Source organism: Chamaea fasciata, unplaced genomic scaffold, assembly GCF_029207755.1.
Source record: "Chamaea fasciata isolate MVZ Bird 193981 ecotype frontalis unplaced genomic scaffold, bChaFas1.0.hap1 SCAF_15, whole genome shotgun sequence".
Taxonomy (NCBI): Eukaryota; Metazoa; Chordata; class Aves; order Passeriformes; family Sylviidae; genus Chamaea; species Chamaea fasciata.
In genome coordinates this window covers 16366260-16501437 of record NW_027094100.1, presented here as the reverse complement: position 1 = coordinate 16501437, position 135178 = coordinate 16366260, and the positions used below count along the sequence as shown (strand labels likewise).

Here is a 135178-nt window from a genome sequence, read left to right as displayed (position 1 = left end):
AGGAATGTCTGCAGCAGCGTTCCCTTTGCTACCTCTCCCCATTTGGGGCCGTTCTGGGGCGGTCAAGCCCCAAGATGAAAGTCTTTGGATCCTGACTCATCTCACCACTCGCTGTAAACTCTGGATTTCAAGTTCCCCATCCTCTGGAGGAAGGTTTGGGTCGATTTGGGAGGAACTCCAGGACTTTGCATGCTGCTTTGCATGGCAGATGAATGGCTGGGGCTCCCCGCAGGGCCAGGTGGATCCTTCTCCTCCTGGGGACACGCAGCCACCCCGTGCTCCCGCAGCACTGGTGCCACCTGCGGCCAAAAATCCCCTGGAACTTCAGGTTTAATCTGCTGTGAACTCCTCCAAACGATCCGTCCCTCCACAATAATGCCGTGTTTTGATGGGTCGCTGACAAGGACATTTAATCCTGCAAGTCGATCCTTCCGTCCGTTTGACTGGTGGCCCTTTCATGTCAAAACTCTTCAAGGCACTGAGAGGGAGCTCAAAGGCTGCTGGTAAATTGTCAGCCCGGCGCCCTCCGAACAGGTCCAACGTGTTGTGCTGCTGTTTTTTCCCCCGGGGAATAATCACGTCCCTTCTCCCTGCCCCGCGCATGCACGGGAGGTCGGGATTGTTATTTCTGATGAACTTCAAGGCGCCTCTCGCCGGAGAAATAACATTTCTGTGGGTTTATTTATTTATTGATCTGCTCCCTTCCAAAGCCAAGGGAGAAAAAGAGGCAAGGCGAACAGGCAGGAGAGAGGGAGATGAAGAAGTAGGAGGGGGTGGGAGGCCAGGGAGATGAGCACCAGCTCAATCCCGGCTGCCACGGTTTAATCAAAGGTTTCTGCAAAGGGAGACCAAATCTTTTCAAATTTGTCCCCAGCCTTTTGTCGTGAAGGCACAGCCCCCGTTTGCGGCGGCCCAGCCGAGCCAGGGCTGGGAGCTGCTGTCCCCAGAGGCCACGGCTCCCTCTCTGAGGTGACAGAAGACTTTTAGCTCCGAGCTACAAGCAGGGACCGAGCTGGCAGCGGTGTCTGATGCCGGAGTGAGGGCTGGGTGCTGCTCCGGGTGAATCTGCTGGGAAAGGCAGCGATTGCTCCTGGATCGCTGCCGGCTGCCTGGCCCTGGGGAAGCACAGCAGCACTGCCAGCGCTTAATTGCAGATGGGTTTGAGCACACCCTCTGCAAAGGGGCTGATTTCTGCTGCCAGCCATTGGGAGGAGTCATCTGCTCTTCCAGTAATGCCTCCTGCATCCCACAGCACAGGTCCCTCCGAGCTCCCGGGGCCTGCAGGGGTGATCGGCTCCCTCTGTACCTCCTCCCAGCTCCTGGATTTCCTCCAGCTCTTTAATTTCCTACCAGAGGCCTTGATGGCAAACAGGGTCACCCCTTCAACCCCGATGCAGGGCTCACAGTGTTCTGCCTGGCCCCTCTCACCCCCTTGGGCGGTGCCACTATTGATTCCAGGATGCTGAAGCTCTGCCAGTCGTGTCTGTGCCAGGGGAAACTCCAACAGAACAGAGAATCCCAGAGTCACCGAGGCTGGAAAAGACCTCCAGGACCATCGAGCTCAAGATGTGCCCCATCCCCACCTTGTCACCAGCCCAGAGCACTGAGTGCCACCTCCCAGCCCTTCCTTGGACACCTCCAGGGATGGGGACTCTGAAACTCCCTGGGCAGTTCCAGTCCCTGAGCACCCTTTCCATGGAGAAGTTCCTGCTGCTGTCAACCCTGAGCCTCCCCTGGCACAGCCTGAGGCCGTTGCCTCTTGTCCTGCCACTCTCATGGCCCTGTCACCTGGGGCATGGTGGCCACACAACCCTGCCACATCAAGGGCTGGAGCGGTGTCCAAAGCATGTTCCCCCCAGGTTCCCCCAAGGTCTGAGACCTTCCCATGGAGCAGAGAAGGGTCACCAGCCCCACTTTTGGGGCACAGGCAGGCTGGCAGGGATCTCAGCCAGGCTGCCCTTTATCTCCACCGAGCATCCACTGCTCCACTCCACAGCCCAAGAGCCTTTGAGTGCAAGAACTTCGATGTTTATTCATCCAGGGCAGACCTCAGATAGGAAAGTGCTGATAAGAGCCACCACAAGGGCTGCTGGAAGCAGCAGATAAGATCTCAGTTCTGCCATCAGCCCTGTGCAATGCAGCGCCTTCATGAATATGCAGCTCCATTGTGCTGCCCGGGACAACAGGATGGGTTTGAGAGCTGAATTCCACCCTTGTCTGGGAAAAACCCAGCCTGGGGGAATAACCACAGAAGGATGCACACCAGCTAACCCTGAGATCCACACCAGGGCACAGAACAAACCCTCAGATCCACATCCAGGGCACACAACCAACCCTGAGACCGTCGTGCCCATCGCTGCAGAGTGTAGCATACAGATCCGAGTGATGCTGAGGATTCCTGGAGTGGCAGCTGGTGGGGACATGTTGGTGACCACTGCACCAGGATCCTGCAGGAAGAGAATGGGACAGGACGTTACCAAACCAGCCCTTTGCAGCAGGATTTCACCAGGTTTTTTTTTTTAGGAAGAAATCCTTTACTGAGGAAGAAATTCTACAATGATGAAGAAAGAAATTCTTCCCTGTGAGGGTGGTGAGGCCCTGGCACAGGATGCCCGGGGAAGCTGTGGATGCCCCACCCCTGGCCAGGTTGGAGAAGGCCTTAAACAACCCCATCTAGTGGAAATTGTCCCTGTTCACGGCAGGGATGAGATGATATTCAAGGTCCCTTCCAGCCCTTAAAATGCTGATTTATGGGCTGGGTTTCTCCCAGCCTGGGTGTTGACTCAGGAGGGCCTTGCAGGGCGGAGGGAACTACCCCCGGGCAAAAATTAGGATCTGGCAGGACCTGGGAGTGGAGAGGACCTGATTAAACCCTGCCCAAGGAGCAGCAAGAGATGGTCCATCCACACCTCTGAGCCACCTCCTGCCCCGCCACATCCCCCCAGCGGTGCCCAGGGGTCCCTGCAGCGCACCCAGGGGCTTGGTGGCCCTGGGGACGTGTCAGGGTGGCCCTGTCGGCCGCGGAACCCCGCTGGCAGCAAGGTCAGCCCTGCCCCAGAGGCACCGCGCGGCCCCGCTGCTGCTGCCGGTGCTTTGCACCACCGAGCCCGGGAGCTGCCTGGGAGCCGGGAACGAAGCATTTGTGAAATTAATTAAGACAACAGAGGCCCGAAGAAAGGGAAAGTTAATTAGTCACGGCAATCAGTTAGATTTGATCCAAAAGAACAAACAAAGAGTTAGAAGCGTGTCACTGGCGGGCTGCTTCTCTGGAAAAGGGATTACGCGGAGATTTCCACCAAAGGGAATGGCTTTGTGCTGCTGCTCCTTATGTAATTGGGGATTTAGAAGTGGCACAAAGAGTCATTACCACAAAATTTCTTTGTCAGAGGAAAAAAAGTTGACATTTATGAAGCACAGGAGGGAGCAGCAAAACAAGGCGGATCAATCGGCACGGACGTGGGAAGGGGCTTCCCTGGGCCACGGGGGCAGCCAGGGCGAGGAGGAGGAGGAGGAGGAGGAGGAGGAAGGCTGATGGTGGCGGCTGCCCTGGAAGGTCCCCAGGGCGTTATGGATGGATGGGCCAAGATGCAGCAGCACCAGCAGAGTGTGAAAACCAGCGGGGAGGCGTGAAAAGGGGCGGGAGATGGCAAATCCACGGCCAGGGATAGGGGACGCTGGGGACACAGCAGGGACAGCTCCCAGGACAGGGCTGGGGACACAACAGGGACAGCCCCCAGGGTGGCAGGGCCGGGGATACAGCAGGGACAGCCCCCAGGGCGGCCCTGCCAGGAGAGCTGACTGCAGCCAATCCCAGGTTTTCTGCTTGAGCTGCCTCCGTTATCTCGGCTTTCCCCTCCGCAGTTGCAGCTTTAATTATTTACTCTGACTCCGGCAGCTCCATTTCCCTCCCAATGGGCACGAAGTCACCTCCTTGTTGCTAAGGGCCTCCCCAGAGCTGCTGTGGTGGCACTGGGAGGTGTCCTTGGGGTTGCCAGGGCTCTGAGCTGTGGTGGCACCTCTGCACCCCTCAAAAAAGGGGCAGGAGAGGATTCCAGGCTGCTGGGGCTCTGAGGATGTGCCTCAGTTGGCATGGGTGCCCACAGGGGTGTCCCCAGCGCATGGTGGCACAGTGGGCCACCCATGACTGCTCTGGCTGCTGCCACCCACGGGACTCACCCACAGCTGCTGGTCCCTAAAACCACTCCAGCCTCCCAGGAAAGTTCCCTGACAATCTGTCAGCGTGAGGAGCAAAGCACTGCTGCACTGGGCACGGCCCGCTCAGGGGGACTGTCCCCGGGAGAGGAGGGGACAGCAGAGCAGCCCCAAATGTAGGCACATCACAGCCTTCTGGGGAGGGCTGGCTCCTTGGGCACCCACCTCCCACCCACCCACGCCTCAGTGCTGCCCCTGGGATGGAGGGAAGGCACCCAAGGCTGGAACACCCACAGGGAATGTGTACCCCAGAGGAGCTGCCGGCTGGGAGCACACCCAGGGCTGGGAATGTGTCCCAGTCCCAGAGATTGGGACATTCCCACAGCAGGCATGGAGCCATCCCCCAGCACCCAGCATGGACTGGAGAGCAGGGACCCCAAATCCCAGCTTAGCCATGCTCCTCCCAGTGCTCCAAATGGATCGAGTGCTGCTGGGAGAGCTGGCATGGCCCGAGCTGCAGTGGGATTATCCTGTCTCCACACGGGTCAGGATGCCCCTGGATCTGGCTGGGAGAAGATCCCTCATGCTGGCTTCCAAGGATTCCTGCCTCACTGGATTTATGGAGCAGGCTCTTCTCCTGGAATGGTGCTGGGCACATGCCAGGAGAGGAGGGATGGGCACCTGTCAGTCCCTGCTGGTTCTGGTTCGTATTTATCACTAAAAGAAGGATTCACTTTGAATAAAGGGGAGGAGTGGAGAGGGTTAACTCACCCTCCAATGTCCCCTGTGGACACGTGCCAGAGTCACACCACAGCCCCATCCCGATTAAACCCCACCAGCCCAACACATCCCACCACAACCCCAGTTCCATCCACTCTAGAGAACATCTCCATCACATCCCTGGAGACCTAGGCCCCAAATCTCCTCTTTCTGCAGGAAAAAAACAACCTGCCAGCTCCCTTCCCAGGCTCCCAGCCCTTCACCTGGGGCTCTGGCAGCAATTCCAGCAGTCGTTAGGGGAGCTGCTCATTAGTCTGTGAGTCAGAAGGCTTTGGAGGCAGCTCTGAGGAGCAGGGGCTGTGCTGAGCTCTCTCCGGGTGCCTCTCAAGTGCTCTCCCTCAGCTCCTGGGCTTTGATGGGGCTCCCGTCTAGACGGCTCCAAAATCAAAGGTTTGAGCCCGGTGAATATGGTGGTTACTCAGCCACTGCTCCGCCTGTGCCTCAGCTGCCACCACACCCCAGAGGGATGGTCCTGCCTGCCCGGCATGGCTGGGAAATCACAGAATATCCTGAGCTGGAAGGGGTCCATGGAGATCATCAATCCAGATCCTGCACAGACCCCCCGACAATCCCACCCTGTGCCTTGAGAGTGTTGTCCAAGCACTCCTGGAGCTTTGGGGCTGTGGCCGTTCCCTGGTCCACTCCCCAGCACCACCTGTGGGAAGAACGTTTTCCTAAAATCCTGATTAAATCAGAGTTTGATGCCATAGCTGGAGACTGCATCAAAGCTCCGCTGCTCCGGGGAGACCCTGGGAGCTCTGGGACCTGCCTCCATCCTTCCCCAGGGCTGGGGGGACACTGGCAGGGTCCCCCTGTGCCTTGGCTGGTGACAGCAGCCCGGAGCCAACCCCTGCAGCCCCTCTGCCTGTGCCCCCCAGCTTGGTGGAACACGGAGGGGCATCCCCGAGCTGCCTGAACGCCCGGCTGCTCCGGCTCTCTGCTTTCCCACAAGCTCTTTTGGGACACCGTCACTGGGTTTTAATTAATTGTGTTCAAAATCAGAAAGAAAGAAAAGAAAAAAAAAAAAAAAAAAAAAAGGAAACAAACCAGCAACAAGTCCCGCAGCTCTTCCCTCGGGAGGAGCTGCTGGTGCTGGAGCTGGTTTGGGGGGAGCGAGGCAAGGGGAATGGCAGGAGCAGGGAAGCAGAGGGATGTGCGAGCAGAGCGCGCCGGTGTCGCTGTCCCCACCCCTCTCCAGGGAGCCCGGCGTGGCCACGGCTGCCGCTGCTGGTGTGAAAAGCTGGCTGGAGGCTGGGAAGTGAGGCCGGATCCGGCTCGTGGATCCCGGGAACACGATGGGCTGTCAGAGCCGCTCCTCGCTCATCTGCTTAGTGACCATGAGCAGCGGGGCCGGCTCTTCCCGCTTGGAAAAGCCTTGTTTTGTTTGCTCATCTGGCTCATGAAAAATGCAGCCACCCCTTGCCGTGTACATGGAATTGGTTTTAGCTTGGAATTCTCAGGTTTGGTGCCAGGAGAGGGAGGGATCCGTCCTCAGTCAGGTCCGTGGGAAGGAACGGGGGGAGTTGGTTGCCCCAGCCGAGCGCTCTGTCCCACATCCCATTCCTGTCCCACATCCCTGGCCCACATCCCTGTCCCACATCACATCCCTGTCCCACATTCCTGTCCCACATCCCATCCCTGTCCCACATCCCTGTCCCACATCCCATCCCTGTCCCACATCCCTGTCCCATATCACATCCCTGTCCCTCATCCCATCCCTGTCCCACATCCCTGTCCCATATCACATCCCTGTCCCTCATCCCTGCCCATCCCATCCCCATCCTCATCCCACAGTCCTGCCAGGGCTGCAGGGGTCACACAGGGGATGAACCCGGTGCCTCAGGCCATTCCCACCCTTCTCCCAGGCCACGCTGCTGGAGGAGCCCTCCGAAATTACACAAACGGCTCAGGAAGCATTTCCTGAGCCCCACAGGCCTGGCACACAGGGACACTCGGGCACACATGGTGCCACCCCACGCTGCTGGCAGCCTGTCCCCCACGGCTCCTCATCCCAGAGCTGTGGGAAAGGGCCATCACCCCACAGCCCCACAGCTCCTGGCAGAAGAATCCCTCAGGAAGCGGTTCCAGCAGTGCCCATGGCACAGGGCAGGGTGCTGAATCCCCCTGGACAGGATCCCAGCAGCGCCCAGGGCAGCAGGGACTGGAGCAGGCAGGGGCTGATGGCTCTGGTGTGTGGAGCACTTCAGCCTGGGGAGGACACGGATGGACTTACAGAAGGAAAGAGCTAAAAATCCAAGCTGGAGAGGGCACAGTGAGGATCCAGCAGTAACCACGGGCAATGGGAAGCTCCTGGGGCCAGAGGGTTGGGAGGACCATGGCAGTGCCAGGGAGCTCTTTGGCCTGGTGCTGGCTGTGACCCCAAGCAGGCCACCAGCAGGTGGGGGATGCTGACCCAGATGTCACCTGGGGACTGATGGTGTCTAAATCCATTGGGATGGGGAGCCCCAGGGAGCTGCAAAGCCCTCAGGGAAGGCTGGACACTGCTTTGGCCCAGGTCTAGGGATGTGTGGATGAGCCATCAGTGATTTTGGGAGCCTTTGGAGTGCAGGCTGGGGAAACAGGGCTCAGGATCCACCAGGATGTTGACACCTGTGCCCATTGCCAGCATGGTGATGACCTCTGGGCATCAACAAAACATCAGGAGGAGCAGCCCCTGCCAGCTGCAGCATGAACTGCAGAGGAGGCCGTGGGGATGCTCCCAGGGTTGGAGCCCCTCTGCTCTGGAGCCGGGCTGGGAGAGCTGGGGATGCTCACCTGGAGAGGAGAAGGCTCCAGGGAGAGCTCAGAGCCCCTGCCAGGGGCTAAAGGGGCTCCAGGAGAGCTGGAGAGAGACTGGGGACAAGGGCTGGAGGGACAGGACACAGGGAATGGCTTCCCAGTGCCAGAGGGAAGGGATAGGTGGGATATTTGGAAGGAATTTTTCCCTGGGAGGGTGGGCAGGCCCTGGCACAGGGTGCCCAGAGCAGTTGTGGCTGCCCCTGGATCCCTGGCAGTGTCCAAGGCCAGGCTGGACAGTGGGGCTTGGAGCAGCCTGGGACAGTGGGAGGCGTCCCCACAGGCTGCTCCAGGTAACACAGCGGGATCTGCTGGAGCCAAAGCAGGATTTCACTCCTGACACGCCTCCGGCCCGGCGGGTGAGGGGCTGCGTGAGCGCTCTGCTAATCCCGTGTCCTGCCAGCGTCTCACACTCACCGCTATTCAAAGGGGCCAAATCAATGCCCTCAATACACGAACAGTTCCAGGCAGCACGGGGAAGCCGAGATCAGCCCGCTCCCGGCAGATAAAGAGGAATTGATCTCTGGGCTGGAGAGCAGGGGCTGCTCAGGTGCGTGGCTGGAGCCGAGCCCCCCCCGACGCCCAACACGCTCCGGCATCGAGCAGGGCCCGCTCTGCCACGCTGGAAACAATCAGCGGCTGAATCAGCTGGAAGAGCACATTTAAAGGGAGAAATTTGAATCATAATTCCAAGCTGTGAAGAATACTCTCCCAGCCACCCAAGGAGACAATCCCTCAATCAGGAGAGTAGAGGCCTGTTAAGAAAAGCGGGCTGCGTCAGACAAAAGTGAGAGCGGCTGTAGAGAATGAAAGCGGCGGCAGCGGCGATGGGGACGGGAAGAGAATCATTTCCAGCCCTGCAAAGGGACAAAATTACCGGGCAGACAATGGGAAGCGGCGCTGGGACACCTGCGGCATCCGCGGGGGATGGGATGGGTGGCTCAGGACGTGCTGTGTCCTCCCACAGGGGCCTGGCTGGGAGACAGGAGGAGATGAGGGCGTGATTCCTGCGGGTGGAGGTGCCAGAGGTGAGGACAGGGAGCGGGAGGTGGGAAGAGCGGGATGTGGAGCTGCCAGGCTGGGGATGAGCAGCGGGGAGGATTCAGGTGAGCAGAGCAGGCTGGTGTCACGGCACAGTTTGAAAAGGTCGGCCTGACATCCATCCCGGGCGGTGCACGGACAGCCGTGTTCAGGGCTGGGCGTCAGAGGAGCAGGGGAAGGTGGTGTCACCCGTGCCAGTCAGTGCAGGTGTGTGGGAAGTGTGTGGTGTCAGCCTGACAGGATCCTCTGGGGCTGGCAGACAGGTCTGGTGGCCAAAGGGAACAGTGCAGACCTCTGGAATCGCTTGTGAGCCATCACCCACTCCTACTCCTCCTCTCTGTGCCCTCCATGCTGAGGCACAAGCCCAGCTCCTCACTCACCAGAGGGGACACGGGGGCTCTGGGAAGAGCCCCCAAGCCATTGTCACCACCCCAGGGGGTGCCAGAACCCCTGAAGTGCAGGGCTGATCCTGCCAGGATCCACAGGGATGGCCAGTGCAGCTCCAGCCGGCTCAGCACATGGATTAAACCCCAGTGCTGAGGGCTGGAGGGGTGAAAACAGCAACAGATTTGGGTGCAGGATGCCCAGGAAGAAATGCCAGCTGATGGGATGGAGTGGAAAGGCTGGAATTCCGGGCTCAGTGACCATTCCAGGCTGCGGCAGGCCAGGCTCAGCCTCGGTCTCTGCAGGGCCAGCGGGCAGGGAGCCCCCAGCACAGCCAGGCCATTCCCAGTTCAAAGCAGCTCAGCAGCTGCCCAGTTAATTCTGATTTATCCCTGCCTGGAGCAGTGGCACATCCCACCCACGCAGCTCCAGCTCATCCCTATCCCAGCCTGCCAGCTGTGTCCATCCCTGGATGCTCCCAGGCTGCCCCACCGCTGTCTGTCCATCCTTCCTTCCTGCCTCCTCCTCCTCCTCCCTCTTGTCCTTGCAAAAGGGATTAATAAATGCATGGAGGGGCCTCTGGAATTGGCAGCAGCTGGATTGGGGCCCAAGGTCTGCTCTGCCCTTGCAGGGAAGGGGCTCCTCACAGACCTGCTGGATGGAGCCATTCCAACCTCATTACCCAGAGAGATGGAGGCAGGAAGGAGAGGAGGAGGAGGAGGCAGGAGCAGGAAGGGAATCAGAGCTCTGAGGCCTCGAAGAAACCTCATTTCATTCTGTGAGAGGCCAGAGCTGCAGGGCCGTGGCCTTGGGGGAATATTGAGGATGCAGGCAAGGAGAGCAGAGAGGAGTGAGGATGCAAAGGGGGGTGGTGCTGACAAGCAAATGGCAGCGCCTCGGGGAATGCATTTTGGGATCCTGCACCACCCCAGGGTGAGGTGGCACGGAGTCCCCGGGGTATGGCACAGCTCCAGGTGGGGTGACACAGGGTCATCAAGCCATGGCACAGCTCCAGGCGAGGTGACATGGGGTCACCAGGGCATGGCACAGCTCCAGGTGGGGTGACACAGGGTCACCAAGGGATGGCACAGCTCCAGGCGGGGCGACACGGGGTCACCAGGGCATGGCACCACCCTATGTGGCGTTTCCAGGGTGTGGCACAGCCCCATGGAAAGGTGGCACAGGATCTCCAGGGCATGGTGCAGCTCCATGGTGGAGTCACCTGCACACATGACAAAAAGGACAATGGAACACCGCAGGCTTTGGCAGGGACTGAAAAACTGCAGAGTTCCTGGAATCCATCAACCCCTGTGCCAGGGGAGGGTCAGTGGCATGGGGAACACAGAGTATGGCAAACAGAACACAGCGTGTGGCAAGGGGAACACGGAGTGTGGCACAGGGAACACGGAGTGTGGCACATGGAACCATCCCAGCCGCCACACCCACGGCAAGGAACGCGCCCACGGCTCCGTGATGGGCACGTGCAGCCCGAGAGACACCGGGAAAGCGGCCGGGAAGGCAGCTCCATGTGCAAAGGCAGCGGGAAGGCAGCTCCATGTGCAAATCCAGAGGCAGCCCGGCGCTCCCGGCCCAGCCCCGCGTCTCCCCGGCACGTCGGCACGCAGGGAGGAGGCCCAGCCTGGCACTCCCAGCCCTGGTGTGTTTTTCCTCTCTTCCCCTCATTTCTGCTCATAAAGGTCTGCGCTTAAGTAATGAGGCTTTTTTGCCTGCCTTCTGCAGGAAGATACACAAGTGTGCCAATGTAAATTGCTCCATTTGGAGGGCTAATTGCACTAAAAGGCAGCCTGATCTGTGGTTTTTCTCTATTTTACATTAGCAGCTGAGCTGTCAGATCTGAAATGGAAACTCATTTTTAAGGCTTTGCATTTACAGTGGCTTCAACAATGAAAAATGTTCCCTGACAGTAATAGAAGGCAAACCTCATTAGAGAAACTTAAACCAAAGCGGCACAGTGCTAAAGCCCTCAGGCTGCTTCCAAGCATCTTAAGAGGGAACAAGAGCATTTTTCACATGACTCTCTCTGCCCGTGGAGTGCTCTGGCTCTTCCTGACTGGAGCTGTGCCCGCAGGAGCCGTATTTCTGACATGCACAGGGTTGCAGCAGCGATGGCAAATGGCTTTCTCTCGGGGGCACGGGGCACTGAGGCGTTTCGGGGCTGGAGAACCCGGCTGGCTCCGAGCAGCTGCTCAGCCCAGTCCCAGGATGGTGTTTTTGGAGCGGTCAAAGCTCCCTGGGAGCCATGGTGGTGCCAGGAGCACCACGTGGCTCTGTTATTCCCCATCCTTGTGCTGGTGGATCCAGGGGTGCCAACCTCCAGCGCCCACAGGAGTGATGCTGGGAAGGGTGGTCAGCCTCCCCAGAGCCATCTCCTCCTCCTGGGGGCTTTCCCAGTGATCCATAGGGAATCTGCCTCCCCTCACCACCCTGACCCACACGCGGGGATTTTCTGAGCCTCTGCCACTCAGCCCAACGAATCCCCCCTCCCGGCAGGTGCCAGCAGCCCGTGCATTGCAAATTCCAGGTGGGAATGGCTGGGCAGGGCTCCTCTGCCAGCTTTGCCAGCCCCTCTGTGCATCTGCATTAATATCCAGCCGCAGATTTGCATGGTCATGAGCTATTTTTACCCGGAGAGCTCAGCTCGTTCCGCACAGACCTCAGCCTGTGCCAGGGTCAGGGATCAGCCTGGTCTGGGCCACGCTGGGGACACACGGGGCTTAGAGACAAGGAGGCCACTAAACTGCTGCAGGAGCCCTGGGAAACGTGGCACAGATCCCAAAGGGAGGCAGACATCCCTGGCCACAGCCCACAGCGGGCTCGGTGACGATCCCAGCTCTGCCTCCAGCAGCCTCCTGCTGCCTCCTGGTCCCTGTTCCTTCCCTGCAGGTTCCAGCCTCATTCTGAGGAATATTTTAACCCTGTTTAGCTGCCCCATATTTTGTGGACATCCAAGGTGAGGTGCAGCTGGAATGTTGCATCCTCATGGCACGGTGGCACAGGGCACCCAGGGCATGGCACAGATCCTTTCAGCATCCCATTTCCTGTACATCCCATTCCTGAGGCATCTCCTGAGCTTTTCTGGGTCTCCTCAGCACATCCCCTCCACTGTGCACAGGAGACCACGCTCCCCCTGGAATCCTCCTCCCATCCCTGTGGCCTAGAGGTGACATTTTGGGGGAAAAGTACAGCCGTTTTGCAGCAAGGATAAAAACTGGACCCACCATTCCCTGCCTGGCACCACATTCCCAGAGCCAAGCCCCCCACGGGAAGCTGCCTTCAGCATGGACCATCCTTCCACCAATGGTGCTGAGAAATTTATTTTCCCTGGAGCTGTTTTCCCTTGGAAAAACACATTTTAATTTCCACCACAAATTTTCTACAACCATTTCTTGCTGCATTTTCTGGGGATTTTTTTACTGGAAACAATTTTGACCAGCCCAAATATTTCACTTATTTGGTTTCCAAAAAATCTCCAGCTCTTTCAATTGCTTGATAAAAACCCTGACAAATGTAATCAGTCACAGTCATTCCCTGCAGAAATGTTTTTCGTTTGACCAAAAAAAAAGAAAAAAAAAAAAAAAAAAAAAAAAGAAAAGAAAAGAACAAATATTCATAGCAAAAAGACACTTGGCTTCTGCATCACGTTGCCGCTCCAGCCCAGGCTAGAGGAGACAGCGCTCGGATAAGGGCATAGCCCTCGGGATATCACATCCCCTGGGCCATGTCTGAGCGGAACACGGCTCCGTGTCCCTGTCCCAAAGTCACCGAGCACGTGCTTGGGGGTGAGTGATGCTGATGACACAGACACATCCTGCTCCTGATCCCTGCTCCTCATCCTGCTGGGCCTGGCACTGCTGCTGCATGCCCGGGGGCAGCCTGGCTTTGTGTCAGGCCTCAAAATAACCTCCCCTGGCATCCTGGGGGGGAAGGAGGTGATTTCGGTGCCAGCGCTGCTGGAACATCCCCCCGCTCTCCCGTGGCCTTGGCAAGGTGGCTCCTGCTGCAGACTTTACACCACGCCAAGGGTTTGCTCAGGGCACCCTCAGCTCCTTTCCCTCCCTTGGCCGCAGCTGCGGCCCCAGCTGAAGTGCCAGCGCAGAGCTGTGACAGAGGATGTCACCCAGACTGCGGGACCCTGTGCCGTGCCCGCTGCCGTGATTCCTTCCTGTCCCCCTGGAAAAGGGATGAAGCAGAGGCCTGGGAATCCCAGCCCCCATTCCCTGCTCCATCTGTGCTCCCAGGATAGTCTGTTCTCTCCTCCTCGCTGCTGGGAATTGCAGGAGATGTCTGCCTTCCCTCCCACTCTCAGATTACTCACCCAGCCCAGCCGATCTGGACTCCAGATGGACCGGAACCAGTTTTCCTCCCAGGAGCTTTGGGTGATGGGGACAGGATCCCGGTCCAGCCCTCCCTGAGAACTCCCAGCTCCTGGGCTCCATAGGCAGTCTCCAGGAGCTTTGGGGCGCTCCCCCTGGGGATCTGGAGGGCAGTGGCAGAGGGTGCAGGAGGAGCAGCCCTGCCTGGGGACAGCGGGGCCCAGGGCTGTGCACTCCACACCTCACCCACACCCCCGGGGTGCAGCCACCTCTGGCCTTCCTGGCTTTCTCCAGATGGATCATTTATCCCGGCAGGGATCTCCCCTGGGGCCCAGCTCTCTTTGCTCTTATAAAAACCACTCCAACTTCACTTCTGATGTATCCCAGACAGGCTTCCGCCCTCTCAGCACCTCAGGTCCCTTTCCTTTCCATCTTTCTCCCTCCTGCTGCCGTGGCCATCCGCTGCTTCCCTGTGTCCATCCCACAGCATCCTCTGCTGCCCCTGGCCAAGGATGCTGGGCCCAGCCTGCTAAAGGAAAGCATGGATCCCCGAATTCCCAGGATGCTGCCAGCTCATGGGGCAGGGCTGTGGCTGCCACCCCAGCAGGGAGCTGCTGCATCTGGGAAGCTGGGAAGGAGGGGAAGCTTCAGCCTGGATAAAGCCAAACGCCGGCACTGGGAGCTATAAGGGCTTTGCAGCCTCACCAGCCCCATGTTGGGCGAGTCCCAGGTCCTGCCCTGGGGTGGGAGGTGATTCCCCCATCCCACAGCAATTCCCAAGGCACTGGAGCACATTGCTCCCAGTCACCACCTCTGGCCTCTCCTTGGGAATGCTGCCAAGTCACAGAGCCATGGAAACTCAGAATGGTTTGGGTGAAAGGGACCCTAAAGCCCATCCAGTGCCATGGGCAGGGACACCTCCCCCTGTCCCAGGCTGCTCCAAGCCCCAATGTCCAACCCGGCCTTGGACACTGCCAGGGATCCAGGGGCAGCCACAGCTGCTCTGGGCACCCTGTGCCAGGGCCTGCCCACCCTCCCAGGGAACAATTCCTGCCCAATGTCCCATCTAAATCTCTCCTGGTATAGTTTAAAATCCTCGTCCTATCACTGCCTGCCTGTGGAAAAAGCAACTCTCCCTCTATTCCATAAACCCCAGTGGACACAAGGATGTCCCTGGCCTGGCTGCCATCTCTCCACACAGGGGACAAGGCTGCCCCGGAAATGGTGCCAGGGCTGCCAGAACTCCAGGAGTGTTTGAACAACACTCTCAGGCACAGAGTGGGATTGCTGGGGCTGGGCAGGGACAGGAGCTGGATCAATGATCCCCGTGGGTCCCTTCCACCCCAGAATATTCCATGGTTCTGTGATTCCATGACCACACGTCAGGCAGTGCTGGGTGCCTGTGCGTGCAGGAGGTGAATTCCCGGGCAGGGAGCCCTGAGGGGGTTGCAGGGGATGAGGAGCACCCCCTGTGCCTGCAGGATGCCGTGCCCGGGGGCTGGCAGCCCCTCGCAGTGCCCAGATGGTCTGTGGGTGGCAATCTCGGCAGCCCGGTGGTGGCACTTGATGAATGGGCTGTAGAATTTGGTGAGATAATTAAAGAACCTGACTCTCACAATGCACCTGATAACAAATGAGGTGTCTCCTTTCCTTTTCTGTTTTGCACGGTGAATTGTATTCCTAAAGATTAATGGATTTACCGTTTCTATCTCAGCACTGGGCCCATTCCCTGCTCCTCCCTGTTCCTGTGGGGAGCTCCATCCCCAGCGTGTCTGAGCCAGGCAGGGACACTGAGAGGCTTTGGGGTCTGGCAGCCCTGACTCACCCCAGCAGTGGAGAAAAGTCGTGGAAAAAGTGTAAATCCTGCTGTGGACCACCAGGGAGTCTGTCCCTCTGCGATCCAGGGCTGAGGAGTGCAAGGGGTCACCGAGGTGTCACACAGCCTGGTGGCATCAGGGGGCTGTTTGCAGACCCGCCCATCCCACAGGCCTGGCCGTGGCACAGAGGTGGGAAGGGTGGGAGCTGTGAGGGAGAGCAGCGATGCCCGGAGCTCACGGAGCTGGAGGGAAGGGCCTGGGTGCCTCTGGGTGGTGACAACCCCAGTCTGTGCCCAGCTGAAGTGTGAGCACTGTCCCGTGTCCTAAGGGGACAGTGTGACATCAGCTCCAGCCTGTCTCTCCCTGGCACAGGGCACTTTTCCCAGGGAGCGGCATTCTCCTCTGTCCCATCAGCTCTTTCCCATCCGGGTCAGTTTTCCAAGGGAGAAACACGGGCAAATGGGACATGATGAGCACAGCACTGGCCAGGGAGAAAGCCCAGTGGGATTTCCAGGATAAACAGCCCTCCTGTGCTCCTGGAGCTGTTGGGAAGCACGGAGTGCTCCAGCACTGCTTCACCAAGGAGTGACCCTCCAAACACCCATCCAGCAGCCAGGGACTGACCCGAGCCGTCAAAGCATCTCCAAAATGTCCTCAGATATTATATAGACATTTAAATTACGTACCTGTGCAAATCAGCAGGTCATTAATCACCCACTCGTTTAATTGGTTTTCCTGCCAAATTGGTTACAGATAAATAATTAAAACTAAAAAGTGGGTTTGGATGCATTCCTCTGGAAAGCCGGGCTGGCAGCTTGGAAGGGAATCATTTAACTCCTGGGCTGGCACGGTCCCTCTTCAGCGGGCTGGGATCAGGGAAGCCCCGGCCGAGGGGCAGCGGGGAGGTCCTGGGATCTCTGCCGGTGCCGGCGCTCGGCTCATGCTCGCTGCTGTCCCATGGAGAGGCTTTTGCGGGGAGCAGGATCTTCCCGGGGCGCGGAGCCGCGGGCAGGGCCCCTCCCGCGCCGCCAGTGTGGGTTTTGCAGTGCACTTGGCTGCTAATCATGCATAATAATCGCATTTGCAGAACACAAATGTCACTTGGCTGAGTGCTTTCATTTACTGCCCCGTAAACACACCCTGGGGAGCCCCGGGCCCATAAAACATTGACAAGGGCCCTCGTTTCCCGGACGTTGTCCCCCACAGAGCCCTTTGTCAGATGGTGCGGCCACGGGACGTGCTCCCGCCTGGTCACAGCCAGCAGGCAGCTCCCAGGATCATCTGGGGATCATCCCTCATCCCTGTGCAGCCCCGGGGCTCCTTCACCTCCTCCAGCCAGGGCAGGAGGAGCTGGGTGAGGTTTGCTGAGCCCCAGGGTTTTAGGAGAGGTCCCACGTCTTTGTCCAGCCGCATTGAGGATGTGCAGCCATCCTGTGCCGTGCCATCCCATCCCACCCCATCCCATCCCATTCCCTCCAATCCCATCCATTCCATTCCCATCCCATCCCATCCCATCCCATCCCATCCCATCCCATCCCATCCCATCCCATCTCATCCCATCCCATCTCATCCCATCCCATCCCATCCCATCCCATCCCATCCCATCCATTCCCATCCATTCTCGTTCATCTCACGCCATCCTGTCCTGTCCCATCCCATTCTGTCCCTTCCTGTCCTGTCCGGTCCCATCCCCTCCCACCCCATCCCACCCCACAGGACCCAGCCAAGGACACCCAGGAGGACACCAGACACCTTTCCCGGTGTTGGGATATGCACCACACAGAAAGGGACAATCCCACCCCTCAGGCTGCCTCAGCTCCAGCCCAGGGAGTTGATCCACAGTGCCCAGGGGATGCAGGAGCAGGGATCAATCCTGCCCTGATTTGATCCCAGGGCTCCAACCAGTCCTTTCCAGCCAGCAGCAGCTGAGGGGGTCTGGGGATTTCTCTCCTAGGACAGAAATTCTCCTTCCCAGAGCTTTTCCTGTGGGCACGGGAGCAGCCTCTGGCTGGGCAGCCACCAGTTGATGCAGTGCAAATGAAAAGGAGGATTAACAGTGGCAGGGCAGCTCGGAGGGGCTGATTTTCCAAGGACAAACTGGGGTGAACCAGGAGAGCTATGCCCCAGCTATCTGAAATCTTTCCCTGTCCTCATTTCAGTGCAGGTTCCACGGGAGCTGTTCCCTGGCAGTTCCCAGCCCTGGATCCACACAGCAGGGGCCGCACTTGGGGACTCTCCCTTCCAGCTCTGCGGTCCCACGCCAAGGCAGGAGCCAGGGTCCCCCCAGAGACCCCTGAGTCCCTCTGGGCCTGCTGCAGACCCTCATTCCCTGTGCTCCTGCCAGGGAAGAGATGGATGGGGGACTCAACCCTGGGATTTGCCACCCGAGGCTCATAGCCCAGCTGTCCCCTTCCCCTTGCTCCATGTAGGACAATTCCAGCATCCTTGGCTGCTTTCTGATTATCTAAGCCCCTTTGCCTTGTTGTTCTTGTTAAAGGCAGCTCTCAATAAGTAGTTCACTAACTCAGCCATTTGAGAATCATCATTAATTTAATATCCTTCCTCATTTATTAATGGGCCTACTTTGTCTTGACTCTCCAGTATTTCCTTTTCCCCTTGATATATTTGTAAAAGCCCTTCCTATTCCCCTCAGCCGCATGGCTACCACTAATGTTTGCTTTTCCTGCTGTCTTTAACATTTCTCTTCAACCTTAAATGACTTGGGCTCCTCTGGCTTCTCTCAGCTCCCATGCAGGGCTTTCCCATTCCGTGCCGGAGCTGTCCTGCTGGGGGGCAGCCCCGGGGGGCAGCAGTGCCCCTCTGCTCTGGCAGCTCCTGCTGGGTCCTCAGACAGCTCAGGGACTCGGCTTTGTCCTTAGAGAGGACACAGCAGGACAAGGTATCCCCTGTGAGCGCTTCCCAGAGAGATCATCCGGACAGGGATCAGCAGGGAGAGGCCATGGATGGCTGGGAGGGGTTCAGGGATGCACCCCCTGCCCACCAGCCTGGGAGCCCAGCTGTGGCTTTGGGCTCTGCCAAATCCCCGTACCCAGCACCCATCCCTGTGGGGTGTGCTCTCCAACTCCTGGCCAGGCTGCTGCTCCCTGGCTCCTGCTGCTGGAGATGGGGAGATCCAGAATCCAGTGCTGGGGAGGACCACGATCCCATGATTGGGAGGTGCAGGATCCAAAACAGAAAGATCCAGAATCAAATTATGTGGAAGTCCAGGATTTAATGATGGGGAGGTCAATGATCCCACAATAGGGAGGTCCAGGATTCAGTGACAGGGAGGCCCGAGATCCAATGCTGAGAAGGTCCAGGGGCCTGAAGACTCCTTGTGGGCAGAAAAGGGAGCAGGCAAAAAGTTGCAGGCAGGGCTGTGGCCCAGGTGGGAGCCCGGAGCACATGCCCAGCCAGGGTCGGCTCTGTGCTGTTGCCAAGGTGACGGGAAGCAGAGGCTTGGGATGTGTCTGTTTACATAAGAATTGTTGATTAATGAACATCGAGGCGAGATAATTTACCGAGGGCCCGGAGGCGCCGCCGGTATCTCTCCATCTCGAGCTGTGGCTGCAGAGCCCTCGCGGTGTCCCCAGCCCACGTGGCCCGACACAGCCAGCACGAGACCCAAGGGACAAGGGAGCCCCCACCTGATGGCCCCGACCTGTGTCCCTCTGGAGCGGCACCGAGGTGTCCATCGGTGTCCGCAGGCAGCCATGGGATGTGTCCCAAAATCCCTCCACAGGCCACCAGTGCTGGTGCTGCCACCCAGTTTTGGGGTGGCTGAAGGAACCCGGGCACCTTCCAGGGGTGTTGAGTGGCCAGGAGAGAACCCCGGGAGCCCGGCCACCCCACCCCCCCAGGGCATCCCCAGCCCTGCCTCTGCCATCAGCCAGGCCCCACCCAGCAGCATTCCAGGCCACCCTCCCTCTGGATGTGCCACCAGCCGGGTGTGTCACCCTGGTGTCCCCCAGGTGACACCACCAGAGCCAGCCCGTGGGACCAGGCTGCCCAGGGGCTCTGAGTTTGGTGGCATCTCCCAGGCGATTCTCACGTTCCCACCTTGACGGCCACACGTGGGGGTTGCAGGTGACCAGGAAGCCCCCAGGTCCCCTCCCCGGGCTGGGTGAGCTGCCCACAAAAATCCTCAGGCCCAAAGGAACCTCTTCCAAAGTTGCCAGATTCCCTGTGGGGAAGATTATGGATCCAGCAGCTTCTGAGGCCTTGGAGAAGCTGGGAAATGTCCCTAAAGATGAGAAATGTCTCTAAAAGCTCCTCCTGGTTTGTTCCAGAATCTCTTCCCTGGCCAAAGGCAGGCAGTGGGGATGGAGAAGGTGGCGATCCCTGGGATCCCCTGCCTGCCCTGCCCTGCCCTCCCTGCAGCTCCAGGCAGGCTCCTGATCCCCATTTCCAGCACTTCATCCCCATGGGGTTCCCGTGGCATGGATGAGGATTGGAGGTACCTCGTGCCCCACAGCACAGAGGTGACCCTGCAGGAGGAGAGGTCACCCAGCAGCCTGGCTGGCACCACGGGGACCGGCTGCCCTGGAATCCTCCCTGTCCTGAAGCTGACAGGCAGAACCCGCCAGCACAAAGCTCATGGTCAAGGGGCAGCTGCCAACATCTGGGTGGAGGATTTGGGACATGTTTGGGACACATGCAGGTGACACAGGAGAGCAGCACATTGGGACATCAGGGGTGGCATCGCCAGTCCCCAAATTTCTATGCCAGGTCTCATCCCCAGCTGCTGCCCCGAAGCCTCAGTGTCTCGGATTTCAGCCCTCTCAGAGCTGGAATATCTGGTCAAACCTGTAAAAATTCCTGTGTGTTCCCAGGCAGGAAGCACAGGGTGGGCAGGGGGAGAGAGGGAACAGTGCAGAGGGGCTGGGAGCAGGGATGGTGGCAGGGAGGGGAGGGATGCGGGAAGCAGCTGCAGGGTCCCAGAGCCCCTTGCCCAGCCTGGGCGCAGCTTTGGGGTGGTTTCCATGGCACTTCCCAGCTGCTGCTCCCTCTGCCTGCTCCCAAGGCTGTGATTAAGTGCAGGCAGACCCACAATTAGCAGGGGGCCGCTGCTGGGGGGCTCTGGGGGAGTGCTGGGCCCCTGCCCCTGCACCTGCCTGGCGCAGCCTGCCAAGAGAGCTGTGCCGCACTGCCTGCGCTGTCCCCGGAGCAAGGAAGGGATCAGCATCTTCCCATGGCCCCAGGCAGGGCAGAGATCCATGTCCCTGTGTCCCCAGGCAGTGACAGGATCAGTGTCCCCAGGCAGGGCAGGGATCGTCATCCCTATGACCCCAGGAACGACAGAGATGAAAATCCCCAGTGCCACGAGGGATCCATGTCCTCACGGCCCCAGGCAGGGCAAGGATCCAAGTGTCCATACCCTTAGGCAGGGCAGGGATCAGTGCTGCCCTGACCCTAGAAAGGACAGGGATCGATATCCCCTCCCCACTGCTGTGAGGCACAGCAGGGATCAGTGTCCCGTGTCTCAGAGCAGGTCAGGGATCAGTGTCCCATGGCCCCAGGAAGGACAGGGATTGATATCCCAATTTTCACCAGGCAGGGCAGGGATCAGTGTCCCTGAGACCCGGGATGGACAGGGATCATTGCTCCCATGGCCACAGGCAGGGCAGGGATCAATATCCCCGCACCCCCTTGTGCCCAGGCAGGGCAGGGATCACTGCCCTCGTGGCCCCAGGAAAGACAGGGATCGATATTCCCACTGTCATGAGGCAGGGCAGGGATCAGTGTCCCCGTGTCCCCAGGCAGGACAGGGATCCGTGTCCCCGTGTCCCCAGGCAGGACAGGGATCCGTGTCCCCAGGCACCCCCAGCCCACACAGAGTCAGTCCTGCAGCAGCACGGGGAGGGGATGGGTCGGGGGTCCCCGGGGGTCCCCTCCTTGCTCCATGCCCCCTCCCCAGGTGCCCCATCCGTGTGAGGTGCCCCCCTCGCTGACCCCCAGGACGGGGCTGGGTCCCCGGGGGGGGCACAGCGGGGCGGCCGCCGGAGCAACTGGAGCAGAGGAAATGCTGGGACTTTGAACATGGCCGGAAATAATGACTTTAAAAATGTATCATTCTGCAAACTCATTAAGGCGCATCCCCGGCAGCAGGGGAAGGGAATTGCCGGGCCGGGGAGCCGCTTGATCTTTACAAAATGTGCACAGCGAGTGCTCCTGAATATTTAACCCAGATGGCTCCCCGGGCGCTGGCGAGGCTGTGGGGGGCACGGAGGGAGTCCTGGAAAAGGGAAAGTGAGGACCTTGGCTCCTTCTCCGTGCCCTCCTGTTCAGGTGGGCACCCAAACACCTGCAACTTGTGCTGGGCTGGCAGGATTCCTGCTGGGCTACCTGATCCAGAGCCAGGATAGCTCCCAAAACCCGGCGGCTCCTCAGTTTGGGATGGGATGTCCCTCCCAAGCTCGGGATGGGAGTGGGCACGGGAATGCTGTCCCACCCCTGGCTGTGCTGGGAGCCACCCAGCACAGGACGGAGTCACCCGGTCCCTGGGGAATGAGGGGCACCGGTGGCACTGCCACCCATCCGGACCGTGCTGCTTCCGGTCTCCTCTAATTCCCAGCAAACCAGGAGCGTGGGGCTGGGGCAGCTGCCCGTGGCACGCCGTGCCCCCACAGGCTGCCCCACACCTCGGGGTGCCCCACAGAGCCGTGTCCCACTCAGGCCATGCCCAGTTCCCAATTTCCCTACAGCAGCTCAGCCGCCCTCAGCCACCCCGGAGGGCTCATCCCGGGGGCCGCGCCATCCCCTGGCGGCATTAATTCCCGACAAGGGGCTGCGCTTCCCTTCCCTCTTCTCCCCGCCGATAAACCCGGAGCGATGGCGAGCCCCCCGCCCCTCGGCGCTGACCTTTCGGAACAATCTGTGCTGCGAGGCTGCCGGCGCGCCAGGCAGGCGTTGCCATGGCAAAACGGCAGCGCAGCAAACACTCCGCAATTACGGGGGAACGGCTCCCCGGCAGCCCTGCCACGGCCCCGCCGAGCCACCGCCGGCCTTTGGGGCAGTGGCAGTGGCACCGGGGGGGTGACATGTCCGGTGTCACCCTCCGGGGCGCCGCATACCGTGGGGTGGGTGCTCAGCTGGGTGGTGGCGCGGGGTGCTGGCAGCACCCAGCTGGGTCACCTGTCCTGCCCTGCTCAGCTCCATCCCCATCCTGCCCAGCCAGAGGCTTCCATCAGGCCCAGAGCTGATCCCAGTGCCAGCTCGGGGCTGTTGGCGTTCCTGGTCCCTTCACTGCTGGGGACATTGGCTGTCCCCACACAGTGTGCTCAGCTGCAGGCTGGGGAAACATCCAAACCCCCATTCCCACATATTCCTCCTTCCCACCCCTCTCACCCCTATCCTCTACCCACCCCGCTTCACCAGCCCCTTCAGGTGACAGCCCTGAGAACCCCAGTCCCTGTCCCCTGCCTGTCACCTCCCTGGGTGCCGGGGGGTGCTCCAGGGCCAGCCTTGGGTGCGGGGTCCCCGCTCAGGCAGCACAAGCAGGTGCTGCCAGCACAGCACAGCACAGCACAGCACAAAATCAATCGACTGCACTCGCTCCCAGAGATGGATTTACAGGGAGAACAAAACGTCTAAAAATGTACCAGCGCTCCCAGGCTGCTGGGAAAGCTCTCCATGCGCAGCCCACAGAGGTGTTTGCCAGGCCTTGGGGCGCTCACCCTTCTCCTGTGCCCCGTGGATGTGCAGCTGCAGCAGCCTGGGCCCTGCCCCTGCCCTCCTGCTGGGCTGGCAGCACCCCAGGGCACCTTGGCTCCCTCCGGGAATGCTCCCAAGGGTGCTGCAGGTCCTGCTGACAGCAGGCACACGCTGGTGTCCCACTGCCAGGGCTAGAGGCTGGCCAGAGCCGGCCCAGGGGGGTTTCAGTGCTGTTGCAGGGTTGGGATGCTCTGTAACCCCGTGCATCCTGCAGGCAATTCCCTTTTCTCCCCAGATCCTGCTGCTGCAGCCTTGGCAGCGCTGCAGAACTCCAGGCAGGGACACAATTCCTGGTGCATCCTTCCCTGTACCCTCCTGCTCCACCACATATGGACAGGACAGCACCACGGCTGTCCTCACCTCCTCCCTGGGGATCCAGAGTTATTCCCCAACACCTCCATCCTCTGCCCATCCTCTTGGATCGGCTCTGCTGGCCTCTAAAGAGGTGACAGCGATGGGCTGCTGCTGCCTGTCCTAGGGACAAGAGTCTGGGGGACCTGTCACCTTCACAGGGTGCTGGTGTGACCGGGCTGTCACAGCGTGGGTGGGCACCCAGGAAAGTGCCACCCATGTGTGTGTATTGTGTGTCACTGTGTCACCCCAGCATGGCCCTGGCAGTGCCACCCGTGTGCTTTTGTGTGTTCTGTGTGTGTCACCATGTCACCCCAGCATGGCCCCGGCAGTGCCACCCGTGTGTTTGTGTGTTTTGTGTGTGTGTGTCACACTGGTGTGGCCCTGGCAGTGTCACCTGTGTGTTAGTGTGTGTTCTGTGTCACCATGTCACCCCAGCATGGCCCTGGCAGTGCCACCCGTGTGTTTGTGTATGTGTGTGTGTTCTGTGTGTGTCACTGTGTCACACTGCTGTGGCCCTGGCAGTGCCACCCGTGTGTCTGTGTGTGTGTTTTGCTGTGGGATTCCCGAGAGCTCCCAGGAGCTGTTTATTTAACCTTGTTTCGGAGGTGGCTGAGTTCCCTCTGCAGCCATGTGAGGCTTGATCGTCGCCAACCCAGAAACCCAGGAATTCCACTCCGGCTCCTCTCCCAGGCCAGGGCACGGCAATTAGCAGTGATTAGAGATCCTGCTCCGTGCCTGACCCTGCACTGGATGCCCTTCCCACCCCTGCAGGCATCGGGGCTGGCAGGAGCCTCCTGCACCCCCGGGAGAGCCCTCCGGAAATCCGGAGGCTTAGGCTGGAGGGTGGGGTGGGGAAATGCCCCTTCCCGGGGGCTGGCACAGCCATGGCCACCTGTGGCGTGTGGGTGTGACAGCCCCAATTGCTCCCCCTGCCCTGTCCCAGTGCCTGGGGGGCTGCGTTTGTGTTTCCTGGCCTGAAGTGAGGGCTGGGCTGGTCCCCCTGGTGTGAAAGGCATCACTGAGGCTCCCGGGGGGACGGCACTGGGGGTCTCGTCTTTGGAGGCAGCATCAGACCCCAGGGCAGGTGAGGCACAGACCCCACAGGAGGTGGGGAGGCACCTGCATCTGCCAAATGCAGCTTCCTACAGAGTCCCGTTGGGGTCCCAGTCCCAAAGGTGCCAAAGCGGAGCAAAACCACAATGAGGTGGAGCACCCCATGCCCAGGGTGTCAGGGTGTGCTTGGGGGCTCTGCAGGGCCATCGCGGGGCAGTGAGAGAGAGGAGGTTCACCAAAATCACCCTGGGAGAGGGAAAGGTGATGGATTGCAGAGACATGCTTAGGTGCTGGACTTGGCAGTGCTGGGTTAGTGGCTGGACTCGATCTTAGAGGACTTTTCCAACCTAAACCATTCCATGATTTCCCACTGTAAGGCTCTCAGTCCATCCTGCAGCCTGACCCTGGGCACAGGGGTGGTGGCAGTGCTGGGGACACTCCTGGTGCCTTCCTGGTACCCCAGGGACAAGGACAGCCAGTGCCACAGGGCACAGCCAGGGCAAGGAGCAGTGCCACACCCGCTGCCTGGGGCTCTCCGGGTTTCCAGCTCAGTGTCCTGCAGCCAGCTCCCACTTCCCATTGTGTTGCTGTTGCTGCAGAGTTATCCCGGGCTGCTGGGCCTTTCCCAGCTCTCTGCAGAGCCCAGCAACGATCCCTGATTCCACGGGACGAGAGCAGGGCAGGTCCACGGCACGGCCAGCACGGATGCAGCAGTTTGGGTGTCTGTCTGTGGGTACAGGCACGGCACTCCAAGCATGGGAGATGCCCCTGGCTTGCCCTGTGGCTTCCTTTTGCCCCCCCCCCCCCCCCCGAGCAGCACAGGAGGACAGGGGCAGGGCCAGTGGGCTCGGTGGGATGTGCCAGGGCTTATCCCATGGGATTGGTGCACTGGGACCCAGCTCAGCGCCCCGAGGAGCTGCAAGGAGGGAGCTGGGAGCACAGCACACTTCAAAGGGGAGTGGGCTGTAAATATTTCACCAGCCCTGTGCAGAACCACGAGGCAGCAGCGATCAGAGCCGGGCACGTGTGGCTGGAGCAGGGATTGGGATCAAAGCATATCACCTGGGCAGCTCACCTGGCTGCTGTGCCCTGGCAGGGCTGCGCTGCCCTGGGCACTGCCTGTGCCCTCCACCAGCCCGTCTGTGCAGGGATGGCACTGCCTGTCCACAGCGGGGACACCCAGGGGCTGCAGCCCGTGTCCCCAGCCCCATGGAGTGCCCACAGGTGGGCACAGGGCTCCTGCTGGAGGCTGTCCCCTGGGGTGGCCGGGGAAAAGGCCCCCCTGCAGCTCCCCTCCTGCCCCTTGCACCCACACATCCCATCCCACAGGGGCGGCAGCTCCCCCGGGCACAGACAGAGCCCATCAGGTGCTGGGGGGTACAGGGGTCACGGAGCCTGCTGTCCCCAAAGAGGCAGCGCTGCCACCGCTGCCCCTGCTCCAAATTAAACGGAATCATTCAGCTGTTTTGGCCTCCAGGAGGCTCTTGCTGTAAGCCCTGTGAAACAGCCTTCTCCTGGTGCCACCCTGTTCCCTGGCACCGGGAGATGGGCTGGACTGTCCCCGGGAGGGCAACGGGGCTCAGGGGGGACGAGGACTGCCCCCCAGTGCCCCAGAGTAGGGCAGAGGGACAGGGGAAGCACCCTGTGTGCCAGCAGCCTGCTCTGCTCGTCCCCACCCGGGGCTGGCAGGTGGCACCAGCCGCCCAACGCTCACACTCCAGTACTCCCACCGACGGCTGCCGTGCTGGGGACCCTGCTTTGGGGGACCCTGCTTTTGGGGCACCCCTCGCGGCCGGGGGGATTACAGCAGCCCCTGGTATCCCACAGCAGCCCCTGAGCTACAACATCCCCCCCACCCCGGGGCTGGGCTCACCGGAAAATTCCCCTTTAAAACATCCTCCAGCCCCAGGAATGCTGCCCAGAGGGTCAGAGCTCCCCATGGAGACCCCCCAGCCCCTCCTAGGGCGCCCACCCTCCCCAGCACCCACCCCACGGGGGGTTCCTGCCCCACAGGGACCACAAACGAGCCTGAGCAGGGAGAGCTGCTCCATCTGCCGTGGTCCCAGGGCAGCGGCTCCCCACAGCTCCCAGGGAACCGGGCTGGTACCTTCCCCGGGTCCAGGGGGGGCTCCCACAGCTCCCAGGGAACCGGGCCGGTACACTCCCAGGGCCATGGGTGCAGGAGGGGATGGTGCCTCTGGAGAATTCTGCCGCCCGCAGGGAGCTGGAGCGGCGGGCAGGTTTCCCATCACCAGCGATGGGGTCCCGCACCCTTCCCCCTCGCCCCGAACAGGTTTCACTCGCCGGCACAGCTGCCGCGTCCAGATGTTGCCGGAATTGAGGGAGGCAGGGCTGCTCAGCCCACAGCTGCTCCCTGCTTCGCTTGCAATTGCTTTGGAAATATTGTGTGTGCTCAGCTCTTTAGAGCTAATCTCCATCCTGCAGCCGCGCCTGGCGGAGCTGCCCACGCCAGCCCGGCTGCTGGGCAAGCTGGGCAAACTGGGCAAGCTGGGGGAGAAGGGGAGGGGGTCCGTCCAGCAGCTCCCGCGCGGGGCAGAGCCGGGGCGGGGCGATGCTGGGGAGGGGGCGAGGGCTGGGCACCACCCCGGCCATTCCTCCGCGCTTCATTGGGGCCATTAATCAATCGCGCGCTCTCCGGCAGCCTGACAGAGCCCGCGAGTGTCAGCGTGTGAGCGATCCGCTCGCTCGGCACCATCCATCAGGCCCCTGGCGAGCGCCGCGACACCCCCTCCCTGATTTATCTGAGGCCAATGGAGTCATGAAAAACAGCTGGTAAATCCTTCCCCATCAGCCGGCTGATTATTAATGCAGCCAAGTGTGGAGGCAGCCAGCGAGTCGGAGAGAACGGGGCCGGTGAGAGGCAGCGTTTGGCCCGGGCCGGCTGCCCCCGGGGCCGGAACCCTCCCGGAGGATGCTGCCCGTTCCCTGCCGCCGTGGGAGCAGAGTCCTGCCTGTCCCCGGGCACCGGCAGCGCTGCGGTGGTCGCAGGGGTGACCCGGGCTCCTGCCTGCACCGGCAGCTCCCGGCTCAGGTGGGCACGGGAGGCTCTGCCCAGGAGGGGCCCGGGTGGGGAGGGTCAGAGCCCCGCATCGCCAGGCCGGGGGAGCTCAGAACCGCCAGGGTGGGCAGGGCAGTTCTGAACACCTGGAATAAAAACCTGGCCCAGAATCCCTGGGATATCCTGGGACAGCAGGGGATGAGAACCATAAGGATGCCCCGCTGGGGCAGGGGGTTCAAAACCCTGGGACGTCCAGGCTGGAAGGGCTCAGGACCCCTGGGACACCCAGACTGGAGGGCTCAGAACGCCCTCCATGACCACACTGGGAATGGCCAGGCTGGAGGGCTCAACACCCTCAGGATGCATGAGCTGGGTGACCTCAGGACCCCCAGGATGCCCAGGCTGGGGGCTCAGGACCCCCAGGAAGAGCAGTCATGCTGCTTCTGATGTCCCATGGATGGAGACAGCTGGCACAGAGGGACACCAGCACTTCTGCAGAGTGAGGGCAGGCCCAGGATGTGGCTCTGGTGCAGGGGTGGGGAGGTTGCCCAAAGGAAGGAGAAGCCTGCACCAGCACAGTGGGTAGTCACGGAGCAGGGCCCCAGCCTGGTCCTGGTGACACTGGGAACATGCTGGGCTGTCCCCAGCCCCTGCCAGCCCCTGCAGCCATTGCATCCCACAGAGAGCCGGCACAGTTTGGGGGCACTGGCAACGTGGCACCCCAAGATGCAGCACCCACACATCCCTGCCTGCCCCCTGCACACCCCACCTGCCCTCCCAGCCCTACAAAAGATCACCCCTCCGAGGCAGATGAGCCACTTGCCAGCTTTCCCAGCCCCACTTCCCCCTCACACTGGTGCCCAGCCCTGCCAGGTTGTTGTGCCCTCTGCACTGACATAAACGGCTTGGAGGAAAAAAAAAAAATCCTCTAAATTGTGTGAGTGGGCTGGAAGGAAGCTGCAAGCAGCATTTTCGTGGTTGTGTGCCGAGCAGGTGCAGCTGACAATTAGCTATCTCTTCCCAGCCTCTTCATTTAGTTCCTCAAGGTTATTTTGAAAATTGAATATTCAATTAATAAAAGTGTGGCTTTGTAGGGCTCTCGGTGCTCCCTTCCCTGGGGCGGACGCACCCTTGGAGGCATCTCGAGAGGAGAAGGAAGGGGGAAGAAGCTCATCCTCTTCCTCCTCATGGGCCCTACCCCTCACCCCCCTCCACAGGCACGTTTGGAGCTCCCCGAGCCCCAGATTTGCAGGGAGAAGATGAAGCAGCAGAAGTTGTCGTGGTGGAAAGTAGGTGACGTTGAGTCACGTTCCAGCCTGTCACAGAACACGTCGTCCTCCTCCCCTGGTGTCCCCCCCCCTCAAAACCCAGCCTGGGCCCCCTCCAGCATCACCCCAGCCCACCCAGCCCCCGACGCCGTGGGGAGGTGTGGGAGGGAAGGGGGGCAGCTCCTTCCTTCCCTCCAGCTCATCCTCATCCCACCCTCCCCTGCTTTATTTTCTTTTCTGCCAGTTAAATATCACACAGCGATGAGCCAGGATTGCTGGGAATGCTGCTGCCGCTCCACAGGGTCCCCTGCCCTGCCAGCAGTGATGATCTCCCACACCAGCACGCTCCTTCCTAGCCCAAATCCTCCGTGGGGCCCCTCAGCACACCCAGATGGAGCACAGGGGCCCTTTGCTGCAGCTTCTCTCCCCGGGGCTGCTCCTCCTGCACCCGCTGCAGGGTCAGGGCGGACTCTGCTCCCAAATAAAGCCTGGAATGAGACCCTGCGGCTCGCTGGGAGCTGCATCTCAGAGGACCAAAGACGCTGGAGCCTCGCTCTGTGCTGTGGACGTGTCACCTCTGTGTCACCGTGCTGGGACAAAGACCCTCCACCTTCACTTCAAGCACAGCTGGCCACAAGTCAGGGCTGTCTCCTACAATGGGACTGTTGTGCTGATCCCACAGCATTCCCGGCTCCTTTGATTTTAAACGAAGAGCCCTGCCCTGCTGGCGAGTCCCCAGCAGCACACGGGGATGGGCAGTGCCCACTTTCGGTCCTCTGCATTCCTGGGCTCAGAAAATCAGCTCCAAAGTCCCACTGGAGAGGGGACAGTGAGCTCTGCCCCAGCCCAGGATGGGCCAGGGGGAAATCGAGGGAGAGGACCTGCAGCCCAGGGGGTGGGAACAGGTGGAATTCCCCCCGGGAAGCAGCCCCAGCAGATTGCCAATGTGGCCGGAGCAGGTGGCAGCAGCGTGGGGACATCTCTGCGTGTGATGGACGAGCGCTGGCTCACACCTCTGCTTCCTCAGCTCTTCGTGGAGCAGGGATGATGGCAGAGGGCTGGGAGATTTATAATGGAACATCACTCTGGCTGTGCCAGAACTGCTGCGTGGGCCCTTTGGGAGCGGGGGAGGTGCCCAGCCAGGCCAGCAGCCCCAGGCCCCTCTGTGCTGCCCTGCAGGTGCTGTCCCCAAGGTGCCCTCCAGCAAAGGCCCCTGGGGCGGTGACACCTGGGGACAGCTTCGTGCTGAAAGCTGCATCCCAGCACACAGCCCCCCCTCAACTCATCCCAGCTCACCGGGGAAGGAAAATTCCACTTGGGACACAGCTGCCAGCCCTGCCCTCTGCCTGCCCCCTGTTCCACCCCAAACCCTGCAGAGCCACGGATCCAGGAAAGGATATTTTTGCTTACCAGGGGTGCATTACCTGGATCAGGGATGGCATGGGCCATGGGGATGCTGCAAGCAGTGCTGGATCAGCATCCCAGCTCAGGGTTCATCCCGGAGCTTCTCTCCTCCCTCTCTCATGTCGTCCCCCCCCCATTTCCCTTTTTCCAAAGCCTCGGTTACATCTCCCTTATTATCCTCCTCCCCGCGCTATCTGGGTCACCCTCCCCTGCCATTACCCCAGATAATTGTGAGCTGAGTGGAGGCCACGGGCAGCAATCTGGCAGCAGCACCTGGGAAACCGCTGCCTCCGTGGACATCTCCCTGCCTTCCTCACCCCCTCCTCTTCCTCAGCCCCTCCATCCCAGCCTGCTTGTCCAGCTCTGGGAAAGCTGGCAGGGCTGCAGGCAGGCAAGAGGGACCACCAGGCCAAATCCCCCCCAAAGGAGCTGGGGTCACCAGGCTCAGAGTGCCCCATGCAGTGAGGGGTGCTTGCAGCTCGGAGATGCTTTTGGGAATGCTGTGCTCCCGTTTCCAGAGAGGAAATTGCTGTGCCCAAGGGCTGGAGGCTCCCAGCCTGTGCTGCTCCCCTGGGGTCCTGCTCACACGGGCACAAACGGATTCCAGCCTCACCCAGAAAAGGAATTAAATGGCACCATCTGGCACTCGGGGAGCTCTTCCCCCTCCCGCTGGTGGGGAGAGGGTAATCCAGGACGGGAACCAGGCCATGCTGCTGGAACAGGCACCAGCCCTGGCACCAGCCGGGAGGGGACACCCCCACAGTGGCCAGGCCGGGCCTGGGGTCCCAGCGGGTCCCAGCACATCCCGAGAGGCAGAGCTGGACACAGCCCCTCCCTGCAGGGACCAGAATAAGCTTTTTGTGTACATAATTATATCTCCCAAAGTGGCCCAGCCTCCTCCCAGAGCTGCTTTTAGCTCAGCTAAACCCACGTGCAAATTCAAGCTGTCTGGGACCCCATCCTGCTCCCCCCTCCTGCCCAGCTGGGATGCCCCAAATCCTGGGCAAAGCAGGTGGAACAACCAGATCCCAGCCTCTGTGAGCAAGGGATGGGGAAAGGCACCAGTATTTTGGTCCCTCCTCTAAAGATTTTGTGGGGAAAGGGTTAAATCAAGGATGAGAGGAAAAACACTGAGACGTGGCTGGACCCCAAGACCAGGGGATGGTGAATCCCATGGGATGGGGCTCTCATCCCCTCTCTGTGCTGGTGCTCTGCCCCAAATCCTGCTGTGCCCTGCAGCTGCCTGGTTTCCCCCACCTGCATTTCCCTGTCTGCATTTCCCTGCCTGCATTTCCCCTGCTGCATTTCCCCTACCCGCACCTGCATTTTCCTGTCTGCATTTCCCTTCATGCATTTCCCCTGCCTGTACCCGCATTTCCCTTCATGCATCTCCCTGCCTGCATTTCCACCGCCTGCATTTCCCTACCCTGCCTGCATCCCCTGCCTGCATTTCCCCTCCTGCATTTCCTTGGACTGTATTTCCCCGGCCTGCATTTCCCTGGTCTGCATTTCCCTTCATGCATTTCCCCTCCTGCATTCCCCTGCCTGCATTTCCCCTACCTGCACCTGCATTTCCCTGCCTGCATTTCCCCTGCCTGTACCTGCATTTCCCTTCATGCATTTCCCCTCCTGCATTTCCCCTACCTGCACCTGCATTTCCCTGTCTGCATTTCCCTGCCTGCATTTCCCCTACCTGCACCTGCATTTCCCTGTCTGCATTTCCCTGTCTGCATTTCCCTGCCTGCATTTCCCCTACCTGCACCTGCATTTCCCTGTCTGCATTTCCCTTCATGCATTTCCCCTGCCTGTACCTGCATTTCCCTTCATGCATTTCCCCTCCTGCATTCTCCTGCCTGCATTTCCCCGGCCCGGCATTTCCCTTCATGCATTTCCTTGGCCTGCATTTCCCTGCCTGCATGTCCCCAGCAACCTCGGGGAGAAGGCTCCCTCTCCCCGCGATGGCATCAGGGTGGCTGCGGCTGCAGCCTCCTCAGGAACACGAACCCATCAATTAGGGAATAACTGCCTCGCCTGTCCTTGTTAATCCCCTCCTCCCCGGGCTGTTCTTTATTATTTACGGTGAAGGTGCCCCGGGATGCGCTGTCGGAGGGACGCCTGACAGGCTCAATCTGTACCGTACAATTACATCCTCCTCCTCCTCCTCGCCAGCTGGGGAATCCCTTTCTGCGCTCCCTCCATCCCGCTCTTTTCCACATCCACCCCGGGAGCTGAGCCGGCTGTCCCAGGCCCCCCTGACGCCCCAGCCCATCCCCACGGAAGCCCTGGGACCCTCCGGGTGGGAACCAGCCTGGAGGGCAGGAGGGGTGGTCCGGGCGAGGCGCTGCAGAGGCATTAACTGAGCCAGGATTAACATTCACCAGCGAAAAAATAACTCCATCCGAGCTGCGTCTGTTCCGGGGGCCTCGTGTGCGGCACGAATGGAAGCGCAGCATCCCCTGGGAGCCCCCGGGATGCGTGTGCTGCAGCCGCGTCAGCTCTTTGCAAGGGCTGCTGATGCCTCGGCTAACGAGCTCCCCGCTGAACGTGTCCTACGCACACCTGAGGATGCAGCCGGCTGCCTTCGCCTCCTCCCCGCTCTTCTCCCGCCTGCTGCCCTCATCTGTCGGCCGGCAGCGCCGTCACCCCGGCCGGGCACGCGTGTGCGGCAGTGCTGGGAGCTGTGCGGGTATCGGCCAGGGAGGTGCACGGCCAGGATGTGGCAGGGGCTGGGCAGGGTCCCCGGGCACTGCCCTGGCACCCAGGGAGGTGCTCTGTGGCCAGGAGATTGGCAGGTTGGTATCTGATAGGGTCGGGTGGGGTTTGGAGGCTGCGGGGTCCCTGCAGGTGCTCGGGGTATCCTGGGGAGCTGCAGTGGGGCTGGGGGATGAACCCACCCTCACAATCCCCCAGGACAGCTCTGGCACAGGTGGCACAGACGAGGGTGCTCTTCTGCACCTGCAAGCAGCAGGTGGGTGCCCCAGAGCACGTGGATTCCAGCCCACCCCTGTGGCGAGGATCAGCGGGATTCCGCACACACCTACGTGCAGGTGTGTCTTCCCAACACATCCCTGTGTGCTGGTGTCTCTTGGGAGACACCCCAGGGAGCTGCTACCATCCCACAGCTGGGCAAACCCTCGGGGTGCCACTCTCGTGGTCCCCAGAGGGGCCGTGGGGCGTCTGCTGGGGATGTGTGGGGCGTCTGGGCTCCATGATTTCCCTCTGGAGCTGCCCTGCCCTGCTGCCCAGCCCGGTGGCACTCGGAGAAGGGTGGGGTGCTCCTCCAGGAAGACACGATGCCCTGGAGCACGGGTCAAGTGCGTGGGCAAAGGCTGCAGCTCCGGCTGCAGGGGGCACAGTAATGACAGCCTGGGGATAAGAGGGATAAAGATATCCCCCGGCGCTGCCTCCCACTCTCCGCTCTGCGGGGAAGCGGTGCCTCGTCACCCCAGCCCAGCCGCTTATTTTTAGGCTGTCACCTCCTTGCTCCTCTCATGGGTGGCTTTTATAAATAGCCAGTGCCTCAGAGCAGCTCCAGTGCCAGGCAGGAGCTTGATGTGTCCGTGCCTGGCTGTGAGAGACCCTGCCCAGAGGGTTCCCAACCCCTGCTTGCTGCCATCCTCTTCCTCAGGGCATGGACAGCAGGGACAAAGACTGATCCCAGTGTCCACCCCTCCCTGCCAGCCCCAGAGCCTGGGTACCCTCCCAGCTGGGACACCCCATGCCCTGGCTTCTGTCCCAACACCTTCCCCAGTGCCGATCCCGATCCTCTGAGGGACCCCAAACCCCATCCCTGCACTCCAGCTCCTCACAGTCCTGGCTCTCCTGCAGCTCTGCAGAGCCTGCAGCATCCTCAGGACCCCCTGGTCTTCCCCATTCTCTTCTCCTGTGTATTTTGGCAACCAGAGCTCCCCGAGTCCCCTCCTTGTCCAGCAGCTCCTCCCTGGCCCAGCTTTACCCGGTGCCAGCTCTCGGTGGCCGTGAGCGCTGCCGAGTGGCGGCCGCGGTGCCGTAATTAGCCAGGTACAGCAGGAACACACTTGCAGCCTGACAGCTCTTCTGGAGCCGAATGGGAGCCAATTAATCTAATTAAAGCAGCCACTGGCTCGTTATCCCTGCACAGCCCACGAGGCTGCACGGGCAGCCTGTCCTCGCCGTGCCCCTGCCCACGAGCTGCTCGGGTGGGCGCCCACGGGTGGGCACGGGCAGGACTCGCTCCATCCGTGGCTCCGAGGTGCCCGGGGCATTGCCCGCGGGGGACAAAGGGACACAAAACGTGGGTGGGGCGACTCTGCCCCGTGCCTCGGACATCCAGAGGTGCCAACACGTGGCTGGATGCTGGTGGTACCCACCAGGACGGGGCTGAGGGTGGTGCCCCCGAGGATGTGGCGGGGTTTGAGTGGCAGGGGACGCAGTGCCAGCCGGGCCTGGCACCGCGCCACGTCCCGGCGAGGCTGAGCAGGTCCTGCCGGGCGGCACGGCAGCATCCGGCAGGGTAATTACGAGCCGGCCGAGGAGGAGGGCTGTCTGCACAGGTGTCTGCCAGCAGGGCGCTGGCACTCACGCCGCCTAATTAGACACCCTGCCAGCCCTTAATGAGGACAAATGAGAGGCCAGCCAGTGCGGGGCTGGGCCGTGGCGTCCAGACCCCGTCCCACGTGCTGGCCCTGGCACTGTGCCCTCGGAGATCTGGTGGCCGCGGTCATCGGGGCACGAGGGGCTGCTCACAGCACCCCAACCCCCTGTGCCAGGGAGCTCTGGCATCAGGGCAGAGTTTGCCAGCCCCACCATGCCCCCCTGCAGCAGCCTGTGTTCCGCAGGGCACTGGGCACCACCCCAAACACAGCCCCAGTCCCAACCCCATCCTCTTGCCCCCTTCCAAGTCCTTTTGGGAGCTGATGCTCCACGTAAAGCCGGGTCCTGCCCTGCCCGGCCCTCTCCCCCACAACCCATCCCATTGCAGGAGGGACCTGGATGTCAGCTGGATCTGCTGAGCTTCCAGTTACCCTCTGAGCAGCTCGAGAGCTCCCAGTGCCCATTGGGCATCCCAGGGCACAGGGATCCCACCTGTATGCCCCACCCAGCTGCACCAGGGCACCCAAAAGCACACACTGTCCTCGGGATCCCTTGGCTCTTCCAAGTTTCCCTGCAATCCGAAGGACATCAGAGCCTTGGCTGAGCACACAGCACTTGGCAGAAGCTCAGCCCTGAGCCCCTGGCACTGGCAGGCTCCATGTGCCCAGAGAACAGGCAGGGAGGGACAGGGTGGCCAGGACAGGTTGGGAGCACCAGGTGTGCTCCAAAAACCTCAGTGAGGCTGTAGGAGAAGACCACAGGGCACGTGCGGTGCGTTGGTGGCTGCAGCAGGGCTGATCCAGCTGGAAACACGGTGAGGAAGGATGGGATGAGGGATGAGGATGGTGCTGCTGGGACAAAGCACTGGAGCCATCCCAATCCTGGTACGAGACTCCCTCTGCAAGTCAGTCCCTCGAAGTTTTTGAGGCCAGGTTGGACAGGACATGGAGCAACCTGGGACAGTGGAATGTGTCCCAGCCCATGGCAGGGGGTGCAACGAGATGAACTTTGAGGTCCCTTCCCATCTGTGATTCGAGAATTCCACAACTTGCACCCCAGTGGGCCCCGGGGCATCACGGCTGATCCGTGCCCAGGAAGCAGGGAAGGGAGCCCAGGAGGGTGGGGGGCTGCAGGCCCCACGCAGCAGCCGGGCTCTGCAGCAGCCCTATAAATAAACACACCCACACAGCGCGACACACGCCGGGATGCTGAGAGGAGGGGGGGCTCCGTGCGGATCCAGCACGGCAACAACGGGACACGCACAGGGAGAGGCTGTGTGGGTATCGGCAAAAGGCACCTGGCAGAGCAGCCAGGAGGAAGCTCCCTGAGGAGCTGGCAGTGCTGTGGCTCTGACAGGGCACAGACAGAGCTGAGATGGCCCTGGAGCCACCCAGCAGGAGAATGTCTGAGGGGACAATGTGGCATTAGGGGACATAAACCACCCTGCCTGTCGCTGAGTACACACACACACACACACACACGTGCTCTCCATTGCTCCATCCCCGAGTGCCGGCTCCCTGTACCCCTGAATTCACCCTACACCCCTGGTCCTGGTGTGTGCCCCCCAGCACAAGGACCTCTGATCCCCCCACACGTGTCCCCGCGGGCCTCTCCCACCTCCCCACGTGTATCCCTGTGGGAAATCACCCTCACATTGCCCGGCGGTTCGCACCCCCCGTCCCCAGGGTCCTGCCTCCATCCCCAGGGCTGGAGACACGGATGGCTCCGTGCCACCCCCGCCCCGCCAGCCCGGCTGCTGCCGTCACACCGCGGCTTAGCGAGGTCTAAGGACAGGCAGGGACGTGCCATGTCGGAGGCCAGGGCCGGCCTCGGCGCCCGGCAGCGGGCGGTGGGATTTGCTGCAGGGCCGGGCAGTTTCCCCGCGGCTCAGCGCCGGCCTCTCGCTGTGGCGGCGGGGACTGAGAGCTTGATGGGCGGCTCGGGATCGCTGCCTCAGCCCCCTCCGCTCCACCGGGGCTGCTCGCCAGCCTCCCAGCTCGCCCAGCTCGTCCAGGAGGAGGTGGATGTGGAGGAGTAAGGGGCTTTGCCAGGGATGTGCAGGCGTTTGGGGTGGGGACGGGCCACCAGCGGTCCCAGCTGCACCCAGACGCGGCCCTGCTGCTCCCCCGGCGCTGTGCCATGGCTGTGCCGGGCATCCCAGGGCACCGGCAGCAGGGGGATGGGGGCTGCAGGAGGCTGGAGGCAGCTGGGACCGGTTCTGCAGCCACATGGGTCCCCTCCTGCGGGACACCGGCCTGGCTGGAGAGCCGGGAGAGCTGGCAGTGCCAGCAGGGCAGAGGCGTGGGGCAGGCGGGGTGCCACGGCCTGAGCATCGCACCAGCCCTTTTGCAGGCAAGCCGGGCCCTGGCCTGCGGGGATGATGGAGGAGATGATGCTCTTGGTCTGAGGCGAAAGGCAGAGAAGAGTTGCCATGGAGACGGGCTATGTCATTTTAAGGAGGCACGGAGGCATTCGCGCCCATCCCTCCCCAGCAGCGGGAGGCGAGGGGGGCGGGCTGGGGGTGTCCCACACCCCCCCCACGTCCCAGGGGGTTTGGCTGGTCCCCAGAGGTGCCACCTCACGTGAGAGCCGGCAGCAAGGCTGCAGGCAGGGCTGCCTGCCCAGGGCGTGCCCCGGGGCCAGCCTCCCTCGGGGCCAGCTGGGAGCAACTGGTGACACTGGGACAGAGCGATGGCGCTGCCAGCCCCGCCTTGGCAGGGGATGGGGACGGCCCGCGGAGCAGAGGCCAGGACATGCCCCCCTCCATTCTTCTGGGATGGCTCCATGTGCTGGGGAAGGGCTGTGAGTGCTGACCGAGGGGCTGGGGTGAGGTTCAGGGTGAAAGCAGGAATATCCAAGATTTGGGGATAATTTAAGATTTAGTTAAAATGAAGCTCTACGAATTAGCGCCCCCCCCCCCCCCCCTTTTCCAGCGACCGGCGGGAGCAGCTCGGCCTCTCAGCACCTGCAGGCACCTCTGGAGCCTCGGCTGGAATCCCCTCCGCATTCCCAGGGCCCCGCCGAAAGGAGGAATTATCCCGGGTGGGGTTAGAGCTGGCAGCACTTCCAACAGGGAAAACCGGCCCCAAACAAAGAGGGGAACAGTGGATGCAAAATTCGTCCCCAGTTACTCCATGTTCCAGAGGGCAGCCCCAGGGCCAGCGCTCGCCGCTCGCGGGGTGTTTGCTGGCCCTCCCCGTGGCCAGCTGTCCCCTGGCCCTCCGGGGGTCCCCCCAGGCCGCACCCCGCGGCTGGGCAGCTCCGTGTCTGTGGCGCTGTCACCGCTCCTGGGGCTGGAAGGAAACGCGGAGCCGCTCCGGTAAGGGCACTCCCGGCAGGATCCCGGCCCCGAGGGTCACCCCGCGGCCAGGGGCTGCAGGCACGGCGGGGACACGGCACGGGAGGCGCCACACCTGGGTGCAGCAAACAGAAATGGGGGCGCTGCGGGGAGGGTGACAGCCCCGGGAGAGGTGCCAACACTGTGACAGTGCCAGGGTCATGCAGGCGGAGTGGGGACATGCCCCCATCGCCGATGGTGGCCCAGAGCAAGGGGACAGGGACCTCGGGCACGGGGCTGAGCGCTGGGCACGGTGAAAGGTGTGTGTGAGTTTTACTCCTGGCGAGGTGTGCGGGCGCCTGAACTCGGCCAGACAAGCACAGACTGCAGCAGAAAGTGATGGCACCGAGCAGGATCCAGAACAGGCAGCCCGGGGATCTCTGGCCGGATCCAGACGGGCGCCAGCTGCTGGACCCGTCTCCCAAAAGCTTCCCGGAGCTCTTCCCCCTCGGCAGGGGCAGTGCCCGGCTGCCAGAGCCTGGCACGCAGCAGCAGCCGCCCGGCCGGGTGGGAGCAGCTCCTCCTGCCATGCCTGCCAAGACTCCCACTCCCGAGACTGTACGACAGGAGAAAAGGGAACAGAAATTCACGTTTTCACATTTAGCTTTCCTTTGTACTCAGCTAATTAGCGCCTGAGTCTGGTGATGTCATTAAAGCAGCACTAAGTCTTTATTGGGGTAATTTAATTTTCCCTTTCATATCAGGATGATTTCCTTTGTTGGGGTAGGTGCTGGAGAGGGGGAAGGGCCCGTGCAGACAATTGCTATTGTCAGGATAAATAATTCCCCAGTGGATTGACAAGGGGGGAGGTGGGCTGGGGGGGTTGGGAGCTGTCGCTCAGCTGGGTGGCAGCAGGAGCTGGCCAGCCCTCCGGGCGCTGGGTGCCTCCGGACGCCTCTCCCTGTGCCGGCTGGGCTCCCCAGCCAGCCAGGCACCTGCCTTGGCCCTTTTCCAGCCGCTGAAACCGCGGCTGCCTCAACGATTGGGAGCTGGGTGGGTAAAGCTGGGGGTGTCCCATACAGCTCCCGCCCTTCTCCCACCCCAGCGCCATCCCTGGTGCTGCTGGGAGGAGGGAATGGATTTCACTGGGCTAAAGGAGCCTTCCCGAGCCCCCAGAGCACGGGAGAACCCCTGGGCTCTGCGCACAGCTGGGACACGCAGGGAGCTCCCGGGGCTGGCACAGAGCAGGAGGAGGCCTCACAGGGATTCCCCACTCTGGGGCTGTCCCGAGTGTTCTCCCTGCACTGGAAATGGTTTGGACGGAACCCAGCAAATAGTTCCTGTCCCCAGCCCCTCTCCAGACTCAGAATGCAACGTGGGGGTGCTCCAGCACCCGCTGCCACATCAAACTGGGCACAAGGAGGGGCCCAGGGTGTGGGATGGTGTGACAGACCCAGTGGTGGGGGCCACTCAGCATTGCCCCTCCCTGGGACCCCTCTGGAATGGCTCCAGCTCCTTTCCCAACCCTGCTTTCCCCTCTCCAGTGCCTCTCCTCAGCCCCTTGGCTCATTCTGCCCCAGGAGGGGCCCCAAACCCGGGTGAGAGGTGAAGGAGACATCCCATGGGGTCAGAGCCCCGAGGAGCGGCTCTCTCAGTCCCCACAAAGCATCACTGCAGCGGGTGCCATCTCCTCCCTGCCTCACCAGCCGGGGAGAAACAACTGGCACATCCCTGGGAAGCAACGGAGAGAGGAGAGGAGCTGATGGTGCCACCCCTCAAGTCACAGTGTCCTCAGGAGCTTGGGCACAGCCCATGGCAAGGCTCCGAGGGGACAGTGGCACGGGGCAGGCGGATCCTGGGGCACAGCTGGTGGCAGGGGTGTCCTGGTCCAGCAGAGCATCACCAGGATGGGAGGGAGTGACCCCAAAGCTTTAACTCACCAGGTTTAACACTAACAGAGAGTTCCAAAGGAATTGTCCTTCATGGAAAATGGGAAGGGAGGAGAGAGCAGCTGGAGGGAGCCATTTTCCAGCCACCCCTGAGCCCATCCCTGGAGGAACCGCGTCCTTAGAGTCCCTCTGGAGCCCACCCCGCAGCTCCCACCTCCCCCGGAGCCCCCCGGGCGCTGTCGCCAGCCTGGGTGCGGAGCAGGAGGAGGGGGAGCGGGGCTGCAGAGGGGAACGTCACACCCGAAACACAAACACGGCTCGTTGGTAATTAGCAACCGTTTCAAGAGGAATGATGAGCCGCCAGTGACAGGCGGGCGGGTTTCTATTAAAAGCTGCCACGTGTGATCCTTCTCCAAGCCTGCCGGCCCCTCCTTACCTGGCGCTGGGGAAATGAGATGCGAACCTGACATTAATGCAACGTTCAGGGCGAGCTTTAATTGCAGCCGGAGCCGTGGAGCCGGGGGCTGGCGGCGGGGCCAGGGGCAGGGGATGGGCACCCTTGTCCCCCGCCGCCTCCGCCCACGGCACGGAGCTGCCCGGAGCCCCTGGATGCTCTCCTCCCGACCTTCCCCTGCAGGGCGGCGGTCACGAGGGGCTCTGAAGTGAGCTCTCGGCCCCCCGCGTGTCTCCACAAGTGCAGCCACTTGCTGAAATGTTAAGGGCTTGTTTGCATCCAGCGGAAGGGAAGCGGGAGTGCAGCCCCGGCTGCCAATTGCTCCTCCGTACCTTCCGGAGACAGGGAAGTGTTCATTCAAGCAGGAAAGCGTCCTCGAGTGATTCCTCCATGTGCTCAGCCCCAAAATGTCGCTTTTCAGCCTCTCATGGTGGTTTTATTCCTGGTTAAAAGACCTTCCAGAGCTTCCCAAGCATTGCAGAAGGAGCGTCCCAAGCATTGGAGAAGGTGCATCCGTGGCCAGGGCAGCGTTTGGGAGGTGGCCCTGGGCTGATGCACCCAGGTGGGTGGTGGGGTGTGTCTTGGACCAGGAGGAGCCAGGACAGGTGGCACTGGAGCAGGGTTTGCCCAGGACAGCAGCACCCAAGCCCAGATACAGTGGCCATGGGTTGGGAAGGCCTCAGAGCAGGGGCTGAGGGTGGATCTGCTCAGTAATCAGTGATGGGAGCCAGGAGAGTGACCCAGTTCTGGATTGGGGAGATTGGCTCCCCCAGTCCCCCTCCGTGCAATGAAAATGAGGAATTACTGTTGGACTGGGCAGAAGGGCAAAGGGGATAACCAAGCAGAGGGGCCAAGGCCACCAGCTCTGGGGACCATCACCCTGAGGGCTGGAGAGCAGCTCCTGCCCTGGTTCAAGGTGTGAGCAGTGGTGTCCATGTCCCTTGCCAGCACCTCAAGGTGAGGACTCCCCCTGCTTCACGATTTCACACCTCCATCCCAACCCAAACTGCAGCTCCTCCCAAGGGGCAGCGCAGGGACAGCTCCAGCTCTGCTCTGGGACAGGGACAGCACCCAGGGAGTGGCTGGAGCTGGGCCAGGGGGGTTGGGATGGAGAGCAGGGAAAGGTTCTTCCCCCAGAGGGTGCTGGCACTGCCCAGGATCCCCAGGGAATGGGCATGGCCCCGAGGCTGCCAGAGCTCCAGGAGAGCTTGGACACCAGGGATGCCCAGGGGGGGTTGTTGGGTTGTCTGTGCAGGGCCAGGAGCTGGACTCAGCAATCCCTGTGGGTCCCTTTCAGCTCACGATATTCCATGATAAATTTATCCAAACAGTAACCAGCCAGGAGCAGAGCAGGGCTGAACAGGCTCTCCTTGCCTCTCAGCAGGCTCCTCTCAGTAATTTGCTGAGCTACAGTGAGGTTTGGCTTTAACCAGGGCTGCTTGTGCTGTGCAGGTTTGGCTTGGCCTCCTGGGTCTGCCTCAGCTCAGCCCCAGACCTTCTGGGAGTGGCATGAGTGCTCCTCAGAGCATCCTTGGGGCATTCCCAGCAGAGGTTCCACCTGGACCTGGCACTCGGAACAGCCCTGCCCAAAAAAAGAGCTTGGATGAGAGGCCACAGGCCCCTTGGTCCTGGCTCTGCAGCTGTGATCCTCAGGAGCTGAGACCTCCTGGCATGCAGCTCAGGCAGAGGCGGTGTGGGATGTGAGGGCTCTCCCTGCTCCAGCTCTGCTAGGGAGATGACCAGGAGCGGTGTCCAAGGACATTGGTGGCACCTTCTACACTCAGAGGGTGGGCAGACCCTGGCACAGGGTGCCCAGAGCAGCTGTGGCTGCCCCTGGATCCCTGGCAGTGTCCGAGGCCAGGTTGGAGCACCCTGGGATAGAGGAATTGTCCCTGCCCTTGGCAGGGGGGGACACTGGATGGGCTTTAAGGCCTCACCCAACTCTTCCATGATTCCCTGATTCTGTGGTTGTCAGGAGGGAACATCAGCTCTCCTTGTGTCAGTCTGGACCTGCCCTGGACCTTTTTGGTGTCTTCCAGGGTTGACAGGGTGCCCCAGAGTCACCCATGGGTGGTGACACCTTCTTCCCTTGTGTCCACACTGTCACACAACCCTTTGGATGCTCTCACACCCTCCATCCTCCAGGAAGGCATCCACATTGCCTTCCCCTCCATCCTGAGCTTCAGGGGCCCATGCCTTTCACGCCGTGACACAAGGAGAGGATCCTGTGCCATGGGTTTGACCAGGCTGTCTTGATCCCACTCCTGTCCCTGCCTGTCCCCACACATTGGTTGTGCCGCCAGTGTCTGTGCCCTGCACACCGCCGGCCTGGGTGATTTGTGTCTTACAGACACTCCAGTCAGTGTTTGAGGGCTCCTCTTCAGACTGCCAAGGTCCAGGCAGCTGCCACACTTCTCCTGTCCTTAATGTATTGTCTGGCTCGTCTGTCATCCCTCGGGGGTGACAAACCCTCTGTCCAGGCAGTGCTTCTGAGCCCTCCTCCTGCCTGGAGTCACTGCTGCCATCACACAGCTCTGTGAGCTACTTGGTGTTTTTTCTGCAGGACGAAACCCTCACGCGTGTTTTTCCACCTCCACCCTTCACCCTCAGCCCGGTTTTGTTCCCCCCCTCAGCAGTTTTCAGTCCTGACCATGTGCAGGGGTCCCCCTGCTCCGGGGTCACAGTCACCCCACCGCTGTGTCTGCAGGGGGACAAGCTCTGCTGCAGGAGGGGATGGTGCCACGGGCGCTGAGCCAGCCCTGGAGAATCCAGGAAGGTTGTCCCAGCTCAGGAGGTGCTGGTGTGGGTGACACCAGCGGCGTGGAGGTGACAGGGGAGAGGCTGAACTGGGGCTGATGCATCTGGAACAGGCAGGAAGAACAGAGGGCAGACACAGAAGAGTCCTGCCGTGGATCACGGGATGGGGGACATGGGGAGGGGTCTCCAGAAGGGAGCAGGGGATAGATGGAACGTGCCCGGGCCACGGGGGCTCCCCCCACCACAGCTCGCTGCAGAGGGGCCCTCGAGTGCCTGCCAGCGAGGAAAGGCGGGGAAAGAGCAGGGGAGGGGGGAGAGATCTTTTCATCTAAAAGGTTACATTTGTCCTACTTCCTCCCATCTCCAGCAATTAACTTGAAGGGAGACATCACTGCTAATTGAGCAGTGAAGATCAGGAGCAACAATTACGCCTTTTGACAAGAGACAGCACAAGAGGGACTGCTCGGAGGCTGAGAATGGTAGGGAACGGTTTCTATGGCAATATAACTTTCCTCTCTTCCTCTCCAGCCATAGAAATGATAAAAATGTAGATTTCTCCCTGATTAATGATTTAATGAAAATAAAGAAAATTCTTATTAAAAAAAGAAGTAAAAAGAAAAAGGGGGAATAAAAAGGGGGGGGAAAGGGGGGAGGAAAAAATCGATAGGACGCAATGTTTAGCATGAGCCTGCGGCTGTGGGCAGGATCGATGTCCTTCTCCAGGCTGGACCAGGGAAATCTATTCCAGCAACGTGCCCAGGGCTCGGAGCGGTCCTGCCATGTGGTAATTAGGCAGCGGGCTCACACGGGGAAACGTGAGGGCTGGATTCAGATCTCTGATCAAAGGAGCTGCCCATCAAAGCGCTCCTGGCTCCGGCTTCTCCGGCAAACCCCGGCGCTCGCTCCGTGTCGCTCCTGCCTTCCCCCCTCCTGCCCCACAGCCCTCCCCGAATCCACACATTTAATTGGAATTATTCAGCCCGGCTGCTGTGCTGCCAGCCTGGCACGCGGGGATGCCACACGGGTGAAGGAATCACCTGCTGGGGAGGCGGCGGCAGGAGGTGACACGGCTGTCCCCAGCACCTGCCTGGCAATGCCAGCAGCCACCTTGGGTGAGGACACACCTGCCACCCTGCCGGATCCGTGGGGAGCAGCGAGGAGGGGGATGGGATTGGGGATCATCCTGTCCCTGAGGGTGCCTGGTGCTGCTCCCAGCTCCACGGGCAGGGAGGGGCTGCGCACGGGCTGTGCCTGAGAGCACCATGAGCTCCGCGTCCATCCGCATCCATCAGCAGCAGCTGCTGGCTGCCAGGCCGGGCTGTGCCAGGCTGTGCCCTGCCTTGCCAAGCAGAGCCCAGAGGAGGGAGCAAAGCCTTTCCAAAGGTCCCTCTCCCCCTTGCCGTGCCAGACGTCCTCTGGTTTGCATCCTCTGTCTGAACAACTTTGGGGTTATTTTTGCTTTTTGGCATTAGGATGCAGGGAGGTGGCTGGAGTGGGGCTGGGACCATCCTGGGTACCCACCCCGTGGCAGGCTGTTCCCTGCAGCTGCCCGTTCCCACCCCACACAAGGAGCCTGCAGGATCCCTGAATGGGCACGTCCAGCCTTGCATCCATAGGGTCAGAGAATGGGCATTCCGAAGGATTTTTCCCACCTCCTCAGTTCCTATTTTATTGCCGAACTGGAGCATAAAACACACATAAACAAATCTAACAGCGAGAAATGGGTTGCTATCAAATCAACAAATTAATCTAATTATAGGGCTGATTAAATCATATCAGATAAACCAGCGACTCCTTCCCGGCGCTCAGCAGCCGTGCAGGGCCACAGCCAGCCCTGCTCAGCTTTTTTGGGGTCTGGCCGAGCTGTGGCATGAGCAGGGTGCAGCCCCCCGGGGCTGGGAACCCCCCCAAACCCCTCCTGCCCCCCTCTGTCGGGTGCTGCTGCTGCCGCCGTGCAAATCTGAATGGCAAATGCGGCTGCAAAGCTCACGATTCCTCGGGATTAAAGCTGCAGCCCCAGCCCGAGGAATGTATGCGGGAGCCGTCTTTGGAGGCAGATTGCTCAAACCTAAGCCTGCTTTAGGTATTTGAGGAACAATTTTATCAGGGCTGTTTGCGGAGCTTTGCCGGGGCCGTGCCCACCTCTCCGTGCGCCTGCACATGCCAGCGCCCACGTGGAGTGTCCTCCCTGCCAGCTCTGCCGGGGACAAAATCAGCCCTGGCTGAGAGGAAAAAGGTGTTTGCCGACCAGCAACAGCCGGAGTAAGGGCTGGGATCGCAGGATTCACCCCACGAGGTTCTGGGCTCTGCAGAGTCCCCCTGGAGAGCTGTGAGGCTGCACCCGGTGGGATCGATCTCCACGTCCTGAAGGTGCTGAACATCAGCTCCTGCCTCTCACCACACTCCAGATGGGAAGGTGGTTCCTTGCTGGGGGTGTGCAAGCTCCCTGCAGGCTCCCACCTTGGTGAAGCAGGAAAATCCTCTCAAAAGCAGGTGCTGGCTTTGGTTTCACCCATCTCCAGAGGGTGCCAGAGGTTTCGCTGCCCCTGACAAGTTGTTTCCAAGGCATCCCTTGCTCCCAGACATGGGTTATGTCAGCTCTTGATGCTCCTCCCCTTGCTCTTCTCTCAGCCAGGGACAGAAGTGCCTCATTCCTCCTTCAGATGTGTGCAGCAAGGATCTTCTGTCTCCTGATGGAAGATCACTCCCGGGTGCTGCCAAACCCAGCAGAAGATGAGGGGATTGAGACTCCCAGCATGGAGAAGAGCTCTTTGTGCTCTTCGGGTGTCACTTGGACCCCCAGCTTTGCAAGGGGTGCTCCACTGGTTCTCCCCACACGCCAGTTCTGGCCATGCTGGTGACATTTGAGGGCCAAAATACTCGGCCGGGGGTGAGGAGCCAAGGGCACAGGGGCATGGCAGAAACTGGGCGTGTCCTGGGTGCATCCACAGAAGAGCAGCGGGTCATGGGAAGGGATTCCCCACCTCTGCCCTGCCCTCAGGGGACCCCACCTGCAGAGCGGCCTCCAGGAAAGACGTGGAGCTGTTGGTGAGTCCAGAGGAGGCCACTGAGATGTTCCCAGGGCTGGAGCCCCTCTGCTCTGGAGCCGGGCTGGGAGAGCTGGGGGTGCTCACCTGGAGAGGAGAAGGCTCCAGGGAGAGCTCAGAGCCCCTCAGAACCCAAAGAGGCTCCAGGAGAGCTGGAGAGGGACTGGGGACAAGGGATGGAGGGACAGGACACAGGGAATGGCTTCCCACTGCCAGAGGGCAGGGTTGGATGGGAGACTGGGCAGGAATTGTTCCCTGGGAGGGTGAGCAGGCCCTGGCACAGGGTGCCCAGAGCAGCTGTGGCTGCCCCTGGATCCCTGGCAGTGTCCAAGGCCAGGCTGGACACTGGGGCTTGGAGCAGCCTGGGACAGTGGGAGGTGTCCCTGCCATGGCAGGGGTGGGGTGAGATGAGCTTTAAGGACCCTTCCCACCCAAACCATGCTGGGATTCCACGTCTCTGCCATCACCGTGGCATGCAGCTCATGGTGCCACATCTGCTGAGCTGCAGGAGTACCCCCCCAGCAGCCTGAGGGGTGGGGTAATGCCGTGGGCACTTGGGAAGGGTAAGGATGGGCCCAGCTGGGTGGATCTGCAAACCCTCCTGCCATGCCCGAGGGCACTGAGAACCTCCCCCAGCTTCACCAGGGCACCCCAGCTCAGGTGTGGGGCACAACCAGCCCCCCCAAAACGTGCTCCTGGTGCCCACCAGCATTCCCAGAGCCCACCCCCACTGCTCTGGGGGGTTTCCATGCATCCCTTTCCATGCGTGGGCATTTCCATGTGTGACACACGTGTGCAGGGCTGTGCGTGCCCACGTGAGGTTGGGGTGCACAGGCTGTGCAGGGGGCCCGGGGGGGCTCTGCTGAGAGGAGCCATCTCCCAGCCCGTGCTGATGCAGTTCAGCAATCAGAATAACTTCGTTGATGAATATTTAAGCCGAGCGCTGAATATTTAAAGCATTCAATTATTTTAATGGCTTCTAAGTGTGACAGCAGGAGGGGACAGGGGGATGGCTGCCCCCCGGGTCTGGCAGGGCAGGCGGGGTGCTGGGGACAGCCGCTGCTCTGGGTGGGGTAGGGTCGCTCGTGGTGTCCCCAGAAGGGCGGTGGCACTTTGCACGTGGCCTGAGGGTCACCCGGTGCAAGCCCCGCGGAGCCGGGCCGGGCAGGCAGGGCACAGCTGTGCTCTGCCACCCTGGCAGCCCAGGCTCTGTCCCAGTGCCCTAATTCCTGCAGGAGCAGCCTCGGCGTGTGCCAGCATCACGCAGTGCCAGCCGCCTTGTCTCTGCCACCAGCTGTGTTTGTCCCCGTCCCTGTGCCATCACAGCAGCTGTGTGGCCCTGCACGAGTGCCACCACCAGCACTGGGACACGCCAGCCCCGCAGACACCCCAGGGTGATGTGGCAGTGCAAGTGGGATGTCACAACCTCCGTCACCCCACAGACCCTGCGAAGGCAGTGGTGACCGCCAGTGACCCACGGTGACCAAGGGTGGAGTACAGAGTGTTCACCAGGGCTGTCCCCAACCCCACAGCCAGGTGCCACCCCCAGGACCTACCCCAGCCCCACGGCAGGGAGGGTGGCCGGGGGCACAGGAGCCAGTTCCCCATGCGTGCTCCCGCAGCCATAAATATTCATATTCTTATCCTAATTTTCCATGTACTTTTCTGTCACATCCAATTTTATTTTAATTTCCCTTTATAAACCTTCCCAGCTAATGCACTCCCTGCTCCCATGATTACCCCAATCAGCCGGCGCTTTAAACACAATCCCTGCAGGCAGCTCTCGTTGGGAGCGCCGGGATCACTGAGCATCCCCGCCCGGCTCCGGCACACTCGGCAGCCGCACGCCGGGGTTAAGCAGAGCTCCTTTGCCACCCCGTGGTGGGCACGGGCTCCAGGCGGGGATTTGTCCCTTCCCAGTGGCCGCGGGCTGTGGACGGTTGGGATTTGCACGGGGACAAGGCTGTCCCTGTCACTGGGTAGGGGGGTCGTGCCCTGGCAGCTCCCCGGCATCACCCTGGCTCTGGGTGACCCCTGGCTCCTGGATTGCTCAGAGAAGAGGAGCAGAGCGTGGGCAGGATGCCTGTGCAGGGCCTTTGGTGTGCTGCTCACAGTGCCAGAGACGTGCCATGGGCATGCCACGGCTGTGCCATGGCTATTCCAGGAGTGTGCCATAACTGTGTCTGACCCGTGCCATGTCTGTGCCAGAACTGTGCCATGGTTATTCCAGGGCCATGCCATGGTTATTCCAGAGCTGTGGTTATTCCACTCCGTGCCATTCCACACCTGTCCCTGCTCCCAGCAGGCACCAGCACTGCCAAGCAATGCCCACAGCTGTGCCATGGCTGAGTCGGCTGGCACTGCACGGACACAGGGGGTTGTGTGCCCCTTTGTCCCTTACTGGGGACACTGGGCCAGCCTGGGGGACAGGACACAGCCCCAGTGGGGCAGGACATCCCCCCAGGCTGGGCGGGACGTTGCCCAGTAGGAAAGAGGATGCTCCCAGTGAGTGAGAATGTGTCCCCAGTGGGTCAGGACGTGTCCCCAGGGTGTCAGGACATGTCCCCAGGGGGTCAGGACATGTCCCCAAGGTGTCAGGACATGTTCCCAGTGGGTAAGGATGTGTCTCCAATGGAGCAGGACTCATCCCCAACAGGACAGGATGTTACCCCAGAGGGGGAGAATGTGTCACCACTGGGCCATGACATGTCCCCATGGGTCAGAATGTGTCCCCAGCAGGGCAGGACATGTCCCAAGCAGAGCAGGATATGTCCCCAGCAGGGCAGTATGTGTCACCAGTGGGTCATGAGATGTCCCCAGCAAGGCAGAATATGTCCCCTATGGGTCAAGATGTGTCTCCTGTGGGTCATGACATGTTCCCAGAAAGGCAGGACATGACCCCAGAAGGGCAGAATGTGTCCCCAGAGGGGTAGAATGTGTCCCCAGCAAGGCAGGACATGTCCCCCTAGGGTAAGACTCATTCCCAGGTGGGCTGGATGAGTTTCCAGTTGGGCAGAACAAATCTCCAGTGGGGCAGGATATGTCCCCAGTGGGTCAGAATATTTCCCCGTGCGTCAACATGTGTCCTCAGCAGAGCAGGATGTGTCCCAGTGAGGTAGGACATGTCCCGAGCGGGTCGGGACAGGTCTCCAGTCCGCCAGGACATGTTCCCAGTGGGCCAGAATGTCTCCAATAGGTCAGGACAGGTCCCCAGCAGAGCAGAACCTGTCCCTGGTGTGTCAGGACCTGTCCCTGGTGTGTCAGGCTGTGTTCCAGTGGGTCAGGCTGTGTCCCCAGTGGGTCAGGTCATGTCCCAGCTGGGCAGGACACATCCCCAGCAGCACAGGCCATCTGTCCCAGCCCCAGGGTGGGATCAGGCGATGGGGCCATCAGGACACGGAGCCCCGCTGGCACCCAGAGTCAGAGCATGGAGCAGGATTTGTTCCTCACCATCCACGCGGACGGGAATTACTGAGGCTGCGGGAGTCCGCCCCAGTCTCCAGCTGGGGGTTCTCCCAAAATCCCCCCTCGGCAGGGCCGGGGCGGCTGCCGTGCTCCTGCCAGCCGTGGGAAGTCACTCAGGCTCCGCTCGCTCACTTCTGAAGACCTCTTGATAAACATTTATAAACATTTGTAGTATTTTAAATTTCCCCTCAATAATTTATGAATAGTTATTTTATATACTTTAAAGAGGGTAATAATGTAAAATTTATAAGGCGGGAGCACTCAGAGTGGCAGCGCGGCGTCGCGGGGCTGGGAGCGGGAGGCGCAGCCTTCCCCGCCTCTCCCAGCCGAGCCTGATTGAAACTTTAAAGGCTGCGGCAGCGGGGTAAAACGGGGCACGGCGGGGACACCGAGGGGACACGTGAGCCGGGGGACGCGGGGACGCGGGCCGGCGGGCGGGGTGGCGGCCCCGAGGCTGGACACGAGAGAGGCGGCGGATGGAGAGGGATGGGATGTGGGGATGGAAGGACGAGCGGTGGGGAGAGGAGAGGAGAGAGAACCGGAGCGCGTGTGAGGAGGGAGAAGAGATGAGGAAAAGGAGGGAGGGAGGAGGGATGTGTGCGAGGGAGCGATAACCGCGGCGGGAGCGAGGGATGGGGAGAGGAGGGATGGAGGGAGCAGCAGGGAGGGGCGAGAAGCAGCTGGGAGCCAGAGATAAAGAGGGAGGAGAAGGGAGACGGCACCGGGCGCGGGAAGGTGTCAGGAGACGGGCGGATGGATGGATGGATGGATGGATGGATGGATGGATGGACGTGAGATGAGCAGAGCAGGGAGGAGGGGATGTGGAGAGGTGTCCACAGGGATGTGGGGGAATGGGCCCCTGTGCCCAGCACGGCGTGGCTGGGGACAAGCAAGGTTTGGGGTCCAGGGGTGCGGGAAGGGGTGGGAAGCGCCTGGAGTCACAGGGATGGGAAGAAGCACATTTGGGATCATGCCAGGGAGCTCCCCAGAGCGTGGCCCGGGATGCAGGTGGGCCAGGCAGGAGGGATGGCACGGGCAGGGGGGACCAGGGCACTGGGTCTGGGCAAACAGGGAAGGGCTGGGAGGGCAAGGGGGGGTGAGAGGGCACACGAGGGTGTGCCTGAGAGGTGAGGGAGTGCAGGGCTGAGTGAGTGTGCAAGGCATTCACGGCCAGAGGGGGGTTCACAGTGAGGGTGAGCAGGGTGGGAGTGCTCGTGCAGGGATGTGTCAGCAGAGTGGGATTATTTGTGCAGAGATCAGTGTGAGCAGTTGGATTTGCTCCTGCAGGGATGAGTGTGAGCAGGGTGGGAATGATCATATAGGGATGAGTGTGAGCAGGGTGAGAGTGCTCGTACAGTGTTCACGTGCCGAGTGTGCAGGGGGTGCAAGTGCACATGCAGAGCACCAGTGCAGGTGCATCTCCAGGCAAAGATGCTGCACAAAGGTGCCACCCTGTGCCCCAGCATCCCCGCGCTCCCCACACCGAGGTATCAGCCGGGGACAGCCCATCACTGGCCCCCCAGGGGGTGAAGGGGTTAGAATCCCAAGCTGAGCTCCCAAGGGCTGTCCTGAACCCTCCCAGTGCAGGGCCTGGCTCAGGGACAGACCCCTAAACCCTGCCCAAATTCCCATCTTAAATGTCCAGGTGAAATGTAGACAGAGAGAGGGACCTGCCACGGGGTGATGCCATCTCCCAGGCTATAAATAGCACTGCCTTTACCTCCACACGCAGGTAAATGTTATTTCGGCAGCTCCAGGGAGGGTGTCAGGGAGAAAGGAACACACAGGCGGGCCATGTGCAGGACCATGGGAATGTGTGGGTGTCCATGGGGAATGAGATCATGGGAGGTGTGTGGGGTGGGAGAGTGGAAGGTGTGAGTGCCCTGGGCAAGGTGTGAGGGTGTCCAGAGAGCAGAGGGTGGTGCGAGGTGCGAGTGCTTGTGCACGGTGTGCCAGCTGTCAGCCTGCAGGGTGCAAGCCAGGACTGTGCATGCAGGTGACAAAGCACAGGAGGGAGAGGAGAGGATCTGTCCCCAACTGGGACAGCGATGCCACCGCACTGGGGCACAAGTGGGGGCACACAGAGCACCTGGAGCAAGGTGTGGAGCAAGGGGAGGAGGGCAAGGGGTATCCTGTGTGACCTGGAAAGGGGAAGATGCTGCAGCCCTGTCAGCAGAGGGATGATTTCGTTCTTTGGATGATAATTCCCGGCGTTTGGGGCTGTCAGGTTCCTGGTTAGCAACTCCCCCTCCACGGAGCTGCTCCGTGTAGTTGACACCGCAATTGTTTTCTGAAGAGAACACGCGACTCTCTTCTTATGTATTCCCTTTCCCGGTGTTTGTATTTGCTTCAAAGTCTCCTCATCACCCTGTTTGGTGACAAAAACTCATGTCTGGAGATCAGGGTAATGTGTTGCTTTTCAAAGCCCGGGAAGGAGGGGGTTGGCAGACATGGGTTTGCTGCATTATTTACTTCCCTGCGGCACCCTGCCTCCCTGGCAGCCCCCCCTCGGGGTGCTGGGACCCCACCGTGACAGCTGGGACCCCCATCCTGACAGCTGAGACCCCTCCAGGGGCTCAGCACCCCACTGTGTGCTCTGGGATGGTTGGGGACACCCAGGCACAGCAGCAGCCAGAGGAGTGGAGTGTTGGGGATCAGGGGATGCCAGGGTGAAGAAGCCCACCTGGGTAGGATTTGGAGCACTTGCACCCTCCCAGCTTTGGTGTCATTGTGTCACACAGTGTACGTGGCACAGAGATGGACCTGCACCCATGGTCACCTTGGCTGGTGGCCTGTCCCCTCCAGTGGGGACACCGAACGCACCCAGGTGTGACACAGCAGTCCCTCACCCAGGTGTGGCACTGCCAGGTGTGCTGGCACAGTCTCCCCTCCTCCGTGTGTTCGGTGCCACGAGCACAGGCAGTTCTCTATCTAATTGATCAATTAATTATCTCCAGCATTCAGCTGCATATTGGTTTTAGATGAAGGGAGAGGCTAACAAGCGGATTAGGCGTGCGAGTCTTCAAGGGAGCCAGCAAGACGTGGGAGGAAGGGAGAGAGATAGGAGACAGGGAAACATGGGATGAGGACTCACTGCTGGAAAGGATGGGGCTGGGAGCTGGAACTGGCACCGTGGGCACAGCTGCAACGATGCAGGAACCGAGCAGAGGATGCTCCAGAAATGCTGATGTTGACACCAGAGGATGCTCCAGAAATGCTGAGGCAAGGGGGTGCCCTAGAAGGGTAGGACTGAGGCAGGAGGATGCTCTAAAAATGGTGATACTGAGTCAGACGATGCTCCAGAACTGCCATGCCAAGGCAGGAGGGTGCTCCAGACATGCTGGTGCTGAGGCAGGAGGATGCTCCAGGAACGGTGGGACTGAGGCAGGGGATGATGTTGTGCTCCAGAATCACGCAGGGTGCCCAGTGCCCACCGTGACCTGCAGCCCCGGCCGGGCTCAGCCTGTCCCCAGCCCGTTCCGCCCAGCCCAGGACGGCTGGGGACAGGTAGGGGACCCTCCCGAGTCCCTGCACACTCAGGGGCAGCGCCCTGCACCTCCTGGAAGCCCCAGATTGCCGAGCTCAGGCAAACCCAGGCAGCTTTCCAGTGACGTTCAGCAGAAGGGACGGCATCAGTGACACCCCCGCCCGCCGCAGGACTCCCCGGACGGAGCCTGACGGTGGCGCGCCCGCGGGGATGGCCCGAGGAGGCGGCCGCGGGTGTCAGCCATCCGGGCGGGCAGCGGGGCTCATTAACGCGGCAGGCTGTCACTCAGGCTGCAGCCAGCCCCGGGGGCACTCCGAGCGCCGCAGGGACCCCTGCAGCGGGGGGCAGAGCCTTGGCAGCCCCCAGCACGTTTGGCAGCCCGTGGGGACAGCGGGAGCGCTGCACGGCCACCCCCAGGCTGGGGGGACGGGGCCAGGAGAGCAGCGGGCACGGCGAGAGAGGTGACAGCGCAATCCACGGTCCCTGCGTGTCACCCCGAGACCACCGCAGCGCCTCGTTCCGGGGTCAGGCACTGATCCCACCTGTCAGCACGGGAGGTGACAGCCCGTTAATGACCGGGACGGCTCCGCACGCAGGGGAGGGGCAATGGGGGGACTCTGCCTGCAGCCCCTCCTGCTGCCACCCGCTCCTGAGCCCTGTCACCCCCGGGACCCTCAACACACAAACACGGCTCCCTGTCACATCAGCGCTCAGTGGCCACACACAGAGTGAGATGTGCGCACGCACACCTGGAATTCAGCCCGGATCAGAAAATCATGGAATCGCAGAGTGGTTTGGGTTGGAAAGGACCTCAAAACCCATCTCATCCCACCCCCTGTTATGGGCGGGACACTTCCCACCATTCCAGGTGGCTCAGAGAAGTGATGTCTGTGCAAACATCCACATATACTCTGTGGGATGGGGGCATTTGGGAATGCCTGGGGGCTCCAACACCCGTCAGTCCTCCTGGAATGCCCAGCCCTGGGAGCTGCATGCACGCACTCACAGCCCACCCCCAGCGCTCCCACAGCCGCCACCTCCCCCCGGCACGGCTCTGGGGGCAGGGAGGTCCCGCAGGCTCCTGCCTGGGCACGCCAGGCCTCAGCACATCCCGGGGGGTTCTGCCAGTTGGGAATTCTGGCCTGTCCCAGCTGACCTTCGGCCACCCAGGCTGATCCTGGCACAGGCACAGCCACGTCCGTGCATCCAGGGCTGGGCACCCATCGTGTCACCCAGCACGGGAGGAGTGCGGAGGAGGCGAGCCGGGCTGTGCCGGCTGTGGTGACACGGCCAAAGAGGAGGAGGATGAGGAAGGGGCAACGCCAGGCGAGACCGCGGTCACTGCGCAGCCAGGCCGTGGGTCGGCTGGCTGCGACAGGGCCGCTGTGACAACAGCGCTGTGACGCCGCGGCTCGTGTCGCCTGCCGGGTCCCGAGGGCAGAAAGCATCTCTCCTCGTTATCCGCGCTCGCCGCTCTCGGGCCGCCTGCCCGCCGCCCGCAGCTGTTCCTGCTCCCCGCTGCGCCCGCCGCTTGTCTCCCCGTAATTAAAGATCCAACGAGCTTTCCCGACTGCCTGAGACGCTGGAACAAATGAACGGTAAGCGCCAGATTACAGCCCGGCTCAGCAGCCCCGCAAATCCCTTTAATGAGACGTTTAGGCAGGGCCAGCGGGGTGCCCGGCTGCCGGGGTGGGCTGGCGCGGCGGTGACGGCACCTCGGCCAGCCCGACCACGGCCTGGGGACAGCGACACCGAGGTCCTGCTGGGCCGGGAGCCCGGGGGCAGCGTCCCCGCAGGAATCCTGGCACTCAGTCCTTTTGGAAGGGGCACCGTGGCTCCAGGTTGTCCCACATCCCCTTTTGCACCCACAAGTGTCCCAGGGGATGTGGGAGCAGCGCTGTGAGTGGCACCAGGATAAGGCCCCTTGGACGAACACAGAGTCCGTGGGAGTGGGGAGAGGGCTGGTGACGCAGGGACACAGGGACCCTGGGAGTGGGGAGAGGGCAGGTGACACGGGGACCAGGCTCCTGCAGGGACACAGAGTCCCTGGGGGTGGGGCCGAGGGACACACAGCGAGCCCAGCCCAGGCCTGCAGGGAGGTTGATCACCTCCGATTGTAACATCCGAAAGTGGCAAAGCCCGAATGACTGATGGGGCCGTGAGGCTGCGGATCGATGGGTGACGGCACACGGTGTCACCGCTCATATTAGTGCCAAATTAAGCTGTTTACTCCAAGTTTCCCCACACAAGGAGAAGCCGGGGCCGGCATGGGGAGCAGAAGATGGATGCTGGTGATCAAGGCCCCGGAGGGGGGATTTTTCCTGCCCTGACAGATAATTTGGAACAACACCTTCCTCTCCTCACCCTCAGCTTTGGAAGGTAGAGGTGTAGTGCGAGGACTGGGGGAGTGCCAGGAGTCCATCCAAGCATGCTGAGCCCCAGGGACTGGGGCTCATCCAGGAGAGCCTGGTGCCCCTGTCCCTCTTCTGTGACCAAAGTGTCCCCAAGGTCCTCCGTGGCAGGGTCCAGGTGGATCAGGAAACAGCCACATCCCATCTGGACTCTCACTGAGCTGACTGGTGTCCCCAACTAATCTGCATTGTCCCGGCATGTCCCTGCTCCAGGGGTTATCTCCAGTGTCCCTGTGTGTCTCTGAACAGGGGGGTTTATCCCTGGTGGCCCTGGGTGAGGCCATCCAGGGCCATTTATCCCTGGTGTCCATGGATGGCCTCACCCAGGGACATTTATCCCTGGCTGTCCTCATGCAGGGCACTGATCCCTGCTGTACCTGGGCGTCCCTGCCTTGGGACATTGATCCCTGGGGTCCCTGATCTCGGGGTTACTCTCCACATTCCTGTGCCAGGTGTTTATCTCCAGTGCCTGTGGCATTCAGAGATCCTCTGCCCCATCCAGCCCGAGAGCCTGGCCATGCCCAGCTCTGCTCCATGTCCTCTGGCCACCCGAGTCCCTCCCCGTGGCTGTGACATCTTCCCCCTTCCAGCAGGGGAGTTGTTGGCCCAGTATCCATTCCCGGCAAAATCAGAGGGAAGAGACCAAAAGGATCAGGGAATTCAGGTCAAACTCAGCCGGCACAGGAGGGAAAGCAGGGATGTCACACAGGAGAGCAGCAACATTTTCCAACCTGGTGATTCCAACGTGGCTTTTCCCGAGCTGACCTTAATCTCTGCCTAGCACAGCCAGTGCCTGGCACCTCCTGGTGTCCCCAGCCCCGGGATGCTGGCGTTTGGGACACGTGTGACAGCCAGGCAATGCTGACAGCCGAGGGTGGCGGCGCCGGGGCTGCTCCCACCTCCCGGAGAGGGCAGCGGGCAGAGGCGGGGGCCGGCAGCATCCACCTCATGCCTTTTAATAAAACATGAATTAGGTGCCAACGCGTATTAGATTCACTTCCCCGGTGACACAAAATCAAAGGCTTCTCCCATCTTTTCTAGAGGCGCGTTCCTGATTGATCTGGAAGAAGCAGCTCAGTGCGAGGGAAGGAGTCTATACACACCGAAACAGCTCTTTAATTTCTTAATTTAATATCTGACACGTAAAGATTCTCATTAAGCCAGTCAATGAAGCCTGGAAATACAATTTTCGTGCAAACTGTCGCTATCATAACTTACACGAAACTTCAGATGGTGCCCTGTAAGCGGTGTGATTAAAACCATTCATCTTCCCTGGCAGCCGCCCGCTCCCGCACCCCCGGGCCGGCCCCCGCCCCGTGCCCAGCCCGGCCGGTCCCCGGGGGTGCCAGCGCGGCCAGGGGCACCCCCCGATGGTGGCTGCATCCTGCGGGATGCGGGGCAGCGCTGTCTGGAGGAGGTGAGGGAAGGATCCCGGGCAGCTCCCACCAGGCACAGCCTCCACAGCGCATCCCCGAGCCCTGGAATCTCCCCCATCGGGGCATGCGCAGGAGGGAGAGCTTCCCAAAGACACGCTAATTAGGCAAATTAATTCCTGTTGAGTCGCGGCTCTTCGCTGCCTTAAAAGAGGAAGGGGAAAAAATAAATAAAGAAGCTACTTACTTCAGTGCTGATTAAATCCCAAATAATGAGGCGTGGATTAGACCCGAGACTGTTCCGTGGGAGGTGCCCCCACACCAGCAGCGGTGCCCACCTGGCACAGAGCAAGGGGCAGGTCTGAGGTTTGCACGGGGACACGAGTCCTCCTGCTGCTCGTTCCTCACATCCCCGGGTGCTGCCAGGGCCGGGCAGGGCCCGTGTTTGCTGGGCTCCTTCCTCCTCCATGGGCTGAGGAAGAGGATGGTGAAGCTGTGTGGGCACAGGACACCATCCTGGCACATGGCTGAGCCTCGGGGTGCCCTCAGGAAACGCCACGAGAGGGATCCGGGCAGGGGTCCCATCCTCAGCACATCCTGAGAGGGGATCATTCATTTTCTGCCTCTGTCACCCTTAATCCTCCTCCCCTGATCCAGCCCTGCGGAACACTTCTGCTCCAGGGAAACTCCAGGAATCTCCCAGCAGCTGGAAATCAGTTCAGGACACCCAGCTGGGAAAGAAAAGTCACCCCAGGGACTCTGCAAAGGCTGGTGGATCTGTGTCACTGCAGTGGGAGCAGGGAAGTGCTTCACAGAATCCCAGAAAGTTTCGGTTTGGGTTGGAAGGCACCTCAAAGCTCATCTCCTTCCACTGGCCAGGGACGGCTTCCACCAGCCCAAGGTGCTCCAAGCCCCGGGAAACCTGGCCTGGACACTGCCAGGTATCCAGGGGCAGCTACAGCTTCTCTATGCCAGGGCCTGCCCACCCTCAGGAGTTCCTGTGCCAGCAGCTGGTGTCCATCAAAGAGGAGGTGGTGATGGGACTGGGGAAAGGGACTCATGGGCACCGTGTCCAGCCCTTGGGTCTCTGCCACCAGCCCAGTGCACCCCACGAGAGTGATGCCTGTGGGTGTTGGGTGTCACGCTTCCCCACACCCCAGCACTGCCCTCCTGCTGGGGAGGGGGCACATTCCAGATGGATTCCCCAGGTACCCCAGGCAAGGTCCAGCTGCCATGCCTGGAAAACAAAGGATGCTCCGGTGAGGTGGAGACTGGGAAGAGCCTCGAGCACTGGGATGGCCCCTGCGCCCTCGCCCCTGGCCCAGGATGGAGTGGCACTGGGACTACCTAAAGGTGTCCAGCTCTGCTCTTCAGGATGCCGGAGGTCGGTGCAGCTCCAGGCCAGAGGGAGGTGGATGAGGGGGCACCAGCGGGGTCAGCCAGCTCCGCCACTTGGAGTGACTTTGACTCACTAGAGGCCAAACCTGCCCTGCACCACCAGCACCCACCTCACCCCAGCCGTGGCTCCTGAAACCGAGGGGCACCTCGTGAGTGGCCCAGGGGCTCTGGAGGGCGCAGTGCGTGCTCATCCTGCTGCCAGAGCCGCTTTCCTTGTCTTCCTCCCGCGTGTTATCTGGAGCCGTCGGAGCTGGCAGCTCCTGCCAGCGCTCGCTCAGCCTGACGTCGGCGCGGCTTGAAAGTGCGCGTGGCGTGTTTGATGTCAGGATTACCGGCTGGCTGTATTGTAAATGCTAAAATGAAATAAGAAGATTAGAGAAGAAAAGCGCCGCTCCGCAGCGCGCGCCTGCCGATTGCCTCCCGCCGCTGCCGAGGGCGGGGGGCGCGGGGGGACCCGGCCCGCTGCCAGCCAGCCCTGCCGGGAAAGGGTTAAAGGCGGCCAAGCGGCTTCCAGAGGCGCTGTGCTGCTGCCACCGAGCCAGGGGGAGAGGCGGACGGAGCCCTTCCCACTCCCCGGGGTGCTGGGATTCTCTGGCTCACGTGAGTATTGATGCTGTCACCCCCCGGCTGGGTGCTGTCACCCCCCAGCCTTGTCCCCCAGCGCCGGGGCAGAGCACGGGGGGGGTGACCTGGGGTTGGGTGGGTGTCTGCAGCCTCGCCGGTAAGCTCTGCATCCCTTCCCAGGAATGAGGGCACGGCCGCCTCCCAGCCTCGGGAGCTGGTGTTTAGAGGGGGAAAGGCTTGTGCTGCCTCAGAGGGGGGTGAGGACCCTCTGCAGTTCTTGTTGGGGGAATCTGGGGGCTTCCAAAGGGCAGCGTGATGCTCTCACCTCCCTCTCGTGAGTGGCAGGACATCCCCAAGCCCAGATCCAGCAGGGAATGGGAAGCAGGGATCAGGAATGGGGGCAACTCCACACCCCACTGCACTTCCCGCTCCCCCCACAAGCCTCCGTCACGGCCCTGCAGGAGAAAGACTCGGAGGGAGGGAAGGAGGGAGAGCTGGCACAGGGTCAGGCCCTGCTGAGCCACTCTCCATCTCCTGCTGACAGCACCGTGCCCCAAGAACCTCTGCCGGGGCCCAGATCCACGCACGCCAGGCTCTCAGCAGGGCAGGGGAATTCAGCAGCAGCGTCATTAGTCTTTACTTTGAGCTGTGGCCTTGGCCTCAGCCTGGCAGAGCTGTGGGTTGTCCTGCTGGGCCCAGCGCCGGAGGAGGAAGAAGAGGAGGAAGATGAGCTGGAAGCCACACCAGGATTTTCCCTGCGTTTTTTGTGCTGGCCCTGCAGCAGCGTGTGGGGCACAGGGCTCAGCCTCACACGCAGTCCCACATCCCTCCTGGTAGGATAAATCCTGGGCTTGTGGCTCTTCCCGCTGGGGCAGAGCACCCTTGGCATGAACCGCCCCGGCAGCGACCCCACCCACCAGGGAACGGCTCATCCCTCCAGGAATGCTGCGGGATCCTGGACACCAGGACTGCATCCAGCAGCCGGTGTCCGGCAGCCGGGTGCATCCCAGGCGCTGTTCCATCTCTCACCTGCTCCTGTTCCTCTCAGGGCATCCCGGCAGCCCTGGAGCGGGCAGGACAGCGGGAAGGGATCCTTCCCTTTCCGGGGAACAGGAGCGGGCTGGCAGCTGGCCCCGTGCCCGAGCCATGCCGGTACCTTCTCTCCCGCATCTGTTCCCAATCAAAGTCTCATTTCAGCCCGCGAGAAGGTTTTTCTCCTCCTGCTAACGAACCCTATTGTTTTCCCGATGTTTTCCCCGAGCTCGGGAGCAGCGGCTCGGCCCCTGCCGGTGCCAGCTCTGCTCAGACACGTGCGGAGAGAGCCTCGAGCAAGATCCTGCTCCACTCCCTCCTGCCGAGACGAGAGTTGAATTCATCCCCAGGGCACAGCGCTGGGCTGGAGCGGGGAATGTGGGGCTGGTACCGCCCGGAGGAGGAGGCAGCTGCGGGCTTCACCCCTTTGCCCCACAGTTTGGTGCTGGCAGCCCTCCGTGCCCGGGTTAATGTCCCCGCAGGGCTGCTGAGCAGGTGACACTCATCACAGCAGTCACACACATCCCCCATCGCCCCAGGCCCAGCCCGGCGTCACCCCAGGGGGGTACAGACCCCGCTGCCCCCGCCACATCCCTCTGGATTTGCCAGGGATGGCCGGGGCTGGCTCCGTCCCCTGCGGGACTCACCCCTCCCATATTGCCGCGGGGCTTCTGTTGCTTCTACGTGCAATTAATGAGCTTTAATTGCCTGTAAACACATCCCCGGCAGCGCCAGAGCTGCCATGGGAAGACGATGGAGTCGGGAAAAGGGAATGGGAAAAGGAAATCGTAGTAACTGTTGCTACGGCTGGACCCACCGTTCCCAAACTGGGGCTGTGGCATTGCCCAGCGCCGGGCAGGGGCGCGGCGATATCAGCACAGTCCCTGTGCCCCGCCCTCAGTGCCACCAACACCTCTGTGCCACAGCGCTGAGCTCAGGAATCCCTCCGAGAGCCCCCGAGCCGGGATGTGACTGCACCTGGGGTCCCGCAGAGAGGGCACTGCGAAGGGGTCCCTGCCGCCCCCTTTTCGCTGCGTTTTGGGTGCCACAGAGGGACTGTAGGTCTGGGGACGGTGGGGTCCCTGTCCTACCCCTCTGGCTGTGTTTGAGGTCCCATAGAGGGTCTGTAGGGCTGGGGGCAGTGGGGAGGGGTCCCTCCCCCTCTGTGTCCCCTCGCTGGACCTGCTCGTGGCACTAATGAAGGCACAAAGGCAGGGGCTGGCGGTGGCAGGGGGAGGGGGCTGTAAATGCCATTTTCTAGCTCAGTGCCCTGAAACTCTCCCTTGACGCTGGGGCTGGAACACCACAAACAGCGCATTTTAATCGTCCGGAGAGATCCCTGTCCCCATCGCGGCTCCTGGCCCTGCCCCCTGGCACAGCACGGGGTGGCACTGGGTGCCCAGCTCTGCTCCCCGAGGTGCCACCGCGGTGTGGGGACTGATGTCACACCAGCGCAGGAGTGACACTGCCTCTGTCCTGAGTGGGCATGGGTGGCATCATGCGGGACACGAGACTCAGCCAGGGGTGGGAGGGGTCCCGAGGTGCCCCTCAGTGGCCACGGGGACCTGAACAAGCCCGAGGAGTGGCCCAGGAGGTTTAACAACAAGTGCTGGTGCTGGCCCTGGGCTGGGGCAACCCCCGGGTCAATCCAGGCTGGGATAAGCAGCTGGAGCAGCCCTGGGAGAGGGACCTGGGGGTGCTGGGGGTGAGAGCTGGACCTGCCCTGACCCAGAACCCCCAGCCCTGGGCTGAGCCCCAGCGTGGGCAGCAGGGGAGGCAGGATTCTGCCCCTGTGCTCAGGTGAGACCCCACCTGCAGAGCTGCCCCAGCCCCGGGGCCCAGCACAGGAAGGAGCTGGAGCTGCTGGAGCCAGGCCAGAGGAGGCTCCAGGATGAGCAGAGGGATGGAGAAGCTCTGCTGGCAGGACAGGCTGGGAGAGCTGGGATTGCTCACCTGGAGAGGAGAAGCTTTGGGCTGAGCTCAGTGTGGCCTTGCAGGGCCTCAAGGGGCTCCAGGAAACATGGAGAGAGACAATTTGCAAGGGCTGGAGGGCCAGGACACAGGGAATGGCTTCCCACTGCCAGGGGGCAGGGCTGGATGGGATCTTGGGCAGGAATTGTTCCCTGGCAGGGTGGGCAGGCCCTGGCACAGGGTGCCCAGAGCAGCTGTGGCTGCCCCTGGATCCCTGGCAGTGTCCAAAGGCAGGTTGAACAGTGGGGCTTGGAGCAGCCTGGGACAGTGGGGGGGTGTCCCTGCACACGGTAGGGATGGGATTTTCACCAGGTCTCAGTGCTTCAATCCAAGGAAGTTTTCGCCCTCCGGGCTGGGTGCGGGAGCAGTGGGAGCAGCGGCAGCCGCAGCGACACCGCGCCCGCGCCAGAGATAAGTTCCTGCCACAAAGTTTCTTTCCCTGCTAATTTTCTGATTAGCCCCTGTCTGATGCGACGGCAGCAGCGCTCCACGGAGCTTATTCCGAGGCGGCGTAATCTTTGTAAGCAGCGAAGAGGGGCAGGGCCGGCGCTGAGCTGCCGGCAGACACAGCCCTGCGTCGGGAGGTAATAACTCTTCAGGGACTGACAAGCCGCCGGGAGGGCTGTGGAAATCCTTTCTGCGGATGAGCCGAGAGGATTCTCCCGCTATCCCCCTAAAGCCTGCGTGTCACCTAGTCCAATAAAAGGCATTATCGGGAAGGTGGGATTTTGTTCTGGCGTATCTCGGTCCTCCAGCCCAGCCCCGGCTCGGCTGGTTTTGCATGAGAACGGGGGAGGGATAGGGCACGGTGGGTGCTGGGTGCCGCCTCCAGGGATGCTGATGGGTGGGGAGCTCCAACCTATTTTCCGTGCCTGCTCTCCATCCTGCATTTCCACTGGCCCGTGGTCACCACCCTGCAGCACCCAGCCCTGCACCCAGGGTGGCTCCTGCCCTGGAATGGCAGCAGGACCCAGCCCTGGATCCCAGCTCCCCCACATTCCCATCTGCCTTCACAGGGCCCTGAGGGGTTCGGGGGACTCGGAGCAGCCGGGTGGAGCTGGCATCTTTAGGGTGCCTCAGCTTCATCCTGCTCCATCCATCAGCCCAGGGTGATCCTGCACTAGGGAACCACAGCCCGGCTCTGGGGAGAGCACTCCCAGGGCTGGGAAGAGAGTGCTGGGGTTATTCCCCCCAAAGAATGACAGAGCTCAGGGTGCAGGGTGGCACTCTGGGGTGGTCCTGGCTGTCCCCTGGATCCTGCACCGCGCAGGAAATGCCACGTCCCCAGGGATGGGGCGTGTACCAGGGCACGACAACCAGCGGTGCCCACACCCGGAGGGCAGCAGGGGCTTCCCTGCTGCCACCCAGCCTGTCACAGCCCCGGGAGGAGGGGACCAGGCACGTGCAGGCCCGGCAGCGGCTGGAGCACCCACGCCTGCTGCGCCCGGCTAATTTACTGTGTCGCTGTGCACCGTGCTAGCCAATAACTTTGAAATGATGTGGAGATTTGCAGCCAAACCTTCTCATAAAGAGATTTAGGAGGGTGACAAAGATAATTAAACATCCTTCCCCGAGTATTGACTTGCAGCTGAAAGGGGAAAAAATAACTACATTTTTCACAGTCCTTTTAAATCATCCTGATGCCCGGCTGGGGCTCTGTGCAAATAAGCCTTGGCCTGGCAGCCGTGGGGCTGTGGGTGCCAAATCCCTGCCTGCCAGCATGGGAATAGTGTGGGGGAGCAGGGAGGGAGTTTGGGGAGCCAGGGGTGGAGCAGGGGCCCAGGATGGGCAGGGAGAGATGCTCCAGGGCAAAGAAAAAGGGGGGATGTGAGCCTGGCTGTCCCCTGAGCAGCCCTGAGGAGGAGGATTCGGCTAAAAGAAGGAGCGAGGGGGCAGGAGAGACAGGAAAGGGGGACACAGGGTCACAGTACAGGGACAGGAGGGAAGTGGCAGTTGTTGGAGGACAGGAGGAGTGGCAGAGGGTAAAGGGGGACTCAGGAGATGAATCACAGCGTGGCTTGGGTTGGAGGGGACCTTAAAGCCCATCTCATCCCAACCCTCCAATGGATGGAGTCACATCACCCGCGGGACCTTCTGAGCCACCTGCAGTGGGACCCCAGGGAGCCCACCCCGCTCACTGCCCTCCACGGGAGCTCTGGAGGGCAGAGCTGAGGCCAAACCCCATTGCATGGGTGAGCAGGAGAAGCCCACCCCAGCCCTCCCCGCCCCTGTGGCAGTGCCAGCCCCTGGGAATGTGCCGGCAGCCTCCTGCCACACCCCCTCGTGCTGTGCCACCGCCTTTGCCAGCTGGGACCCAGCGGGGCTGGACACCCCCGGCTGTGCAGTGTCCCAGCTCCAAGGACCGTGTGGGGCGGCCCCCCGCACACACACACTTTTCCTGACATCAGAAACTCCCGAAGCGGCATCTAAAGCTCCGTGACAGAGCTGGAGGTCCCAGGCGCAGCGTGTCCCTGCTGTCCCCGCTCTGTCACCGCACTGGGAGGGTCGGGGTGCTGAGGCTGGCGGGCCGGGCTGTTCGGAGCTGCCAGGAGCAGCAGGGATGCAATGGCACCGCCGGCTGCCGGCGAGGAGGAGGAGCAGGAAAATCTCCGGGAAATTTTCATTCCATCCTCTGTTTAAGGGTGAAATTTACGGAGAGCGTCCCCCTTCAGCCGAGCTGGTGACATCAGCGTGGAGCTGCTGGTGGCCGCAGGGGAGCCCTGCTCCTCTCTGTCCCTCGGCTTGTCCCTTTCCCTGGCCGTGTGGCTGTCGTCCGTGGAGCACGCGTGACACCCAGTGGGCGAGCACCAGACTGCACGCTCGGGTCCCTGGGCGCGGTGGCGCTGGCCTGGGGCTGTCGCCTGTGTGGGGGACAGGGTTTTCCTGCAGGGAATGGGGTGGCACTGCCCGATGGGTCTGTAGGCGGGTTTTAACTTGTTGGGTTGGATGGGGTCAGAGCCGGGGAGGTCCCAAGGCTGTGGGGTCTCTCTGGGGTCTCCCCAGGACCTAGTGGGTCCTGTAACTTTGGGGTTTTGGGATCTCACTGGGGCTCTGGGGTCTCTCCAGGTGCTCAGGGGTCTCTGCAGACCTGAGGCTCTGGGGTGTCTCCAGGCACCCAGGTTCCCTGCAGATGTGGGGCTCACCAGGGCTCTGGGGTCCCACTGGGGCTCTGGAATCTCTCTAGGATTTTGTCCTTGTCACTCTGGGGCTTTGGGGTCCCATTTGGGGCTCACTGGAGCCCCGTGGCTCTGGTGGCACTGGGGCTCTGGAGTCTCTCTGGGACTCCTGGGACCTCTGCAGCCCCAAGGCTTTGGGATCTCACCAGAGCCCCGGTGGGCCCCTGCAGCCCTGGGAGTCCAGGGTAGTTCCTGAAGTCCTGGCACTCTGAGCCCACACTCAGCTCCAGGGGCACCTGCAGGCCTGGGGCTCTGGGATCTCCTCTGCAGCCCCAGCGTGTTCGATGCCTTGCACCACTCTGGGGTCAGGATCTTGCTTTTCCCTGCCTTTCCTGCCTCTGTCTGTGTCCCCCACAGACCCTGATGTCTCAGGTATTTACCACCCTGGGACCATCCTCACCTCCCAGCCCCATCTCCTGATGCAGCTCTAACCCTTCCTGGCTGCTCTAGCTGCGTTTCTCTGGGACAAGAAACTCTCAACCCATCTTTTGCTTTTCCTCCTGACTCTCTTGTTCATTCCCCAGGGGATAAACCCTGATAAAACGAGGATCTGAGGGGAGCCAGTGCTGTGGTTCACATCAAGCCAAAGCAGAACCGTTTTCTGTAGGAAAAACATTTTCATTCCAATTTGCAAAGGCTTTCAAAGGCAATTCTCGGAGGAGCAGAGCGGTCGCTGTGGAGGGGATTGGATGTTCTTCTCCAGCTCTGGAGAGGCTGGAAGCTCGTCCTGCTGAGGCATCCAAGCTCAGTAATGGAGCTGTGAACACCCACATGCAACGTCCTGCATGGAAATCCCACATCCCAGCTCTGGAGTCTGCAAAGACACTTGGGGGGGTTTAAAATGGACTTGGAGAATGAAAAGAGGAGTAGGAGGAAGAAGGGACAAGTAGGACACAGACAGGGCAGAGCTGGGTACTCCTCACTGTGCCCCAAGCAGGGCTCTGCACGGCCTGACCCCACCAGGCTCCCCTCAGGGCATGGAGGGATCCCTGGAGCTGCTGGTGTGACAGTCCCCTCTGCCATCCCCACACAGGGACAGCGTGGCCAAGAGCACGCTCACAGGTCAGCCAAGGGAACAGATCTCCAGCTCCCGGGATGGGAATGATGGGGCTGTTTGACCTCAAGGGCACATCACAAACTTGCCTCTGAGATCAAAGAAACATTGTAATCCCAGCATGGTTTGGGTTGGAAGAGATCATAAAGCCCATCCCATTCCTCCCACAGCCATGTCAGGGATGCCTCCCACTGTCCCAGGCTGCTCCAAGCCCTGTCTAACCTGGCCTTGGGCACTGCCAGAGATCCAGGGGCAGCCGCAGCTGCCCTGGGCACCCTGTGCCAGGGCCTGCCCACCCACCCTGCCCAAGATCCCATCCAGCCCTGCCTCTGGCAGTGGGAAGCCATTCCCTGTGTCCTGTCCCTCCATCCCTTGTCCCCAGTCTCTCTCCAGCTCTCCTGGAGCCCCTTTAGGCCCTGGCAGGGGCTCTGAGCTCTCCCTGGAGCCTTCTCCTCTCCAGGTGAGCATCCCCAGCTCTCCTAGCCCGGCTCCAGAGAAGAGGGGCTCCAACCCTGGGAGCATCCCCACGGCCTCCTCTGGCCTGGCTCCAGCAGGTCCATGGTCACTGAAGAGAAGTTAAACAAGATGTGACAGAGGCAGCACTAACGTGTGGCTCCATATTTGCTACACTGCCCTTCCTCCTCCCATGGGGAGCTCTCAGCAGGCCCACCCCAATCCAAAACTCGGCTCCAGAAGAGCCGGAGGTGGTGAAGGGGTTGCTTGGAGCCCTGCGTGCTTCCAAGTGGGACATGGGACCCAGCTCAGCCCTGCTGGTGGCTTGCAGGGGGACGTGATGGTGACCAGCCAGCTCCTGGGTGGCTGTGTAGTTTTCCAGCTTGAGCACTGACCCCACGGGCTGCTGCAGAAGGGAAGAAGGAACTTTCCATTCAAGTTTCCAGCTGGATGAGCCAGGGAGAGAAACGTTGCCACGTCTCAGGTGCAGAGCAGGGTGGTTCCACCTCAGTGGTGCTGTGCAAGCAGCTGCTCCATCCCACGGAGTCTGGGGGGCTCCTCCATCCCAGCACTGCAGTGCCCTCCCTTCTTTCACCCCATGGACACACTTTGGAGCTCCAGAGCCCCCAGGCCTGGGTCACACCCACCCCACACACCCACACGCGGCGTCTCCAGGCTGTGTCTGGGTGACAGTGTCCTCCCTGCACAGGGACACCTCACACACCCCATGGCACACTGCAGCAATGGGGCCGGGCAGCTCGGGGTCATAAATCTGCCCAGTCAGATCTGCTCCACAGCCCCAAGGTCTTTCCAAGCCGGGATCTGCCCCTCCCCTCCCACTGCGGCAGCTCTTTAACCGAGCGTGGCACCCGCAGCTCTGCCCCCGGAGCAGCCCAAGCTGGGAGCACGGCCCCAAGGAGAGCCTGTGTCCCTGCAGGAGCGGCAGGGACAGCCACAAGCAGCCCTCTGCCCCAGCAGCTGCAACTCTCCAGCTTTCTCCCTGCTCTCCTTTCCACGAGTTTTTCCCCATTTCTCAGTGCCCAGGTGATGCTGGTCCCAGGGTCAGCACAGGGGCTGGTCCCAAACCTCAGCACAGGGTTGGATGAGGAGAGAATTCCACCCTTGCCTTGCAGGTGAGGCTAATCCAGGGGGAGCGGTGTAGGGTGGAGGAGCCTCATTCCAGATGGGCTTCAAGAACCCCAAAATTCCAGTCAAGAGTAACCTTGTGGGCATCAACAAGATGGGCAAGACAACCTCAGGTTTCAGGCAGGCTGAGGACCAAGGGGGTGAAACTTTCACTTTCCCAGTGAAAGGAACTGGGAAAAGGTCCTGGATAAGGTTCTGGACAGGAGGATGGACAAACGGCACAAGCTGCATCCTGAGCAGCATGAGCAGGATGTGGCCCCCAGCCCCCAGGCTGTGGAGCATCAGGGAACCCCAAGCTCCGTGCTCAGAGTGGTTCCCAGTCCGGGGAGAGATGGAGGGGCTGGAAATGGAGCAGCAGGTGCTGCCAGCAGGGCTGGAGCCTGGGGTTGGGAGGGAGGCTGTGATCTACCAGCACCCTGCAGGTGCACTGGGGACAGAGTCAGTCCCTCCCAGCAGGGTATAACTGGCACCAAAGGACGAGGGACATCCATTGCAGCTTCAGGCTGGGCAGTAGAACTGATATTTTATCCTGGGGAGGCGGCACAGCTGTGGGACTGAGGTGGGCCAGTCCATCCTTGCAGGCTGGGTTAAGCCGTGGGTGACTTTTCCTGTCCTGCTCAAGGTGGGAGGGGGGCTGGACTCTCCCCGGGGGTGCATCGTGCTGTGAGCCCAGCAAGGGGCAACCTCCCCCTCACAAATTCCTTCCCTTCCCATGCCCGAGCCCGCTCCAAGCCCCAGGACACGCCGAGAACAGGGACCGTGCGCGTTGGGCCGTGCCCCCAGCCCGGGGCCCGCTCTCCCCCCACATCCCACGGCTGCTGCAGCCGCGGTGCCGCCAGGCCCGGCCGCTGCTCCCGGCATCAGCTGATCCTCCCAGCCAGCCGCTGCTGCAAAGTCAGGCACAGAGATTGCCCGTGAGGGGTGAGGGGACAGCAGGGGTGGCAGCACGGGGGGCTCGGGGAGCCGGGGGCAGCTGTGCCCTGAAAGCCGAGCCACCTGCGCGCTGCTACCTGCTGAATAATAGAGGAGCTGACAGCCAGCGGAGAGAAATGTGATGCTGGTGAGCCAGCCCGGGGAGACATCTGAGCTCCCGGCAGCTGCGATAGCAACTGCAGCCAAGGAGCCCTCCAGCCCCGCGCGGCGTGCCCGGGCTGCTGCGGCTCTCCGCCCGTCCCGGGGCTCCAGGGGCACGGGCTCGGGGCTGGCACCACGATGTGAGCTGCAGCGGGCGCCCAGCGAGGCAGAGCTCAAGGGCAGGGCTGGGTTTCCCGGGAGGTGAGGCAGAGGCAGAGCCTGCCCGCAGGCAGCGCCCGCGCCCGGGGGGCAGCAGCAGCTCAGCCCCATGTCCAGAGGAGGGGAGATGGTTTATATCCCGGACGACTCCGACTTCAGCTCCTTCAGGGATCAGTGCGAGAGCCTGGAGGGCTGGCACTGTCGGTATAACAAGGCTGGCGTGACCGTATGGAGTCAGGGCCAGGAGGAAAGCTGCACCGTGCAGAAAATCAAGGTAAGCAGACGCTTCCCTGCCCCGGCCGTGTGCCCGGCGGCTCCCGAGGCTCCCCGGGGACTGCCCCGTGCTGGAGACGCGCAGTCCGGCCTGCCTGGGGGTGTTTCTGCCCCCAATTCCAGGGCCGGCAGGGTTAGAGCCCCAAAGTTGCTTCTCGGCTGCTCCGCCGGCTCCTGCTGCCTGCCCCGGGGCTTCACCTGCCGGGATCGCTGCAGCCTCCGGCCGTGCGGGCTCACGTGGCGCTGCCCCCGATCCCGGCACAGGCGGGACAGCCCTGGGATCAGTTACATTATGGAGATGGCCTTGCCGGGAGCCCCCAGGCACGAGACGGGCTCATGGGACACGTCCCTGGTGTCCTTCCCCCGGCTCTGCCATCCTGGGGCACATCCCCCCTCATCCTCACGGGATGAGATCCTGTAGGAGTTCCAGGTGCTGTTCTGGGAGGTTTGTGGCTTGCCAGGGGCTGGACCTGGGGTGCTGCAGAGGGACAAGGAGGTTCAGCCATCTCTTAGGTACCTTGTTCATCTACACGGCCCCAGTGACACTGCCAGGTGACCCTGGACACAGCAGGAGTGGCTGCAGGGTGCTGGGGGCACAGCACCACGGTGAATGTCGCGGGCTTTGGCTTTTCTGGTCACCAAGAATGCCCAGTGCTGGGCAGGGACGGGATCTGCCAGAGCGAGGAGAGGCAGAACATCCCAGAGCAGGACAGCCCAGCTGCTGGAGAGCCTTCAGCCAGGAGTGTCTGGGGAGCTGGCATGGCCTGGAGGGCAGGGAAGGCAAGGGGAGGTGGTGAGGAGGGAACAACACCCTGGAAGAGGCTCTCCCAGCGCTGTCCTGAACACAGAGCACCCAGCAGCGCCTCTTCTGCAGCCCAGGGCATGCACTGCTGCTATGGGCAGACACCCTCGGGGTCAGGGGGAGGAGCAGCACTCTCGGCAGAGCTGCAGCTCCAATACACATTTCCCTGCTGCCATGAGCCAGGGAAGAGCTTCTGCACTTGGATCAGGGAGGCTTTAAACCAGCTGGGCATGCTCAGCACCCGGGGGTGCTGAGGGGTCAGGCCGACACCTCTTTGAAAAGACCTGGTGACGGCAGCAGGTCCCTGACCCTGGGAAGAGGCAAACATCACATTCTTCTCCCAAAAGGAAGCTCCAGGCCACTGTGGGCTGCTGTGTCACCTCCATCCCCGGGAAGGACATGGAGAATTGCTCCTGGAAGCCGTGTCCTGAAGGAGGAGGGCAGTGGTGACAGCAGCAAGGACCTGCCAAGGGTAACTGATGCCTGACTGTCTCTGCAGAGGGAGTCTGGCTCTGTGGGTGTGGCAGACCCGGCAGGTCCAGCCCTGGACAGGGCTTTGCCGTAGGCCCCGTGCTGCCACATCACTGAGATCTGCACTGGAGAGGTGGATGTTGCTCACAGGGACCAGGACAGGCTGGCAGGAAGCCCTGGAGTCCAGCCAAGGTCCAACCCTCAGCCTGGCAGAGGGGGTGCAGTTATGTCACCACTGAGCCCCACAGAGAGGGGACCCCAGGCAGGTCCAGGGCAGTCAGGGACCATCACCCAGCCTAGTCCCGTGCAATAATGGGGTTTTTCCCTGCCCTGGAGAGGGCTGGGCATGGTGCAGGGGTTGTCACTGCCCCAAAACATGGAATGGAGGACGCCACCCAGTCTGAGCTGCACAGCTCTCTTGGGATCAGAAGAGCCTCAATCTGTCCATTAACAGAGGGAGTTCATTAACCCAGACATTCCCTGAGGAGCTGGAACTTTGGATTTTTTCCACCTGAACTCCCTGTGGATGGGTGTGTACTCTGTGCCTTCCCCATCCCAGCTGCTGTGCCTGGCAGGGCTGTTCACCCGAGCCTGGAGGGAGACGGTGGACAGGCTTTAGTGGTGAATTTGGGAGTGCAAGGCTGCGATGGCCCCTCTGTGACACCCGGAGTTTCCAGGAGGCCCATGAGCTCCACCTGCAGCTGGAAAAATCCCTCACCCCGCAGCACCTCCAGACCCCGCTGGGAGGGTGCAGCCAGGCAGGGAGAGGAGGGGGCTGGGTGCTCCCGTCCTCCCCCCGGTGCCCTGGGGACTGCAGCACATCTCCGAGCCCGGCCCGGGCACCAGTCCAGCCCGCCGGGCACAAACCAGACCCGGGCCACCGGGGAAAGCTTGCCCGAGATTGATGGGACCTGCCGCGCTCAGAGGGCCATCTCCGCTTACACGGCACCTCATCAAAGATGCAAGGGCTCTAACGAGGAGCAGATGACATCTCCCTCCTCCCAGCGCTGAGAGGAGCAGGGCGGCCGCCTTCATCAATAATGCACGGCTGGCGCGGCCGGGCAGCTCCGCGGCTCCGGTTACAGCCGGGCCCAACAGCCCCCCGGGACCTGACAGACATCCCCCGGGACCCGACAGCCCCCCGGGACCCGACAGACAGTCCCCCGGGAACGGACCCGACATCTCCTCGGGACCTGATACCACCCGGGACCCGACACTCCCCGGGAGCAGACCCGGTAGGCTTTAGTGGGGAATTGGGAGGTGCAAGACTGTGATGGCCCCTCTGTGACACCCGGAGTTTCCAGGAGGCCCATGAGCTCCACCTGCAGCTGGAAAAAGCCCCCCGGGAGCGGACCCGACACCCCCCGGGAGCGGACCCGACACGTCAGACCGTGAAGGGGCACGGGCACCCATTAGCTTGCCCTGCAAGGACATGGGGTAGGGGACATGCATCAAAGCCTGGAGCATCTGTTCGGGGGCAGAGGGTCATTCTAGCCCCGCTCTGGCTGCAGCAGCGGTGGCTCCGGGGCTGTCCTGCCGCAGGGTCCCGTGTGCAGAGCATCCTCCACGGCACAGGGACACGGGGCAGCCCAAAAAGTGCTCGTCCCCAGGCGGGCACAGCTCCGGGGCTGGGTGCTGCCCCTGGCCCTCTCCCCACAGACCCGCATCTCCTGCAAGGACGTCCCTGCCGAGACCCTCTATGACGTGCTGCACGACACCCGCTACCGCAAGAAATGGGACTCCAACATGATCGAGACCTACGACATCGGGCGCCTCACCGTCAACGCTGATGTCGGATACTACTCCTGTGAGCAGCCCCTGAGACCCCCGTGCCCCCCTCCCCACGCCCCTCTGAGTGTGTGTGGGGCCGTGGGGGCTGGAGGTAACGGGATCTGCCCGCAGGGAAGTGCCCGAGCCCCCTGAAGAACCGGGATTTCGTCACGCTGCGCTCCTGGCTGCCCCTGGGCAATGACTACATGATCATCAACTACAGCGTCAAGCACCCGGTGAGTCCCCGGCTGCCCCCAGCGCTGGCAGGGCTGCCCGCGGGCACGGCCAGAGCTGGGCAGGCTCTCAGGTGCCCGGCATCTCTCCCGCAGAAATACCCGCCCCGGAAGGATTTCGTCAGGGCCGTGTCCCTGCAGACCGGGTACCTGATCAAGGCGAACGGGGACGGCGCCTGCATTCTCTATTACCTCACCCAGGTGGACCCTCGCGGTGAGTGCCCGCGGGAGGGGAGGGGGCTCACCCGGGGCTCACCGCCTGGCTTTTCATCACCCAGGCACCCGGGAGTGGGGGCAGCCCAAGGAAGAAGGAGTGCCCACCCCAGCCCCGGGGACTCTGCAGGCTCGTGGTGCCTCCCCCGGGGCTGGCCCTGCTTCTGAGTGACTTTGGGCTCTTGCAGGGTCGCTGCCAAAGTGGGTGGTGAACCGCGTGTCCCAGTTTGTGGCACCGAAGGTAAGGAGTCACAGGCAGCAGGGATGAGCTGCCCAAATTACCCCTGGGTGGGGGCAGGATGGGTGACCCAGTGCCCACAGGGTGGGTGCTGGATGACCCAGGGCTCTGAGGGTGGCTGCTGGAAGACCCAGAACTCACGGGAGCGGTGCTGGGAGACCCAGAGCTCACAGAACAGGTCCTGGGTGACCTAGGACCTGCAGGAGCTCACAGGATGGGTGCTGGGTAATCCAAGGCTCACAGGAGGGGTGCTGCATGACCCAGAGCTTGGAGAATAGGTGCTGAGTGATCCAGGGCTCGCAGGATGGATCCTCGGAGATGCAGGGCTCCCAGCATGAGTTCTGGGTGACACCGAGCATGCACTGGGCACATTGCTGGGGCAGCCAGGCCCCCAACACCCCAAAACCTGCAATGGGGGGGCTGGGAGCTGTGCCCACAGCCCATCCCTGCCCCTCTGTGCCTGCAGGCGATGAAGAAGATCTACAAGGCTGGGCTGAAGTACCCGGAGTGGAAGCGCCGGCACGACCCCGAGTACAAGCCCTGGGTGTACCCTGAGCAGAACACGCTGCCCAGCGTGAGCCTGGCCGAGCTCTCCGTGCAGCACGCTGATTCCCTGGAAAACATCGACGAGACGGGGCTGCCCGAGGAGCACCTGAGCACCAGTGACCACGAGTCCTGAGCCCTCTGCACAGGGAAACCCCCTCATCACCGAGCCTTGGCACCCAGGGGGCACGGCTGGCAATTTGGCTCCCTGCTTCCCAATAGTCACGTCTGCTCTCCAACTCCTTCATGGCTGACCTCCCTCCCTACCCAGGCAGCGGGGAACTGTCCCTTGGGGTCCGTGTCAGAGGTGCTGGAGAGAGGGAGGATGGGCATCCTGGTGCCCCCTGTGCCCATGGAGGTGTCCCCACAGGAGTCAGGGCTGGCAGTGGGTGTTCTGAGAGAGGCTGGGCAGGCTGAGGTGGGCAGGAGCTTTCCTGGCACCAGGATATGGCTCTGCCACTCTAAGACCCTCCAAGGTCCAGAAGTGAGGGGGTCTGTGAGGGTCCTGCCCAGATTTTGCAGCAGCACAAGGTTTGGATTGACCCCGTCTGGCCTGAGGTCCAGCTCTGCCGAGGTCAGGCTGGACCCACTCCAGCCCTCCATGCCCCTCCTAGCTTAGTGTGACCCCCCCCCCCCCCCCATGTATGGGAGCCCTCCCAGGTCCTCTCCTGAGCACCAGGCTGGCTCTAGCCCAGCTGGCCCTGAGGACCCCTTCCCCTGGTGGTTTGTGGGGTTTGTCACCCTGGCAGTGGGGTCTTGGGCCACCCGTGTCACCCCCCACTCTCCCAGTGTTTGCCGCTGCTGTGGTTCCTGGCACAACAATAAAAGGGGTTGGTGTGTGTGCAAGAGCTCCTCGGGCTGGCACAGGATGGGGAGGGGGCTGCACGGAGCCCACCCAGGGGCATCGAGGTGTGAGCCGGACAGGACGGTCCATCCGTGCCGCCCCAGCACCCTGGGGTGACCCTCAGCAGGGACAGAAGTGGCCACAGCAGGACAGGACAGAGGGATGCCGGGCTCTGCACCCCCACGTGCGTGGGCACGGGGCAGCTTCCACCGGACAACGGGAAGTTGGTCTAGACAGGCACTGCCGTGGGAATACGCTGACAAACGAGGGATTTTCCACCCACTCCTCTCCCCCATCCCCCGAGGCTGCCGGCGGCTGCTGGGCTCCGTCCCCAGCTGGGTTTGAGCCTGATCCGTGCAAGGTCAGTGCAAACGGGGATGTTGCTGCAGCTTTTGGGGTCCCTCTGACCCAGCTTCACACCCTGGGCCCCCTCCAGAGCTGCCCTGCGTGTGCTTCCCCCACACCCGGAGCTCCTCTCCACCCCAATAGCTCAGGCACGGATGCTTGCTGTCCCCTTTTCGCCACCCTGTTAGGTCGCAAATGTCCCCGGTGCTGCCTCGGGGGACACCACACACACACGGAGTGCTGGCATGGGGACAGCAGGTTCTGGCTGTGGGACAGCCTGGTCCCGGGCTTTGCAGCTGGGCTGGCTGCACAGAGGCCACCTCTGCAAGGAAAATGTGGAAAACAAGGACAGGGCATGTGCAGCTCGCACCTCGCAGCACACAGTGACGGCTGCTCCCTCTCCCCACGCTGCTCCCACCTCTGGCAGTAAACAGGGATTATTTTACCTGTAAAAAGACAGATCCCAGCCCCAGATTTCCCCAAAACCACCCTGGCAGAGCTGTGAACCGTGGAGAATCATCCCTGGGTGCTGCCCTGATGGCGCAGAGCCCACGGGCACCCGAGGCCGCAGGGTGCCGGGGTGAAGACCCTTCCCCCGCGGGGAGAGCCTCATCCCTTCGCATTCCCCGGATGTTTCTCCGCAGGATCCAGGCTGCGGCTCTGCCGGGGGTTATTTTTAGCCAGCCCTGAGTGGGAGTGAGGAGCTGCTGCCTGAGCAGCGAGAGCCCGGCGGGGAGCCCAAGGAAAGCTGTGCCGGGCTGGGTGACACCTCAGCCCGGGATATGGCCCAAAATGACCGGGATGATGGTGGCACAGGGAGTGCACCAGCACTGGGCTGTAGGAGAGCTCCTGGCCCCCGGTATGAGCCAGGGTCACACTGGAGGGTCACCGTGGGGTGCCGGCAGCACCAGCGCGGTGATTTCTTTGGGAATGATGTGGGTGTCCTGCGGCACAAGCAGGAAAGGGACCAGCCCCCGGCATCCCGAGCGAGGCACGGCGCAGGCAGGGTGCGGGGGGCTCGGAGCCCCCCGGGGGCCCTCGCTGGGGTTTTGGGGGAGCGGGTGGCCCGGAGCCCGGTGAGGCGAGGGCCAGACACGCGGGGGCTGCGGCCCCGCACAAGCGCCCAGCTGGGTGCTCTTCCTGCCCGGCTACGAGCGCAGAGGAGCCGCCCGCGCGCTGAGATTGGAAAGGAAACGGGAAGCTGCTGCTGGACGAGAGATTAGCCCGGAGGAATGATGTCAGCCGCCCCTGATGGATCGGGGGCAGCGGGAGCGTGGCACGGGCCCCATCCTGGCCACACACCGTGTCAAACGTGCCCCTGCTGGGGCAGGATGTGACTACATCCCTGAATCCCGTGATTTGCGTCTCCTGAGCTCATGGATAGGTCTTGGGCAGTTTTGGCCCCACCGCCCAGGCCAGGACTCTGATTCTAGCGAGGAGCTCCCCCAGCAGCCTCATGGACTGGCCTTGAGCAGGGTTTTGCCTGGAGAGGTCCAGCAGATTTCCAAGACTCCAGTTTCTCCCTCCTCCCCCAATCCCTTCCAGGGGCTCAGCTCTGCCGTGCCATGCAAACCCTCCGGGCTCAGTCCCAACCCCCCATTTCCAGCTGTCCAATGTGATATTTCCCCTCTAGGGATGAGCCTTGAGTGTGCCTCACCCTGCTCCCCAGAGATGCTCCCAGCATCACCCCACACACCCCCCAGCATGAACCTGCGTGGGTAGGGCTGGAGGTAAAGCAAGAAACTGCCCCAGGGTGCAGCAAAAGCTGATGGCTGGGGAGGGATGGATCAATGGATGGATCGAATGGATGGATCAAATGGATGGATCGATAGAAGGAGAGGGAGGGAGGGAGGGAGGAACAGAGGGAGGAACAGAGGGAGGAACAGAGGGAGGAACAGAGGGAGGAACAGAGGGAAGAAAAATTAGTCGAGGGATGGATGGATGGATGGATGGATGGATGGATGGATGGATGGATGGATACAGGGATCTTGAGGGACAGTGTCACCCTGGGTACTGCCCAGAAAAGAGAAAGGTCAAACAGGCCTTCATGTTGAAAGGGTCCAACCTTCACTTTGATGTTTGCTTCCTCCAGGCCCTGCCAGCATCATCTCAAAGCCCAATCCAGTCCTAGGGGGGGTTTCTGATCCTGCCCATCTGTTTTCTCCAGGGAGCAGGCATGACCTTCCTGCTCTGTGACCACGGCAGGACATGGCTCTGTGCCTCTGCCCAAAGATGCTACTGTTTAAAGAAATAGAAATAGAAATAGAAATAGAAATAGAAATAGAAATAGAAATAGAAATAGAAATAGAAATAGAAATGTAGGTCCCATCAGCCGGCTGACAAACACAGGGGCCAAGCAGAGACTTGGAAACCTGCTCTCCAAACCATGGGCTGATAGGAAGCCCTCAGGAAACATCCCATCCCTGTGCCCTTCCCCAATGCCCTGCTGTGCCCTGCTCCCCTCCCTGTGCCAGCTCTGGGGCTCCAGGGTGGCCCCATGGCTGGGGGTATTGAATTTCTCAAAGAGCCAGGTGGAGTTAGCTCTGTGAGGGTTCAATAGCTCTGAGGGAGTCCAGCACCTCAGAGAAAATGGCTTAAATAACTAGCAAGACAGCACGGTTGAGTATGTCTTGGAAAAGCAAAAAAAGGTTTTAATAAAAGAAGAAATCAATGCAAAAATAAAAACAAAGCTGAGCACAGTGTAGGGACAGGTCCCACACACCTGCTACAACACCCTGAGAATGCTCCGAGAAGCCTCGTGCCCTCCCTTAAGTATCGAACGATTTGGGTGAGTTTTTTGGCAAACAGCTCAATAAAGAATAGCTGACTTTCTGAGGAGCAGGTAAAGAAACCTATCAGTGTTTTTGTCCTGGCACTGAGCCAATTATTGCTAGGAGAGCAAAGAAACTTCTGGTGCTCTTCCTTTTAAAGGTTTTGGGGTGAGTCTTAAACCTTTCCCTATATGGAAGCACCTGCTCGGGTGTGGGGTGCTTTACTACATGGGGAATGTCCTGGATGGGTTCTGGGAAGGAGCAGTCCCCCTTGGGAACCAGGTGCTGGGGCTCAGCAGAGGGGCTGGAGCAGGGGGTTCCTCCTGCCGAGGGAACAGAGCCCCAAACCTGGGAATTAGGTGACTGTGGAGGGAGAAGGGAGCAGTGGAGAAGGTTTTCTGCACCAAACTGCTCTGTCAGCAGCCATCAGGGTGTGGGAGCCAGGCCCTGTCCTTGGTCACCTCAGCCCTGCCAGGACAGTCACTCTTCACTGTGAGGAAGTCCCAGGAACAACATCTCCCTCCCCTGCAGCCCATCCCTGCCCTGGCAGCAGGGAGGAGCCCTGCTCCCAGCACCAAGTTCTGAGGGGTCTCAAAAGCACTGCCAGAAGGTCAGGCAGTGATCCTGCCCCTGTGCCCAGCCCTGGGGGCACCTCTGGGTGCTGTGTCCAGCTCTGGATCCTCAGCACAGCAGGGACAGGAGCTCCTGGAGCTGAGGAAGGGCCTGGAGCATCTCCGTGCCCAGGAGAGGCTGAGGGAGCTGGGGCTGCTCAGCCTGGAGAGGAGCCCCAGCTGAGAGGAGCCCTCAGCCCTGGGTGTCCCTGTCTGTCCCTGGGTGTCTCTGGCTGTCCCTGTGTGTCCCTGTGTGTCCCTGGGTGTCCCTGTGTGTCCCTGGGTGTCCCTGGGTGTCCCTGTGTGTCCCTGTCTGTCCCTGTCTGTCCCTGGGTGTCCCTGGGTGTCCCTGGGTGTCCCTGTGTGTCCCTGTGTGCAGGGAGGGCAGAGCAGGTCCAGGCTCTGCTCCAGGCCCAGCAATGGCCCCAGAGCCACGGGCAGGGCTGAGCCCAGGAATTGCCCCTGCACAGGAGGCAGAACTTGTGCCCTGGGCAGTGCCCAGCCCTGAGCAGATTGTGCCCAGAGGCTGTGGAGGGTCCCTCCCTGGGGATATTGCAGAAGCCTGAAGACAATCCTGTGCTCTGTGCTCTGTCTGAGCAGGAAATTTGGACGAGAGGAGCCATGGTGGATCCTTCCAGCCTGACCCTGCCCGGGATTCTGTTTGTGGAGATGCTGCACAGAGCCAGACTGTGCTTCACTGCTGCACTGCCTGCAGCACAGCAGGACAGAGATGGTGACACATCATCTGTGCTCTGTCCCTCCCATTCACACCACAGACCTCAGCAGCCTTCCCAAGAACAGCAGTCCCAAACAGCTTCCTCTAAGAGGCAGAGGGATGGCAGGGTCTGCCCTGCAGGGCCACAGGGTCCCTGCACACCCTGAGGGTCTCCACACCCCACCCACAAGGGGGGCCATGGGGTCACCCTGCCATGCTCGGGGGATGTGTCACTCCCTGCTGGAGCAGCTGTGGAGAAAGGGGAGGAAGGCAAAAGCCTTGCCAGGCTCGTGCTGAATTCTGCTTCTGCTTTGCAGGAGCAGCCTGAGGTGAGAACCTGCCTTTCCCCACTGAACTGCACTCAGGGGTTTGTAGAGGGTGGCCCTCCCACACCACCCCCACAATGGGGGCACTGCTGGGTGGGGAAGGACCTGCTTGAGTTGGAGCAAGGATGTCCTCAGCTCTGAGCCCTCACAGGGCAGGGAGAGGTTATCAGCCATGGCATCAGAAGTGAGATATGACACCCTCAAGGTTGGGTAACAACTGAGCTGGTCCAACCACCAACCCCGATGGGGCTCTTGCAATAAGTTTTGTGTTAAAAGCAGCTGGGCCAGTCTGTGCTGAAAGCTCAGGCTCCTTGCAGGAGAGAATCCCACTGGATGCCCCTCTTCCACCCCAGCCCCTACTGTCATCCTGCCCCTCAGCTCGCTCCACGACCCCCTGCCCACGGGGCACCAGACGTGGGATGAGGTGCTGCACTCCCAGCATCCCCACAGCACAAAGGTTTTGATATTCCCAAAATTTCACCCACCCAGCCCCAGTGCCAGCCCTCCCAAGTCCCCCCGTCAGCACGAACATTTTAGCCTGTTGTTCCCCAGTTTAGCCCAAAGGAAGGCAGGGCCTGGCTGAGGGACAGGACACAGCACAGCAGCGTCATGCCTGGGAAGGGACAGGACAGAGGGTGGGACAGGGATGGGGACCAGAGGGTTGGCCTGGAGGAGGGACCTGCAGTGGGAGGCGCAGGCTGGGTGCCGCGGAGCCCGCCGCAGTTCCTGCACGGGACTGCCTTGGCATCACCCTGGAGCCCAGAGAGGGGTGGCCCCGGAACCCACACGGCACTGCCACCGTGCTGCTCCCGGGGGGCTGCGGACCGCCAGAGGTGAGGGACAACCGCGAGGGTGGCAGGGGATGGATGGGACAGATTTCGGGACGGTGGGGAAGGGTCAGGATTGGGGCAGTCCATGCTCACTGTGCCACCTGGGCATGGGTTTGTAGGCATAATGTCCACCTGCCTGTCAGGTGCCACTGCCCGTGGGCACGGCTGCACTGCCCCAAAGTGCCACACCACAGCGTGGTGCCCGGCACGGCCCCTGAACCCCGGGAACGGGCAGGTCTCAGGAGCCATCTCCTCACTGGAGAAGCCCCAGGCAGGGCGGGCAGAGGGCAGAGCCGGCCGCAGATCGCTCAGGGCGATACAGGCGTGAAAAAGGGGGAAATTGCCCCATTTCGGCCCCAGCTGCTGGGCAGAAGTGGGTACAGCCCTTTAACCCCGGGGCACAGACACCCAGCCCACACTGCTGCAGGACATCGCTGCCCTGCCCTGCCTTTTCTGTCGGTCCTGCACCAGCCTGACAGCTGCCCTGTCCCCCTGTCCTGCTCGCCGTGTCCCAGCCCGTGCCGTGACTGTCCCTCCTCCTCGTTGACAGCGTCCCCACGTGCTGGCGGGGACACGGCAGCCTCCCAGGGCACTTCCCCATGGCACCCACGCAGCCCCTGCCCGGGCAGGCCAGCGGGTACGTGCCGGCGCTGGGCACGGCTGGGGGCTCAGCCCGGCTCTCCCCGGCCGGGTTTGGGACTCAGCTCCTGCGGGAGGGGGCAGGGGATGCGTGGGAGCGTGCAGGCAGCAGGAAGGAAGCCTGCGCCGAACAATAGAGGGAAATGGAGGAACTGGAAAAAGAGCCAGTGGCAGCACAGTCAGCACAGATGGTTTAGTGCGGAGCTGCGTGATTCATGGGAAAAAGGCCCTCAGCACGCCGTGTCCCGCGGCTGCGCTGGCCAATCACTCCGGCCTCTGCGTCCCTGGTGGCACCCGAGCCTGGCCGTGCGATGTGCGGGTGCTGGCAGTGGGGGGTCCGGCCCGGCCGGGGGTGGGTGGGTGGGAGGCTGTCCCCCCTCTGTTTGCCCGTGAGTCATGCTGACCTCTCCCATGCCCTCGCCAGCAGCGAGAGAGAGAGATTATGGTCTGGCCCTTCCGGCCGTAGAGCCCTCCCCGAGCTGGCCGGCACAGGAGCTCATCCCCTGGGAGGGGCCGCGCTGCTCCCCCCCGTTATCTGCCCGGGACACCCCCGCGGCTGCGCGGCTCTGGCCTGCCCGCCCGGCCCCGCGGAGCCCGGCGTGTCCCAGCGCTCGGCATCGGCTCCACCGCCCGCTCCCCCGTGAGCCCCCGGACGCTCAGTTCCTGCCCGGGCTCGGGTCACGGCCCCGCCGACAAAGCGGGGCCAGGATCCGGCTCCAGCAACCCCGGGGAGTGGTGCAGAGGCTGGGGCTGGGGAACAACAGGATGCCGGCTCCTGGAGCTGGGAGGTGAGCGGCTGCGGGGACAGCAGCGAGGTGTGGGCACCTCTGGGAGCATCCCGCGCTCCCACCCACGGGATTCACGGCAGCTGAACCCACCCCCTTTCCCTTCCTGCTGCCTCCTCAGCCCCTCTCTCCCCTCCTCGCACAGATGATGGGCTGAGCATCCGTCGCAGAGGCACCCCAGGGCCATGAGCTCCCCGTGCGGCCCTGACTCGGATATTGCAGACTGGCTGGCCACCATCCACTTGGAGAGGTACCGGGATGTCTTCAGGCAGCATGGATACCACGTGGCCAGAGATGCCACCTCGCTGGGCAGCCACCACCTGCAGCAGATGGGCATCACCGCCACCGGGCACCGCAAGAGGATCCTCGCCCTGGCGCAGCAGACTCAGGTGCTGAGTCCATCCCGGGGGAGACCCGCAGCAGGAGACACCCATTCCCGAGGCACGGAGGTCCTGGATGCCCCCCAGGCGGGCAAGGATGCCATGAGAGCAGAGCCGGGAGGGACTGGTGACGCCTTTGGGACGCAGCCGCGTGTCACCGTGCCCAGCCAGGCAGCGCCTGGAGAGAAGGACCCTGCTCCTCCCGCCGTGAAGCCGGTTCCCAAGCCGAGGACGGTTTTCCCTCGCTCTAAGGCAGAGCAGGGATCAGTGCCCGTGCCCCCGGCACGCTCCGCGGTGCCAGCACAGGGCCCGGACAGCGAGAGGGCACCAGCAGCCTTTGTGGTACTGGAAGGGTTTGTGCCAGGGGAGAGCTCCACGGATTTGGAGAGCCCGGAGCCCGAAGCTGATCCGGGGGCAGCCGTGGCCATGGGTGTGATAGCGTCCCGGCTGCGAGGGCGCGACAGCGCTCGGGAGGACACACGGCCATCCCCGAGTCACGGACAAACCCCGGAGACATCGGAGAAATGCCCGCCGTCCGTCCCGTGCGTCCCCCCGCGGCACAGACACCGGGGCGCGGCAGCGGAGCCCGGCCCTGGCGGTGGCCCGGAGGGTCCCGCCGCCCCCGGCCCTCCGCTGCCCGCCCCAGCCAGGAGAGAGCCCTCGCCGTGCCCCCGGGCAGCCTCGCAGCCGGGCTCGGGGCAGGGCCGCCTGGAGATGGTGTCCAACGTCATCTACGAAGGACTCGAGCGCCCGTCCGCACCCGCGGAGGACCCGCGAGGGGAGGACGGGCCCCGGGGTGCGGGGGTCCCTCAGCCCCCGGCTGTGTCCCCGCAGGAGCAGACCCAGCCGGAGGACAAGTCTGAGTAAGCCGATGCTTTCCCTCAGCCCTGGGAGCGGACGGGGCGGGGGGGGGGAGGCAGAGCAGGCAAAGATGAGGATCCAGAGAGCTCCCCCACCCCCGAGACCCACCCCAGAGCCTGGCCCTGCCTGCCTCCAGGTGCTGACAAGCCCTTTCAGCACCCTCCCCGGGCCTTCCCCGAGCTCTGCATACGGCAGCTGGGATCGCTCTGAGATGACAGGACGGCTCTGGGCCCCTCGGTGGCTCCTTCTGGATGCAGGGAGAGGCTGCTGCCCTTCCTCTGCCCCTCTGGCAGCAGGGCTGGGGGTCCCCAGCACGGTGAGGGGGTGGCTGCGGGAGGGTTCTGGGGCTGGCTCCTGCTGGGAACGAGGTGGGAGATGGCAGAGGGGAGTTATGCTGAGGTGGGAAATGCCCCACAGGCCCAGAAAACACAGCCCAGCAGCTCCAGGTTGGGAAGAGAAGGGAGCAAGGAGGGCACTGGGAGCAGGGAGGGAATGCTGCACATTCCATGGGACAAAGCCAGGCTCGGGAGCAGGGTCCAGCAGCTCCTGTCTGGCCAGACGGGACACCAGAGACTCCAGCCCAGCCACAGTAACCCCCGTCCTGTTTTCCTGCAGACCTGGCTGGCCCAGCGGGGCCCTGCCCCCCATCCCACAGAGACCCACCAGCAAGCCAGGTGAGAGCCCCCGGGGCACAGCAGGGTGTCCTCGGGGAGGGGGGAGAGGCTCACCCACACCCTGCCTGTCCCCAGCCCTGCCATGCTCGGGGACTGCGCTGGCCCATTCCAACCCCCCGTGTGTCACCGTGTCAGGTGCCCCGGGTGTTGGGGGGCACTGTGGTGGGCTTGGGGGGTCCCTCTCAAGGACTGGGAGTCCTGGCTGGTCTCTCCCTCACCGCAGGCAGCACTGATGCCTTTTCCTCCCACAGAGGTGAATGATCTGCCTGTCAGCCCCTACAGCGAGACCTTCTTTGGCCATGTGGCCCCACCCCGGGAACCAAAGGTGAGGGGACACTGTGGGGGTGCTGGCTGTCCCCTGCTGTCACTCTGCATCCCACCAGCTGCTGCAAAGTCGGGAGCTGCAGCTGCTGAGGCCACCGTTCTTCCCCCAGAGGTGCTGGGTCTGCCCAGGCTCCCCAGGGAATGGGCACAGCCCCGAGGCCGCCAGAGCTCCAGGAGGGTGTGGACAGCGCTCCAGGGATGCACAGGGTGGATTGCTGGGGTGTCTGGGCAGGGCCAGGGCTGGGCTGAATGTGTCACTTCCAGCTCAGGAGATTCTGTGGTTTTGGGTTGAGGGTCACAGGCTGAGCCCCTGCACTGTAGGCCCAGCAGGCTGAGGGGGGTTCTGGGATGGGACAGGACACAGGGGACAGGAGATGTGACCATTCTGTCCTCCCAGGGTGTTGGCATCTCCTCTGAGCAGAGCTACGAGGCCGTGTCTGAGCTGGAACTGGAGAGAGAAGGCTGCAGGTAGGGATCAGCTCCTCTGGGCCAGAGGGGCTGGGCTGGGTGTCAGGGTACAGGGCACACCCCTGGCGACAGCCTGAGAGGGGGTGGGGGTTTTTTCCCTACAGCAGGGCTGATCAGGAGTGTCTGGGATGGTGTCAGAAGTCTCTAGAAGAGCTGACGGGTTTGGAGATGAGAAGGAGCTGTGCTGGTGGGTGGCCCTTGGGGGGACAGTGCTTGCCAAGAGATTTCTGAGTGCACAGCTGGGGCAGCACCAGTGGCACTGGGCACCTGTGCACCCAGAGGAACCTGGATTTGGCCTCTGGGAACAGGGAAACACCATGGAGGAGTGGGGATTGCTCAGGAATTAGAAGGCTCCAAGCTCCAGATGAGGGGTTGTGCAATCCCTGAAGGCTCCAGCAGCATCAGATCAGCATCTGCCGCTCAGTCACTCCGTGGTGGTGGACGGTGAAATTGTGAGGGGCACCTTTAAAACACTTTTGAAATGTACTTTCCATAACTCCTGATAGCATCTCAGAAAGAGGAAGGAAAGCTGCTCTTCCCATTTCAGATGGGGAGGGTTCCTTTTCCTGTGTTGCTTAGAGAAGAGGAGGTGAGCTGCAGCTCTGTGGCCTTGGTGGCCAGTGCGTGTCCATGGCCCTGCCCCTCTGGCCCCGTGTGGCTGCAGTCCCTCTGGTGCTCTGGGTGTGTGGCACTGCGGTGTCACCTGAGCCAGTGGCACCTGAGTCACTGGCACAGATCCCAGCCACGGACAGGGAACTGCAAATACCTGGGAACTGGAGTTTTGTACAGGGAAATACTGAAATCTCCCGTGGAGCATCTGAATCAGCTCAGAGAGGAGTTGGGATCCAGGACATCCCAAGGGAATTGGCCAGACACTTGCAGCTGTGGGATTTTGCAGCTGAGAAGAGGCAGGATGTGACCATCAGCAGTGTCAGGGACAGCAGCTCACAGGTTTTCTCTCCCAGCCCAAGCACCAACATAGCTGGGGTGTGGAGGGTGGAACAGGAGACAGAGAAGCCTTCGAGGACCTTTTGCACTGTGCTCACAGACTCCAGCATCCAGCTGCTCCAGCACTTTCCTCCCACACCCAACCCCGCTGGTCCCCCCACGGCTCCCTGGAGCAGAGCTGTGGGATCTGCTCAGCTGCTGAGGGGCTGCTGGCCAGCCCTGGCCCCAGCTCTGCTGCCTCTGTGGGACCTCCTGATCCTCCCCTGCAGCACTGGTGTTTGTCCAGCTCAGCCAGTCCTCATCCTTGTGTCACTGGGAACGACCTGCGTCCTTTGCAGCCCACCAATCCACTTGTCATGGGAAATATTTCCCAGTCCCAAACTTCAGAGAGGCCCTTCTGCCCCCTTTTCCTGCCTGTGGTAACTCCCCTTGCTCTGTTCTGGGGGAGCTTTGTGTGGCCCACGCTGCTCCCTGGCTTGGAGTGTGGGCACTGTCAGTGTCAGGGGTGGACAGAGTTGCCTCCCCAGCAAGAAAATATCCTCAGAAATAGGAAGAGGAATGCAAAATTCCCTGCAAACTGGGAGCTGGGTCTCTGAGGGTGCAGCAGGAGTGTAGGGTGGGATTCACCTGCTCTGAGTCTGAGCACCTTCATCCCCGCTGGTAATGCTCAGCCCCCTGAACTGCTGGTGCCCTGCTCCAGCCATCAGTCTCAGCAGGACAGAGAGGTGGCACAGCAGTGACAGTGTCACCCCGTGGAGCTCAGGGGGCTGGGTCAGGCTCACCAGGCACCGTGGGCTTCACTTGTCCCCGACAGATGCTCACTGGCCTCCATCTCTTTGCAGTTTCATTGACTGAAGTCACAGCTCAGGAAGGGGCTGTCATGGATTTTTTTTCCCCATTTTCCTCTTGCCCTGACCCATTCCCTGGGTCTGCCTCCCACTCAACCCTGGCACTCAAGGCTGCTGAGTGCCTGTGACTCACAGAGTCCTCCAGCCACACCGTTCCCTGTCCAGTCCTTCCTGAAGCATCTGCAGACCAGGCTGGGAGTGCAGCCAGAGGAGTCAGCCTGCCAAGGCTCTGTTGTGCTGGTTGAACAGCAATCTTCCTTGTGCTCCGAGCCTCGCAGCCACCCAGGGCCATTTCTTGTCTTTCCTGGACCAAACAGGCCGTTTTCCCTCTCCATCTCCTCCTCAGCCCCATCCACCCCCCCACTTCTCTGGAGCAGACCCCAGTGGGATGGCTCCAGCCCAGCATCTTCCCAGGCAGATTTAGGGCTTGCTTCTGTCCTGTGTGGATCAGGGACATCTGGTGTCCAGTGGCCTCAGAAAGTGCCTGGCCAGGGCCTGTCCTAGGATGAGGCAGTGTCCAAAGCCAGGTGTTGGGAGAATTTATGAGGGGAGGTGTTTGGGGTCGCCCTCCTGGTCCTGAAGCTTCTCATGAACTTACACTGGAGACACTTTCTCACATTCTGTGGGTTCCTTCTCCAAAAATGTCCCCATCTCCAAGGAGGATTCCCACAGTTCACCTGCTCCTTTCCCACATGGCTCTGCCCCTTGCTCCTGCTGGCTTTGCCTGATGTCACCCAGCTCCTGTGGCTGAAGCAGTGATGGCCAGGAGAGTCCTTTCAGTCCTCATGAGTTCTCTGCTCCCATCACTCACCCTGCACCCTGGAGATGCCCAGTTTGCTCAGGTGCTCCTCAGACAGAAGCTGGGACAATTATTGTATGATCTTCATTGTCTTTTTAGGAACCTCCTCCTCCCCCTGGCACTGAATTCCACCGTGGAATTTAGCAGGGATGCTCTCCCGTGGGTGCTGGGGTGTCCCAGCTGCCACAACTGTCTTCCTGCCCATCACCACTGCACTTGGGCAGGCCCCCCATGAGCTCCTGGCGCTGTCAGACATTTTCCAGCACATTTCCTTTCCAGGGGAAGAAAAACGCCTGGCTGAGAGGGCTGATGGGAAGGGGCAGGCTTAGCAGTTTATTTTTATAATTTCCTTGTATTGTTATGGCTGGAGAGCCTCAGCAGGCCTGGCTGGGGCTTTAGCATGGCTTCCCAAGGAAAGGAGAGGGATGCAGGAATTCCACCAGCCCAGCATTTCGGCTGGACACAAGAGCGGGCACAAAGGAGTCGTGGCAGGAGTTTCACAGTGCCGGGAGTGTTGGAGGGCAGAGGGAGGGAGCAGCTGGGGTGGGTGTGGAGTGGGGAGCAGGACACGGGATTGGGGATCTGCCTGGCCTCCTTTGCTGCCTGTGAAGAGGGGAAGGAGGTGATGCCAGGGGTTTGGAGACGTGGTGGTGGCCCATGTGACGTTCCCTGAAGCAGGGAAGCCCCACCTCTGTGCCCTCATGTAGGACTGGCTGACCTCGGGCAGCTAGTGGCCACGGGGCTCCTGAGCACTCACAGATATGCAAACCCCAACACCCCTGGGTGCCCCAGGCAGGTCAGGATGAGGCCAGGAGCAGTGCCAGGTGTCCCCAGCTGGGGTGGGATTTCCCCAGGCCCCTGCTGTGCTGCTCAGCTGCCTCACAGCCCCTTCTCCTCAGGACGAGCAGCGAGTGCAGCAGTGAGGGCCGCAGCGAGGACGAGGAGAGCCGCAGCCGGCTCATCGAGCGCATCGCCCACAACGACACCGAGGGCTATTCCACCGTGGAGGCGCCCCGTGCCCAGGGCTCCCCGTTCAGCCTGCCAGCCCATCTGTACCCTGACGAGGTCCTGGATGACCTCACCATCTCGCCCTACGCCAGCTTCACGTCGCTGTCCGAGCCGCGGCCCACCATGCTCAGCGGCTGGCTGGACAAGCTGTCCCCTCAGGGGTATGTGGAATCACAGCAGGCTTTGCCTTTAGATCATCCTTGGCCTTTTGACCATCTCATTTCACACCCTGCCGTGGACAGGGACACCTTCCACTATCCCAGGTTGTTCCAAGCCCCGTCCAGCTGGCTTGGAACACTTCCAGGGATCCAGGGGCAGCCCCCATAGGTAAAGCCCCCTGGGGCAAGGCGAGGTGGCTGCCCTGGTCACTGTGCTGCCCTTGGAAGAGGAACCTCTTGGGTACCCCAGCTGTGCTGCAAGGCCCTCTGTGCAGCCATGCCTGGGAGGAGGAAGGGTCTGCGAGGGGGAATCATCCCCTTCCCAACGGTTTTTCTGCCATCCCAACAGGAACTATGTCTTCCAGAGGCGCTACGTCCGTTTCGATGGGAAGAACCTGATGTACTTCAGCAGTGAGAAGGTACCGTGGGGCAGGGTGGCGATGCTGAGCCTCAACACCTCCTGGGGAGCTGCCACATCCCCTTTGCCTCCCCTTGTCCTTCTGGAAGGAACCAGCAGTGCTCTGCCATCACCAGGGTGGAGCAGCTGATGCCTGGAAGGCTCCCAGCACAGCCTCAGCCACAGGGAGCCCAGGATAGCAAGGGTCCCTCTGCCAACAGGGAGCAGGGAAGGGGTGGTCCTGCTGGAAACAGGGTCCCAGCCATGGGTCCATCCCTTCCTGAATCCCCAGCACCCAGCTGGCTGCTGGTGCCCACAGGCTGTGCTGTGAGGCAGCACCAGCAGAGCAGCCAGGGGACGTGGAGGATGTACCAGGTCATGCCTGGGGCTCCTGGATGGGATGTGGAGGATATGCCAGGTCATGGAGGTGCTCTGTGGGAAGGGGAGAGGAGGTAACCGCACCTGGGGTTTGTTCCAGGAGCCCTATCCCAAAGGAGTGATCCCACTGTCTGTGATTGAAATGGCTCGTTCCACCAAGGACAACAAGTTCCAGGTCATCACCAGCCATCGGATCTTTGTCTTCCGTGCTGAGAATGAGGGTGAGTGAAAACCCGGGCCAGGGCCCCCCAGCCCTAAGGAACCATCCCTGCCTCCCTTCTCCAGCCAGAGTGTCCCGCAAGCAGCTCTCACCCCATCCCCAAAACACCCCCTGCCTGCTTTCTGGGTGCTCTGCTCCGTGCCCGGGCTGTTGGGAAGGGCTCAGCCCTGCTCCCTCCTGCCTGGTCCCCAGCCCAGAGGAATGAGTGGTGCTCCACGCTGCAGAAGAAGGTGATGGAGCAGCGCCTGGTGGGGTCCCGGCCCCGGCCTGCCAACACTGCCCACTGCCAGAAGTCGGGAACCCTGGAGCTGAAGGGCCAGAAATCCAAGGTTTTCGCAGCCCTGAGCCTGCCTGAGATGTGGCTGTACAAGAGTGAGCAGGTTCGTGGCCAGAGCAGACCCCCACATGGGATGAGAGGGATGGAGGGAGCTGGGCCAGGGCTGGTGCCAAAGGCAGAGCAGAGAGGAAACATGTGGGCAGGAAAAAGGGAATGGCGGAGCAGGAAACGAGATCCTTCCCAGGGCGGCAGTGATGGGTACCAGGAGTGGACTCCCCTCCCAATCATCTCACTATCACCAAATTATCATCATCTCCACCAGGCAGTTCGGTCCTGGTCACACCAAGCATCCCAGTTCATCCCAGGGCAGCTGGATCAATGGCCATGGAACCAGCAGCAACCATACCTGCTGCAAGGGGACTCGCAGTGACCGCTGGTCCCTGTCACCTCCCACGCTGCTGCTGCTGCTGCCCACAGAATGCCCCACTTCCTTTCTGCTGAACTTAGCACCCCTGTTTTTATTTCCATCACCTCACTTCCAGCTTGCCTGCTGTGCACTAAGCAGCATCAGCTCTGAGCTGTTGGCTCATGTTGATGTTTGTTTTATGAGCGTCCCTGACTCAAATCCCCAAAAGGAAGGGACCGGGACAGCCACATTTCAGGGGTTGTGGGCAGAACTTGCCTTTCATTCGAAGGCATAAAGTATTTGCAGGGTGCCTTATGTCAGAGGAGAGGTGGCTGAGAGGGTGGCAGGGGCTTGTCCAGGCAAAGCAGGGGTGGGATGCTGGGGGTCCCACAGGCTGTTGCAGCCCCAGCAGCACAGGCATGCCCAGGGTGGTGCAGCAGACCCAGACAGCAGAACCAACACCTCTGTCCCTCTGAACTGCAGTTCTTCAAAATGGGTATCGCCATGTGCTTCATCGAGATGCGCGGCTCCACCATCCGCGAGGCCAAGAGCCGCAGCTTCGAGCTCATCACCCCCTCCAAAACGTTCAGGTACCCCGGCAGCCGGGGGGGATGAGGAGGGAGGAGCCTTCGGGGGCTGGGCCCGGGCGCTGCTGGCTGCTGCCGCCCCCTGAGGTCCGCCTGTGCTGCCGCTCCCAGCTTCGTGGCGGAGTCGGAGCGGGAGAAGCGGGAGTGGATGGAAGCGCTGCAGGAGGCCATTGCCGAGATGCTCTACGACTACGAGGTGGCAGAGAAGATCTGGTCCAACAAAGCAAACAAATTCTGCGCTGACTGCTGGGCTCAGAGTCCCGACTGGGCCTCCATCAACCTGTGCGTGGTCATCTGCAAGCAGTGTGCAGGTGGGATAACTCCCGGGGGGCACAGGGGCATCCTGGAGGCGTGGGCTGGCCTGGCCTGGGCAGGCGTGGTGCCAGCTGGGGTGGGGGCATAACCTGGGGCCCAGTTCCCCAGCAGGTGGGGGGTGTTGACTCTCCTGCTCCCTGCAGGGCAGCACCGCAGCCTGGGCTCCACCATTTCCAAGGTGCAAAGCCTGAAGCTGGACACCAGCGTCTGGTCCAATGAAATCGTGCAGGTGAGACACTCAGGGGTGCAATGAAATCGTGCAGGTGTGGCATTCAGGGGGGCCAATAAAGTCATGCAGGTGATGCACTCGGGGACAATGAAATCGTGCAGGTGAGTCACTCAGGGCAGGGCATGGTGTGCCCAGAGGCCAGGCTGCTCCTCGGGCAGGGCAGCAGCCCCACGGTCTCCCTCAGGAACACTGGGAATCCTGCTCCTCCTGCTGGCCCTGGGGCTCGGCTGACCATGGGGCTCTCCCATAGCTCTTCATCGTGCTGGGAAATGACCGAGCCAACCGGTTCTGGGCCGCTCGGCTCCCCGCCACCGAGGCCATCACCCCGGACAGCGGCGCCGAGCAGAGACGGGATTTCATCGCCCGCAAGTACCGGGAGGGGCGGTACCGCCTGCCCCACCCACACTACGCCACTCAGGAGGAGGTGCTGCAGGTAGGGGACACCTCGAGGTGCTGGCAGCCACCCCAGAGCTCCTGGGCTGACGTGCCAGCACCTCCTGCCTGGCTGCATGTGCTCACTCCCTCGTGCCAGGCGGGTTTTGGGAGGTTGTGCCCTGGTGTGGCTGCCTTGGAGCAGCCCTGGGAGGGAGCTGGGGTCTCCATGAGCCAGGATGTGGTCCCTAAATGTGCCTGTTTCACCCCAGGCGCTGTGCACTGCTGTGGCAGGACCAGCCCTGCTCAAGACCATCCTGCAGTTCTTCTCATCCTCGGAGGCTGCTCTGGCCTCTGATCCTGCTGCCAGCGAGGCGGCCCCGGGGCCTGACATTTGGTGGGCACCAGAGAGCAAAAGGCCCAGGAACCTTTCAGGTAAGGAGGACCCTCGAGCTGTGGTGTGGTGGAGAAAATCCCTCTTTGCTGCTGGCCCTGTCCCTCCTAGCATGGCCCAAGGCTGGGGACACCCAGAGTGTCAGGTGGCCCCCTGGGGGACCCACCCTGTTTAAGGATTTCTCTGGAATCTCTGATCAGTGGGTTCCTCTGGAGTCCCTGTTCAGGGAACCCCGTGCCTGCACACCCCGTTGCCTACACCTGCACGAGTGGGATCTCCCTCTGGTACCCACAATTTGGTGCCTGCTCCCACCACACCTTCAGTGCTGTGTTGCACAGGGAGCCCCCGCACACGGGACCCGGGTCCAGAGGGCGTCTACAACGAGATCACCCAGCCAGTGACACACAGCGGGTACCTGTACAGGGCCACGGCCCCCCCGAAGCTCCCAGGGGCCAGGAAGAACAAAGAGGGTGAGTGTGGGCAGTGTGGGAGGGCAGGCAGAGGGTGCCCACCCCAGTGCCCACTGACACCCCGTTCCTGCAGACTTCCAGCGCACGTGGTGCTCCCTGGAGAGAGCCCTGCTCTTCTTCGAGACTGAGAAATGCCCTGAGCCCCTGGGCCACATTGACAGCGGGGATCTCATCTCCCTGGGGGTCAACAGAGCCCACCAGGCAGTCACCAGCCCCGGCCCCACTGAAAGGTACCCCCAGAAAGCGTGGGGCACACAGCCAGCAGGGCTGGGCTCCCTGCTTGGTGCAGTGGCTGCTCTGGCTCTGGGGTCGGGGACAGGGTTGTCTTCATGGGCTGGTTCATCCTCTGCAGGTTTCGTTTCACCCTTGACCTCTTCCTCACTGGGGAAAAAGTGCAGCAGCTGGGAACTGATGGGCCTGAAACGCTGCAAGCCTGGGCCAGTGCCATCGGCAAGGTGAGCCAGCCCCAATGTCCCCAAACTCTGTCCCTGCTTCCCTACTGTGATTCCTCACAGCTCCCCATACTCTTCATCCACTCTTGGGAGCACTCTTCTCCCTTTCCAGGGGCTCCCATCCTCACTGGTGACCTCCCCCCATGCTCGCGGGGGTCAGCCCTTAGGGGTGGAGCCCTGTCTTCACCCCACTCATCTCCTGTTCCATCCCACAGTGGTTCACCCCCGTGAGCTGCCACTGCCTGCTGGGCTACGAGTTCCAGCGCGTGGGCCAGCTGCGCTACAAGTGCATGCTGAACCCCGAGCGCTGGCAGCGGGCCTTCTTCATCCTGCAGAAAGGCCACCTCTTCATCTGCCCCGCCGAGGAGGACGGCGCCGAGGACAGCATCAACCTGCGGCGCCTGCAGGAGCTCAGTGAGTCACAGCCATGTCACAGCCCGGGCCAGGCACCGCCTGGTGGCCCTGCGTGGCTCTGACTCCTCAGCTTCTTCCCCCAACGCAGGCCTGGTTCCCCCCACGGACACCCCGGAGAAGAAGGAGCTGCTGGTCCTGGTGGAGATGGGGAGGTGAGTCCTGGCCGTGGGGGTGATGGGGAATGAGCCAAGCAGCCTCGGCATGCTGCCCAGGGCGAAGGCACTGCTGGATGGGCCGATGCTGATCCCAGATCCCTGGTGGGGAAGTTACTGGGACAGCAGGGCTGGGACTGAGGGGATTGCAGAGGTGTTTGGGTGGAGTAGGGTGTCTCTCAGCTCAGCCCTTGCTCCCTGGCACAGGCAGGAGGGGATAACCTGCCCCTGTAACAACCCTCATTCCCTCTTTTCTGCCCTTGTTGTTCTCAGGACATTTCACCTGCAGGGCTTGTCGCGGGCAGACTCGGCAGCATGGTACAGTGACATCCAGGCGTCAGCGGGGGGCCGAGGTAACGCTCTGAGGGACCAGCAGCTGAGCCGGGGGGACATCCCCATCATCGTGGATTCCTGCATCGCCTTCATCACCCAGTACGGTGAGCCCAGAACACCACAGCACCCTCCAGCACCTCGGGACGGCTGATGGATCCAGGCAGGAGGCACCGCCCCGGGGCCACCAGCTCCGTGAGGGATTCTCTGAGCAGGACCCGGCCCCTGTGACCCCATGTCCCTGTCCCAGGGCTGCGGCACGAGGGGATTTACCGCAAGAACGGGGCCAAGTCCCGGATCAAGGTACTGATGGAGGAGTTCCGGCGGGACGCCCGCAACGTCAAGCTGCGCATCAGCGACAACTTCATCGAGGATGTCACCGACGTGCTGAAGAGGTTCTTTCGGGAGCTGGAAGATCCCATCTTCACCCTGGAGCTGCACCCGCAGTGGAAGGAGGCTGCAGGTACCTCCTTGACCCAGCCCTGCTCCACACTGGGTTCCCTGGGGCCAGCGTTCCTCTGGGTGGGGTCCTGCTGCCAGCCTTGGTGTCAGCTTTGGATCTGCTGGGTTCAGGCTGGGTCTGGTTTTCCTCTCTGCAGAAATCTCCTCGAAGCCGCAGCGCTTGGAGCGGTACAAGGAGCTCATCCAGCGCCTGCCTCGCCTCAACCACAAAACCCTGGCTGCGCTCATCGGCCACCTCTACCGGTCAGTGGGGCCCTACCCTCAGGGTCCCCTGCTCCAGCCAGCACTGTGGGGGTCTCCCTGCTGCCCAGGGAAGGCTGGCTCCTATCCCTAAGAGGCAGGGAGGGCTCCAGGACCTGCTCCACCCACACAGCTGCTGCTGGAACATGTCTGGAACACCTTGAATGTTCCCAAAGTCATCCTGCAGCAAGGGGGAGCGACAGGAAGTTTGGGACTAAGGGACACCACGCTGTAGGATGTAATTGTCATCCAGTGCCCCAGAAAGACAGAGAACACTCAATTCCCATCTTGAGTCACAGTTTGAGGCAGCGCTGTTGTCTGGTTTGATAGCAGAGGGAAGTTCTCAAAACAGGAACTGCCTGGTTTGAAGTTCCCACTGCTGAGGGGCTGGGGACATCCAGGCTGTTTCTCAGGGGAGTTTGAATGAGGCAGAGGAGGGTGGCTGGGGCTGAAACCCCACCCTGAGCGGGACCAGCCCCTCACCTCTGTGCTCCTCGTGCCAGGGTGCAGAAATGTGCAGACCTCAACCAGATGAGCACCAAGAACCTGTCGCTGCTCTTCGCACCCAGCCTCTTCCAGACCGATGGCAAAGGGGAGCACGAGGTCAAGGTGATGGAAGATCTCATTGACAACTACGTCAGCATCTTCAATGTAAGCAGGGGCCTGCAGCCCCTCCATGCTGGGTCTGATCCAGACCCCCTTGGATCCCCCTCTGCCTCCCCCCGCATCCCTCCATCCTGGCCCTGTGTCCTTGCTCCACACCGATCCTGTGCACCCTTCCTCTGGCAGATTGATGAGGATCAGGTATCCCAGATGGATCTGGAGAACAGCCTGATCACCACCTGGAAGGACACCCAGGTACTGGGAATGAGCTTGTTGGCCCCCACCACATCAGGGACCCCTGGGCTGGGGGGACTGACTGGAGGATGGGGACGCTCCCAGCTGCCCACCCTGGGTCCCCACTGTCCCATATCCACATTTGGGAAAGGACGCTCCCCCTCTTATCTCCACTGTGCCCATCACCTTGACGCTCCTGCCCAGAGGAGAAGCATCCCCACCTTCCCAAGAAACCATCTCCAGCCCCAGGGAAGGTGGGATATGCTGAGCACCCTCACCAGCACCACACCAATTCCACCTGCTCTCCCCGCAGCTCTCCCAGGCAGGGGACCTCATCATTGAGGTGTACCTGGAGCAGAAGGTGCCCGACTGCTGCGTCACCCTGAAGGTGAGTCCCCCAGCACGGTTGTGCCAGAGCAGGTGAGGAGGGACACAGGCTCCTGGCATCCCTGGGGCCCACCCTGCACCACCCGCCGCAGCTCCTCTTGTGTCTGGCCCCAGGTGTCCCCCACGATGACAGCAGAGGAACTGACCAACCACGTGCTGGAGATGCGCAACGTGGCCGCCAGCCTGGACATCTGGCTGACCTTTGAGGCGCTGGAGAACGGGGAGCTGGGTGAGCACAGGGGCCTGGCCCAGGGGGATGGCCAGGGGGAGGTGTGGGGTACAGGGGGTGGCTTTCTGGTGATGGCAGACGGGACAGGAACTGGCACAGTGGTGAGAGTGTCCCTGTATCCTCAGAGCGGCCCCTGCACCCCAAGGAGAAGGTGCTGGAGCAGGCCTTGCAGTGGTGCAAGCTCCCGGAGCCCAGCGCCGCGTACCTGCTCGTGAGGAAGGTGCCCATCGGCGAGGGTGGCTGTCTCTTCACAGGTAAGGGGAGCACAAAGGGACCCAGCCCCTCGGGGTGTCACCGAGGGGGACAGCTCTGCCTGTGCTTCCTCTTGCCCTGCTCACCACCCTGCAGCCATCAGGGGCGCATCGCCCAGACCCACAGTGGGATCCCCCTGCAATCCTCCCCCTGCCAGCCCCCCTCATGACCCCCCACATGTCCCCACACTGGGCAGGTGCCAAGCGTGAGATCCCCAAGTGTGGGCTGCTGAAATGCCGTGAGGAGCCCCCCAAGCTGCTGGGGAGCAAGTTTCAGGAGCGTTACTTCGTCATCCAGGACAGGAGGCTGCTGCTGCTCAAGGAGAAGAGGGTACGGGGAGATGCTGTGGGTCGGACCTGAGCCCCGGGAGTGGGAGGAGAGGCAGGAAGGAGGAGCCTGGGGACAGGAGCGGCGCCGTGGTGGCTGTCCCTCTGGCAGGGAGGCTGGCGCCGAGCCGGGCTGACCCCCTGGATGTCCTTTTCCAGAGTGCCAAGCCAGAGCGTGAGTGGCCCCTGGACGCGGCCAAGGTTTACATGGGCATTAGGAAGAAGCTGAAGCCGCCAGCTCAGTAAGTGGGACCTTCCCAGCTGTGGCACTGGGGCAGATACCCATCCCTCAGTCCCTGCTCCTGGCACCCAAACCCGGCTGCTGGAGTACACCAGGCTCCAGCTGGCCCCAAAGCCTGTGCCCATGGGGTGAGCTCAGCCCCCTGCCCCACTGCCCACAGACCCCAGGCTGTGTCTGAGCTTGGCAGTGCTGCCCTACAGCCTTGTGTTCCTTTCCAGGTGGGGTTTCACACTGACCCTGGACAAGCAGCAGCTGTGAGTACCTTCCCCTGCCGTCCTGGGGCTGGGAGAGGTTGAGATCTGTCCCCAGTTTTAGTGGGAGTGGGACAACATGGGGCAGTGGTACAAGGCCCTGGGGTCAGGGCAGAGCTGGGGCACGTGAGAGGCAGAGTGCTGGGGCCACATTGTCCCTGGCACAGGACCGAAGCCAGGCTCCAGGGGCCACCCATGTCCCTAGCACACAGCCTTCCTGCCTCCCCATCCACACCAGCACCCCTGGGTGGGGCTGGGTGCCCCAAAAAGCTCTCACCTTGCCCTAAAGCAGCAATTTGGGCATGCAGAGATTTTCGGAGATTTAGCCCCATGGGGTGTAGATGAACCTACAGGCTCACAGACAAGGTGACAAGGGGACATGGGCCCCACTGTCCCCACTCCCTGGCAGCTTCTCCACTATTTGCTCTGCAGGTACCTGGTGTGCTCAGGGCAGGCTGAGCTGTGGGACTGGACCACCAGCATCCTCAAGGCTCAGGTGAGTGCAGGCTGGTCGTGCCACTCAGCTGGGCAGGGCTGGGGCTGGCAGGGCATGATCCCTGTCCCCACCCTGTCCCCATGCACAGCACGACGACCTGCGCCCCGTGGTGCTGCGCCGCCGCTCCTCCTCCGACCTCGCCAAGCAGAAATTCGGGACGATGCCGCTGGTGCCCCTGCACGGGGACAGCACTGATGCCACCATGCTCTCTGCCAACCAGACCCTGGTAAAGCCCCTGCCCCTCCCCCTGTCCACAGCTGCACCCATCCTGGTCCTTGCACCCATCCCAAGACACTGTGCCCGCCCCAGGGCTGCAGAGGCCGGTGCACCCATGGGTGCTGTGTGTGCTGTGTGCCATGCTCGTGTCTGTGCCCGTGTCCGTGGCAGCTCTCCGTGCCTGCAGGCTCCTGCACCCTCTGCCCCTGCCCTGCCTGCCCAGGCACCCGTGGCCCTGCCCCGTGCTCTCCGTGCTCACCCCTGTCCGTCTCCTCTGTTTCTAGCGCCGCCTGCACACGCGAAGGACTTTGTCCATGTTCTTTGTAAGTACCTGCACACGTGGAGCATCCGCTGCTGGCTTTGCACTGTGCCAGGGCTCACCTGCAGCATCCCCTGGGCACTCAGAGGTGTGCCCACCTTGTGGGGCATACGAGGGGCAGTGTGCCCACTGCTCTCTGTGTTCCCTGCCTGGGGATGTGGGTCCCAGTGTGGGCAAGCAAGACCTCACCAGTCCAGCCCAGTTTGCAGAGCCTCTCCTGTTGGGCACACATTGCCCCTAGGGTAGCAATGAGGAAAGAGATTTAGGTGTGCCTTGCTCTCAGGTTATTTCTAGAAAGGCCACTGGGCTGAACCTCATCTCACCTGGCTTTGTGCTCTGCGTGGACCCACCTGCCCACACCACCCCGGAACCCTCTGCCAAGGGGTGCTGGGCTAGTGGCATGGACCATGCCCAGGCAGGGACCAAAACTCCCTCTTCCTCAGCCATGGGGAAGAAAGGGCAGCAGTACCTGAGCCAAGGGACCTGGTGGAGGGCAAGTCCCCTGCAGGTATCGGTCCCACAGTGAGGGACAGGGACCCCCAGGCAGTGCACGGAGGGCAGGGTGAGGGGAGACAGAGGGGTACAGCTGAGCTGTGTGGGCAGTGCCCCTCACTCTGCCCCCTCTCCTCCCCAGCCCATGAAGATCCACCAGGACTCCCTGGAGGAGCAGCAGGAGAAGGAGGCAGACATTGATCCTGTCTACGAGGAAGTGGGGAACTTCCCCGAGCTGGCAGCACTGGACCTGGGGCAGGAGCTGTTGGCAGAGCTGGTGGCTGTGCCCCCCGTGGACAGGTCCAAGAAGCCGTCCCCATTCCCTGAGCAGCCCCCAGCCGCCGCCCTGCGCTCCTCGCTGCCCGCCAGCCCAGCCCACAGGGTGACAGGTGCCTCTGTCACCAAAGCCGTGTCCCTCGAAAGGGGCTTGAATTTGGAGAACAGCAAAGCTCCAACCCCGACGCTCAGACCCACCAAAACATCCTCTCTGGAGAGGAACGTGGAGCCTTCCCTGGCACTGGGCAGGGACTGGGAGCAGGCAGCCACCCCGGGGAGCAGCCCCACGGCAGAGACCTCCCCGGAGCTGCCCAGGAAAAGGAGCTTGCAGCCTCCCTCACACGTCAGTGACAAACTGATCCAGGAGCTCAGCAGTGTCATCCTCAGGAAGAGCGATGGCCAACCCCCGGGGCCGGGCCAGCCGGTGACGTGACCTGCTGTGCCAGAGGGGTGGCCACCGACCTGGGGGTCAAGTCGTGCCCGGTGGCAGCGATGGTGGGTACTCCAGTGGCGGAGATGAGGGGTACCCCACACTCCCACAGCATGGAACTCCCACCCTCCTCCTCCTCCTCCTCATCCCGAAGCCAGGCTGGGATCGGGAGCCAAAGGGACAAGTGGCAACCAGGATGGTGGGCCATGGTACCCCCTGGTGGGAGGGCTGGGACTGCTGCCACCTGTGCTCTTGCTCGTGGGTGGCACATCTGTCATCGAGCCCAGCACCGAGGGACGCAAGTAAAGGGGAAGACAAAAGCAGGAATGTGGTGCCCACATGTTTTGGCAGCACGCCACCATGCCAGGCAGGGGGCATGGGGTGCCGGCCAGCACGGGGGAACACAGCATGTCCTCTCTCCAGCACTGGGCCTGCGGGGCAGGCCAGGACACACAAGCCATCCCCCCTTCCCTTCTTGCATCCACTGTGGCATATTCTGGGGGGAAAGGGGGAGCAGCAGGAGCAGGGCTGGCCGTGTGTGCCTGGTATGTAGTCCTGGCGATGGAGGGCAGCCCCTCCTCAGCAAGGGTGTTTGTACCTATTCCTGTGACCAGCAGGGAGAAATAAAGGTTTATTTGAACTCTGGAGGGTTTGGTCCCTGCAGGAGGAGCGGTGAGGGATGCCAGGGTCTGGCAGATGGGGAGATTGGGGTGCCAGCTGACGGTCCCATGGGATTGGGTAGCGCTGGTGTCATCAGGAGAGCAAAACTGAGGCAAAATCTGTGAACCTCAGATCCAGGTGGAATTTTTTTCCCAAGTCTATTGCCAGCCCTTTGTGGTGGACACACTTCAGGCTCCCCCGTCCCTGGGGCAGGGGGACACAGCTTGGCAGCCCTGGCTCTGCCCGCTGGACCTCAGGGGCAGGGCTGTCTTCTCCGTGGACCTCCCTGACGAGGCCTCAAGCCCCTGCAGGCAGCGGCCTCCTGCATCCCGGACCCAGCCCCGAAAATCCCGGGAGACATAGAAGTAGATGAAGGGATCAAAGCAGTTGTTGCAGGCACTGAGCACCAGGACCAGGGCGTAGGAGACGTAGGTGCCGTTGTTGCACCCCGTGGGCTCCAGCAGGTAGTGGATGAAGAGCATCACGTTGCTGGGCGTGAAGCAGAGGATGAAGACTAGGAAGACCAGGGCCAGGATACGTGGCACCTGCCCATAGCTCCCTCCCTTGGCCCGCAGCCGCACCAGGATGCAGCTGTAGGAGATGGTCATGAGCACGAAGGGCAGGCCGAAGCCCAGGCCCACCAGGGACAGGAAATAATAGCCAAAAAACCTTTGGGTTTCCTTTTCTAGCACGTCATGGCATGTCATGATGTTCAGGCTGGAGATACTGTGTGTGTGGGAGCGCAGAAGCAGAGGGCTCATGCCCAGCCCAACCACCAGCCAGATGCCCACACAGATGCCCACCTTGCCCCTCATCCACGTGGAGCCCTTCCACAGGAACGGGTGTGCTATGGAGATGTAGCGCTCCAGGCCGATGCAGGTGAGGAAGAGGATGGAGCTGTACATGTTCCCGTAGAAGAAGGCCACCATGGTGCGGCACAGGTAGTCCCCAAAGAGCCAGTGGTTGCCCAGGAGGTGGTAGGAAATCTTGAAGGGCAGCAGGAGGACAAAGAGCAGGTCGGCCCCAGCCAGGTTGAGCAGGAAGATGGTGCTGGAGCATCTCCTGAAGTTGGTGGCCAGGACCCAGCAGGCCAGAGCATTGGCTGGCAGCCCCACCAGCAGGACCACGGAGTAGAGGGCAGGCAGGAGGCGAGTGCTGAGGGTGCTGTTGAGAAAATATTCCTCAGAGGCCTCGGAGCACACGTTCTTCTCCTGGGGAGTGAGGCGGATCAGGGATCGCCCTTTGGCCGGCCCTGCGGGGACACAAGGCATCAGGCTCAGCCGAGAGCAGGAGCTGTCACCCCTCCCTGCAGAGCCACCACCAAACACAGGAGGTGGCATCTCCCTGTCCCATGGCAGGGGAGCCCCCAACATCCTGCTGCCCTCGCCCTGCAGAGCTGTGCTGTGTTCTGTGCCAGCCACCACCGCAGCGGTGCCAGCCCAGCCGGGTGCTCTGCTCCCACACCCCTGGTGCTGCCGATGTCCCTTGTCCTACCCAGCCCAGCACAACGGGATCAGGAGGGCAGATGGAAAACCCGCAGCAGCACGGGTTTGGGATAGTCCCAGCCATGTCTCCAGCTCAGCTCCCCACCACAGCCAGAGACATCTCCTCATTTTCCTGTGGTTGGGGGATTTTCGCTGCGTGCGAAGAACAAAAGTGAAGAACAGGAAGGCCCCGGGACACCAGAGAAACAACTCAGGATCAAATCCCTTTTCTGGCCTGCTCTAAAAATACCCAGACAGGCTCTGCACGTCAGCTCCAGAATTTCTATCCTGATGGTCCCCAGAACACCCTACCCCAGGGGGCTTTGGTTACATCCAACAGGTCTCCCACAACCTCTGCCCTCTCTCCACATCCGGGGGATGGAAAATTCAGGTTACGAGAGCAGTAATCTGAATTTTCCTGCCAAAAGGGGAAATGCTGGGGGAATTCCAGTCTTCACTCAGATTCTCAACATAGACACTGAGGAAAGGCAGCAGAGCAGGGCTTCAAACTCTCCCCATGACACCCAGCCATGGCCTCCAAGAGTCACGGGGTGTGATATTGGGGTGTCCCAGTGAGGTGTCCCTGCCCTACCCCATCACCCGCAGACCCACCAAGGCACTTACCTGAGGCGGGCTGGGTGGCAGAGCCAAGGCAGGCACAGCCAAGCAGGAGGGTGACACAGGCAGCAGCAGAACCAGGTGGCATCACCAGCCAGGACATCTCTGTGGAGTGGCCACTGTGCCAGTTAGGTCTGCACAACTGACACAGGGCTGGTGACACGGCACGACTGTCACCAGCCCCTTCCTCTGCTGACACCCTCGCTTCGTCTCCACCACGTCACACCAACATCCTGCCCACAGTCCTGCGGTGTGCCCAGACAGACTGAGATGTGAGGTGGTTGTCACCACCACCGAGCATCTGGGGGGAGAGATTTTCAGCTGCTGTCACGCAGCGGCACATCATGGGCAGGAGGAAGTGGGCAAGAGGCAGCTGGAGGCAGACAGGAGAACCACAGTGGGAAGATGGAGCTGTTTGTGCCCCGTCTGTGGGACAGGAAGCTGGCAGCCGGTTCCCAGCCTGGTGATATGTGTCCCTGCCCCACTGCAGCACTCCAGGGCACTGGGCATCCTGCCTGCCCAGCCCTGCCAGGACCAGACATCCCCAGGATCCATCACTAGGGTCAGGCTGACAAGCTGGTATCACAGTTTGATGCAGATGGGGCTACTCTGCATTGTTCCCTTATGTCACCAAAGTGGGTGGCTGGGTGACCTCCAGTCCATTTTTCCGGCTAAGAAGGGGAATAACAGAGCCAGTGACACATCTCCAGCCCAGCCTTGTGCATCGTCACGCACCAGGGGGACCAGGACATGTGCAGCCAACCCCAGACATGTCATGGGAAGAGAAAGAAGTGGACAAATGGGACATTGGGGAGAGCCATGAGCTGTGCAGGAACCACAGAGAAAAATCTGGATACAAAGAGAAGTGAGAGATGAAGGGGATGGGAAAGGGTTGGGAAGGGGACAGAGGGACAGTGGGACAGACTGGGACTCGTTATGGGCCCCTCATGATTCCAGGTGGCCACCACTGAATGCCACTGCTCTCAGCTCTGTGCCCGTGTCCCCATGGCAGGGTCCTGCCAAGCCAGGGACTCTGTGTCCTCCATGTGATGTGGGACCCCACACATCCCTGTGCTTGGGGCTCTCCCCTCAGTGTCCCACATGTCCCCGCATCCCAGGACCTGTGCTCCAGCACTGACCCACATCCTGGGACCAGTGTCCTGTGTGTCTTCATGCACAAAGACTGGGTCTCAGTGATCCCAGTGCTGTGTGCCCCAGCACTCCCCATATCCCCATGTTTCCTTGCCCTAGGACAGTGCTCCCCATCCCCCCCATGTCCCTGTGGTCCTGTGCCCCCACAGGACCCATCTCTCATATCCCTGTGTCCCCGTGTCACCCATGTATGTCCCTCTCCTCCTGTCTCCTTAGGTCCACATATCCCCATGTCACTGTGTCACAAATCCCTGTGTCCCCATGTCACTGTAACATATCCCTGTGTCCCCATGTCCCTGTCTCCCATGTGCCCATGTCCCTGACTCTCCTTTCACCGTGTTCCCACATCCCTCTCCCCATCTACGTCTCCATGTCCCTATGTCACGTATCCCTGTCACGTGTCCCTGTCTTCCCACATCCCCAAGTCCCCTGTCCCTCCCTCTCATGTCACTGTGTTTCCACGGCCCTGAATTCCCATGTCCCCGCGACCCTGTCTCCCCGGGACCCCCGTCCCCCGTCCCCCGTCCCCCGTCCGTGTCCCATCGCCCCGCTCATACGTGCAGCACCGACCACCAGGCGGCGCTGCAGCCCCCGAGGGGCGGGGCTTGCTGGGCGCGATGGGTGGGGCTTCCCCGCCCGCGCGGAAAGGGGCGGGGTTGGGGCGGAGCGACTCGGGGGCGGAGCGACTCGGGGGCGTGTTTTGGGGGCGTGGCCGTCTGGTGAGGGGCGGGCGGGGCCTGATCGGGGCAGGGTTCATCTTAGGGCGTGGTCTGTTTTTGGGCGTGGCCTGGTCGGGGCGTGGCCTGCGGGGCGGAGCGAGGCTGGCCCGGCAGTTCCGGGCTCCGCACATGCGGATCGGGGCGGCGGCGGTCGGGGACCGGCATTGGGATCGGCACCGGGACCGGGACCGCGACCGGGGCAGCGCAGCGATGCAGCCGCCGCCGCGCAAGGTGAGCGCCGGGTCGGGCCACGGGGCGGGTCACCGGGGCCGGGTCCTCCCTCTCTGCCGTGTCCTGCAGCCGTGACCGAGACTCGCCCCCGGCGGAGCCTCACGGGCCTGGGGAGGCGAGGCCGCGTTTGGGTGACACTCAGGAGTGGGGGCCGGTGGGCACCGGTACCCGGGCGGGGGGGGGGGCAGCGCATCCCCGCACTCCATCCCCGCCGGCGCCGCGGGGCTGAGCGCGACCATCCCGCAGGTGAAGCTCACCCAGGAGCTGCGGGTCCATCTCCTGGAGCAGCTGTCGGGCCTGCAGAGCAAACAGCAGCGGGACGCCGAGCTGCTGGAGGACATCAGGTAGGGCCCACACAAGTGGCACCCGGGTCGAGCTGAGACCGGGCAGCTCATCCCACTAGTGTGTGTGTCCCCAGGCTGAGACCAGGCAGCTCATCCCACTAGTGTGTGTGTCCCCAGGCTGAGATGAAACAGCTTGTCCCACATGTGTGTGTGTGTCCCCCAGCTGAGAGCGGGCTGCTCATTGCACGGGTGGGCCAGGGACCGGGCACGGCTCACCTTGAGCCTGTCACCTCGAGGTCACGGGCTCCATCACCCACTGGGGTGGCCTCATGGGGACAGGATGGTGGCAGGGGGAGATGGTAAGGGAGTGATGGCAGTGGGATGGTGGGAGGAGGTGATGGGAGGGATGGCCCATCCCTGGCCCTCTCTGTGTCCTCTCTGTGTCCCCTCTCCCCCCAGGTCCTACAGCAAGCAGAGGGCCACCATTGACAGGGAGTACGGGCAGGTGAGGAGATGCCACGGGATTCAGGATCGATGTGCTGGGGAGGCCCAGGCCCCGTCCTGCCTGCCTGGGGCAGGAACTGGGCACGGCAATGGGCAGCCACGGAAATTATCCGAGCGTGGCTGCTGTGTGCTGGCCCCGGAGGGCAATGGCAGATGGCTCATCCTGCCAGGAGGACCCTGACCACGTTCAGCACGCGCTGGGGGCTCTGCTGAGCACAGCATGGCCCAGACCTTGGGTGTTTTGGGAGCCTAGAGGGAAAACCTTGTGGGGGGAGGAAACCACTGGGCTCTGCTGTCTGCTGGGTCATCACAGGGCGCTGCTCTGAAATGTCAGAGTTTGTTTTTGATGTGAGATGTCCCTGCAGCGTCCCTTGGGGACATACTGCAGCAGAATTGTGTCCCCCCCTTCCTGCAGCTGGTCACCGTGTCACTCTCCTCCCTCACACCCCGCAGGCTGGACACAACTGTCCCCCCAGGGTTGGGGTCTTGCTGTGCTTGGCTTTGCTGGGGCTCCTCTACTCTGTCTCTGTGTCTAATGTCCCTCACTGATGTCCCCTTGCAGGTGTTCTGTCCCAAAAGCCCCAGTGGGGAGGGTTCTTTCATTGTGGTGGCTGCCCCCAAAAAAGCTTTTCTCATGGGGAGCACGATGGGATTCCTGCTGACACTGAGCCACAGGGATGTGTGTGTCTGTGCTCCAGGAGGACACGTGTGTGTCCCCAGGTCCATGGGGTGGGCAGCCAGGGTGGGGGAGCCCAGTTTTGGGCCCAGAGGGGGGTGCCGGGTGCTCGGCAGGGTTGGGCAGTGCCAGTGATGCCGGGTCTGTCCGCAGGCACTGCAGAGGCTGGCGAGCCAGTTCGTGAAGAGGGACTGGCAGCGAGGCCGTGGTGAGGCCGGCGACTCCAGGTGGGCTGGGGACAGGGACAGGGCTGGGGACAAGCGGCTGGGGCTGGCTATGCCTGCCCATGGCCCTCCCAGCTTGGAGATGCTTATTGCCAGCCAGGATTTGGGTGTCACCGGGATGCAGCTGTGGGTGGGATGTCCCCAACTCCAGGGCCATGCTGAGACTGGGGGTCCTGGCGGTCCTGCTGGGCATCCCCAAAACCTCTCAAAGGACGGGGAGTGCCCATTCCCGTGTCAACCCTGTGCCCACAGGAGCGTGGCTGCTGTCTGGAGAGGCATCATCGAGGGCACAGCGCACGCCGGGCAGGTCCGTGTCACCGCCTCCGAGAGCTACCGCGCCCTCGCTGCCGAGGCTGCCCGCAGCGCCCGCCTCTCCAAGGAGAGGACACTCAAGAAGGTACCGGGGCAAGGACATGTCCCCTGTGCCCGGGCGCTGGGGACAGGTGTCCCCCCCAGCTGACGCTCCCCACAGGGCATCGAGCGGCTGCAGAAGGCGCAGGCGGAGCTGCTGGAGACCGTGAAGGAGCTGGACAAGGCAAAGAAGCAGTTCAGCCACCTCCAGCGCAGCAGCGAGGTGGCCAAGGACAAGGCAGCCGATGTGGAGGCGCGGTGAGCGGGGGGCACGGGGCCGGGGGGCTGCAGTGGCTGCGGGCTGGTCTCACAGCCCCCTCCCATCCTCCCCAGCCTCCGGAAGAGCGACCGGCGGATATTTCACACCAAGGCCAGTCTGCAAAAGCTCAGTGCCAAGGTCAGTGGCATGGGGGCTGGCAGGGTACCTGGATGGGTGGATGCTGGGGGACACGGGGCGCCACCACCAAGCCTCACTGTCCACATCCTCACAGTTCTCAGCGCGACTGGCCGAGCACTCGAGGCAGCTGGCAGGGGTGCAGAACGAGTACAGCTTTGCCCTGGTGTCTGCCTCTGCCCACCTGGAGCACTACCAGCGTATGGAGCTGCCTGCGGCCATGCAGGTAGCAGATGCCCAGACCCCCTGTGCCCCATCCCCAGTGTCCCACAAGGACCATCTCCCCACTGCCAGCACGGAGGGTCCCGCTGGCACAGGGTCAGGGCCGGCTGCCCTGGGGGCTCAGGAATGCTCCAGTGGGGGGATGTGGCAGTGCTGGGGGGGTTCCCACCCGCTTTTCTCCAGGCACTGGACGGGGACCTCTACGAGCGGCTCCGGGAGCACTTGTCGGCCGCCAGCCGGACAGAGGTGGAGACCTGCCGGGCCACCCGGGACTGGTTCCAGGGTGTTGTGGAGGCATCCATGAGGGTAACGGCACTGTCCCAGGAGCTGGGTGAGACAGAAGGGCACAGGTGAGCCCCTGGCCCCATGCTGCTCCCCTGCTGCAGGTGTGCCGGGAGCAGGACCTCCTCCTCTTCCTGCAGGACCACCCCGCCTTCTCCCTGGCACCCGAGCAGCGCTTCCAGCTCACCGGGATGGAGGAGGTAAGTGGAGGCGGTCACTGCCGCAAGGAGGGGTCTGCATGGCCACCCCCCTGTCACCCCCGTGTCCTCGCCCAGGTGTGCCTGCTGCCGCCGTCAGATGATGGGGCTAGCCTGGAGAAGGAGGCGCGGCGCTGGGCCACGCGGGTGGCCCGGGACCACAAGAACAGGGCACACAGCGAGGAGGTGGGTGTCGTCCTGCCCCAGGGGGCACCAGGGGGCTGCCACCACCCCCTGAGCCGTGGGTGCTCGCCCAGGTGCTGCAGCGGCTGGAGGCCAGGCGGCAGCAGGGGCCAGAGGCAGAAGTGGCGGCCGTGGAGCGGCAGATGGAAGAAGCAAGGGAGAGCATCCGGAAGGCAGAGGTGGGAGCCCCAGTCAGGGAGCTTGGGGTGGCTTCAAAGTCTGTCACCCCAGGGTGGGGGCTGTAGGGACAGGGAGGGGTGGTGGCTGGGATGCTGCATTTGGGGTATGGTGCTGGGGATGCCGCCACCCCTGGGGATGGGAGCGATGGGATTGGGACACCACCACAGGTGTCCTGGGGCTGTGACAATGTGTGGTGTCCCCAGGTGAGCAGAGTGAAGGCCGAGGCACGGCTGGCACTGCTGCGGGCGGCAGGGCTGGACGTGGACGCCTGGCTGGCTGGGGCCACGGTGGGGACAGGCGAGGAGACCCCCACGGGGCTGGACCCAGCCGAGTTCGATGACTACGAGGACAGCGATGAGTCGGATGAGGACGATGAGCCTGGGCCTGCTGCTCGCACCTACCCCTACACCTGCCGGGTGATCTTTGGCTACCAGGTATGGCCCTGCCTGCCTGGCCCTCACCCTGCCTGCCCAGGGATGGCACCTCAGCCTTTCTGTCACTTTGTCCCCATCTCCTGCAGGGCTGCCAGGCGGATGAGCTGTCCATCAGCCAGGGCGAGGAGCTGGAGATCATTGAGGATGGGGATGCTGAGGAGTGGGTGAAGGTGGGAGCAGGCTGAGCCTCCTCCATACTGGGAGACACCTTTTGGAGGTGCCCAGGCTGGCCCCGCTCTGGAGCCTGGAATGTTCACATGGTTTGTGTCTCCTCAGGCTCGGAACAAGGCAGGGCAGGTCGGCTATGTCCCCGAAAAGTACCTGCTGTCCTTGGGGTGTGACTCGGGGGCTGGGCTCGGCCCCCCAGGACCCTCTGCCTTGCACCGCCAGCTCTCCAGTATCATGGCTGCAGAACTGGTGCTGGAGCCTGGAGGTGGGTGCTGGGCATCACCCCCGCCCCAGGGAGGGGGACGGGATCCAAAGGGTGCTGAGCCCCCTCCCCACCCTCCCCACAGCCTGGCTGGTGCGAGCCCTGTACGACTACGAGGGGCAGAGCCCCGAGGAGCTGAGTTTCCCTGAGGGGGCCATCATCCGGGTGCTGCCCCGCGCCGCCGGCGAGGTGGACGATGGCTTCTGGACCGGCGACTTCGATGGCCGCATCGGCGTCTTCCCCTCCCTGGTGGTGGAGGAGCTCACCGGGGCCCGGGAGGCAGCCGGGCAGGTTGGTGGCAGGAGGGTCATTGTGTCACCCTGGCGTGGCCAATCCCCATCTTCCATGACTGCTGAGGTGAAGACCCCCTTGCCACCATTCCCATCCCTCTTGGCTGTGTCTTCCCAGGAGCTGCCATCACCGTCCCCTCCGCCCTTCTCCCCTCCCGGCCTGGCGCCTGGGGCCAGCCTGGTCCCCAGCCCTGCTCCTGAGGCAGCACTGGGAGGTGAGTGCTGGGGAAGCTGGGAAGGGGCTGGGGGAGCCCAGAGGGCCAGGCTGAGCTGCTGAGCCCTCCCAGGTTGCCGGCAGGATGGCACGGGCAGCGGGCAGAGCTCTCCAGACCTGGCAGCCACACGCCTGAGGCCAGTAAGTCCCTTCGCAGGGGTTCTGTGACCCCAAAACCTGCCCCAGCCCTGTGTTTTGGGGGGTCTGAAGGGGGATGAGTGGCCTCAGAATGTTGGCACCACTTCTCTCCCTCTCCCTTTCCCTCTCCTCTCCCTCTCCGCAGCTCCGTGCACCGCCCCCACCGCCCGGCAGAGCCCCTGAACCCGACCCCGAGCTTCACTTCAGCTGACCCTGTGGGTCCCCCCAACCCTCTGTCCCCCTAAAAGCTTTGCCCAAGCAAACCACCACAGGCTGCTGCCCCAGCAGCAGAGGCCGGTGCTGCCCCATGCCCTGAGCTGGTCTCTCCAGGGGCTGCATCCTGCCCTGTGCTGCTTGCAGAGTGGTCCTGCATCCCAGTATAGCACCCAGAACCCCTTTTTTGGGGTGTCCAGTGCCACAGCCAGGCCCCATCTCACACCCCTTTGCCTCTGCCCTTCCTGCCTGGCATCACCCGTGCAGTCCCATCACAGCCCTGGTTCCTGGGGGACTCATCTCTGGACCCTGCCAGCCCCCACAGCACCTCCCCACAGGCAGGAGTGGGGTGGGAGGGCTGTTCCCAATAAATCCCGCTGGCCCTGGCGAGGGGTTCAGCAGCTTTAATGGTTGTAGCTCGTCTATGTACAGGGCGTTACACACCGAAGCTGGCGCGGCCCCGGGGCTGCCCGCTGGCCTGGCCGGCGGCCATCCTCCCAAGGGCCGGGCTCCGGCCCCGCCTGTGCCGGGATGGGGCTGGAAGCTCCTCTCTCCGCCAGCATCTCCCAGGGACCTGCCGGTGCAGGATTTGTGCCTGTGCCCACTCTGCGTGGCAGGGGGTGCCCGGGGTGGGGGGCTGTGCTCTGTGCTGAACGTGCCGGGTGGGTGGGGGGTGCTCCCCACCGCCCCGGGGGTGGGCTCAAGCCGCTGCCTCCATCCCTGCCCCTCGCCGCGGTCCCCTCTTCCTTCCCCCGGAGCTGGGGGGGCCGGGGGGGCAGCGGGCTCTGGGTGCTGTCCTGCCCCTGCCAGGCCCGAGGGTCGCTCGGGGGGCTCTCCGGGGAGGGTGCGGTGGGTGGGACGCGGGTACCTATTGCCAATGGGATGAAGGCTGGCGCCGAGCGCGGTTGTCGGTGCCGCCGGCGCGTCGCTCCGGCCATGCCAAGCGCGTAGCTGCCCACCCGGGGACGGCGGCCCCGCGGCTGCCCCACGGCAGAGCCCCCAGCCCCGAGGGGTCCGGGGGCTGCGCGCCTCCCGTCCACGCTCCAGCCGGGTTCGGAGAGGAACTGTGGGGAGAGAGGCAGGATAGGGATCGTCCCCACACCCGCGGCACGTCCCCACCACCCGCTAATGGGATGTCCCGGAGTCATTGCCTGTGGCTGGGCACTCCCCGACCCCCTGGAGAAAGGGTTCCACCCCCTCTCCATCTCCCACCAGGGGCAGGAACACTGACGGTGCCCTCCCAACCCCCCCAGACATTGTCCCAGGGGCAGGGGACAAGCACTCACGTCACACGCGGTCCTGCTCCGCGGCGCTGGGCTCCTGTGGGAGGAGGAGGGATGTCAGTGCTCCCATGGGAACGGGGTGCTGGGCTGGGGGGGTCTCCCTTGGCCGCAGCAGTGACCCGAGGAGCAGTGGGCAGAACCTCGCTGAGTGTCCAGGAGCGACTACACCACCTCTGCCCTTCCCCATCCCCTGCAGGACGGGATGAGCAGCAGCCAACAACCCTCTTGCCGGCTCTGACTGCGGCTCAGGGGATGGGGGAGGGTTCCAGTGGCACCGGGGCTTGGTGACAAACATCCCAGCAGGGTCCCATCACCTGGGACTCCATGTCCTGGAGCACCCCAGCACCACGTGCAGCATCCCAGGCAAGAGCCTGGCACTGCAGAGGGGACAGACATCAATCACCGTGTGCTGGGCTTGGCCTGAACGTAACTGCTTCCCCGGGGATCAGAGGGATCACCCAAGGTTCAGTGGGTCACAGGAGGACCTGTCACCACCTGCCAAGGTCTCTGTCCTGCCATGGGCTGCCCTTCTCCATGAACCAGCTCAAATCTTCCAGCTCAAATCTTTCACCAGAAAGCAAAGAGGGAACCAGTGGGATCCTGCTTTGTTCTTATCCAGCATCCAGCCAGGCACTTTTCCCAGGCCTCTCCCGTGCTGACCCAGTCTTGCCCCAGCCCACCCCCTGCCAAGGGCTGCTGGCATGTGCCTGGGCCGTGCCCAGCCCGTGGAGCTCCTGCAGAGCCAGCCCCAGGGCATCTCCATGGCTCTGAAGCATGCCAGGAATTTTACCCAGGCATTTGGCTTCCTTTTTCTTCCAAGGGCTTTGCCACGTGTGCCCTGTGCTGGTTTTGTGAGGCAAGTCAAGGCCAGCTCTTGGAGCTGCTGACATTACACAGGGGGTGTTTCCCAGCCCCCTTCCATGAAAATCACCTTTTCCCAGCTGCAGAACCATGAACGGTTCTGCATGTGTGAGGCTGTGAGTGAAATGCTGGGTGTCTGCACCACCAGCAGCAGCCTCATTTGCTCACTGGTAACAGCAGAGGCAATTCCAGGGAGAAAATCCCCTGGAGCTTTCTAACCCCTCCAGCAAAGTGGTTGGGTGGGATACTGGGAGGTACCAGGATACTGGGAGCGTCAGGCAGGGTGGCCTTTCCTCCTCTCTGAGCACAGCTCCTCAGGAGCAGGGAAAAACAGCCAAGAAATGACCACTTGGCTTCACCATTTCCTGGCCTTCAAGGTAAGAAAGGCTCCTGGAGAAATCTTTCCCTGCCTGTTCCTTATTGGCCACATTGGACCCCATTGAGGCTACGGTTTTGGGGACACCACGTGCAACAGTGGAGCTCTCCCAGGTCAAAATCCCAGTGGATGTCCCCGAAGAGCCCAACCACAAAGGAAAAGGAGTCCCTTGCCAAGGGGACCCGGCAGCGGGTCTGCAGCACCTCCCACTGCCCCTGAAGCAGGGTGGGACCTGTCACAGTCACTCCCACCGCCTCGGACATTGGAAAACGGGTGGGAAAAAGCAATCCGCCTTCAGCCCAAGGGACCACATGGGGACCAGGAAGAGGAGGGACGTACCTGCTGCCTCCCGTCCTCCCCTCCGGGCTGTTTCCTGCTGCTGTCGTCTCTCCCCAGCTCCTCGGCCTGTTCCTGCAGACTCAGGCTCCCGTGAATATCCGACACTTCATCTGCCGACTCCAGTCCGATCTCCTCCAGGCAGATGCCGGCTCCTTCCCTTGCCAGCTCTCCTGGGATGTTGGGACTCGACGCTCCCAGCGCCGGCAGGCTCATCAGCCTCCGCTGGCGGCTCGAGCTCCCGGGGGCAGAGCCAGCATCCTGCAGGGACGCCGCCACGCTGGGCCCCACCGGGCCGGAGCCCGCTGTGCCCGACCCCGCCGGGCCGGACCCCAGGCCCGCCCGCCGGCTGTCACGGGTGCCGGAGCTGGCTGGTGTGTTCGCGGCTGGGCTGGCGGACAGGCTTTGCTCCGCGCTTTTGCCACTCTGGGTGCCCGTCTGGATGGCTCCGTTCTGCAGGCCACCCGTGGGGAGAGTCCCGTTGAGAGCCCGCTCCCGCTGGAGCCTCTCGCTGCTGCGCTCCAGCTCCTCCGTGCTCGGCTGCCGGCTGTCGGCGGGCAGGGCACCGTCCTGGACGGGCGGTTTCTTCCCGATGTGTGTGACACGGAACCTGCAATGAGGGCAGGACAGAGCAGTCTTTTCTGTGCTGTCCCACAGCTGGATCCCCAGCTCGCCTGCACCTCCAGCCCCGGATCTCCTCTTTGCTGTGATCCCCAACGTCTCCGACCCGTTCACACCCACACAAGCCGTGCACCCGAACTAGTTTTCCCCTTCGTTTAAGCAAAACAAACAGAAAGAGAAGGATGGAAAGCTCAATCCAGATCTTGACTGGGGCAGAGCTTGCTCTCCCAGCAGCAAGATGGATCGCAGCTCTTGGAAATGCTCCGAGACAACCTGGATGAGAGTGTGTCCTAAGTGAGGGCAGGGACAGGGTTTTGGCAGTGATTTGGACACAGGGATCAAAGGCTGAAGGAATTCTTTGGTAAAATCTGCCGGAGTACATTTTGCACCTGGAGAGGCAGACGGTACCTGAGCGCTTCACCAGCGTTCCACCATGAGCAGGTAACTGCTCGCAGCTCCTGGGTGGGCAGGAGAAAAGCTGCAAAAATGGGTCTGACACCCTCAGAGGGTGGGTTAGTAATCAGAGGTGATGCAACATTGCACATGGGAAGAAGAGAGGAGTTAGGGATCATAGACTCATGGTTGGAAGGAGGTCCTAGAAAATCATCCAGTCCCACCCTCTACCATGGGTAGGGACAACCTCCCCTCAATCTGGTTGCTCCAAGCCCTGTCCAACCTGGCCTTGGACACTTCTAGGGATCCAGGGCCAGCCCCAGCTTCTCTGGGCACCCTGTGCCAGGGCCTCACTACTAATTTCTTTCCAATATTCCTTTAACCCTGCCTGCCAGCAGCAGGAAGCCATTTCCCCTTGTCCTGTCACTCTGTGCCCTTGTCCCAAGTCCCTCTCCAGCTCTCTTGGAATCCCTCTGGAAGGCATTGGAAGGGGTTCTAAAGTGTCCTTGGAGCTTTCTCCTCTCCCAGTTCCCTCAGCCTGGGAGGGGTAAGGTGTCAGCAAAGCCTGAAAATCTGAACTGTGATTGTGCTGATTGTGACAAACTCTGACTCCTCCTCACCAGCACTGCTGGACCAGCAGACAGGAAATCTCCTCCCCAGTGAGCTGGTGTCCCCCAGCCAGGTCCACCACTGGGACCTTGTGCAGCCCATGGCTCACCCACTCCTGCTCTCAGTGCTCTTGGATGACACGTGGAAAAGCCTGGGGTTTAGCTGCCAGTCAGTGCCAGGGAAAAGCACAATTTCAGAAAGTTCAAGTGTTGCTGGTGCGGAAAGAAGGGCAAGGCGCAAAGGTCGAGCACATGGCAGTACTACTGTTCCAAAGGAAAAAGCAGAGAGGTCCAAAAGATAGGAACAGATGCCAGGTGAGTTGGCAGAGATGAAGGAGACCACTTCCATGCTGCAGCCCAGCCTGTGGACAGCACCAAGCCCTCAGCAGGGTCAGAAAGCTCCTCAGGACTGAGAGGGTCAAGAATAGAAATGCTCCAGCTCCAGAGGACTGCTCAGGTCAGGCCAGGCAGCAGCAAATGTGACCTTTCAGGTCTATCCAGATATTTGGAGATAAGACACCAGCACTGCGATTTGGGGAGACCAAAGAATGTTCTGATGCTGAAGAGGGACAGGAAGGAGACACAAGTGACAGGATGATTTCTTGGTAATGCCATTGAGCAATGTCGGCCTGGAAGAGTCGGGAGTGGATTCAGAGAGCAGGAAGGGTTTGGACTGGAGAGGGCACAAGAGTTAACATAGTCAACCTCTGGCTGGTGAGGGAAAGCTGAGGAGCCTTGGCTGCTTGCCTCCTCAGCATCCCCGGGGCTTTGGGTTCAGTGGGATGTGACACACTCTGGCTGAGGGGCTGAGGACGGAGGGGCACACACAGATGTTCTACGGACAAGCTCTGCCACTGATGGGACTGGCTGAGAGAAGGCGCTGAGCTAAGTGCTAATCATCCCATACCATACATAAGCCTGATTACCGCAGAAGTTTAGAACAATTGAGGTGCAAAAAGTCCTCAGGAGGTCTCCAGTCCACACCCCTGCTCATATTTGGGCCCCCTCTCACTCTCAAGCACTTTGCCCAGAGCCCTGTCCAGTCAGGTTTTGGAAATCTTCAGGGTGGAGATTCCTCCACTCTTCAGGGCCCTGTTGAAGGCTGCACCATTCTCATGGCAGAACAGGTTTTCCTTGCATTTTTTCTGGATTTCTCTTGTTGTAACTCATGGCCATTGCCTCTTGCCCTTCCCAGACAAGGACAGTCTTGTTCCATCTTCATTTAAACTCCACCCACTCTATGGGAAGTGTTAGAGGACAAATAGATCATCCCTTTCTAATTCTCCAGGCTAAAGAAGCCTCCTCAGATGCCACATACTCCAGCCCTGGTGGACATCCACAGCTCCCATCCTTTCCACTCCTCAGGGATGAGCCTGTGCCTACCAGGACCCTAACAGGGCTCATTCCATGTAGGAGGGGGCTGGACTCTCAACCACTGTGTCCAAGGCAAAAAAAACCAAAACAAAACAAAACCAAAAATAAAGGAGAACAAGACCTGAGGGTGTGTCTTTAACTCCAGAGGTGGGTTAAAGAAGCCCTGTATTGTAGGGTCAGTGCTGAGTCAAAGTACTTCAAGATATTTATTCTAAATAAGACACAGGAAGGACAATCCTGGAAAAGTCATCTAGGATCTGGAAGAGAAAAGGGGCCAGCTTGGAAATAAGAAGCATAATTTGGAGGTGGGATTGTACCTCATGGGCGCATAGGTCCCTTAGCAGCTGGGCCTTGTACCAAAGAGATTCAGGATTGAAAAAAAGGCCTTGGAGAAATGGGATGGCTGCCCTGTGGAGAAGGCTGGTGTGGTGTGGGATATTAACAGGGTTGAGGAGAAAAAAACAGGAATTGACGGAAGGTGCCTTTGGGAGAGGAGACCATCTCATCCAGCACTCCGAGGTGAGTGAGAGGAGACTGGGAAGAGCACGGACAAAGGACACGGAGCAGTGGATGGAGCTGGGCACCAGCCAGGGAATGAATTAGCAGTGAGTACACAACTGTGCAGAGTCCTGGCTTGCCGGGCACCACCTCCAAGGACAGCCACGGGCACGGAGGGAGCCAGGGGCCGGCAGCACCCACAAGACGTGATCCAAGCTGCAATTCGGCCTGGGGAGGTCCAGCAGGTCTCCCTGCTTCTCCAGCTCCCCAGAAAGCACCAGCTCACCTCCCTGCTGAGGGTCCTGCCTGTAGTGGTGGAAAAATCCACATGATAGGACACAAGGAATGGCTTCCCACTGCCAGAGGGCAGGGATGGATGGGATATTGGGCAGGAATTGTTTCTGGGAGGGTAGGCAGGCCCTGGCACAGGGTGCCCAGAGCAGCTGTGGCCGCCCCTGGATCCCTGGAAGTGTTCAAGGCCAGGTTGGACAGGGCTTGGAGCACCCTGGGCTAGTGGGAGGTGTCCCTGCCCATGGCAGGGGGTGGAATGGGATGAACTTTGATGTCCCTTCCAACACAAACCATTCCACGATTCCATGCCCACTCTGGCTCAGCATTCCCATGAAAGGATTGTCTCTCTGGACCGCAACATGAAGTTTCATCAAGGCTCAGGCCCCGAAGGAAGACCTTGTGCACAATCTGAGCATGACAGAGCTTTGTGTCTCACCACGGTGGCCACCCAGGGACCAGCAGTTGTTTGTCACCCTGCCCCAGTCACCTCCAGCCAGAGGGAGCCAAGCCCAGGAAGGCTTTCCCAACCCTTTCTGCTGGGGAGTGGGGCAGCCTGGGCGAGCCTACAGACTGTTCTACAGGTTAGTGACTACACAGAGACCACAGGAAGCTCAGGAAGTCCCTTGGGGTGAAACCAGGTGGGGACTGGAAAGCATTTGTGGGAAGTATCAGGAACACTCCCCTATTCTTACATTGCTGCCGTGTCATCTAATTACAGACATCTTTGGAGGCAGCAACCTGGAGCAGCACAGCCACTCTTTCATTCTGAGTGGGTGGTGGCCTGGACCTGGGACATGCTGTCCCCTCTGCTCCCCTAATGAGGTCCCTAAAGCCCCTGGGTGGGCAGCAAGGGCCCTGCTTGCACCGACCAGGGACAGCGGGCTCTGAAAGGACACGGAGCTGGGGCTGTGCCCAGCACTGACTCAGCAGGAAAACCCAGCTTGAGTCACCTTCCCGGAGAAGGAGGGAAGCCACCGGTGCATCATAGCCTGCCACATACCACAGGCATTTCCAGGTGCAGGAAGCACCTGGATCCTCAGGAGCTCCAGCTGCAGAGCTGCTGCTGGGGCATCTCGATGCGGAACAGAAAGAGGGAACCTTGGGCAAGTGGGGAAAGGGGAAGGACTCAGGAGGACTGAGGAGAGCCCCTGGTGCTCATTCCAGCAGGGAAATGTCTGGCAAAGCTCCTTTGGGTACCTGCCCACTGAGAAGACGGTGGTCTCTCCGGGATACATCCTGCTTTTGCCCTCCTTGGACCGGCCCTGGCGCTGCAGTGGGTGCCTCTTCCTGCGGCTGCAGTGGATGCAGGGGGCCTGCGTGGAGCCCAGGTGCACTGTGTGGTGATGTGGTGGGCCTCCGTCCTGGCTGCTGCTGTGGGGACAGAGGCTGCAACAGAAGGACATGACAGGTTGTGTCACCTCGGGGACATGTCCCAACCCTGGTGCAGCCCTACTTGCAGCAAGCCCTGGGAGCAGCAGCTATGGGTGCTGGTGACAGCAATGAGGAAGAGCTGTTCCACCTGACAGGGGGGTGAAGCACTCCTCAAACCTCTCGGGAAAGCGGGACTCCATGTTGGGAAGATGCGTTGTAGCAGCTGGAAGAAGAGGCTGCTCGTCCCTCACTCTGCAGCAGCCACAAGCTGCTATGAGCTTCCCTCACCTGGGCACTGGCACTGGCACGTCCCCTTCGTTTTCCCCCAACATCTCCTTGAGGGCCTCCACATTTGCTGAAGAGAGAGGGAGAAATGGGAATGTGTCAGCCAAAGTGGTCAGCTCGGCTGCGGAGCGGCCCGTGGAGGTGCTCACCTTCGTTTTGGATGATGCACCTCACAATCTTCTCCACAGTGTCGTCATTCTTCTCGTCCTCATCTGAAAAGAGACAACGTGGCACTGAGGGCTGGAATTTGGGGACTCCGCTCACTCATCCCTTCCAAGGAGCAGCTGCATCAGCAGAGCTGTTGGAGGAGCCTCGTGTCCCCTGTCACACTGGGAAGCCACTGGGGAACACCAGATCCCTCATCCTGGAAAAGAAACGGCTGAACCAGCAGCTGTGTGCGCAGGGAGAGGGGGTGGTGTTGCTCCTTCAGAACAGGGGAGCATCTGGAGAAACGAGCGGGAAGCAGGTTCCAAAAAGTCAAAAGAGGAGGGTCCTTGTCCAGCCCTGGAGCCCCTGGCTGCAGGATGCTGCAAGTGGTCAGGGCTCCAAGGGTAAACAGGACATGTCCACAGCAAATAAACCCACTGGGACCCACTAAACACAGAAATGGGGAACACACAATGACAGGGAGAGCCCCAGGGCTGCACACTATTAAAAGCTGAAAACTGTTCTGAGGAAGCTTGGCTGGTGCCTGCTCTGCTGCAGAATTCATCCACAGCGTTCACCTCAACCTGCTTCCAGGCACTGTTGGAGGCAGAAGGCCTGGAAGAGTGGACCCCCAGCCTGGTCAGCAGTGTGAGATGTTCCTGTAAGCACGTTGGAGCTGTGGTCTGGCAGACAGCTGCCCCAAAAGCTCAAGGGCTGCTACCATGATCTTGGAAGCCCATGGAGATGATTCCCACCTGGACTCTGGTGTCTTCAGAGGGCAAAGCCCATCCTGGAAGGTTCAGACACTGTGTCATGTACAGCCAAAAGCTACACTAAAGCCAGAGGAGCACATCCATGGACACCTGGAAGCTCTGGCTGCATCCGTGGGTGAGCCGGGGGAGCCGCATGTCCCTCCTGAGCACAAGCAACGGCAGCAGGAGGTGCTGATCCTCCCCAGCACTGCCGGTGGCACACGGGAGCTGGAGGAGTTCTGTAGCACCATGTGGCTGTTCTCAGCCTGGGAAGCAGCCGGGGGAATGTGTGTTCCCCCCTTCAGCAGACACTCAGGAAACCACCGAATGGCAGAGCTCGCTTGGGCCAGGCACCCACGCTCGCTGCGGCAGCGACTTCCCAATCCAACCACCCCAGAGTGACTTGCAGTGGCCTGGAGCGATGGAAAAAATTCCCCACAGGTCCCTTCCCCTTCTAGCAACACCTCTATTTCTCTGGTCTGCACGAACACAGCAGGGACTAGAAGAAGACATGACCAATAGCAAACACCAGCTGGCTCCCTGCCAGACATCCTAATGCCAGGGGAGCAGAGGGACAGCTTGTGCTTCAGCTGGGAGAGGTTTTCCTCCAGGGAACAGGGATTATGATTGAGGTGCTGGGGATTCAGCAAGTCCTGGATGTTCATCAGAATTCCCTTTTGGTGATAATGCTCCTTTGGGAAAGGCCAGGCACTGGTTCCCACCTCCCTGTCACCTCCAGCCGTTGTCAGCTCGTGGATCAGAGGGATCCCTGGCCCTCACACTCCCAATCCCCAGGGAACACCGCGCTGCTCTCACCGCCCCAGCCCTTTGTCCCAGCCCAGCCACACGTGACAGGTAACCCTCCCAGCCCCATCCCACATCCCAGAAGGGTGCATGAGGAGCACCAGCCCACACCAGGCAAAAGGCCGAGCCCCCACGGAGCCCCCACAGCCCCGGCACTCACCGTCCTGGAGCTCCTCCACCCCGTCTTTGTCATCTGGGTCAAGCTCGTCCCGGAAAGTCCGGCACCGGTAACCCTTCTTCTTCAGGACATGGCAGATCAGGAACCCCACCAGCCCCATGATGAAGAAGACAAGGACGAGGAGGAAGACCACAGTAATGCCGTGCTGGGGGTCTGCCTCCCCATCTCTGGGGTGGTGATGGTCTGACATGCGGATCTAGGAGAAGGGGGAAGGCAGGTCAGAGCCCCGGCGCTGGCCGCCACCCTGTGCCCATCCTGCCCTTCCTCCTGCCGGGCAAGAGGCAGCTCCCAGCCGCCCAGCGCAGGGCTCAGCCCTCGCCCCGCAAGGTCCGGCGCGGTGCGGGGCCGCACGGAGGACAGCACCGGCCGGAGGTGGCTCCTGGCGGTCTCCCAAGGACACTGCTGCCCCGCACGGCCCCGGCGAGAGGCATCCCAAGGGCAGCGGTGGCGGCAGCGTCCCAGCAAGGCCCGCCGGCCCCGGGCTGCGGCGCTCCCCCGTCCCTTGCAGGCGGCTTCCCAAGGGCACCGGTGCCCCGGCCTGCCCGGGGCTCTGCGGCGGGCGGCATCTCCCGGCTCGCCCTTGCCGGAGGATGGCCGAGCATCCTCCCGCGCCGCGCCGCTCCCCCGCAGCCCTCGGTACTCACGGCCGAGGCCCTCCGCCGGCACGGGCACGGGCACCGGTACCGGCAGCGGCAGCGGCAGCGGCAGGCAGGGAGCCGCGGCAGCCGGGCTGGCGGAGGGCCGAGCCGCCGGCTGCTCCCGCATCGTCCTCCCGCAGAACCGAGCCGGCTCCCTCCGCCCCGGCTCCCCCGTGCGCTCCCGGCTCCTTTCCCAGGGGCTCAGCGCCCGCATTTCCACTCGCCGGCTCCGTTTCCCGGCATGGAGATGGTCCCCCCCCGCCTGTCCCCCGGCCCCGCTGCGGCGGTACCTGGGCCTGCGGTCCTCCGCAGCGCTCTCCTCTTCACCTTCACCTTCACCTTCACCTGCCTCCTAGCAACCCCGCATCCCCGCGGCTGGGGACCGCGGCGAGCATCCTCCGGCCCCCGGGCCCCGGCTCCCTGCCTGCCTTCCCCGGGAAGGAGCCAGCGGCTTCTGCCTGCCGCTCTCTGCCGCTCTCCACCACAAGAGCACCCGCCTGTCCCGATCCCAGAAAAAAAACCTCTCTGGAGCTGTTTCGGCGGAGGAAGGTGCAGAGAGGAGCTCAGGGAGATGCCGGCGGCTGCAGCAGGACACGCAGGAGCGCTGCTCAGGGAAGCTGCCAGGCTGCCGCCCGCCCCGGGGTGAATAACCTCACCCGCAAGCGTGCCAGCCCCGAGCTCCCCTGGCACCCTCCTTTCCTTGATTTTTAGGGCACTGAGCCCTGGCGATGGGAGGGAGAAGGGTGGAAGTGGGGCTCAGTGAGGCCAAGACTGATCACACACCAGCGTGTTGGGGGGGTAGAGGGGTGCAGACACCCACACTGGGATCCCAGCACGGAGGAGATGGTGGGAAATGAGCCCCGGGAGACTCCTGTGTCTCCCTCCTTCCTAAAAAAGGAGTGGCTAAGCCATTTCAAATCTCAAGGTGTGGTGGTCCCACAATCTCCTCCTCCAACTCCATCACATCATCCTCACTCTGGAAGGCTTTACCCACCACTCCTTTGCTACTGGAAATGAGACCTGCTCCTCTCCATCCTTCAGCCACCTGCCAGTTCTCCACCCAAACCTTGAGGAACACAACCCCTGAAATCCCTCCCACCCCATCTCCACTGAACCGAGCACCGATCCGTGCACACATTCCTCCCTGGGAATTATCCCCCTTGAGTCTGCCTTGCTGTGACACAACCTGTGACTCCCTCAGGCTCTCAGCTGAGGGCTCCTGCCCTTCTGCACAGGTGATCAAGTCAGCTCTCAGGAGCCATCAGTGTGACTTCAGGATGTCACCACATCATAGGTGACACCCATCTGTCCGCTGTCCTGACAAGGAGACAGGCCCTAGGATAGAATATCTGTGGCAAGAACAAGACTTTTCCTCCTGCCATGGATTGCTGGGCCACAGGAGATGAGAGGTCTCCAAACCCTGGACCGACAAGCTGTTACAGCATGCCAGTCTCTGCTAAGGAAGACCTCACAAAGGAAACCTCAAAAGCAGTTTGCTCCTTGCCCTTGTTTCTGAGCAGAGGGGGAACTGGCAGGTCTGGGTATCTGCAGGGCCCTGAGGGGACGCAGTCATGGTGAGCATATTCCCGTTTTCCTCGTGCCCACGCATGCTGTCCTGCACAATAAATCGCTCTTTCTCCTCCTGGGCGTTCCCACCCACCCGGCACATTGCTGCTCCCTACCCCCTTCCAGCTCCCCACCCCTTCCCAGCATCCCACCCCCGCTCCTGACTCCAGCCATGCCAGGCTGATCAGGACTCCCCACTTTGAGGGGAGATTCCCACAGATTTTCCCACAGCCTCTGCTGTCAAAGCATTTCCACCAGCTGGGGGACACAGGGTGGCACAGCAGCCTGGCCCTGCCTGAGGACAAATCCTGACCTTTGTGGGGTGAACCAGGATGAGGAGGGGGTTCTGTTGCTGTCAAGCTGCTCCCTCCTGGCTCTGCAGCTGGACTATCCCAGCTGATTGTGTTTCTCTTCCTAATTCTCCCAACCAGGGATCGCCTGCTCCCAGTCTCCATCCTGCTTCCACCGCCTCAGCTTCAGTGTCCCTCCAGGGGCTCAGTCCCTGTCCCAGTGCAGGAGCCTGTTGGCATTGTAATGATCCCCACAGCACCTGGCAGGTGACCCAGAAACAACACCCTGGCTCCTCTCTGTCCCCAAAGCAGCCAGCATTTGAGGCATGAATCCACACAACGGAGCTCTCCTTTCCGAGCAGGCTGGCCGTGTCCATCCTGGCCGGTGGGGACAGAACCCCCGTGGGGTAAAGCCCCACACCAGGCTGGGGAGGTGCAGCTGTGGCTGTGGGCTGGATGCCTGTGGCACGTTCACAGTCTGAACTCTGCATCCTCTGTCCCTCCTGACCCCATCCCAGCTCCTGTCCCATCCTGTGTGACCCCAGCAGCCAAGGCAGTGGGATCTGAGATGCAGGACAATCCAACTGGAGCTCTGGGATAGACAGCTGCCTTCTTTCTGCCTGCCCACCTCATCCAGCAGCACCATTCCCTGCCCTTCCTTCCCAGGCCACCCCCTTGGGGCTTCCCTGAATCTTGGAGAGCCTTGGTGGCTTCAGTCCCTCTCCAGGCATTGCCTGGAAACACTGAAATTTTATGCTTCCATGTCAAACGTGGCCTGGGAAGGAGTGGACAGAGCAGCCGAGGAGAGGCTGTTGGGACAGAACTGTCACCTGTCACCCTGTCCCTCAGCTGGCTTTGGTCCCAGCAGAATTCCACGTTACCTCTTGTCCGCTCTTTCCCCGCACTTCTTCCACAGCCACTGGAGCGAATGTCACCCCACAAACAATGTGAACACGTCCTTTTGGGGGATCAGCCGCCCTGGCCCCACGTGGCAGCTAAACGGGCTGGACTGCCCAGATCCAGGCTCCTCTTGGGATCTTCGCTTCGATGCTCAGGCCAGAAAGCTGCTCCATCCCATCGTGCCAAACGATCCTCAGCCCTCCTTCAGCCTTTCAAACATGCCCAGCAGCTAACGGCCGTTAAACCACAGCCTGGTTTTGCTCTCTGAGCACAAAGAGCATCTAAAAATATCCCTCTCCGATGCTTCCCTTGCTCTGCTCCAACACCCGTGAAGATGCCCGGAGCAGCAGCCAGCTTCCAGGAAGACAGCTCAGCCAGCAAGTGATCCCAGCTGGAAGCAGGGACGTGGTTCTCCTCTCCTCATTCCCCCAGCCGGACACTGGGATGTGCTGCCCGGGCGGCTCCATGTCCCCAGCCGGGCGTTATCTGGTGGCAGCAGCTGGTGGAGCAGGGACAGGACAATCGTCATAGGGAGCACCCACCCTGAGACGTCAGTGTTCCGTGAGCTCCCAGTGCAGCCGTGTCATTCAGCACGTTTAAATCCCTGTTGCTTCCCACGGTGGGTGCTGGGCTCGGTGCCAGGTGCCAGGTGACCTCTCTGAGTGTCCCCAGCCACAGCTGTCACAGCAAGAGGGCCCTGGGTCTCCTCTGAAAGTGTCCCTGCCCTGGCAGGGGATTGGAATGAAATGATCTTTAAGATGTCTTCCAATCCTATCCTCTACACCATCTTGTGATCCTTGCTCCAGGCTGGAGCTGGGATCCTAAAAGGAAACCCACCCAAGGAATGGTGTGGAGGGGAGAGCATCCCCGCAGGAGGGGACAGAAGGCAGCCAGAAATATCATTTAATAACCCCACAATGTAATCACACCTTGACACATTGTCTGTTCCACCTACAGCCAGCACAGCACCCACAACTCCCTGCCATCCCACCATGCCCCATCCCATACAGGCGGGAAGCTCCTCTTGCTGCTTCCAAGGGGTTTCCATCCCCTGGAAATCCCAGCCTGGCACCCACTGCGATGCCAGGGAACATCCCAGTGCCCATCTGCCCTGGGGCCCATCCTCAGGCAGCTCTTGGGGGTCCTGCCCCTCTCTGAGACCCCACTGGGCTGAGCAGCCTGTCTCCAGTCTCTTCCTTCACCCCAAACTCCTGTCTGCGGAAAACCATCCAGCAGGAGACTGGCATGACCAAGCATTGACTTTGGCTTGGTTTTCCAAGCCTTTGGACAAGGCTTCCTTCTCTGTTCCTCGTCCCTTCTCTCCAGCCCACAGGGAGCAGGTTTTTGCTGCCATTCCCAGCCGGCACTGCTCACAACGTGGTCCTGTTTCCATCTCTTGTCAGCTCCAGGTTTTCCCCTATTCCGCTGTCTCCTCACATCCAGCAATTTTCCACCCAACTTTCATCCCCCTCCTGGCTGGCGCTGCCTCCAAAGGGTTCTTTCCAAAGGTCTGGAGGAGCTGCACCCTCCCAAGGTGGGACCTGGAGAAGTGACAGCTGGTGGTGGCAGGTGCCCATCCCTCAGGGATTGGAGCTGGCTCCCCCAGAATGAACGAGTCCCATCAAGGTGAGGGTGTCCCATGGACACCTCCCTGCCCCATCCCCTGTGCCCCGGGGGTGGGGGTAACAGGGAGGCTGGGAATGACTGGGAGACAAGTGGGAGTAACTGGGGGACAACTGTGGGCCTAGAGAAGAGAATCCAGGGCACAACTGGGCTCACTGGGAGTAACTGGAGCAGCTGGGAGTGACTGGGTGAGGAGGAGGGAGGAGTGACTGGTGGCAACTGAGGGGGCAGACATAGAATTACGTGAGAGAATCCAGCAGGCATCTGGAAGTAACTGGGAATGACTGGGAGGCAGCTGCAGGCCTACAGGAGAGAGTCCAGCGGGCAACTGGGATCTGCTCAGTGTAACTGGGAGCACCTGGCACTAACTGGGACTGCTGGGGGTAACTGGGAGTAGGTGAGGGACAGTGAGGAATAACTGGGGGAGCTGAGGATGACTGGGAAGACGACACAGGGTTATGGGACAGAGTCCAGCCGGCAACTGGGAGTAAGTGGGTGCAGCCGGGGGCGGGTACGGGGCAGGCAGGTGAGATTGCGGCGCAACGCGCTGTGCCTGGGGGTATCTGTGGGCAGCTGGGGGCAGGCGGGGTGATGTCTGGGGCACCAGCTGGGCGCAGCTCTGAGGCGCTGCTGGCCACTGGGACCAGTCCGGAGGAACCGGGGGCTGCCCGGGGGGGCACACACATGGCCCCGCCCCCTGCTCCAAGCCACGCCCTTATTTGGCCACGCCCTTCGTCGTGGCCACGCCTCCAGCCGCGCCGCGGCCCCGGGCGGGTGTCGCGGCGCGATGACGTAAGCGGGAGCGCGGCGCGCGGCGCGGCCTGTCCGCCATGGCGAAGACCGTGGCCTATTTCTACGACCCGGACGTGGGGAACTTCCACTACGGTGCGGGCGGGGCCGGGCCGGCGCCAGGGCTGCGCGGCGGAGCGGCCGCCGTGGGGCTGGGGCCGCGCGGGCTGGCGGCGGGGGTGTGGCCCGGGCCGTCCCCCCCCCGTCCCCGTTCCCTCCGCTCTCCCCGTTCCCACCTCTCGTCCTCAGGCCCGGCCGCGCTCGCAGCCGCCGCGGAGCGCGGTGCCCGGCGGGGCGGGGGCGGCTCTCGTGCCGCCGCAGCTCCGTTAATGCCCGCGCCGTTCCGTTCCAGGCGCGGGGCACCCCATGAAGCCGCATCGCCTGGCGCTCACGCACAGCCTGGTGCTGCACTACGGCCTCTACAAGAAAATGATCGTAAGCCACGCGTGTCCCCGGCCGGGCGGGGGACAGGGGGACACAGACAGAGGGCTCACAGGGTGACACATTCCACGCTGAGGCCCCGGGGCTGGTTTAGGGGCCGCGGCGGTGGGTGACAGTGCGCGGTCATGGTGGTAGAGCTCAGTCCTGGGCTGTTGGAGCAGCTACAGAGGAGTCCAAGGAGCGGGTGAGCTCTTTATGAAAAGAATTTTAGATGTTTAGACATAAGAAAAGTTTCCTTGATCGATGTAATTCCCAAATAAAACCACGTCCAGTGCTGTGGCTGTGTGGAAATGCAGCCCCTGGGGGGGCTGTGGGGAGTCTTTGCAAAGTTTCTCTTCCACGTTTTTGCTGTCACTCTGTGGATTTCCACAAGTAACTTCCCCAGAGTTGGGCTTTTCCTTGCAGGACTGACCAAAAAACATGTTCTGACCTGACACATCTGAATGGCAAACCCCTGCCTGCAGGAGGCAGTGGGCACAGCCCTACATCTTTAGTCCTGAAGTTCTTTTTTTGGGGCTCATGTTTTCCACAGGACGCCACTGGGAAGCTGAAAACCTCAGGGACAACTTCATCCCCAAGCAGCCAGGGACTAGCAGAGTCAGGAGCAAATAAAACCAGGGATTTGGAGCAGCTGGGACTGCAGAAAGTCCTGCTGATTCTGTGCTGTGCTTGCATTGTTTCTTCCTCCTTAAAACAGAAGGCTGTGGTCCTGTTGGGCTGGGTTTGCCTCTTCCCACCTCTCCCAGCTCAGGAACATGGGTGGGATCACTGGGAAGGGTGGAAGGAGCCAGGTTTGTTCTGCCAGCAGCTGAGTGGAGATTTCAGTCTGCTTTTTCCCTCCCTTTGTTTTTGAGTCCCACATCCCTGCTTTGAGAGCCTCTGGCTGTCCAGTGAGAGCCATTTCTTCTCTCTTTGCCATCAGTTTTGGTCTGGTTTGGTTTAATGAACCATCGGGGTCCTGGGAATGGCTCCTGCCTTCCCCCTCAGCTGCTGCTCCACAGAGTTGCCTCATCCCCTGTTGGAGTTGTCAGAGGCAGCAGCCTCTGAGATACACCAAATCCCACAAATCCACATGGAAAACACCAGGAGAGGAGGAGATGGGTTTGTTTGGGTTTATTGTGGCTGTGGAAATGGACAGGTTTCCTGCCGAGCAGAGAAAACAGGGACGTGGTGCAGTTGTCCTGAGGAATGTCGCTTTGGAGGCCAGCTTGTGCATCTTCCCCTTGTGTTCATGTTCCACTTTTTCTGGGAAGTGGTTGCTTTAAATAAGAGAAATTTGGAATCACAGAAAAGATCTCTTTATCAACTGAATTCCCTCTCCCAGTGGTGTTAATGTTTAACTTCCCCTCTACTGAGGTGTGTGCCCTGAGTGCCAAACCTGTGTTGTCACCAGATCCTGGAGTTGGATCCATCCACCTCCCTGACCTTTCCCCCCCATTTTCCTTTCCAAAGGAAACAAAACTTATGCCACTTCTCCATCTCTCTGGGAGGTTTCCCCAAATAATTTAGAACCTGTCAGTGAATCTTTCAGAGGGACCAGAACCACCCCTAGATCAGGGTGTTAAAATTGTGGAGAATTGGTGACTGAGGAAGGCATGATCCCCCCAGGGAAGGAAAAGCTGTGGTTTATTTTGCCGCCCAAGCAGGGGGATGTGCCAGGGGGTAGGAAGAGTTTTTATGGCGAGAGCTGCAGTCAGGAGAGGCAGGAGATGGGTTCATGAAAGGGGAAAATGAAGGGAGAGCAGGTTTCATGGAGCAGCTGGTGAACTGAAATGAGCACCGGTGCCAGTGTTAGCACGTATTTATGTATCCCATGCAGGCCACTTGTCAGTTAGCTTGAGATTCCTTCCCAGGCCGAGGAGATGGAGCTTGGGTGGGAAATAACTGCTGCTTTTGTCTCTGGAAGGTGTTCAAGCCCTACCAGGCATCCCAGCACGACATGTGCCGCTTCCACTCGGAGGATTACATCGACTTCCTGCAGAGGGTGAGCCCCAACAACATGCAGGGCTTCACCAAGAGCCTTAACGCCTTCAACGTGGGCGACGACTGGTGAGTGAGTGAGGGAGTGCCCCAGCTCCTGTCCCATCCCTGCCTGGCTTTCCAGCAGGATGAGGAGTGTGTTCCTCCTTGTGGATAAGGGTATGGAGCCTCCCTAATTCCTTTCCCTTTCCTGGGGATGTTGCAGTGCTCCCTTTTGGGCTCAGATTTGGGGTTGTTGGGTTGCAGACTCTGCCTGTTGTTGGAGAGCTTCCAGTTCTTCTGGAATGTGGCAGCTGTCTTTGTTAAGAATTTGAGCGCTGCATCCAACTCTGGGGGACAGAGAACATCAACCTGGTGGAGCAAATCCAGAGGAGGCACCAGGATGATCAGGGGATGAAGCAGCTCTGCTGGGAGAGCTGAGGTTGTTCACCCTGGGGAAGGGAATGGGTAACCTAACTGTGGCCTTCCAGTACCTGAAGGAACTGACAAGAGAGCTGCAGAGGGACTGGGGACAAGGGCTGGAGGGACAGGACACAGGGAATGGCTTCCCACTGCCAGAGGGCAGGGCTGGATGGGAGACTGGGCAGGAATTGTTCCCTGGGAGGTGGGGAGGCCCTGGCACAGGGTGCCCAGAGCAGCTGTGGCTGCCCCTGGATCCCTGGCAGTGTCCAAGGCCAGGCTGGACGTTGGGGGTTTGGAGCAACCTGGGGTGGTGGGAGGTGTCTCTGCCCATGGCAGGGGATGGAACAGGATGAAGTTTAAGTTCCCTTCCGACCCAAACCATTCTGGGATTTGGAGCTGTCACAGTCCCCTCCTCTCCTGAGGCATCATGTCCCTGCTGTGGGCAGGACAGACTCTGACAGGTTTTGGGAACAGTTTTGAAACAGAACCTCTGAAAGGTTTTGGAAACCTTTTCAAGGCTGATTTGGAAGCTTTGGGAATCATTATCAAATTCCCTGTGTTTCCCACTGTATTTGCAGCCAGCTCTCTCCTCTGCTGGGGCTCAGTGAGTTACCAGCAGGGTCAGAGTGATCCTGATCCCAAATTAACTCTTTCACAGAGAACTCAGCTTTGTTCTCACTCAGGTGTTACCCCTGGCCAGTTTGATTCCTGGCTGTGCTCTGGAAAAAGGGGAGGGGCGAGTTGTTCTGGGTTTGAATGTGGTTTCTTTTTCAGCCCAGTGTTTCCAGGCCTCTTTGAATTTTGCTCTCGTTACACTGGGGCCTCCCTGCAGGGAGCAACACAGCTCAACAACAAGGTAAGGGGGTGAGGTGCTGATCTTTTGGACCCCAGCTGGAGCTTTTCAGGAGGAGGAGAAGCCAGGAGGGTGTTGTGGACCCCTGGGATGGGCAGGTGGAAGTGGGAAGGAGGGTGCAGGGTTGTTGTCACCATATTGTCACTGAAAACTCATTTCTGTTTCCTCTCTTAGATCTGTGACATTGCCATAAACTGGGCAGGGGGCCTCCATCATGCCAAAAAGTTTGAGGTAATGAGGCAGATCTGTGGATTCCTCTTGTCTTTGTGGCCTGGGCTCTGTGTTGATCTCATTCTAAAGCTGTTGGGGTTTCTCTCTCCTCCAGGCTTCGGGCTTTTGTTATGTCAATGACATCGTGATTGGCATCCTGGAGCTGCTCAAGTAAGGACAGGGGCAAGGGCTGAACTCTGCTGGCTGCTTTGTGATTTCCCTCTGCTTTTTTTCTGTTTCCCTGCCTCATTTGCCTTTCTGGAATCCAGGAAGCCCAAAAACTTCATTTTTGTCCTGGCCTTATCATTAAGAGACAAGGAAGGGTTTGGGCATTGGAACGTCTGATTCCAGTTGTGTTGCAGGGAGCTTGGGGGGTACAGAAGAGTCCTTCAGTCCCATTTCAGGGCTCCTGAGCCTCAGCCTTTTTGCCACAGTGAACCTTTTGTAGGTAAATGCAAGTTTTGGTTCACTGGAGACACAAAAATGACTCAGATCTTTCTGGAGTTGTTTGAGTGCCTTAAGAACAGGACTTGGGCTGCACATGGATAATCAAAGGGCACTTGGTCTCCATAGAAAAGACTCGGGTCATTTTTAATTTAAGAAAATGAAAAATAAGTTCAGAATGAGAGGAGAAGTTACAGAAATACCTTTAGTTTCTAGAATTGATCTGAGATTTTTTTAAATTTTTTTTTTTGTACTGCCAAGTGCCTCCCTTGTCACTGTACCTCAGACAAGTTGTCATGGAATTAAAAAGGATTTGGAGTTGATCAAGCAGTAGTTACATGGTTGCTGGCAAGTTTACCTGCCCTCAAAGTCAGACTTTTGGGATGTACTGGAATTTCGTGTTCCCCCTTCTCTGCTCTGTTTGGAGCCCAGGATTTCCCTGGCTATCCCTGCACTCCCATTTCCTAATCCCATCCACCAGAGGCCTCAAATACAGCCCAGTTCCCCCTCATGGAATATTATTTATGTCCATATTCTTTTGTCGCTGTTTCCAGTAGCCATTTCTGCAGCGGGTGACTGCATTTTGAGTTTGGTTCTGTCTCTGTTTCTCTGGCTGCTTCTCCAGTAAATTTAGCCCAGCCTGGAATTTTTGATGCTCACCAGCTGGGACACAGTGCTCCAGTTCCCACCTCCTCCATGCCAGCTTGCCTTTCATTTCCTGATATGATTAAAATCACTGGAGCTCTTAAAGATTAACTGTGAACACATTGGAAACAAGAATCTGCAACTTTTGAACACCCAGCTGCTTAAACAAGTTCTTTTCCAAGACATTTCCGGCCCCATCTGAAAACCTTTTTGTTCTAATGTCAGTTTCCACCCACCCCAGAAGAAAATGTTTTAAACATCAATTTCCAAGCACATCAAAAGAAGATGGCTGAGTGTGTACAAATGCCTGGAACCCAAACTTTGCTGTATCCCACAGGTATCACCCCCGTGTGCTGTACATCGACATCGATATCCACCACGGGGACGGGGTGCAGGAGGCTTTCTACCTGACAGATCGTGTCATGACAGTCTCATTTCACAAATACGGCAACTACTTCTTCCCTGGCACAGGTAGGTGTTTAATTCCTAGTGGGAACCTGCTTCAGAATCCCACGGGAGCTCTGCTGGAGCAGAAAAGAGTAAATCACAAAATTGGAGCTGCAGGGGGAAACGGTGGGAGAAGGTGATTAGAGAGGAATAGAACTGTAGTTGCTTGTAAGAAAGGGCTCCTGATTAGGTGGGAGGACTCAGCCCAGCTCAGGTCTGGCCTTTGCACAGCTCTGAAGTCTCGGGGCTGTTGTCACTGTCCTGTTTTGCAGGTGACATGTATGAGGTTGGTGCAGAGAGTGGCCGTTACTATTGTCTCAACGTGCCCCTCCGAGATGGCATCGATGACCAAAGTAGGTGTTCCCCACCCTTTCCCCTTGGCCTCAGGGATTTCCTGGTCCTTGCGCTCCAGAGCCATGACAAATCCACCTCTCTCTCCAAAGGTTATAAGCACCTCTTCCAGCCAGTCATTAACCAGGTGGTAGATTACTATCAGCCCACCTGCATAGTCCTGCAGGTAAGGAAGCAAACCTCTGTGCACACATGCACGCCTTCAGAGGCTGCAGAAGGCTGTACCTGTGTTACCTTCTGTCTCCTGGTGTGGATCTGGAGGGCAATGCCAAAATTCCCTTGTTTTTCTCTTCCCCAGTGTGGTGCTGATTCTCTGGGTTGTGACCGGTTGGGATGTTTTAACCTCAGTATTAGAGGCCATGGGTAAGTTCAGCAGGGCTGGGCACAGAAAAACCACCTGAAGGGCTCTGAGGAGTCTCTGCTGTGAGGCTGGAGCGTTGGCTTTGGCCTGCCAGCAGTTTTTGGGGTTTTTTAACATTCGTGTGGCTGGACGGGGGCTGAGAATGAGGGTTTGTAGGAGGTGCTGCAGGGGGGTGGTGAGGGGGGAGGAGGCCATGGAGATGTTCTGAGGGCTGGAGCCAGGCTGGGAGAGCTAGGGGTGTTCACCTGGTGAGAAGAAGGTTCCAGAGAGACCTCAGAGCCTAAAGGGGCTCCAGGAGAGCTGCAGAGGGACTTGGATGGAGGGACAGGACACAGGGAATGGCTTCCCACTGCCAGAGGGCAGGGCTGGATGGGAGATTGGGCAGGAATTGTTCCCTGGGAGGGTGGGCAGGCCTTGGATCCCTGGAAGTGTTCCAGGCCAGGCTGGACATTGGGGCTTGGAGCAGCCTGGGGTGGTGGAAGATGTCCCTGCCCACAGCAGGGGTTGGAATGAGATGGACCTTAAGGTCCTTTCCAGCCCCACCCTGTGAAGGTGATTCCTGGGTGGAAGCTCCAGGTGTATCCCACCAGGCGTGGTGGTGGTGGAGTTCAGGGGGACATTTCTGACACCTAAACCTGCGCTGCAGTTTGCAGCTCTGGCATTTTCCTGTTTGGGGTTTGTAGGGAGTGTGTGGAGTACGTGAAGAGCTTCAACATCCCGCTGCTGGTGCTGGGAGGAGGAGGTTACACGGTCCGGAACGTGGCACGGTGCTGGTGAGTCCTCCCTGCCTGGGGAGAGGCACTGCTTGGGCAGTTCTGTGGGATTTGTCCCTGCATTTCCCATGTCCCTTTCAGTGAACTGAGCTGCTCTTTTTCCATGTTTTCAGGACTTATGAAACATCCTTGCTCGTAGATGAACCAATTAGTGACGAGCTCCCATACAGTGGTAAGTTGGAGTTGCCTTTTTTTCCTGGTTAGCTCAGCTGAAATTCTGGGGATGTTCTATTCTGCATTGACCAGGGCCAAAGTGTCAGCACTTCCTGACCTTGGAGATGGCCTCAGCCATGCCTGAAAGTGTCCAAGGCCAGGGTGGACAGGGTTTGGTCTAGTGGAAGGTGTCCCTGCCTGTGGCAGGGGGTTGGAATGAGATGAGTTTTAAGGTCCCTTCCAACCCAAACCATCCTGTGATCTCCCCCCACCCACTTTGCTGGGCAGACGCAGCCTTGTGTGTCCAGTGTGATTTAGTTTGCACCATTTCCTGTTGTTTTGTCCAATGCCTTGCACTCAGAGTTTTAAGCTCTGCTCTCTCCCAGGCAGGTGGGAGGGTGAGCTCTGCTCTCTGCACAGCTTCTGTGCTCTAATTCTGCATCCTTCCATCTCAGAGTACTTTGAATACTTCGCTCCAGACTTCACCCTTCACCCTGATGTCAGCACAAGGATTGAGAATCAGAACTCCAGGCAGGTGAGTGCTCACACCCACGCTGCAATATCAGCCTTCAACTTCCAAAACCCTGTGGTTGGTGCTTGTCCCGTGAAACCAGCTGGAGCCCGGGGCAAAACAACAATGAAAAACAACAGCTGGGTTGCCTTTGTGTTTCTTGTGTGCTTAAATGTCAATAATTGAATTCTCCCACCCCCTCTGCTCTGATAAGTGACAAATGTGTTTCTCTTGGCCACCACAGAGGTGGTGCAGGCAGGTGACACAGCTGTGCCACATCCCACTGTGGTGATCCCTGTGTTTTCTCCCTGCAGTACCTGGATCAGATCAGGCAGACAATATTTGAGAACCTGAAGATGCTGAACCACGCTCCCAGCGTGCAGATCCACGACGTCCCCTCCGACCTGCTCAGCTACGACCGCACGGATGAGCCCGACCCCGAGGAGAGGGGCTCTGAGGAAAACTACAGCAGGTACCAGAGCTTGTCCTGGAGCAGTGGGCTTCCCTTTCTGTCCCTGGGAGGGATACAGAGGAATCCATCCGAGTCCTAAGTCATAGAATCCCAGGATCTGAAGTTGGAAGGGACCTCAAAGCCCACCTCATTCTCATGGGCAGGGAAGTCACTTCTGAGTCTCTTTTACCCAAGGAGTTTCTGTATTCTTCTAATATGACATTCCCTCAGGTCCCAAGGGTTCCAGGTCTCTCTGTGCTCCCTGACAGGGATTTCTCTTCCCCCAGGCCTGAAGCTCCCAACGAGTTCTATGACGGTGACCACGACAATGACAAAGAGAGCGACGTGGAGATCTGAGGGCTGTGCCCTGGGCTCTGGACTGCGGGGCCTCCCGCTTGGACACAGATACTTGGAGCACATAACTGGGCTGTGCAGGAGCCACCTTAGCCCTCTCTTCACCTTTGATTGCATGTGGTGGCTGCAGAGACAGCCCCACTGCAGGCTCCTGCCACCTGGAGAGGCACAGAGGTGACGTGTGTTCCTTACCTGTCACCATGTCACGGTTCCGGCTGGCACCGCTGTGGGAATGGAACCATGCTGAGTCCTGGCTGGCAGCTGTGTGACTGCCCTCAGAACCTGAGCCACGCTCCATGACTCCCATGCAGGCTCCTGCCAGCCAGGTGGGAGCTGGAGCAGCTGTGCCTACGATCTCTGCCTGTCTGCAGCAGCTCAGGATCCATCCTGCTGTCCCTGACCTCCACTCAGGTACCGTCCCGCTGTCCTCTGCAGCCTGCACTGAGAGCTGTTGCTCCTCGTGTTCCTTCTAGCCAGCTGATGCTCCACAGCTCCAGGAGTTACTGGAGCAGGCCAGGCCACTCGTGGGGTGGGGGTCAGGATGTCCTTGGATCAGGGAGCAGCTCGATGGAGTGGGATGGAAGGATGTGTGCAGAGCACAGGCTCATTCCTTCCCCCCATGCCCAGATCTGCATTTACAAACGAGTTCTGCAGCACTTTGCTGACTTGGACACAAATTCCCTTTTGTGTTTATTCCTTGGGAGGCTTTAATCCCTGTGGAACAGAGGTTTGGCTACCCAGGTCAGCACTTAGTTTGTCCTGCACCTCTAATGTAGCTTCCAGCTGTGTTTCCCAAGTTCACACATGGTCCTCCTGTGTGTCAGCAAGAGATCTGGGCTGTTTGCTCTGGGAGGAAACAGTTCCCTGGGCTGTACCCAGCAGATGTTGCTCTGCTGCTGGGTGAGGGAAGCTGCTTCCTCCAAGTGCTCTGTTCCTGCTCTCACCCAGCAGAGATTTCTCTTGGCCATCCCTCCAGTCCCAGATTTCGCTGCTCCTTCTCCCGTGTCCTCACCTGGTACCTGTGGTGGTTTGGAACGTGCTGTTCGGGGAGGTGGGGGGGTTCAGCCTCTGTCTGTACGGTTCTGTTTGTTTACTGATGTCTTTGAACATTAAAGAAGAGGCAGTATTTTTCTTACCTGACCTGTTGTTTGTCTGTTTAATCCCCACACCTTTTTGGCTCCTGTTCTCCCAAGGGTTGAGCGTGTCCCTGGCAGGGTAGTGTCATCCACTGTCTGAAGGAATGGAGGGAGTTCTCCTCAGAGTAAATGTTGGTGAGTTTTTGGCATCACTGCACATGAGGGGAGCACCCTGAACTCCCTTTCAAGAGGCCAGGTGGGGTGGACACTCCTGCCTGGCCTCTCAGTCCAGCAAAAGCCTTGCAGGAAGCTGCAGAACCAATTCAGGAAATCTTTCCTTCAGATATTTTACATGCCATGATTTCTGTGAGCTGCAGTGTTTACAGCAGCCTCTGCACTTTCACTCCCACTGTCCCAGAGCCCTTTTGGGGACTGTTCTGTAGTTCTTGTCACTAAAACATGAAGCAGGCAGTCAGGGTTACTCCCAGTGGGTGCCCAGAGAAATCCCTCAGAAATATATTGTGGTAGAATTAGACTGGGGATGGAGAAGAATGATCAAAGGTCTAACACAGCTCCTGTGTGAGGAAGGATTTGGTGGATCAGGATCCTTCAGCTGAGGAGGGAGTACTGAGCTGGGAAAGGCATCATCATGTCATAACCATGAGTGTCAAGAGAGGACTTCTCCAAGTACCAGACCACAAAAGCAGGGACTTCAGCAGGGCCTGGAGTGCCAGGACACAGAGAATGGCTTCCCACTGCCAGAGGGCAGGGCTGGATGGGATATTGAGAAGGAATTCCTCCCTGAGAGACTGGGGGGGCCCTGGCACAGGTTGCCCAGAGAAGCTGTGGCTGCCCCAACACTGGAAATACCCCTGATGGAAGGATACTGACTCCTGAAACAGGCTGAATTCTCTTGTTTCAGTGTGCTGAGGGTGCCTGTGCAGAGCTGTGCGTGGACACCAGGTGGCAGCTGGATCACTGGAATTCTATGGAGGCTCCATGGTCCTGCTGCAGTCCCTGTGTGCAGAAACTGCACCCCCGGGGTGGGGTTTTGAGGTGGGAGC

At 61.0% G+C, this 135178-nt stretch overlaps 6 protein-coding genes across 11 annotated transcripts; 4 read left to right on the top strand and 2 right to left on the bottom strand.

Moving 5' to 3' along the window:
* The first annotated feature begins 68983 nt into the window (after window positions 1-68983).
* On the top strand, window positions 68984-74263 carry LOC136297248 (START domain-containing protein 10-like). 2 transcript variants are annotated; one of them, XM_066197042.1, is made up of 6 exons: window positions 68984-69148; window positions 72080-72227; window positions 72323-72426; window positions 72520-72637; window positions 72825-72877; window positions 73341-74263. In XM_066197042.1, exons 1-6 carry the CDS (start codon window positions 68984-68986, stop codon window positions 73551-73553), a joined length of 801 nt encoding a protein of 266 aa, XP_066053139.1. In that variant the 3' UTR covers window positions 73554-74263. The 2 variants fall into 2 exon arrangements, with proteins under 2 accessions (XP_066053139.1, XP_066053137.1); XM_066197040.1 differs by lacking the exon at window positions 68984-69148 and adding an exon at window positions 71381-71655.
* A 5505-nt stretch (window positions 74264-79768) lies between these two features.
* ARAP3 (ArfGAP with RhoGAP domain, ankyrin repeat and PH domain 3) lies at window positions 79769-99243 on the top strand. Of its 2 annotated transcripts, none has more exons than XM_066197395.1 (34): window positions 79769-79862; window positions 81429-82526; window positions 83140-83198; window positions 83450-83523; window positions 83920-83990; window positions 87485-87754; window positions 88101-88170; window positions 88627-88747; window positions 88939-89126; window positions 89913-90019; window positions 90128-90327; window positions 90475-90560; window positions 90811-90993; window positions 91205-91367; window positions 91665-91796; window positions 91870-92026; window positions 92149-92251; window positions 92464-92662; window positions 92751-92814; window positions 93088-93251; window positions 93395-93607; window positions 93744-93849; window positions 94350-94497; window positions 94636-94704; window positions 94997-95071; window positions 95185-95299; window positions 95425-95553; window positions 95748-95881; window positions 96037-96119; window positions 96337-96372; window positions 96802-96865; window positions 96954-97091; window positions 97366-97404; window positions 98035-99243. In XM_066197395.1, the coding sequence occupies exons 2-34, from the start codon at window positions 81469-81471 to the stop codon at window positions 98599-98601; spliced, it is 5385 nt and encodes a 1794-aa protein (XP_066053492.1). In that variant the 5' UTR covers window positions 79769-79862; window positions 81429-81468; the 3' UTR covers window positions 98602-99243. The 2 variants fall into 2 exon arrangements, with proteins under 2 accessions (XP_066053492.1, XP_066053494.1); XM_066197397.1 differs by lacking the exon at window positions 79769-79862 and adding an exon at window positions 81182-81286.
* On the bottom strand, window positions 98035-101463 carry LOC136297531 (proteinase-activated receptor 3-like). The gene is made up of 2 exons (XM_066197471.1): window positions 101367-101463; window positions 98035-100510 (listed from the first exon to the last, which is right to left on the bottom strand). Exons 1-2 carry the CDS (start codon window positions 101461-101463, stop codon window positions 99447-99449), a joined length of 1161 nt encoding a protein of 386 aa, XP_066053568.1. The 3' UTR covers window positions 98035-99446.
* Window positions 101464-103332: 1869 nt separating this feature from the next.
* FCHSD1 (FCH and double SH3 domains 1) lies at window positions 103333-109086 on the top strand. Of its 3 annotated transcripts, XM_066197399.1 has the most exons (19): window positions 103333-103462; window positions 103709-103806; window positions 104206-104251; window positions 105080-105153; window positions 105403-105547; window positions 105623-105759; window positions 105835-105898; window positions 105993-106121; window positions 106301-106423; window positions 106504-106599; window positions 106675-106782; window positions 106854-106958; window positions 107163-107393; window positions 107480-107563; window positions 107670-107826; window positions 107909-108114; window positions 108232-108328; window positions 108401-108468; window positions 108611-109086. In XM_066197399.1, exons 1-19 carry the CDS (start codon window positions 103361-103363, stop codon window positions 108674-108676), a joined length of 2136 nt encoding a protein of 711 aa, XP_066053496.1. In that variant the 5' UTR covers window positions 103333-103360; the 3' UTR covers window positions 108677-109086. The 3 variants fall into 3 exon arrangements, with proteins under 3 accessions (XP_066053496.1, XP_066053495.1, XP_066053497.1); XM_066197398.1 differs by having other exon boundaries at window positions 106504-106782; XM_066197400.1 differs by lacking the exons at window positions 104206-104251; window positions 105080-105153.
* A 76-nt stretch (window positions 109087-109162) lies between these two features.
* On the bottom strand, window positions 109163-122709 carry RELL2 (RELT like 2). Of its 2 annotated transcripts, none has more exons than XM_066197402.1 (8): window positions 122232-122709; window positions 118839-119052; window positions 117125-117187; window positions 116979-117045; window positions 116517-116705; window positions 111538-112144; window positions 109965-109998; window positions 109163-109742 (listed from the first exon to the last, which is right to left on the bottom strand). In XM_066197402.1, the coding sequence occupies exons 2-7, from the start codon at window positions 119044-119046 to the stop codon at window positions 109966-109968; spliced, it is 1167 nt and encodes a 388-aa protein (XP_066053499.1). In that variant the 5' UTR covers window positions 119047-119052; window positions 122232-122709; the 3' UTR covers window positions 109163-109742; window position 109965. The 2 variants fall into 2 exon arrangements, with proteins under 2 accessions (XP_066053499.1, XP_066053500.1); XM_066197403.1 differs by lacking the exon at window positions 122232-122709 and adding an exon at window positions 119785-120099.
* A 1969-nt stretch (window positions 122710-124678) lies between these two features.
* On the top strand, window positions 124679-134173 carry HDAC3 (histone deacetylase 3). The gene is made up of 15 exons (XM_066197090.1): window positions 124679-124758; window positions 125015-125097; window positions 127010-127152; window positions 128260-128341; window positions 128513-128569; window positions 128664-128719; window positions 129975-130108; window positions 130357-130437; window positions 130528-130601; window positions 130734-130798; window positions 131480-131569; window positions 131683-131741; window positions 132178-132257; window positions 132548-132705; window positions 132972-134173. Exons 1-15 carry the CDS (start codon window positions 124704-124706, stop codon window positions 133039-133041), a joined length of 1287 nt encoding a protein of 428 aa, XP_066053187.1. The 5' UTR covers window positions 124679-124703; the 3' UTR covers window positions 133042-134173.
* Window positions 134174-135178: the final 1005 nt, after the last annotated feature.

Excerpts from the sequence above, each read along its gene's own strand:
- LOC136297248 (XM_066197040.1), top strand. The coding sequence starts at position 71,461 with ATGCACGGCTGGCGCGGCCGGGCAGCTCCGCGGCTCCGGTTACAGCCG. Across the intron at positions 71,656-72,079 it reads ACTCCCCGGGAGCAGACCCG|ACCCGCATCTCCTGCAAGGA; the intron begins GTAGGCTTTAGT and ends CTCTCCCCACAG. Across the intron at positions 72,878-73,340 it reads CCCAGTTTGTGGCACCGAAG|GCGATGAAGAAGATCTACAA; the intron begins GTAAGGAGTCAC and ends CTGTGCCTGCAG.
- FCHSD1 (XM_066197398.1), top strand. The coding sequence starts at position 103,361 with ATGCGGATCGGGGCGGCGGCGGTCGGGGACCGGCATTGGGATCGGCAC. Across the intron at positions 106,959-107,162 it reads AGAGCATCCGGAAGGCAGAG|GTGAGCAGAGTGAAGGCCGA; the intron begins GTGGGAGCCCCA and ends TGGTGTCCCCAG. Across the intron at positions 108,329-108,400 it reads TCCTGAGGCAGCACTGGGAG|GTTGCCGGCAGGATGGCACG; the intron begins GTGAGTGCTGGG and ends GAGCCCTCCCAG.
- LOC136297531 (XM_066197471.1), bottom strand. The coding sequence starts at position 101,463 with ATGTCCTGGCTGGTGATGCCACCTGGTTCTGCTGCTGCCTGTGTCACC. Across the intron at positions 100,511-101,366 it reads TGCCACCCAGCCCGCCTCAG|GGCCGGCCAAAGGGCGATCC; the intron begins GTAAGTGCCTTG and ends GTGTCCCCGCAG.
- HDAC3 (XM_066197090.1), top strand. The coding sequence starts at position 124,704 with ATGGCGAAGACCGTGGCCTATTTCTACGACCCGGACGTGGGGAACTTC. Across the intron at positions 130,799-131,479 it reads CTCAGTATTAGAGGCCATGG|GGAGTGTGTGGAGTACGTGA; the intron begins GTAAGTTCAGCA and ends TGGGGTTTGTAG. Across the intron at positions 131,570-131,682 it reads CGGAACGTGGCACGGTGCTG|GACTTATGAAACATCCTTGC; the intron begins GTGAGTCCTCCC and ends CCATGTTTTCAG.
- ARAP3 (XM_066197395.1), top strand. The coding sequence starts at position 81,469 with ATGAGCTCCCCGTGCGGCCCTGACTCGGATATTGCAGACTGGCTGGCC. Across the intron at positions 93,252-93,394 it reads CGCCTTCATCACCCAGTACG|GGCTGCGGCACGAGGGGATT; the intron begins GTGAGCCCAGAA and ends TCCCTGTCCCAG. Across the intron at positions 94,705-94,996 it reads CCACCTGGAAGGACACCCAG|CTCTCCCAGGCAGGGGACCT; the intron begins GTACTGGGAATG and ends CTCTCCCCGCAG.
- RELL2 (XM_066197402.1), bottom strand. The coding sequence starts at position 119,046 with ATGTCAGACCATCACCACCCCAGAGATGGGGAGGCAGACCCCCAGCAC. Across the intron at positions 112,145-116,516 it reads ACCGTCTTCTCAGTGGGCAG|GTTCCGTGTCACACACATCG; the intron begins GTACCCAAAGGA and ends CCCTCATTGCAG. Across the intron at positions 109,999-111,537 it reads GGGAGGACGGGAGGCAGCAG|GAGCCCAGCGCCGCGGAGCA; the intron begins GTACGTCCCTCC and ends CTCCTCCCACAG.